The following is a 137,806-nucleotide window of genomic DNA, read 5'->3' as shown; positions in this document are numbered from 1 at the left end:
GCTGTGGTCCTGGGGGGGGGAGGGGGAGGGACTGGGGACAGAGGGGCCTGTGGTCTTGGGGGTGAGGGGACTGGGGACAGACGGAGCTGTGGTCCTGGGGGGGGGAGGGGGAGGGACTGGGGACAGAGGGGCCTGTGGTCTTGGGGGTGGGGGGACCGGGGACAGATGGAGCTGTGGTCCGGGGGTCGGGGGAGGGAGAGGGAGAGGGACTGGGGACAGAGGGGCTGTGGTCTTGGGGGTGGGGGGACCGGGGACAGACGGAGCTGTGGTCCTGGGGGGGGGAGGGGGGGGACGGACTGGGGACAGAGGGGCCTGTGGTCTTGGGGGTGGGGGGACCGGGGACAGACGGAGCTGTGGTCCGGGGGTCGGGGGAGGGAGAGGGGGAGGGACTGGGGACAGAGGGGCCTGTGGTCTTGGGGTGGGGGGACTGGGGACAGACGGAGCTGTGGTCCTGGGGGGGGAGGGGGAGGGACTGGGGACAGAGGGGCCTGTGGTCTTGGGGGTGAGGGGACTGGGGACAGACGGAGCTGTGGTCCTGGCGGGGGGAGAGGGGGAGGGACTGGGGACAGAGGGGCCTGTGGTCTTGGGGGTGAGGGGACTGGGGACAGACGGAGCTGTGGTCCTGGGGGGGGGAGGGGAGGGACTGGGGACAGAGGGGCCTGTGGTCTTGGGGGTGAGGGGACTGGGGACAGACGGAGCTGTGGTCCTGGCGGGGGGAGAGGGGGAGGGACTGGGGACAGAGGGGCCTGTGGTCTTGGGGGTGAGGGGACTGGGGACAGATGGAGCTGTGGTCCTGGGGGGGGGGGAGAGGGGAGGGACTGAGGACAGAGGGGCCTGTGGTCTTGGGGGTGGGGGGACCGGGGACAGACGGAGCTGTGGTCCGGGGGTCGGGGGAGGGAGAGGGGGAGGGACTGGGGACAGAGGGGCCTGTGGTCTTGGGGGTAGGGGGACCGGGGACAGACGGAGCTGTGGTCCTGGGGTTCGGGGCTGGGGCCCACCCCCACACGCCCTTCCTCACGAGCCCACCGGACGGACGGGATGCCCCCCGGCCCAGAACAGGGGACACTCTTGGAGGTGACCGCCCTGCCCCCACAGGGCACCCGCCCCTGGCTGCTGCTCGGTGTGGCCCCCAGGGCCCGCAGGGAAGCCCCATACTTGGAGCGAAGTCCCAGGAGACCCGCCGTGGCTTCCCCTGCTTTGCGTGTGGAAGGCACTGGACTGTCCTCCCACTTGAGTTTCCGAGAGGACTCACCCCTGTCCACGTGGTAATTTAGTCCACGGTCTATACCAGATCCAGCCGAAGTACCTGACGGGGAGGCTGAGTCCCAGCGAAGCCTCCTTCCCCGTCCGCTATGCAGATGGGACAGTTGAGGCCGGAGGGCCAGTGACGTGTCCAGGAGCACATTAGGGACCACAGTTCTGCATGGCTGTCGCTCGTGGTCCGTGAGAGCCCCGAGCCGAGTCAGCTGGACAGGTTTCCAAAGACCTCGAAGGGGAACATCTGCCCCACCCGGAACCGACCAGGAGCCCGTCAGGCGGCTCCTGGTCCCACGCGGAGGGCAGGGTAGCCTTCACACCTAGTGCAGGTGCCGGGCGCGTGTGCAGAGGGAACGAGATGGCCCCCACCCCCACACCAAGTGGGCTGGGAAGCAGGGCCACCCACGGGGGCCCACGGGTGTCCTCGGCTCGTCTCAGGTGCGGGAGGCCCACAGTTGAACGCCACTTCTGGGTTGGGCCCACGGCAGAGGGGGCTCACGCGGGCCGCAGCTGTGAGGGGACCTGTGAGACCTGGCCAGCCTGCCTCCGGCCCCTTCTTTGAAAGGGACCCTCCCCCCAGAGCTCCCTCCCCCCCCAGGAGCTGGTTCTGGGCTCTGTGACTCGGGGCCCGGCCGCTTGGCCGATTCCTTTCCGTCCGGTAGGGCCCAGAGCAGTACCGGAGTTACGGCTGCTCCCGTCTCGTACCATCTGTCACGCCTCACGAGTCGTTCCTCCAGCAGGTCCCGGGTCCCTGAATTTGCCAACCCCAGCCCCCAAATATGAGACAGACAAGACAGCTTTGGAAACCTCTTTCTTTACGAGAACGTGAAGTTCCTAGTGCGTCTGGCCTGGACTTGGCTAGGACCGGTGCAAATACTCCAGGAGCACAGACGAGGGAGACCAAGGCCAGTGCGGGGGCAGGGGGCGCAGGGAGGGTGGGTGGGCGGGAGTCGCAGCGACACCTAGACCTACAGTCCCTTAGGAGCCGCGTGACAGCCAGCCGGGCCGCTGGGCCACACACCGAAGGTGCCGCTTCACGCTCCGGCCTGGGCGGGTGACGGGCAGGTGACGGCAGCCCACACACCGGGGAGCAGCCGGCTGAGAGCCGGAGTCCGCTCCGGCCAGGGACTGGGTTCACCGACGCCCTAGCCTTCCCCCAGCGGCCCCCCACCGTCCCTCCGCCTCTCTGAGGCGGCTTCTGTGTCGGCGGGAGCCCCCTGCCTGCAGGCCGTCCGGGAACAAGGGCCTGGGGCTGGAGGAGGCAGGAGTCGAGCCCCCAGATCCTGCCTCTGCCCTCCCTGCACAGCCCTCGTCTGCGGAGAAGGCCCGTCAGGCGGCCGCCGATAGACTGCTCGCCTCCTGCCCGCAGCGCCGGCCGTCAAAAGCAGAGTCGGACGGCGTGGTTGGCACACGGCCTGTGGCCCCGCCGTCCCCGGGAGAGACGGGCCAGTCACTGCCTCGGCGCCCCCTGACGGCACAAGGGAAGAGGAGGGGCTGTGCCTGTCCCCAGTTCCCAGCACCCGAGGGCTCAAACCCTGCTGCCCTCCCCTCCCCCCAGCGGCAGGGGCCCCAAAGGGCGGTGCCCAGACATGGGGAAATGGCACCGCCCCAAGGGCCCAGCCCGGTGACCCCGTCGTACGCAGCCATCTGTCTTTCCGCGCTCCGGCCCTCAACCAGCTCTGCCCTCCCCGTTTTACAGACGAGAATGAGCAAGGTCACGGCAAAGCGCTTTCGGTCTCCAGGCCTTGTTTTCCTCATGTGTCAGATGCCCACGAAACGCTGGGCAAGCTGCCAACTTAGACCCCTCTAGCGTTTTTGGTGACTTACTTGGACAACAGCCACTCGCAGGAAGCACTTAACGCAAGGCCAGGCGCAGCGGCAGCTGACAGGGCCCTCCGCGTGGCCCAGGCCTTGACGAGGGGCGGGGAGAGCCAGGAGGGAAGGCCTCCGGCGGGCACCCCACCCTCCAGGGGGAGGGCTCTTTCCAGTTGGTGTTCTGGTTCCTGGACTTTCCCAGGACTCTGAGTTTGCTGTGGGTCCAGGCATAATGCAAGCAAGTCTCAACTTGCTGCTCTAGAACGGGGGGGGGGGGGGGGGGGGCGCGGGGGGGGGGGGCGGGGAGGGGGGTCCACGGGCCAAGACACCCCCCTCAGGAGAGATGAGCCCATTCTGGCAGGCGGGGACGCATGCCGAGGCACACCTGGCCCAACTACTGGCCGGACATCCGCGGCCAGGACAAGCCTAGATCGGCCCAGGGGCTATGAGCTCGCACCCGTGTTGGGAGGAGCTGACCCGGGAGGGAGGCCAGGGTCAGGGCTGGAGCACAGCCCAGGAACAGGACGGCGCTTTGCAGAAAGCTCTCCAGAGAGAGGCATGGCCGTCAGACCCACCGAGCATGCCCCGCAATGTTCTCCAGTCCCCAGCTCCCCAGTCCCCGCCCTGCTTCAGGGGCCTTGCTTTGCTCAAGGAAGAGACACGTGGTAAGGGAGGGTCTGCGAGGGAGGCTTTCAGGACAGTCAGGTGAGCCCAGCGCCCCAGCTCTGGCTGCCCCCCGACCGCACGTTCGCGAAGCCTCTGCTTCGTGCCAGGGACCGACTGGGCTTCTTGGAGAACCTCCCTTCCTCCTCGGCTCCCCCCCCCCCCCGAAGAGGCAGTCCCGCCCCCATGGTAGAGATGGGGGCTCCGAGGCCCCGCAGGGCAAACAGACTTGTTCCCGTGGGCTGACCGAGCAGGTGGTGGGCCAGGACTAGAATCCACACTGAGCCCGTCTGGCCCCGTGGCCTGTGCCATGTGCGCCCCCACCCGTTGGCACTGCCCTCGCCTCTGCCGTGCCTGCCGAAGCGGTGAGGCCGGCTGGGCTGCGGAGGACAGCACGGCGTGCCGGCCGGCCCTTTGGCTGCGCGGGGCGGACTGACCCCTCCGTGGCACCGAGGACGGGCTGGGACCAGCAAATCGGAGCCACTCACGTGGCAGGGAGGGGGGCAGGAGGCCCATCGGAGGCCCGTTGACTGGGCTGAGAGGCCAGGGGGTCCCCAGCTGGTCGCTGGGAGCAGGGAGCGGACACGGCCTCCGGGGGCCCGGGGACAGAGGCAAAGACCGTGCCGCGTGAGGAGCCGGAGGCGGCAACGCGACGCGCCTCACCCCAGCTCGGGTCTGGCCGGCGGGGGAGGGCTGGGGCGGCGCCACCGCTTCCTGCCCGGCGCCCTCTGCGGAGGGCACGGAGGCTGGGTCAGCTTAAAGCCGACAGCTTTGGTTTCCCGACTCAAACGCCCGGTCAGTTCAGGGGGCCAGAAGCAGGCGGCGAGCTCGCACTGCGCACCCTCAGAACTCAGAGGCTCCCCCGATACCCAGCCTTGCCCCCCACACCCTGGGCCTGAGCAAGGAAGGGGTGCAGAGGGAGCTGGGGCTCCGGGGCCCCTTAGGAGCGGAGGGCTGTGGGGCTGGGCTGGAGGGCCCCCCCCCCCCCAAGGAATCCGACCACAGCGCCAGGTGAGCCCCCGGGCAGACGCCCCCGCCCGGGCGCTGTCCACGCATCGGGCCACACTCAGGCCCGCCCCCGGCCCCTCCCTCCCTGTGCCCGAAAGGTCGGGTGGCACTCCATCAGGTCGGCCGGAGTCGGCCCCGCCCCGCCACCCTGCCCCGCCCCCGGCCCCTCCCCTGCCACTCCTCCCTCGGCGTGGAAGGCCCACATCCCCATTCTCCCTCCTCAGCCTTCGTGCGCCACCAGCCTGCCTGGCCGGTGCAAGGGGACAGGCCGGCCGCCGCGTGCCACAGGTGCTGGGGAGGGGCCCGGGGGGGGGGGGCGGGAAAGAATGGATCTGCGGCAGCCTCCCCCCCCCCCCCCGCCCCCTTCCCCAGCTCACTTGTCCCACCTCCGCCCCAACTACTGGCAACAGAGGGCACGGGGCGAAGGAGCGCGGGCCGGGGAGGGCCTCACTTGGAGCTGGGCGCCGAGCGGTCCGCGTGCAGGAAGGCGGCGGCGGCGAAGTTCTGGAAGAGAGGCTGCAGGAACATGCCGATGGTGCCAGAAACGCAGACAAAGACAAAGATCCACAGGAAGAGCCGGTCGATCACCATGGCGACGTACTTCCAGTCCTCGCTCACCTGGACGGAGGGGCAGGGGGCCGCGGGGTGAGAGGGAACAGGTATAAGCCGGTCTCGCTACACACACACCGCCCCTCTCCCTCCGTGACCCCAGACTGACGTTTCCAAAGTTGCCCGGCTCGGAAGCCTCTAGCGGCCCGTCCGCGCTCGCAAGGGTGCCAGTGACATCCGAAGGGCACCGCCGTCCGCCGCCTTGCGAGCCACACTCACCGAAGCCCAAGTCGTGCTCTCAAGGCTCTGTGCCTCGAGCCTCCTTTCTGTCTAGAATCCTGATCTTCCCTTCTCCGCCTGGCGAACTCCTACACATCCTTTCAAGCCCAAATCAGATGTTGCCTCTTGTACGAAGTGCTCTTCCCTGTTACTCCTGCTCAGAGTGAACGCCGTCCCCCTGGACACCGTGTGCACATGTCCTCCACGGTATTTTTCCTGCACCATGTCCCCACTTGGATTTGCACATCTGCCCCCACCCCCACCCCAGCCAGCGGGGAGGTCCTAAACCGCAAGGACCCTATCTGATCCGTCGTGTAACCCCAGCGTCTGCCACAGACTGCCAGCGAATGCTGCCTCTGCGGGCCTCGCTCTTCGCGGCCGCCGGGGGAGCCCCATCCCGCAGCACCACCTCCGGCACGGAGGGCGAGGACTGGTCCCCAGATGGGACCAAATCGGTCGGAAAGAGAATAACCCCTGGGTCCGACCGCTGCCACAGGGCCTGCACGAAGGGCCGGGCTCCCCTCGGAGCCGCTCCACCCGGCCTGCGTCGGGGCCTTTGCACCCGCTCCCCCGGGGGCCTGGGAAGGAGGCAGCTTGAGCACCGGCTCACCTGTCACACCTGTGCCTACTGTGCACCTGGCACCAAGCCCTGGGGTATGACTGGGAGCAAGACAAACGCAGGCTGTGGCTGAGGGCGCAGACAGGCGGGACGGGGTGGCTACGCAGCGGCCGGCCCTCATAGGAAACAAAGGACAGACGCGCCATCTCAGGTGTGATCTGGGACGGCCTCTTGGAGGAAGTGACATTTAAGGTCACGTGATAAGCGGGAAGGGCGTGGCTGTGGCAGGAACACAGTGAAGAAAGAAGCAATCGGACAAACCCGAACCGGGACCTTCCGCCCGCATCCGCCCAAATGCTGATGCCATGAAAAACAAAGCTGAGAAACTGCTGCAGGTCGAAGAAGAAGAAACAGGACGACGAAATGCAACTTGAGCTCCTGGGCTGGGGCGGGAAAGTGCTACGGAGACCATGACTGAGAAAACTGGGAACATCTTAATATGGACTTCATAGCAGATTAAGACATTATATTAACTCTAAATTTCCTGAATTTGATCACTGAACCTGGTTGTGCGAGACGGTATCTCTGGTCTCGGGACAGACACCCTGAGGTACTTGGGATAAAGGGTCACGATGTCTGCGACTTACTCTCAAACAGGAGAGCAAAGATTAATAATAGTAATAGACTTTTAAAAAGACTTTCTTATTAAGTAGGCTCCACACCCAACCTGGAGCTTGAATTCACGACCCTGAGAGCAAGAGCAGCATGAGCTACAGACGTCCCAGTAAAAAGAAAGGGCATTCCAGGCAGAGAGAGGTGTGCAAAGGTCCTGAGGTAGCACAGAGCTTAGCTTGCTTAGGCCGGTCAGCGAGATGACCCAAGGACCCAAGCCAGGGAGACAAGGTACCACGTAAGGAGATATCGTGTATCTGGATGCAGCAGCTGACTGAGGGAGACACCTAGGAGACCCTGCCCTGGGCCAGGCCTCCAGCCAGGGCAATAGAGTGCAGACGCCGAGAAGGATTTTGGAGTCTGTGCTCACGGGACAGGATGTGTGCTGATTTGGATGCGGGGGGGGGGGGGGGGGGGGGAGGTTTAAGAGAGAAAGAGAGGGCTCAAGGAGCACTGCAGTTTCTGGTCTGAACCACCGGGTGGACGGGATGCCATTTACTAAAAGGTGGGAAGGCTGCAGGTCCGGTACAGACGGAGCACTGGGGCTTGGACGAGGAGAGTCTGAGGCGTCCAAGTAGGCCACTGCGCCCCGGGCACCCAGCGCAGTGCGCGCGCGGCACAGAACGGACTGCGGCAAGGGCGGGGGGACGGGTGGCTGCGCCCCGCACACCCCGCCTGCATCTCCCACGTGGCCTCGGCAGCCGAGGCTCCCGCCGCAGGTCCCCGGGCCCGGGCCCGCCCTGCGCCCATCGGGAACGTACCCCGCTCCCTGGCCAAGCCCCCGGCTCCCAGAACAGGGCACAGAAACGCCAGGCTCTGAAGCCGCACCTCCCCCCCGGCCCAGCCCCTCACGGTAGTGCTGGAGGCGCCCCTCTTCGCCGCCCCCAAACCGGAACGGCCGCATCCCGGCGGAAACCTGGCCCGTCACCATGGCAACCACTGCGGAGCCACAGCCTGGACGCGGCCCGGGTACCGGAAGCCTGACCGCCCAAAGCGGGCGGGGGGAAGGCGCCCGCAGAACTCTCCTCCTGCGCGGTCTCGCGGCTCACGGAGCAAAGAGCCGGGTGTGCGCAAAGCGCAGGGTGCTCCGGGAAGCCCTCGCCTCCACCGGCCCCTCCTCCAAAACGATTTCTCCGGGGCCGGCCCCCCCGGGGCCCAAAGGCGCAGATAGGGGTCCGGGACCTGGGACTGTCCTCCCCGCGGAAACTCTTCTCCCCTCCCCCCACCCCCGCCCCGGCCCTCCTCGGTTCGGCCGCGCCCCCCCACCCCCCCCCCACCCCCCCGCGCGGTGGGGCGCACGGGCGACTCGTGCCCTTTGTGCCCAGAGCTGCGATGGTCACATCACCAACTGGGGCTTGGGGGGCGAGCGGGGGCCACCGGCCGGCCGCCAAGCCGTAAAGGCCCCCAACGCGTCCCGGGTCGTGCGCGCCCCCCACCCCCACCCCCGGCCCGGTCCGGTCCGGTCCGCCTCCCGGAAGCCCACGGAGAAGGCCACGCCCCCCGCACTCCCGGCAGCCTCGGCACCGCCTCCCGGAAGCCCACGGAGAAGGCCACGCCCCCCACGCTCCCGGCAGCCTCGCGCGGCGGCGCCACTCACGCTCTGGTCGTCGTCCTCGCTGCGCACGTGGTCCGCGATGAAGCGCACGCCGTCCACCGCCGCGCGGAGCCCGCAGCCTTGCGCCGGGCCCGTCGGCTCCCCGGGGGCTTCTCGGAAGAGGAGGGCGCCCGCCTCGCGCTCGCGCTGGCGCCGCCGCAGGCGCAGGCGCTGGCGGGCGCAGCGGTGGCGCGGCTGCTGCATGAAGAGCAGCGCGGGCAGCTTCTCCAGGAACACGACCTTGACCCAGGGCGCCATGGTGTGCGTGGTGGGCGAGCGGTGGTGCACGTTGAGCACGCACACGCTGGTGACGATGGAGAAGGTGACCAGCACCATGGTGAACATGAGGTACTTGCCCACCAGCGGCACGTCCAGCGAGGTGGGCGGCACGATCTTGGAGATGAGCAGCAGGAAGACGGTGAGCGCCAGCAGCACGGAGATGCACAGCGTCATCTTCTCGCCGCAGTCGGACGGCAGGTAGAAGACGAGGATGGCCAGCGAGGTGATGAGCACGCAGGGGATGATGAGGTTGATGGTGTAGAAGAGGGGCTTGCGCCGGATGATGAAGTCGTACGTGATGTCCACGTAGGTGGAGTCGTCCGGGTTCTCGTTGCGCCGGCCCGGCAGCGCCACGATGTCCCACTCGCCACTGGGCGTGAAGTCGTCCAGGCTGGCCACGTCACTCTTGAGCACCAGGTCGATCTCCGTGCGGTCGTAGGTCCACGAGCGGAACTTCATGGTGCAGTTCTGCTGGTCGAAGGGGAAGTGCTTCACCTCGATCTTGCAGGCGCTCTTGTAGATGGCAGGCGGCAGCCAGAAGATGCTGCCGTCGTAGGAGACCACGGCGTTGGAATAGAAGGACACCTCGTACATGCCGTCAGCGCTGCCAGAGGACGCGCACAGTGAGCCCCGGCTCCAGCGTGCCCGCACCCTACCCGTCAGCCCAGCGCCGAGTGCGAGGAAGACTCGGGGTGGGAGACCCAGGTGTGAGGGTAACGCGCCAGGAGCGTACAGAGGTGCGGCAGGGAGTGAGCAAGAAGCGGAGTGGGTGAGTTGGTGGTCGGGAGGCCTGTGAGGCCTTTCAGAGGCAGAAGCGGGTGGATGAGGGGGGCTGTCCGCTACTTATCGCGCATCGCGCAAACTGGGTGCTCCACGTGAGGGTGGAGAGTAAGGAGTCCCAAGCAATGAGGGGGACAGAGGCAGGTGAGAGCGGGGCATGGACCCACTAGTGATGTGGGATCTTGAAGGTCAGCGGGGTTGTCGCAGGAAAGGGGACAGAACCCGGGGAGAAACCGGGACCGCCAGGCTCTTTGATCCTGAACGGTGTTCCAGGGAAGCGTTTTCTGGAATCAGCGAAGGCGCTGCAGCTGCCAGCCCTTGTTCGTATCCCACCGCGGCTCCAAACGCCAGGGGCTCCTATTTGGCTGGGAGGGGACTGGCCGTGGCCCAAATCGCCTCGGGGTCCACACCACCCCGCAGTGGTCTGGGCCTGTTTGCGTAGTGACTGTGTCTGTGCCAGCGAGAGGTCCCTTCTCTTCCCAGCATGAGCTGATGTAGTTTCCCCAAGACCCCTTCCCTCCCAGAGCATCCTGGTCATCTCCACCCGCCTTCGCGTTGCTCCCAGGCCACCTACTTGTTGTATAGGACCACATCCGGCAGCCAGATGTGCTTGGAAGGGAGCCGAACCTTCTTCATGTTGTCGAACTCCTCAGGCTTCCAGGTGAGGCGATAATCTTCCCATTCCTGGGAAAGGGGGAGAGAGCATTGCCAGCCTTGACCTTGGTGGGGCTCAAGGTCAAGGACAGAGACTGGGAGGATGGGGCATCTGGCTTGAGGAGGCTTTTAAAACCCACTCCCTCCTGACAGTGACTTCTCTGCCCAGCCAATGTGGCTCATAAAATACGTCCTCATTTAATTTGACATCTAAGCCAAGATATTAGAATCTACATTTTACAAATAAAATGGATCTCGCAGATCTTAACATGTTCAAAGTCACAGAGCTGGTGAGTGGAAGAACCAAGATTCAGATCAGTTATTTAGGAATCCAAAGTCTATACCGTTCCGCCTTTCTTGAGGAGATTAAAAGAGGAAAAAGCGCATACAAAAAAAGGTGGGGGGGGGGGGAGCGGGTAGGAGGAAAGAGGAGACCGGGGATGTGGGCCGGGCAGGAAGAGCACTAACCTGGGTCAGCCAGACATTGGTGGTCATGATCTGTTCCCGCTCATGCTGCAGAGAAGAGAAGTTGCTGAGAAGGACCCCCAGCTGCTGAGAAGGCCCCCCAGCAGGCAGGCTCACTACAAGCACCCGCGTCCTTCCCATACCTCCCCAAGCCTTGGGAACTCCAGAGGAATAAGCACAAACATGAGCACAATCTTGGCTCTTCAGATTTCAGTGGCTGGGCAGAGAGTTTGGGACCCGTACTCACCACACTAATGAGCTGGGCCAGCGACACCATGAGCTGTACGGTCACCAGCTCAGAGCCATTGGTGGCTGGGCGAATGAGCTTGTTGTACCGGGAAGGATCTAGAAGGTGCTCCACTAGCCGCTCCTCCGTGTCAGTACCCCGGACGCCTGGGCAGGGGAGTGGGGGGCAGGAAGGAAGGAAGTGGGCAAGGGGGGCCCACCTAGCATCCCGCTCTCCCTAGCCAAGTGGGCCAGCCAGGCTGAAACAGCAGCGTCCCGCTGCTCCATCCCTAAGGATACAGCAAAATGCCTAGGTCAGCCCGTGGGGGCCCCTCATGGCGAAGCCGTTCTCTGAGATCACTGACCAGGGAGACCAGGGAGCCCCACACAGATGTCTCCAGACTAGGAACCCATTCCGCAAGGATTGTGGAGACCTACTCTTCCTGCAAGGTCTCAGACAGTGGTCTCAAAAGACTGGAGATTTCATGTTTTCATGGCTTCTCCTGAAAGATCCCTGCAGTTCGAGGAGAGTTTGGGATGATGATGAAAGGGAACGGCTATTTATATCACACCACACGACCTTTCTCCTCACTCAGTGCCCATCTGTGTGTACAAGTAACATTATGTGCCTCCCCATGTGACTTTGGCTGTGACCCCACCCCACCCCCACCTTCAAAGTCACTGCTGGGTTGGAGAGGATAGCTGGGCTGGGCTGCCTGTGCTGTAGGTCGGACCATGTGTTCAGTCCCAAATTCCACACGCACGGGAGCCCACCTCCCATGGCATGCAGGCGTGGAAAACATTTAGTTGTGTAACCCCTTCACACCTGCCCCTCCTGCCCCTCCACATACTCTCTTGCAACTCTGCACCCATGTGCCCCACCCCCTCGAGCTCCTTCCTAGCCCTCAGCCTGGCCCAGCGACTTCCCTCCCAAGTCTTCTGTCCAACCCCACAAGAGAGTTGAGAAGTCACTTCTCGCCCCTTCCTGCCTTGCCCCTGCGGAGTGGCCAGACTCAGGAGCCCGACTTGGGGTACAGGAAACGCTGGAGAGCTAAGGGAGGGTGCCGATCCAGCTAGAGTACTTGTGAAAACGTTTCACGAGAAGTCGGGTGGCACCTCAACGGCAGCGTGTGCCCTCCTGACACCCCAGAAATCGCGGGGAGACCCCCTCCCTCCTTCCTCTCTGGGCCCACGCCCTCCCCACCACCGTGGCCCGCATCTCTTTCGCTTCCTTGCATCGCTTACTCCTTCGGGGACATCCTCCTCCCGTTCAGTCCCCCAGGCGCCCCCCCCCCCCCGCGGACACCCCCAGCTCTGGGGGTCCCCCTCCCACCCCGGAGCTCGGGAGCCCGAGGCGGTCCTCACCTGCGCGCAGCCCGAGGAGGCCGCAGCCGAGCAGCAGCGCGGCGGGGCCGGCGCGCAGGGCCATGCCGCGGGCGGGGCGCTGTCCGCGGTGCTGAAGCCGCGCGGGCCGGGGCGGCCGGGCTGCGGGAGGGGGCCGGCGGGCGGAGGCTGTTCGGGCCGCTCTCCCCGGGAAGGCGACTGGGACGGAGAGGGGAGGAGTCTCCGCCCCGGAGGCGGAAGCGCCGGAGCCCAGAAAGAAAGGGGGTCCCCAGGTGGGACGTGCTTCTGCCCAGGCCGCGTGTGCGCGGGGCGGAAGCGGGCGGCCCTCTGCCCCCAGCAGCTCTGGAGCCGCTCAGCACCCGGGCACCCAGCGCCGGAACGAGGGGGCGGGATTCGGGAGGAGCTCTTGGCGTTGCCGCCCTCCTTGTTCGCTCTCACCAATCCAAGCGGTCCTGCCTCTCTGGAAGGACGAGGGTTCCGCCGAGCAAAGGCATTTCAGGTCCTCAAAGAGACAGGGGACTCTGGGCTTGCCGTTTTAGAAAAGCGAGTGTGGAAACAGAACCCCCCCCCCACACACACACACACCTGTCCCGTTCTCCGCCTCCATAAGCTCCCTCAGAGGCCAACCTCCTGCCCTCCCCCAGGGGGCCTCAGGTGGGGACGCCTAGACCTGGCCCCAAGAGAAGGCAACTTTCAAGAGCGGCCCTTATCAGTTAGTCCTGCCCATTCCCCTCCAGTCCAGTCTTCGGCCTCTGTGTCACAAAGGGGATCCGAGGACCACATCACACAGGCCAGCCGGAGAAGGAGAGCAACCGTGAGACAGAGAGGGTTCACAACTCAGCGACATCTTTGATAGGAAGAGCCCGGAACGTTTAGTTTCCGAGCCAATAAAGGCTTCCCTTTTTCCTTGGGTGGATTTTTGTCACTTACGACTAAAACTTTCCTGACTAGAGCAGCCTTACCGCACATGCAGGCTCCGTCTTACTCCGTCTCTTCTTCAGCCTCATCGAGACCACTATGTGCAGCCCCCACCCCGACTACAGGTGCGCTCTTGAAGATCGTGAACATTCTCCACCCCACCCCCACCGCATCCTTCACACCTCAGGGCCTTTTGAACAGGGCGTTCCCTTGGCCCTTTTATCAACCACCTTCCGTTTATTTGAACACTTGACAGAAATGTCAGTTCCTCAAGGAAGGAGTATTTGACCGAGGACTAAGCCCAGCGCCCTGCTCTCTGTTTGCAGAGGATGTCCATCCAATGAACGAATCCGTCTAAGGCAGTGGCGGTCTCCGCTGCTGAATCATGAACCAGCACAGCGCCCCGCTTCTCATGAGGGCTTGACAAATAGGAAAAGGGCTAGTGCAGGACCAACACCTTCCAGTGTGTAGGGGAAATCCCTTTTTAAAAGTTCAGCTAAGGGGCGCCTGGGTGGCTCAGTAGGTGAAGCGTCCGACTCCAGCTCAGGTCACGATATCACAGCTCGTGAGTTCGAGCCCTGCATCGGGCTCTGTGCCGACAGCCTGGAGCCTGCGTCAGATTCTGTGTCTCCTTCTCTCTGCCCTTCCCCTGCTCAGGCGCGCGCTCTCTCAAAAATAAACATTAAAAAAATCTTTTTTTGAAAAAAGTGGAAGTTCAGCTAAAAGCAACTTATTTGACACGTCCTCAGTCCTGATATTGAAGAGCAAAAATAAGACAAGTACCAGAAAAGGAGTGGGTGGCCACAGGCCCTCTGATGCACGTGGGAGTGGACACACACACACATAAACATGTAATGATCTACTAAGAATTAAAAAAATCTTAGAAGCAAGGAAAGAGTGGAGAATAAAAGCCTTAAGGAAAAGAAACGTGTGCAGTCACTCCTTTTGGTGAAAGGGTCAAAGGTCGGAAAGAGACCCACCTTCAACAATGTAGATCAACATTTGTTGGGTGTCTACTGTTTTTCAAGGGTTGTGTGCGTCCTGAGACCCAGCTATGAAGGAGGTCCAGTGCGGTGGCCGCTCTAGCAGGGGCAGGGACATGGTGTTCTGGAGGCACAGAGCAGGAAGGTAACGGGGTCTGAACACATGCAGGAAGTGGAGATAAAGCCCAGCACTGAAAGAGGAGAAAGCCAGTAAGCCAGGCTGCCTAAGGCTCTTCAAAGACCTGAACAGGAGGGACAGGGAGCCGTACGTGCAGATGTCCTCAGTACTTGCCATCTCTCTGTTGGCGGACACGAGGTGGCCGGGGAAGGCCGTGAGTCTTCGCTTATGAACATCAGTCTCTGGAGTGGCTGCCTGTCTCTGTGGTGACAGACTAGCGGGCCTCTGCCTGCTCGAAGCCCTCGGTTGCTCCCTGGCGCTTTTGGGCCAGTCCAGGCAGCCTGCTCATCTTGGCCTCGGTCTTCTCTTTTCAGATTCCTCAGCTTTTGCTTCAAGTTTCTGTTTTGTTTTTGAGAGACAGAGGACGCACGAGTGAGTGACAAGGGCCGAGGGAGAGGCACAGAGAATCCCTAGCAGGTTCCGTGCCATCGGCGCAGAGCCCAACACAGGGCTTGACCCCACAACCCTGGGATCACGATCTGAGCCGAAATCGAGAGGCGGACACGCAACCGACCGAACCGCCCAGGCGCCCTGTATTTTTACTTTCTAAGTAAGAGACGGAATGCTTCACAGCCTCGTGTGCCATCCCTGCCCAGGGCTGTGTTAATCTTCTCTGCATCACTCCGGCGCTGGTGCACGTCCGACAGGAGCAGTACTTCCAGCTCGGCAAGGAGTCCTGAGCACAAGCACCCAGTGGCCGAGGAGAGCCAGAGCGCCCTCCCCCTCGTGTCTCCCTCGCACACTCCTTCCGCGTCCACCGGAGAGCCAGGCATTCAGGGAGAGAGGACAGGTCCAGAAAGCCACGCGGGGCGATGGGCAGACATGGGCGATGAGTCAGCCCCGAGGCAAAACAGACCAGGCAAGGCTCTGGTGAGACACTCCCATTGCCTCTGAGGGTAAGGAACGCTTTTCTCTTAGGAGGCACTGCAACGGATGTTATTTTCCTTTATTTAGGATATTTTAAATTTAAAAACTATTTATTTAAAAACTATTACCACAGTTATACATATTCATGAAGACCAACTGGAAAATAAAATTAGCAAAACAAAGTACAATAGCGATTCATAATCCTACCTCCTAGAAAAATAATCGTTAATCACTTTACATATAAATATCTAATATATCTGTATATTAAATGTATATAGTATATAATATCTATACAAATATGTACCTATCTATATAATAGGTATCTGTACGGATATTATAGATCTCTAAATTTATATGTATTTAGATATTAGGTACAAAATACATATAAATTATAAATATACAGTTACATTTTCGCAACACAAACACACCCATACCATCTCACCCAGGTAAAAGAACATTACCAATATCCAGAAGCCCCCCATTACGTCCCCTGACAGTCATTACTCCCTCCAGGATCTCCACAAGTCACATCATGGGGGGAGGAGAGTGGGGAGTGACTGTCAAAGTTCTAGAACTCGACAGAGATCATGGGCACACAACACCATGAATGTACTGAATGCTGCTGGAAAGCACACGGTAAAACGGCCAGAACAGTAAATTCTAGGTTACAGGTGTTTTTCCACAATTCAAACAAATGAAAGAAAAGTAACCCCTATTTTGACTTCTCATAGCATACGCTGACTTTGCCTACTAGACTTTACGTAAATGGAATCGTGATCTTTCGTGCGTTTTTTTGGTTTCGGTTTTTTGTGAGAATCCTGGATGCTGTGAATGCAGGTGTCACTCATTCAGCCCCGTTGCCGCCCTGTGCTCCACTGTGTGGCTATGCCACCACGTGGTCATTCCACTGTCCCGGAATTCAGGTTGTTTCCAGTTTTGTTAGCGATCAGCCCGGCACTGGGGTGGGTGGCTCCACGTGGATGGCTCAGTCGGTGAAGCATCGGATGCTTGATTTTGGCTCAGGTCGTGATCTTGTGGTTCGTGGGTTCGAGCCCCGCATCGGCTCTGTGCTGACAGAGAGCAGCCTGCTCGGGATTCTCTCTCTCTGCCCCTCCCCCACTCGTGCTCACTCTCCAGATAAACTAAAAAAAAATGCAGGCATGAGCATCCTCGTTCACGTTTCTGCTGTACAAAAATAGGCATGTCTGTTGGGGTCCTAAGTAAATCACACACATTACTTGCACTTTTTTAAAAAGGACCACACTGTAAATCTAGACTTGTCCCCTTCCTTCTTCGTTTACTCTTTCTCAAATACCTTGTGGCAACTATTTTTAACAGCTGCACATATTCCATTGCAGGTAAATTTGTGCACGTTTCTTTAACAATCTCCAAGTCACATTGCTGGACCAAAAATTTTTAAGTTTGCCGATTAATTATCTTGCCGATTAATTATATTGGTAAACTGGCCTCCAGTAGGCTTGAGACTCTCAGGGTCGCCCTGGGGCCCCAGGCCAAAGCTCCAATGGCCAACACCTCTACGGTTGCCTCCGCCCCCTCCTCGTGCTCTCCCCTCTTCTCCCTTGCCTTTCTCCTCGACCTCCTTCCAGTTTGGGACCCAGTTCTTTCTGAACGTCTCCTATTCCCCCTAAGGAACTCGCCCTTCACACTCCTTCTCGGGAGTTGATCCTGACTGTCACCCTCCAAGGGCCTTACCCTTCTTGAACCCCACCACTGTGTTCATCACACTGCATCAGCTGCTGCGTCTGCTCCGGTTTACCCGATGCCCCGTGTTCCTCAGGGCGGAGCGACACATGCCCAAAACATCGTCAAACGCGTAACAGCCGCCATGGAAGGGGCCTCCCTCGGCGCCAGGACTCACTGCACCCCCTGGTGCCCCTACAGTTCCTGGCAGACACATTTGTCAAGTCTGTGACTGAATGCTATGCTTCTGGGGCTCCAAGCAGAAACCGTGGGTTCTGCACCAAACAGGTGCGTCTGCTCACGCCGGTAACACGAGCCCTTTTGGAGGAAAAACAAAAATCTCTACAATTCGTTTTTCAAAGAGCAGCCAGAGGGATCAAAATGTTAACATTTTAAGTCAGATCGTGCCCCTCCTAGCTTACGGTCTTCCACGGTTTCCCGCTGCGCTGAGTAAAACCCGAGCACTTCCGGTGGCCTCCACGATGCAGTCCCTGCTTCTGACCCTGGCCTCGTTTCCTACCCTCTCTCCTCCCACTAGACTCAAGGTACGCTGACCCTTCACTCCTCAAAAACCTTCGAAGTTCTTTACCACGTGCGCCTTCCTAAGCACTTCTCACACGTCGGGTCACTAGGTCTCCCGACAGCGTCATGGGGAGCCGTCACCACCTCCGATCTCCGTGCTCCAGGAACAGAAGCCGGAGCAGAGAGGCTAACGGACTTGCCTGGTTAAGGTCCTTCCTGATCTTAAATTAAAGCCCAAGTTCCTAAACGGGGTTGCCAATATGTGCCAAGAACTGTCCGTGCCTACCTCGTATCACCCTAGACAAAGCCTTCCTTCCCCTCCTCCAACTTGCCACAGACCTACCTCAAAACCTTTGCACAGGCCACCCCTCCTGCCTGGGACAGTGCCCAGTCCCCTCCTCCCTTACACAATCCTACCCGTCCTTCAGAATCGAGTGCGCCACTTGTCAGAGATGCACCTCTCCAGGCTTGTTCTTTGAGGCACTTACCAGAACTGCAATCTCACGACTGGCTGTGTAACAATTCGTGGAAGCGTCAGACTTCCCACCGGGCTGAATGCACGGAAAAGGTGAGGGCTGGGTCTGTCCCATTCAATGCTGCATCCCGGTGCCTCACACGTCGCGGGTGCCCGGTAAATATTTATCAGTCCTCTCTCGATCTAGTGAGTCAGCTCGCTTCAGATTCCACCTTTACCCTATCTGTCTCCCCCAACAGAAAGTAGGCTCGAGAGCAGGGCGTTTCCTTTTATTCACTCCTGTTTCCCCAGCACCCAAACGTTCACTGAATCAATGTAGCCATCAGTTCCTTCCATTCCTGAATACCCGGGCCCTCCCCACGTCAGCACACCGGACAGGACTTCTCCGCGAGGGCGCCCCCAGCGAGAGCAGAGATGAGGAGCAGAGTACTAGAGACAGAACACACAGACCTCACCTCATTGACCGCGACTCTTGTTCCCTCACTGGAGTCTGTGCGACACTGTGAGACTGTCTTGTCATCTTATTTCCTTCTAATCAAAACCCTTTTAGAAATATGGAACTCAGGGGGCACCTGGGTGGCTCTGCCGGTTAAGCTTGTGACTCTTGATCTCAGCCCGGGTCATGACCTCACAGTTCACGAGATCGAGCCCTGCGTCCAGCGCTGACGGCACGGAGCCCGCTTGGGATTCTCTCTCTCTCCGTCTTTGCCCCTCCCCTGCTGTCAGAATAAACAGTTTTAAAGTTTTTTTTTTAATGAAAGTGAAATATGGAACTCAGGATTTTCCAAATGGCCGCATCTGTGGATATTTTGGGGGAAGGATCGGAGTCAAGTGGTGTGACAATCTCCTGAGAAGGCGTCAGAGAAAGGCAGAGTGGGACAGGCCAAGCACTCTGCTTACTGTGTGTCCTCAGGCAGCCACGCCTCTCCCCCACTCGCAAACCTGCTGGGGGTACTAGAAATACCTCCAAGACACCCTCAGGAAGTGCGAGTTCTCACCCCAGCCTTTTATGCTACCAGCTTGAACACCGACAAAAAGGGAACGTGCAGCTAACCCTTCAGGCTCCCCAAAGGAAGTCACCGGCCCCAGGAAGGGCAGAACTCGTCTCGATCACCGTTAAACACCCAGAGTCAACCGCCACAGATTGGGGAAACGAGGCGCCCAGCACCCGGCACCGGGGCGCACAGCCCGCCCCCAAGGACTCTCTTTCTAGTCCGGGGTGGGGAGGGGTGGGGAGGGGGAGGAAGGTGGCCAGGGGCCCAGGCGCGGGGTTGGCCCTCGGCGGAAGCCAGCCCGGGCCACCACCCCGCCCCCGCGCTGCTTGATCCTCGGCGACAGTGCCACCTAGCGAGGGCCAGGGCCACCGCGGCAGGCGGCGCCCACCACGGCTGGGCCAAGGGCCGTGGTCGGCCGGCCTCAGGCCCGCGGGCCACACCGGCGCTGCCCGGTGCCCGGCCCGCGAGGGAAGCCCACGCAGCCCCGCAGCCTCGTCTCCGCCCGCGGGGACTCACGAGGCGAAGGGTCAGGTACCGGCCGCGCGGCCTTAAGGGGCCAAGCACCGCACGGTGTCTCCCTCCGTCCTTTGGCGCGGGCCCTGTACGCACTGCCCCGCCCGGGGTCACCGCACGGACGAGGAAACTGAGGCTCACAGGGGCGGTGGCGAACCCAAGGTCACACGACCAGCTGGTGGCGGGGCGGGCACGAGCCTGCAAGCCCCGGGAGCCGCCGCATTCGCCGTGAGCCCCCAGGGGCGCAGACGCGCGAGCCCCGCACTCTCTCTACACGCCGCCGCGGCTCAGGGACCCGGACAGGAAGCGACTCCCGCGCGAGGGGCCCCCTGGGAAGCACGCGGCGCCGGGGCACGTGACAGGGGAGCGCCGGCCGGGCCGACGCACGGGCGCGCGCACGGCGAGCGTCAGCACGCGCGGAGGCGCCGACGGAGCCGGGCCCAAAGCCCCGGGTCACGTGTGCAGGGCAGCAGGCGAGCACCGGGGGGCGGGCGTGCGAGAGAGGTCACGTGAGGGAGGCCGGCGTCGCGCGGTCACGTGAGGGGCGGGGCGGGCCGCCGGAGCGGAGGGGGAGGGGCGCGCGGCTTCCGGCGGCTGGGGGCCGGCGAGCGGGGGGGCCCCGTCCCGGAGGCGGCGGCGGCGCCATCTTGGCGAAGGGGGGATCAGGAAGTGCGGACCGCGGCGGCGGCGGCGGCGGCGGCGGCGGCGGCGGAGCCCGAGCGGAGGCCGGAGGCTCCCGGCCCGCCGGCCCCGGAGCGGAGCGGAGCGGAGGATGCAGCAGCCGCAGCCGCAGGGGCAGCAGCAGCCGGGGCCGGGGCAGCAGCTGGGGGGCCAGGGGGCGGCGCCGGGGGCCGGGGGCGGCCCGGGGGGGGGCCCGGGGCCGGGGCCCTGCCTGAGGCGGGAGCTGAAGCTGCTCGAGTCCATCTTCCACCGCGGCCACGAGCGCTTCCGCATTGCCAGCGCCTGCCTGGACGAGCTGAGCTGCGAGTTCCTGCTGGCCGGGGCCGGAGGGGCCGGGGCGGGGGCCGCGCCCGGACCGCATCTGCCCCCGCGGGGGTCGGTGCCCGGGGATCCCGTCCGCATCCACTGCAACATCACGGTGAGGACCCCTCCGCGCGCCCCTGCGCGGCCCCCTGTCAGGCACCCGGGATCGCCCCACACCGCACGGCTCTTTGCTCTCCGAGGACCGGGCAGGCCGAGTTCCCCCGCCCCCCCCTCGTCGGGGCCCGGCGCCTGCTCCGAGCGGGTCACACTCGCCGCCGCCGCTGGAGGTTGTGCACCCGGCGTCCGCCGCGCACCCCGACATATGGCGCCTCGACTGGCCCTTTCCACCGGCCCACATCCCGTGGGCCGTGATTTGGCCCCGCGCGGCTTTACCTGGCCACCTGCGGAGGCCCCTTCCTTCTTCCCCTGCTGTCACTTTTGGGTTCCAGGCCTGTGCCCTGAGCTCAGCCGCGGGGACCCACCTGGCCTGGAACTCCACGTTTCCGTGATACCTCCTTGTCGGCAGTGCCTTTGACTTAGGACGTTGCCACCTGTGGGATCGCTGCCCAGGCACCTCTCCCGAAGCCCCCCTTTGCTCCCTGAATTTTTACTAAGGAGCGGTTCGCAGGTCACGGACTCTTCTCTGTTTTGGTCTCCCTTTTATTCTGGTGTAACCTCGAACTGTCCTCCTTTTGCCCCAGCTGGTAGCAGATCTCCTCTCTCCTGTTCCCTCGGAAATCTCCCCTTGCCAGGGGTGGGTGCCTTTCCCAGCAACGATGGTGATGACTGAGGACGGCGCCCTTGATCCTGAGCAGCTACAGTCCCTTCTGTGCCCAGTGAACACCATCGCACATGAGGCTAAGCCAGGAGACATCCTGCAGGCCTCCTGCCCCATGTGTCCTCAGACCTCCCCTGAAGGGGGGCAGCGACTGAGGACTGGGAGTGCTCAGTGCTGCATGGCCTGGCACTTACCTGCTGGGACAGTAGTTAGGCAGCAGGGGGGCCAGCGCTTTACCCAGCAGGCTGTCTGCACCCTGGAGGGAGTAGTCAGGGGAAACACTGACCCGTGAATCGGGTGGTACTTGGGGGCCTGGTTTCCTATCCCTTTTCCTCCGTTGAACCAGGTCAGGGTGCGGTGAGCCTCAGCCTGGGCTGGACGGTGCTCCCCCAAAGCGCATGTGTCCCATTTTTCCCCGTTTTTTTTCCCCACCTTTTTCCTACTAAAAAGTTGAGATTGGAGAACTGGGTGTGGTTGAGTCAGGTGAAGACTTGAGTATCTTTCATGATTGCTTCCCTCCAGCGTTTGAGGATTAGCGCCGTGACAGAGCTAAGACCCCTGCAGAAGCGGGTGGGGGGAGCCCCCTGAGTTGATTCTGTTCCCGAAAGGCAGGAATGCCCCCTTCTCTTCTAGCTGCCCATCTAGTTCCGTCTTTGTCCCCAGAAGGAAGCTAGGCTGCGAGGCTCTCAGTCCAATTCCTTGTGGCCCCCATAAAGGAGACTTGGCGAGAACTATGCCTCCAGTTTTGGGCAGATGGGGGAGTCTGGTCAGGGTGCACTTGGTGCCTGGTCTCAGGAAGCCTGGGAATGTCAGCAGCGTGGGCTTCCTCCCCCCAGCCTGCCTCGTGGGGCCCTGCAGCCCGCGCCTGCTCGAGGGAGAGACGGGGGAGCTGGCCCGTCAGCGGTTCTGTGGGGAGTGACCGGGTCGGAGGCGTCTTCCTGCCACCCTTTTACTGTTGGGTTCTGGAGGCTCAGCCTAGCGTGTGGCTTTCCTTCTCCAGCTGAACCGAAAGTGACCGGCAGCCTTCGTTGTTTTCACATCGGCGTGATTGTGACAAGGGGTCCCTTCCTGAAATCACCGTGGAACTCGAGGAGCAGAGGGCTGGAGGGCTCAGTGCCGGGTGTGGGACAGGCCGCCCGCAGCGCCGTGCGTGGGAAGCCTCCCTCCCCGCTGGTGGCGCGGCGGCGCTTCCCTGGCTCACTCCTGAGAAGAGGAAGGGTGTTCAGGCTGTTTGGAAAGGGTTCTCTCGGGGACTTGCTCTGCTCTGGGATTTGTTGGGAAGCTGGTGGGATGCCGACCTGCTGAGCTGGGCTTTTGTCGGGGGCGGAGGAGCAGAGGGACCAGAAGCCTTGGGGGACGGGAGGCAGGCAAGGTCTGCTCTTCCCAGGGCTGCCGTGCTGACCACTCTCTCTGCTCTTTTCCCTCAGGAGTCCTACCCTGCTGTGCCCCCCATCTGGTCAGTGGAGTCCGATGACCCAAACTTGGCCGCTGTCTTGGAGAGGCTGGTGGACATAAAGAAAGGGAACACTCTGGTGAGGGGCCGGGTTGCCGGGCCGAGGCTGCCCTCTCCTCTTATGAGGCCCACATCGTGGAGACGCCTCGTGAAAGGAGATGTATTTGGGAAGGGGGCGGTACAGTACGTCCAATCCCCGGGGGCAGACTCCGGGGCAGGGGTGCGGGGCGGCTTACTAAAGCCGGAGGGAGAGCCTTGCACCAAACCCAGCCTTGGTCCAGGAAACCCCCACACACGTGGTCCGTGAGATCCAGAGGACCAGGTACCGGATCGGGGTTTAGGAGCTTGTCCACACACGGGTCCATACTGGGGTGGGGATGAGGTGTCTGACGTCACCGCCGTCCCCTTTCCCAGCTCCTGCAGCATCTGAAGAAGATCATCTCCGACCTGTGTAAGCTGTACAACCTCCCTCAGCACCCAGATGTGGAGATGCTGGACCAGCCCCTGCCGGCCGAGCAGGTGAGCAGGCGGGGCCCTGGGCCCGGTGGATACCCGCTCGCGGAGACGTGCTTGCGGTAACTCCTCCGCACTTCCGGCCGCTGCAGACGCCTGCACGGGTCGCGACTCTTGGCCCTTGTCCTTCAGGTGGGGATGTAGGTAGATGGGCACTGGTGCCCCCAGAACTTCCCCAGGGGCAGCGAGCTCCGTGTTGAGAGGAGGGGGAGTTTTTACCACCGGCGGTAGCGGTTGGTGGCCTTTGGGGACCCAGGCTGCTGGGGGAACCGGCGGCTGGTGTGAGTCTAGAGACGATCGAGTCAAGGAGAGGCTCCTCGGACCGGGACGCGGGAGGTGGGTCGTGCGGCCACCGTCCTCTTAACGTGTGCACGTGGTAGGAGAAGGACGGGCCGGTAGTGAGGTCACTCCCCGGGCCGTGGCTCCATCCTGACCGGCTGGCGGCACGAGGCAGGGACACAGCCGCCAGACCCCGGGCTCCAGGGCGGAGGTCAGAGGCCACGTGCTGAGGCTCTGATCGCTGTCTTTCCCTCCCGGCCGCAGTGCACACAGGAGGACGTGTCTTCGGAAGACGAAGACGAGGAGATGCCTGAGGTAGGGTTGCGCCCCGGGGCGGCACTGGCGGGAAGCTGTTTGTCAGCAGCACTGAGCACCCGCTGTATACAGCGTTCCAATGTAGACCGGGGAGAGAGAGGACTGAGGACAGGTTTACTGGCCTAGAGGAGCAGCCGGTGTAGCCGGAGACAGGCCCCCCGCAAGCACCGAGGACAGCCGAGTGCTGAGGTCTTTAAGCCAAGTAGTCCACGAGGTCCCTTTAGGGGCCCTTGGAGTCGGACCCGGGCTCCCATCCTGTACCCAGCTGGGGAAGGGACTCCCCCAGCTGTGGTTTCCTCGTTTCCAAGGCAGCTTGTGACACCTAGTACGTATGAGTGTCGTGAGGGTGAGATGCGACGCCGCGTCTAAAATGCCCCACGTGGTCTCTGACGAATACTAAGTAACTTTGGTCCGTTCTCCAAAAACGTAGGCGCTTTTACAGAAAGTAACGTAGTAGTTAAGAACCCGAGCTTCAGAGCCACATGGAGTCCGGCTCACGTCTTAGCTCCGCCGAGGGTCGTGCGGCTTTGGGCATGGTGATAAACCTCGCTAGGCCTTAGCTTGCTCCTCTGTAAAACGGGAGTAACGGCGGAACAGCAGCACGGCGATTGTGGGACGTCAGCCGGGGCGTGTGGGGTCTGCGACAGCACCCGGCACGGGACAGGTGTTCGTGGATGTCCGCGGCTAGCGTCGGAATTAGGAGGTTAGTGGCAGCTGCGTTGTGCCAGGGTGAGGACGCCGCTCCGGTGACACTTCTGCTCCTGAGTAGCTCCGCTGGGACCTTAGACGCACGAAGGGCCGTCACACATCTCTCGGCCGCCGGCCTCTGCGCCGCCCCACACACAGCGAGCTCCCTGCCCACCTGGGTTGGGGCGCACGAGGGCCCAGTCCTCTTCCTGACCTCCTCCACCTCGTTCCCCTTGGCCTAGGCGCCTCCGCAGACCTGACCCGGGCCCCGCACCCACGGGGAGGGCAGGAGACTTGTGCCCCCGTCTATACTACTCCTGGGAATCGTAGTGACCCGGTGAGAAGTGAGTTCTGAGCCACGGTGTCAGGCCAGCGTCATTCCAGGACTACAGAGGGGCCGCTGCTATCAAGGGAGAGTGTCAGGGACAGCTGGAGCGGGGTCGGTCTTGGGGACAAGATGGCCGAGTCCCCACTTGCCTTCCTGGGTCCTGGCGGGGTCCTGCCGCCTGAGACCGACCAGGAGATTTTCTTGGTGGGCGTGGTGGGGCCGGGGCACTCTGGACCCGGAGCTGGCTGTGTCCATCCGTCGGTCTGCTGGACCGACCATTGTCCTGTACCCTTTGACCCCGGCCAGGTGGGACCGGGAAGGCAGTGGCCCCTCTGCATAACCTGTGTTGGTTCTTTCCTCCCCACCCCACCCCCCCCCCCGTCCCGTGCCCCCCTAGGACACGGAAGACCTAGACCACTATGAGATGAAAGAGGAGGAGCCGGCCGAGGGCAAGAAACCCGAAGACGACGGCATCGGAAAGGAAAACTTGGCCATACTAGAGAAGATCAAAAAGAACCAGAGGCAAGATTACCTGAACGTACGTGCCTCCCGGGGAAAGGCCGGGCCGAGGGGTTGGAGGGTCCAGGCCGGGAGGGGGGGCGGGGAGAGGCCGGGCCGAGGGGTTGGAGGGTCCAGGCCGGGAGGGGGGGCGGGGAGAGGCCGGGCCGAGGGGTTGGAGGGTCCTGGCCGGGAGGGGGGGCATCTGCGGGGCATCCGTGTGGGGAGCAGGCCCCTTCTCCGGTGGGCTGATCCAGGGCGCCTGCCGGGCCACCCCCCCCTGTCGCGCGCGCCCCCCACTCAGGAGCGCGGATGTTTGTGTCCTGTTCCTCCCAGGGGGCGGTGTCTGGCTCGGTGCAGGCCACTGACCGGCTGATGAAGGAGCTCAGGGATATCTACCGGTCACAGAGTTTCAAAGGCGGTGAGTGCGGGGCGCCAGGAGGCGTCTGAATCTTGATTTCGGCTCAGGTCACCACCTCATGGTTCGTGGGTTTGAGCCCCACGTCGGGCTCTGCACTGACAGTGTGGAGCCTGCTTGGGATTCTCTCTCTCTCTCTCTCTCTCTCTCTCTCTCTCTCTTTCTCTCTCTGCTCTTCTCCGACTCGTGCACGGGTACTTTTTCTCGCTCTCAAAAGAAACTTAAAAAAAAAGTCCTGGGATACGTGAACATTTACGAACTCTTCAGTCTAAGAATGCAGCTTCTCAAGCCATTGGCTTAGACTGGGTGTTTGTCCATCGGGGTGAACCTGGAGTCTTTGATCTGTGTTCTGTCGGTCCGGGAGGGGTTCTGCATCGGGGACCGTCCCCCAACCATCCTGACCGCACCTGTCGTCTTCCCTCCTTCCAGGAAACTATGCAGTTGAACTCGTGAATGACAGTCTGTACGATTGGAACGTCAAACTCCTCAAGTGCGTGGGGGCTGGGCAGCCGGGGGGGGGCGGGGGGGGGGCGGGGGCATCTCTGGGGTGCGGAGGGGCTCATCCCTGAGCTGCCAGTGGTTGGCCGGGAGAGCGGGAGCCGGGACCAGGGGTCTGAGCCCAGGCTTGTTGCCTCAGAGTCGACCAGGACAGCGCTTTGCACAATGATCTCCAGATCCTCAAAGAGAAAGAAGGAGCCGACTTCATTCTACTTAACTTTTCTTTCAAAGTAAGGCTTCTGTTTGTGCGGCTCCCCCCGAGCCAGGCTCCTTCCCTGCCCCGCAGAGGGCGGTCCTGCAGGCACTGGCCCCTCTGATTTCTCTCTTTCCTCTCAGGACAACTTCCCCTTTGACCCGCCATTTGTCAGGGTCGTGTCCCCGGTCCTCTCCGGAGGGTGAGTGGCTGCTCGGCAGGGGCGGAGGGTGGGGAAGGGGTGCGGAGCTCTTGACGGGCAAGCCGCCGACTCCCCTCCCTCCTGCAGGTACGTTCTGGGTGGAGGTGCCATCTGCATGGAACTTCTCACCAAGCAGGTGAGCCTGCGTCCCGCGGTGGCCCGGGAGGGGCTGTGCTGACCGCGGTGCACGCTTGACTTCGGGTGACAGGCAGGGCTTGCACCCGCGACCCACACGGACAGCCGAGGGCTGGCTCCGAGGTGCCCCCGCCGGTGGAGGGGGGCGGTGTCAGGCATCGGGGCCCTTCGGACACCCTCCTGACCCGCGCGCTGCGGTGCCCCCGTCCCCAGGGCTGGAGCAGCGCCTACTCCATAGAGTCTGTGATCATGCAGATCAGTGCCACGCTGGTGAAGGGGAAGGCGCGAGTGCAGTTCGGAGCCAACAAAGTAAGCGGCCCGGCCCCGGCCGCTCGCGCCCAGGGCCGAGGGCCGAGGGCAGGAGGCCTCCGGCGGGAGGGCGGTGGGGCTGTGGTCCCCGGGCAGAGGGTCCTCGGGCGGGAGCCGGGGTCTCTGGGGGGCGGCTGTGGAAGGTGGCGGCCGTCGGGCCGCGGCCGGCCGTGCTGACGGTGGCGTCCTGTCCCAGTCCCAGTACAGCCTGACGAGAGCACAGCAGTCCTACAAGTCCCTGGTGCAGATCCACGAGAAGAACGGTGAGGCCCGGGCCCGGGGGTCGCACTTCCCGCCACAGCCAGGACCCCTTCCTTGGGTTTCTAAGCCTTTACCGCCCATCACACGGCGCCTGCCCCCGTCCCGCTGTTCCCCCCCATTCTCCCCCGCCCCCATTCTCCGGAGAAGGGCCCGAGGGGGTAGCGTCCACACCCCTGCCCCGGAGAAGCACCGCCCGCCCAGCGCACAGGTGCAGGCCCTCCTGACCACCCTTCCAGAATGCTCATCTCACTGGGTCATCTCAGATCGGGCGCCTCGTTCTCCCCGTCTTCGTGGCCTCCAGTGGGCAGTTTCCCAGCTCCCCGACACCACCTGCGTCCCGATGACCCCGGAGGTGCCCTCCCTCGGTATTGGGGCCAGGAGGAGGGGCTGGGGCCTCCACCCGGTGACTGTCCCCTCGCCTTCTCTCCAGGCTGGTACACACCCCCGAAGGAAGATGGCTAAGCCCGGGGAGCCGCCCTCCTCCTCCCCAGGCGCCACTGGACCAATTACCTTTGAATGCTGTGTTCGGATCTCACGCCGCCTCCGTGGTCCTTCCCTCACTTTTCCCGGACGTGACATAGCTCTGCCTCTCGCGGGACAATGACGGCTATTGTAGGCGCTAAGGGAAAACAGAACTGTCAAGTACTCAAGACTGACTTACAGACCAACCAACCACCTGGCTGGAACCCCTGCTAGCAGGCACTCTTATAAAAGAAACTTTCGAGCCTCCTTATATTGCTGGAAACTCAGCTGTGCTCCAGACTAGAGCCTCCTTACCTATGCTATGGATTTTTAATTTATTTTCTCTTATTTCATGTACACTGCTTTTTTTGGTTACAGTGTATGATGGATGTGTATGAAAAAAATGTATCTTTGGGAAAACAATTACAGTTTGTTAATTTGAAGATGCTGGTCTTGACTCCTCTTTTTCTTCCCGCCTCCCGCCCCCCCCCCCCCCACCCCGTGCCTCCCTGGCAGTCGGGGAGGGGCTGGGCCCAGCCGGCCGGGGGAGAGGCTGGAGCACTGGGTTCGTCCCCAGGTCTCTCCCCGCGGCCACCAGCACTTGCCATCCCCCACCCCCCCGTGAAACGCGAAGCCCAGCATAGCTGCTAAACCACAGCGGAGCCAGCCGCAACGATGACCTTGATTCTTAGGACTTTTCTTCCCTAGTCGCAGATGTTTCCAAATTTCTAAGAAAAAGATAGATTTTAGAGGCCGCTTCAGAGAATTGCTTCTACGTGAATCGAGGGGGTGGGGGACGAGGCCCTCCCTGGGGAAGGTGGCTTCAACCAACTCCCAGTGACTGCGGATGCCCCCTCGCTCCAGCCTCCCGCCTCATCTGGGCTCAGCCCGGAAGCACGTCGTCTGGCCGGGAGAATCCGGGTTCTCTGAAGCCGCTTGCCTAACGGGTCCTGCTGGAAGGGTTAGCTTCGGGGGCTCGCTCTGTACCCGGGTTCCCACCCGGGCTCTGGACACTGCGGGTCCGGGGCGTGGGGTCGGGGGGAGACCTGCCTCTGGCCCGGCTCACGCACACTCGCCTCGGGGCTGCGGCGGCCTCTGCGGACCCCTCTGCCTGCAGACTGGGGCCGGGCCAGGCGAGGCTAGTGCAGCCGCTAGTGTTAGGAAGCCCGGAGCCAGGACGCCACCTGCGAACCTGCAGGCTGCCAGCACCCCGCCCTGCCGCGTGGGGGACCCGGCCGGTCTCCGTTTCCTTGCACGGATTCGAAGTCCCGCGGCGGCTGGACAGCTGCCCACGCCGCCCGGGGCTGCGCTGACTGCCCACGCCCACCTGATCTGGGTGCTGACAGACGCGGAGGGGCCCCCCCAGGGTGGGAGGGGGGCGGGGAGAGACCCGCCAGAGAGCGGGGGAACTTACACCAGCCCTGAGCAGGGTGTAGACTGTGTTTTTAGTAACGTGTGCTGTGAGCTGTCCTCTGTATAATGAATTTTGTAATGTATTTTTCTCACCTACCAAAGGATGAAACAAAATTATTTAAATAGTTTGGCTCTAATAAAACTGATTACTTTTTTATTCGTAAATATTTAAACAATGTCTGCACCCAACCCGGGGCTGGAAGTCACAACCCTAGGATCAAGAGTCACCTGCTCCACCAGCCACGGGCCCCACTAATAAAATTATTTATCTTTTTTAAGTCTGTTTATTTTAGGAGAAAGAGTGTAAGCACAAGCAGGGGAGGGGCAGACAGAGAATCCCAAGCAGGCTCCATGCTGTCAACAAAAAAGAATCGACACGGGGCTCAAACCCACAAACCGTGACCTTGTGACCTGGGCAGAAATCAAGAGCCGGATGCTTAACGGACTGAGCCACCCAGGCGCCTCACTGATGAAATTACCTGAACGGCACAGGGGCGCCTGGGTGGCTCGGTCCGACTCTTGATCTCAGCTCAGGTCTGGGCCTCAGAGTCATGAGTTCAAGCCCTGCACCGAGCTCCACGCTGGGCATGGAACCTGCTTAAGATCTTTTAAAAATAAAAATAAAGGAACGGAGGGGTCCATGTTCCCTGACATGAGGGGGAGCGCCAGCTCTGGTGAGCGGAGACCAGCTCGAAGGGAGCCCTCCACCTTTCCGCTCAAACTCCACTCCCCCTTCCTGACCTTGAGTCGAGGGCTCTCTTGAAGCTGCAAAGCACAGAAGAGAAACGAGGCTGTAACATCCAGAGCATGGAACGCCCAGGGCTCTTCTCTGCACCAGGACAAACGAGCTGCTCAGGACGGCGGGGTTCCGGGGGGCCGCGGGGGGCAGGCACACCACAGCGGCTCTGGTCTCACGGGGCAGGGCCGGGGACGGTGGCCACACAGAAGGATCAACACCCAGATTCACGAAACATGCCGGCATTTATTCGGGGTGACCGCTCGGCGCTGAAGTGCTCCCCGATCCCACCCGGGAAGGCCAGGAAGACCCAATGCCGGGCCCCTCCGTTCCTCAGAACCACAGGGCAACGACGCCCCTCCTGTCATGCTTCGGGTGCACAGAGGAGGCGTGGGGAGGGCCCGCCGGCTGCCTCAGGCTTCAGCCTCACGGAGGCTCCAGACACAGGACACACGGAGACGTCTGCCTCTTCTGAGGGGTGAGCTGGGGGCCAGGCCATGTGCGAGTGGCAGCAGCTGTGGGTGCCGGGACCTCTTCGTCCCAAGGTCTCGAGAGTGCAACGCGTCTGAGGACGGGGCAGGCGGACTGGGACAGGGAGGGCGCACGGTGGCCGCGTCATTTAAACTCTCCGAACATCAGGATGCCCGACTGGAAGAGAGAGAGTCGGTCTCCGTGGAAAGGAAGGACCGCCCGGCCCGTCCACCCAACCCCTGGAGAAGTTCAGTTTGTTTCTTTAGGGGAAATGTCAGGTGACGGTGCGGCACGGGAGGGCGCACAGACACAGGGCAGGTACCTCCAAGTTCAAAACACCAGTGACGGATCGCCTGGTCCGAACTCAAAATACCTGCAGAACACAACAAGGGCACCTTGGTGGCACCAGGTCGGGTCATGGAGAAGGAAGGGGAGGCTGCGAGGACATTGGGTGGGGGGGCTCCTGCTACAGGGCCTGGAGAAGATTGCTGGGGGCCGGGGGGACCATAAAGAAAGAGCATGTAAAAGTAGGTCTATTATCGTCGCTAAAATTATTGCCGGGATCTGGGATTTTACATCGTCCGGTGGGAAATCCTGGGGACAGAAGACCGTGTTTGTTCAACTCTGCTCTTGGAGTTCTGGCACCAGGGTGGACGCTGGAAGGCAGGGAAGCCTTCACCAAGTGGGGCGGGCGAGCGAGGGCGCTTGCCAGAAACCCACCCTCTGGGAGCCCTTCCCCCACTCAGAGCCCGCCCACCCACGCCCAACCCCGGGCCTCCTGTGTGTGTAAACTGGCCTCACGGAGGGGACCTCGGGTCTGTCCCCAGCTGTGCTGTTTCGTTTTTACGAAAGTGAGGAAGTTCCTTTCACCTTTCTGAGCCTTATTCTCCTCATCCTCAAAGGGGGACATCGTACACCTGCCGTCCTGGGCCTGTGACTCCCCAGCCTGGGCAGCAGGGGCCCTGTGCATGCAGTGACCCGAGACGACCTCTGGGTGGAGCCCACGCCCCGGGGGCGCAGCCGTCCGAGGCCCCCTGGCCGCTGCTCTTGGGGGAGCGCCTCTCCATCCTCCTTCCCGGTCCTTCTTCACCTCCGCTTCCCCTCCTGAACCGCCCCCCCCCCCCCAGCATTCTCTCCCCCGTTCACACTTCATCTAACCCGACCCGACCCCGACCTCGACAGAAGCACAAAGACAAAGGCCGAGAAGAGGCATCTCCATCCCGAGGGTGTGGAAACCGAGGCCCGACAGGTGTCTGGACCTAAAGAAACCACGCGTCAGGAGACCCCGTGTCCAGTGCTCACCTATCGTGGCTTTCAGATTCTACTTTTCCTCTGAACAGAACCCTTTCCCGGGGAAATCAACACACATGAACCAGACAAAAGCTGAGCAGCTCTGGCAAAAGTTGGGGGGGGGGGCGCCTCTGTGCCCACAAGCAGGCCCTGCGGTCCCTCTCAGGCGCCCAGCAAATACGCCAGGGGCAGATCCGGAAATTGGGGTGAGATCACAGAAGACACCCCGAAAGGCACCCAGAGGCCCCGGCCCCCCTCAGCTGCCCCCTGGTCTCCTGGTCACCCCCCAGCTCCCCTCAGCTGCCCCCTGGTCACCCCCGGCTGCCCCTCAGCTGCCTCCTGGTCTCCTGGTCACCCCCAGTCCCCCTCAGCTGCCCCCTGGTCTCCTGGTCACCCCCCAGCTCCCCTCAGCTGCCCCCTGGTCACCCCCGGCCGCCCCTCAGATGTCCCTTGGTTGCCCCCTGGCCGCCCTCCAGCCGCCCCCTCCCCGGCCGTCCTGCTGAGGCCCCTTGCATCTCAGGAGGGTGGAGGGAGGCTCACCTTTGTCCAGCATGAATGGCTGAGTCAGAGGGGGGATGGCCCTGAAGTTGTCACTGTCCAGGCCGCACAGGGACTGCACGGGGAGGGTGAAAGTACTCTTTCCACACCTCAGCCTCCGGACCCTCAGCCGCGTGCGTCCCTCTCTGGATGGGTCTCCGCAACCCAGAAAGCACCCAACGGGAATAGGAAGGGATTCCTCCTACACTGGCACAAGCTGGGGGGGCTGCTGGGGTGGGGAGGTCGGGAGCTGCAAAGACATATCCTGGGCACAGAGGGCGGCCGGGATCTCACGGGAGGTCCTGGCCAGTCCTCGAGCAGAAGCTTTGTCCAAAACCTAGAAAGAGAAAACGTACTGGTCAGTGTTTATTTCACTCCGGCCAGACCTGGAGACAGAAGGCATCGATGGCATCTGACTTTGGGGCTCCCCCACATTCGTTCACGCTAGGACCCTGAGCCGACCCAAGGAAGGGCATCCAGACACAGGGAGGTGGGGAGGGCAGCGGCCGGGAGGGCTCCACCGGGGTCACAGGATCCGGGGCCGCGGAGGGAGAGGGTCACGCTGGAGGCCAGCTGGTGCAGAGAGAGGCCGGGCGCCCCTCCTCTCACCGCAGCCCTGCGCCCCCCAAGCCGCGCTGGCGTCTCCGGCCCCGGGCAAGCCCACGAGCTGACCGCTGCCAGGGAACGCAAACGGCCACTGTCCCTAACGGCAACAATGCCACAATCCCACCAGACGTTTACTTCCTTCTCTCCAGACGCACACCCCTCACCCACTCCCCTGTCCTCAAACTCACAACACGCCCCACTCGACCTCTGATGCAGTAAAATACACCGCAGACCCCGCGTGCGGGTGTCCGACCCGAGTCACCGTCGGGGACCCTGCTCAGACGGGGAGGTGACCGCCACACGGGACGACGCTCAGCCTGTCAATGTCAGGAAATGTGTCACCACCCACCTACTGGCCCAGGCCAGACTCCCCTCTCTCCCCAGCTCCGGAAGTCAAATCCATCCGCAAGCCAAGCCAGCGATTGCTCGGGAGCACACAGAGCTCGCAGACCCCCCTCTGCCCGCACCCCCCCCAGGACCCCAGCAGCGGCACCCATGGCGGCGGCCCCCCTCCCCCCCAGGACCCCAGCAGCGGCACCCATCGCGGCGGCCCCCCCTCCCCCCCCAGGACCCCAGCAGCGGCACCCATCGCGGCGGCCCCCCCTCCCCCCCCAGGACCCCAGCAGCGGCACCCATCGCGGCGGCCGCCCCTCCCCCCCCCCCAGGACCCCAGCAGCGGCACCCATCGCGGCAGCCCCCCTCCCCCCCCCAGGACCCCAGCAGCGGCACCCATCGCGGCGGCCCCCCTCCCCCCCAGGACCCCAGCAGCGGCATCCATCGCGGCGGCCCCCCCTCCCCCCCAGGACCCCAGCAGCGGCACCCATCGCGGCGGCCCCCCTCCCCCCGAGCACCCCAGCAGCGGCATCCATCGCGGCGGCCCCCCTCCCCCCGAGCACCCCAGCAGCGGCATCCATCGCGGCGGCCGCCCCTCCCCCCCCCAGGACCCCAGCAGCGGCACCCATGGCGGCGGCCCCCCTCCCCCCCAGGACCCCAGCAGCGGCACCCATCGCGGCGGCCCCCCTCCCCCCCCAGGACCCCAGCAGCGGCACCCATGGCGGCGGCCCCCCTCCCCCCCAGGACCCCAGCAACGGCACCCATCGCGGCGGCCGCCCCGCAGACTACACGGCCCCGCACACACGGAGCTCAGATCCCATTACTCCCGATCAAAACCTTCCAACAACGCCCCGCTGTGCTCACAAATAAAACCCAGAGTCTCCACTGTGACTCAGGGAGGCCATGATCTGACCCTCCTTCCCACACGCCTCCCCTGTGCCCGCTCTCCCCTCACCCCTGCCAAGTCACACACTGCGGCATCTGCACATGCTCCCTCTGTCTGGAATGTTCTGGAATGTTCTTCCCCTGGTCTTCACATGCTTGGCTCCGACCTGTCATCTAGACCTCGGCAAAGGTGCCTCCCTCAGCGTCATCTGAAGAAGTGACCCCCCTTCATCACAGCGCCTCACTTTATTTCTGTCTGGCATTTTCCTGCTTATTTACTGGTTGACCGTCGGTCCCTTCCCGCAAGCCCACAAGCATGGCGAGAACCTGGGTCATATTTGAGGTGGCCCCGCAGCCGAGAACACGGTCTGCTCGGCACACACACAGACGGAAGGGACGGAAGGGACCTGGGGCCGGGTTCCCTCTTGCGCAGCGTGAATCTCACCTGAACCGATGTGAGGGTTTAGCGGGCTGGCATCGTCTCAGTCCCGGCCCCAGAGCGGACGGGCCCGTGCCGGCAGGCTGGGTACCAGTGCGGGACGGGGGCCTCGGCAAGTGGCACCTGCTGCTATAACACAACAGCTTCCCACGGCAAAGCAGCTGGAACGAGGCCCGCAGAGCCTGCGCTCCGCGAGACCAACCACTGACGCGGAGCAGCGAGACCAGACCGGTCCTGGCCCGGAGCCACCGTCCCGGAGCTGCAAGCCCCAACGGCCCCCCAGCCAAGCCCGGAGGCGCCTTCTTAGAATCTCCTAAGCTCCCAAGAGCCAATTACCGGCAGTGACTCCAAGCTGAGAATCGTTAACATAGAAACATGTAAAGCCATTTTTGGTCTAATTATTATCCCCCAATAATTTAAGAGAGAAATACAACAATCCCATTTTGACAGGTGGTGAAATTAAACTTCAGGAGAAAATCCACAGTTATCATCCGGCCGCCAGACCAGGCACGTCACCCCAACAACCCTCAACGCCTCGGGGTGTATTCCTGAGACAGAAGGGGCCCACTTCAATTCACCACAAGCCCAGTGACCCTCATGCCCAGACCCCTCGACAGCCGCCAACAGTCTTCCCTTTGTTCTGGGCGTTTCCACCAGCTGCTCGAGTGCCCTGGGAGCTGTCGCCTGCCCCCGACTTAAGCTGGCGAGTCTGAGCCGTGGGACAGAAGACGCAGGGCACAAAGGTCAGCGACCACAGCTCTGGGGTGGAGGGGCGTCCAACCCGTCTCCGGACACACCCCGGGGAGAAGCGCTCACACCGGCACGTGCAGGGGTGCGGCCTCACATGACCCTCCGAACAGCAGAGGCCTCCCTGCGGCCTCCACGTCCCCACGGGGCCACACACTGGGCCAGTGCTGGTCGCTCTGTGCCGTCTCTTCCTGGGGACCCTGTTTGTATCCGGGGAGCTGATGGGCACATCCTGGTGGAAATTAACACCTACGGCGGTGACCCCCAAGCCCTGTCGCCCACGCACCACACCTCGCATGTCTGCTGTGAGCAGGTACATAGCAACAGAGATAAAAGACCCCAGACCTTGCTTGCTCTCGGGGACCCCACACGAGGCACCCCGCAAACGCGGATGAGGCACGTGCTCTGCCATGAAGCCCACAGTTCAGTAGGTGCAGTAAGTACACAGGGGGTATTATGTCCGCTGAGCGTAGGGCAAGGAGGGGGACAAGGAGCGCCCCGAGGGACAGGGGTCACAGTCCTGAATGAAGTGAGAGAGCAAACCCCGCAGACATGGGGCCAGAGCTGGGGACGCGCTCAGCACATCAGGACCAGCGCTGGACCTCCTGAGACAGGTCTTCCTGCCTGGACTCAGGCCCCGACTTGAACCCACTGGGCCGCCTTGAATCTGGGGGGATGTGCGAAGATGGCGCCACGTCCAGAGGGCAGAATGTCCTGGAACCACCCGGAGGGATCTCAGGCGCGTTCTGAGAGAGACGCCGGCCACGAAGCGTGCACACAGCAGGACCCCGTGCACACGAAACCCTACGACAGATGAGCCTCACCTAAAGTGACAGGAAGCAGGCGAGTGGTGGCCTGGGGCCACAAAGGGGGACAGGAGAGCCTTCTGCAGACCCAGAATGTTCCATATGCGTCACCGTCGACCCAACTAACTGTACACCTGAAGCGGGTCCATTTCATTCCGTGTAAATAATGCTTCAATTAACGCATTTATGTACTTTGTGTACTTAATGCTTCAATAAGGTTGTTTTATGTAAATTGATAAAACCTGGTCGTCTCGCTTTCGCCAGCCCTCCAGCGCTCCCATCGCCGTGTGACTATGAATCAAGTCATGTGCTATGAAAAGAAAAAAGTTTCGATATTTTTAGAAGTTCTGTTATGATTACTTTTGTTCTTACACAACCTTCTCCAGGAATTAACTGTTACTTTTTTCTTTCTCCATTCACTTGAGTTTGCTTAAATCCCTGGCTAAGGTCTCCCGCACCCCCGACTCACAGCCTCTCTCCACCCTGGTCTCCATTTTTCTTCATAGGCCATCACCCTGGAGTCTCACACTGTCCTGCTCCGTCTGGGACTGGCTGTTGCACGGACATTCCCCAGCGGTGGGAGGGCTCTGGTCCATTCTATTGGAGCACATCCCTCCATGGTTTTTTGGTTTTTGAGGTGGGGGAAGGGTGAGAGAGAGAGAATGCCAAGTAGGCTCTGCACCGTCAGCACAGAGCCCAGAGCAGGGCTCGAACTCACAAACCACAAGATCATAACCTGAGCCGAACTCAAGAGTCGAATGCTGAGTCACCCAGGCACCCCGCCCCACTTTATAGCTCTTTGAGAACACGGGCGTGGGCCATACATCTTTTGAGACCCTACCTATCAGAACAAGTCCCAATTTTACCTTCACTCTAGAGTAATTTAAGAATAGATTTGGGGGGGCGCCTGGGTGGCTCAGTCGGTTGAGCGTCCGACTTCGGCTCAGGTCATGATCTCGCAGTCTGTGGGTTCGAGCCCCGTGTCAAGCTCTGTGCTGACAGCTCAGAGCCTGGAGCCTACTGCAGATTCTGTGTCTCCCTCTCTCTCTGCCCCTCCCCTGCTCAGGCTCTGTCTCTCTCTCTGTTAAAAATAAATAAACATTAAAAAAAAATTAAAAAAAAAAAAAAAGAATAGATTTGGGTTGGGAATGCAAGCTGGTGCAGCCACTCTGGAAAACAGTATGGAGGTTCCACAAAAAACTAAAAATAGAACTACCTACGACCCAGCAATTGCATTACCAGGTATTTATCCACGGGATACAGGTGCGCTGTTTCAAAGGGACACATGCACCCCCATGTTTATAGCAGCACTGTCAACAACGGCCAAAGTATGCAAAGAGCCCAAATGTCCCTCGATGGATGAATGGATTAAGGAGATGTGGTGTATATAGAGAGATAGATAGATAGATATAGATATATATATGCAATGGAGTATTACTCGGCAATCAAAAAGAATGAAATCTTACCATTTGCAGCTACGTGGATGGAACTGGAGGCTATTAATAGTGAAATTAGCTAAGTGAAATTAGTCAGAGAAAGACAAAAATCATAGGACTTCACTCATAGGAGGACTTTAAGAGCCAAAACAGAGGAACATAAGGGAAGGGAAACAAATATAATATAAAAACAGGGAGGGGGACGAAACAGAAGAGACTCTTAAATACAGAGAACAAACTGAGGGTTGCTGGAGGGGCTGTGGGAGGGGGGATGGGCTAAATGGGGGAGGGGCGCTAAGGAATCTACTCCTGAAATCATTGTTGCACCGTATGCTAACTAATTTGGATGTAAATTTTTAAAAATAAAAAGTTAAAAAAAACCAAAGAATAGATTTGGGTTTGGACATTACGTTCTTCCAAAATTCAGTGACACGACCCAATTCTCCACCCACCAATGTGGATTCTCTTCCTGAAGCTTTATCCAATATTCTAAAATATTTCCACAACATGTCTCAGTGTAGCTCTTACTTTTCCATTTATTATCATGGGTACTTGCTGGAGGCTTTCAGTCTGAGAGCTCACATCCTTCACCTCTGGGATATCTTGTTCTAACACTCAGTGCTTCCCCCCAGGTGCTGACCTGACTCTCCTGGGGGTGCGGCACCCCGCCCCCCCCCCACCGTGGCTGAGCCTTTAATTGTCCCTTTTCTCTTTTCTAAAACAATCCTACTACAAAAGATTTTAATCGACACATCCTGTTCCCAAAAAGCAGTAATAAAACTTGACAGAACTGTTAAAGACCAGCATCTCAGGATACTGGAGGTTGACCAGAAGCCTTCAACGCACGGAGAGCCCTCGTCGGGCACAAGACAGAGCTCCTCCCGGCCGCTGGGCAGCAGGTGGATGAGCCTCGAGAGTCGGGCTGTCGTAGAACTGGCGGTCCCTGGCGAGTAGACGGGAGGGCCGCTCGGCAGCCCGGGGACGCGCCCCTGCGGCTCTCACGCCTCCTTGTCTAGGAAACACCTATTTCCAGCTCTTACCTAACCTTCTATCAGGTTGTTTCCTTTTCTCATCGATCTTCAGTTTTGACTTTTCTTTTTTAGAGAGTGAGAGCAGGGGAGGGGCAGAGGGAGACAGAGTCCCAAGCAGGCTCCACGCTCAGCACAGAGGCCGACACGGGGCTCAATCCCACGACCCTGGGATCATGACCTGAGCCAAAATGAAAAGTGGATGCTGCACCCACTGGGCCACCAGGTGCCCCTCTTTTTGCTTGTTTTTAAAAAACATTCTGGGGGCACCTGGGTGGTTTGGTCCGTTAAGCGTCCGACTTCAGCCAAGGTCGTGATCCCGTGCGGTTCACGAGTTTGAGCCCCACATCGGGCTCTCTGCTGTTAACACAGAGCCTGCTCAGATCCTCTGTCCCCCTCCCTGCCCCTGCCCCGCTCGCACCTGCTCTCTCTCAAAAATAAACAAACATTTAAAAAAATTCTTTTTAAATGTTCTGGATCTTAATCCAGAAAAGCGTTTTGCTGACAGTAAATACTTCAGGCTCTTCGACAACGTGGTCCCTGCTACTGTGTAAAACTGGAGACAAAGTGTAAATGGGTGAGGCTGTTTTCCAATAAAACTTTGTAGACACTGAAATTTGAATTTCATATAATTTTCATGTGTCATAAAATAACATTCTTCAAAAAAATTTTTTCCCATTTAAAAATGTAAAAACCATTCTTAGAACTTGTACTCTGGGAAGATGCTATAAATGTACCTTTCCCTATTCCTTCTGCTAAACACCGGACCTTACACATAAAACAGACAGAAGGCAACTCTGACCTTGGGACCAAAGGACAACATGGTGATGAATTCCCTGGGTTTTCTTCCCGCCTCCCGTGTCCCAGACTTAGAGCCAAAGAACCCACGAGCGCCAACAGGCACAGACCGGAAAAGCCCCAACAAAAGCCTGCTCTCTCCCGCGACGGGACCAGAAAAGGGGAAGCCTCGCGTGGCAGCAAACTTCCGAACAACAACTGTTGTACTCCAGCCACACACACACACACACACACACACACACACACACACACTAGCCCCGAGTCCACGCACCCAGCAGAGACAGCAGGGAGCCCGCGCAGCCTGGATAAGTGAGCCCACAGCTCCCACCCAGTTATGTTGCAGAAAGCCGACGGGGCAGGCGGAACTCTGTCCCCCTAGCCAGTAATGACACGGGCCCCTGCCACTGGGACCGGTGACGGCCACTAGGGAAGTGGACACCCACAGCACACAGCACTAGGCGCCCCTGCCCCGAAGACCGGCAGTGTCAGAGGAGTGCTGTTGGAGAGTCAGGACTCTCCTGAGTGGTGACCAAGCCACCTACAGCGGGTACCAGGGGAGACCCCGTGCAGAGCCAGGCCTCCCAACCCCACGACAGTAAACGGGGCCTCATAAGGGGAACCTGAATTTCTTCGTCAGCCGGCAGTATCGACGGGGCACCCTGCTGGAGCTGAGTCAGAGAAAGCCAGGTGAAACGGAAGGTTTGCACAAAAGCTAAAGTCTCGGGGCGCCTGGGGGCTCAGTCAGCTCAGCATCTGACTTTAGCTCAGGTCATGATCTCGCGGTTCATGAGTTCGAGCCCCGCATCGGGCTCTGTGCCGACAGCTCAGAGCCCGGAGCCTGCTTCAGATCCTGTGTCTCCTTCTCTCTCTGCCCCTCCCCTGCTTGTGTGCGTGCTCTCTTTCTCTGTCTCAAAAATAAATAAACATAAAAAAAAAAGCTAAAGTCTCGTAACATAGTAAGAAAATGTCCAGGTTTTAATTGAAACTCACTTGTCATACCAAGAACCGGAAAAGTCTCAAACCAATGAGAAAAGACAATACCTGCCAATACCAACATCAACAGATGTTAGAATTACCCAACAAACCTTTTATTTTTATTTATTTTTTAAACATATATATATATATGTTTAAATTTACATCCACATTAGTTAGCAAACAGTGCAATAATGATTTCAGAAATATCATCCAGTGATTCCTCCCCCACATATAACCCCCAGTGCTCCTCCCAACAAGTGTCTTCCTTAATGCCCCTCCCCCATTTAGCCCATCCCCCCTCCCACCACCCCTCCAGCAACCCTCAGTTTGTTCTCCGTATTTAAGAGTCTCTTAGGTCTTGTCCCCCTCCCTGTTTTTATATTATTTTTGTTTCCCTTCCCTTACGTCCATCTATTTTGTCTCTTAAAGTCCTCATATGAGTGAAGTCATATGATTTTTGTCTTTTCTCTGACTGACTAGTTTCACTTAGCACAATACCCTCCAGTTCCATCCACGTCGCTGCAAACGGCAAGATTTCATTCTTTTTGATTTCGAGTAATACTCCATCGTATATATAGACCACATCTTCTTTATCCATTCATCCATCGATGGACATTGGGCTCTTTCCATACTTTGGCTGTTGTCGACAGCGCTGCTGTAAACGTGGGGGTGCACGTGTCTCTTCGAAACAGCCCACCTGTATCCCTTGGATAAATACCTGGTAGTGTAATTGCTGGGTGGTAGGGTAGTTCTCCTTTTAATTTTTTCAGGAACCTCCATACTGTTTTCCAGAATGACTGCACCAGTTTGCATTCCCACCAGCAGTCCGCACCCTCACCAACATCTGTTGTTGCCCGAGTTGTTAATGTGAGCCATTCTGACAGGTGTGAGGTAGCATCTCATTGTGGTTTTGATTTGTGTTTCCCTGATGATGAGTGAAGTTGAGCATTTTTTCATGTGTTGGCCATCTGGATGTCTTCTTTGGAGAAGTGTCTATTCAGGTCTTTTGCCCATTTCTTCACTGGGTTGTTTTTTGGGTGTTGAGTTTGATAAGCTCTTTATAGATTTTGGATACTAATACTTTATCTGCTATGTCATTTGCAAATATCTTCTCCCATTCCGTCAGTTGCCTTTTAGTTTTGCCGATTGTTTCCTTCGCTGTGCAGAAGCTTTTTGATGAGGTCCCGATAGTTCATTTTTGCTTTTGTTTCCCTTGCCTCCGGAGACGTGTTGAGTAAGAAGTTGCTGCGGCTGAGGTCAAATAGGTTTTTGCCTGCTTTCTCCTCGAGGATTTTGATGGCTTCCCGTCTTACGTTTAGGTCTTTCATCCATGTTGAGTTTATTTTTGTGTCTGGTGTAAGGAAGTGGCCCAGGTTCCATTCTTCTGCATGTCGTTGTCCAGTATTCCCAGCACCACTTGCTGAAAAGACCGTCTTTATTCCATTGGCTATTCTTTCCTGCTTTGTCGAAGATTAGTTGGCCATACGTTTGTGGGTCCATTTCTGGGTTCTCTATTCTGTTCCATTGATCTGAGTGTCTGTTTTTGTGCCAGTACCATACTGTCTTGATGATGACAGCTTTGTAGTGCAGCTTGAAGTCTGGGATTGTGATGCCTCCTGCTTTGGTTTTCTTTTTCAGGATTGCTTTGGCTGTTTGGGGTCTTTTCTAGTTCCATCAAAATTTTAAGATTGTTTGTTCTAGCTCTGCGAAGAATGCTGGTGTTATTTTGATAGGGATTGCGTTGAACGTGTAGATTGCTTTGGGTAGTATCGACATTTTAACAATATTTGTTCTTCCTATCCAGGAGCATGGAATATTTTTCCATTTTTTTGTGTCTTCTTCAATTTCTTTCATAGCTCTCTATAGTTTTCAGTGTATAAATTTTTCACCTCTTTGGTTAGGTTTATTCCGAGGTATTTCATGGTTTTTGGTGCAATTGTAAATGGGATCGATTCCTTGATTTCTCTCGCTGCTGCTTCATTATTGGTGTAACGAAACACAACCGATTTCTGTGCGTTGATTTTATATCCTGCGACTTAGCTGAATTCATGGATCAGTGCTAGCTGTTGTTTTTTCTTTCTAATTTTTTTAATCTTTCTTTATTTTTGAGAGAGACAGAGTACGAGGGAGGGAGGGGCAGAGAGCGACACAGACACAGAATCTGAAGTAGGCTCCAGGCTCTGGAGTCTGGTCAGCCCAGAGTCTGATGCGGGGCTTGAACTCACAAACCATGAGATCATGACCTGAGCCAATGTCTGACAACCAACTGAGCCACCCAAGTGCCCCAGTTCTAGCAGTTTTTTGGTGGAAACTTTTGGGTTTTCTATATAGAGTATCACGTTGACCTGACAAACATTAAAAAAAAATTTCTTTTAATGTTGATTTATTTCTGAGAGAGACAGAGTGTGAGATGGGGAAGGGCAGAGAGAGAGGGAGACCCAGAATCCGAAGCAGCCTCCAGGCTCTGGGCTGTCAGCACAGAACCCGACATGGGGCTCGAACCCACGAACCGTGAGATCATGACCCGAGCGAAAGCCAGACACCCAACCCACTGAGCCACCCAGGCGCCCCGGACCTGACAAACATTTTAAAGTAGCCATGATACAATGCTTCAACAAACAATTACAAATACCCTTAAAAAGAATGAATAAATAGAAATGCTCATGAAAGAAATAGAAAGTCTCAGGGGAAAAAAAGATATAAAAAATGGGGAATTTAGGGGTGTGTGGGTGGCTCGGTCAGTTAAGCATCTGATTCTTGGTTTCGGCTCAGGTCACGGTCTCACAGTTCATAAATTCAAGCTCCACACCAGGCATTCTGCTGTCAGCAAGGAGTCTGCTTCAGATCTTCTCTCTCTCTCTCTCTCTCTCTTTCTCTCTCCCTCCTCCTCCTCTCTCTCTCTCTCTGTCAAAAATAAACACTAAAAAAAAAGAGAGAAAAAAAAATTTGAATGACAGTGGATTTCTCATCAGAAACCATGGAGGCCAGAAGGAAATGACATGCTATTTTTCAAATGCTAAAAGAAAAGATCTGTATTCTTAGTGAAAATATCCTTCAGGAAAGAAGGGGAAATTAAGACATTCTCAAATGAAGGAAAACAAAGAATTTGTCACCAGCAGACCTACCCTTAAAAAATGGCCAAAGGAAGTTCTCCAAACACAGAGGAAATGATAAAAGAAGGAGCCTTGAAACATCAGGAAATAAGAAGGAACATGGTAAGGAAAATATGGGTAAATACAATAGGCTTTCTTTCCCTTGAGTTTTCTGAATTATGTCTGACAGTTGGAACAAAAATCATAACACTGTCTGAGACGGTTCTAAATGAACACAGAGGAAATATTTAAGACAATTATATTTTAAGCGAGGAGAGTAAAGGGAAGTAAGGTTTCTATACTTCACTTGAATAATGTCAACAGGCATAGACTATGATAAGTTATGTGCAAATAATGTAACATCTTCAGTTTTTTTAATGTTTATTTTTTTATTTTGAGAGAGAGCAGGGGAGGGGCAGAGAGAGGGAGAGAGAGAATCCTGAGCAGGCTCCGTGCAGTCAGCACAGAGCCCAATGTGGGGCTCGATCCCACAAACCACGAGATCCTGGACCTAAGCTGAAATCGAGTCGGACGCTCAACTGACTGAGCCACCCAGGCACCTCACATCTTCAGTTTTAAGATACGCTTAAAAATGCTACAGATAAATCAAAATTGAACTGTAAAAAATGTCCAACTAAATGACAGGAAAACAGAGAAACAAAAAAACAGGAAGAAATAAATAAAATGGCAGACTAGAGTCCTAACATATCAATTACATTAAATGTAAATGGTCTAAAAAATTACCAATTTAAAGACAAAGACTGTCAGTGTGGATTAAAAAACATGATCCAGGGGCGCCTGGGTGGCTCAGTCGGTTGAGCGTCCGACTTCGGCTCAGGTCATGATCTGACGGTGTGTGAGTTCAAGCCCCGCGTCGGGCTCTGTGCTGACAGCTCGGAGCCTGGAGCCTGCTTCAGATTCTGTGTCTCCCTCTCTCTCTGCCCCTCCCCTGCTCATGCTCTGTCTCTCTCTGTCTCAAAAATAAATAAAAACATTAAAAAAATTTTTTTTTAATAAATAAATTAAAAAAATAAAAAAATAAAAAACATGATCCAACTATATGATGTCTATAAAACGCTCACTTTAAACATAATGATATAGTCAGGTTTAAAGTAAAAAGATAGGAAAATAATAAAATAAAAAGACAGGAAAACATATCATGTAAACATCAATCAGAGAAAAGCAGACATACCTATTTAATATCAGATAAAACACATCTCAGAGTAAAATCACTAAGATCATAGAGAGGGATACTAGATTAATCCATCAAGAACACATCACAATCCTAAATATATATGCAGCAAACAATATATGATGTGAAAACTAATCGAACCGAAAGGAGAAATACACAAAACCACAATTATAATTGTAGACTTCAACACCGTTCTCTCAACAACTGACAGAACGTCAGCAAGGAGAGAGAAGAACGCAATACTATGAACCAACAGCATCCAGTCGATGGGTACAGGACACGGTGCCCAAGAGCTGAATACACGTCTTTTCAATTGTCCACAGAACATAGGCCACGAAGGCTATAACCTGGGCCGTGAAGTGAGTCTCAGTTAAGAGAATTCAAGTCATATGCAGTGTGCTATCTAACCACAGCAGAAGTAAACCAGAAATCAGTAGCAGAAAATATGTGGAAATCTCCAAATACTTGGAAACTAACATACTTCCAAATAACCCACAAAATGAAGAAATCGAAAGGAAAACTAGAAATATTTTGAGCTGAATGGAAATTAAAACACAAATTAAAATTAAAAACAATATCAAGATATGAGATGTAGATAAAGCATCACCTAAAGAGACATTCATAGCATTAAAAGCCTGTATTGGGAAATAAGAACGCTTAGAAATTACTCACCTCAGCTTTGACCCTAAAGGAAAAACAGAAGAAAAGCACTTGAAACCCAAAGAACACAGAACAAAGGGAGTAATTGACATAAAAGCAGAAATCAAGAAAAAACAATAGAGAAAAATCAGTGAAACAAGGAACTAGTTCTTTGAAAGGATCGACAAAATTAATACACATCCAGCAAGACTGAAAAAGAGAAAGAGGGGACAGATTACCAACGTCAGGAACAAAACAGGACAGACCCCAGGACATCCAAAGGACGTGAATGAAGGGAGTGCTGAGAACAACTCTGCAGGGACATCCACAGGCCAAAACGTCAAGCGTGCAGTTAGACAACTTAGGCAACACTTACCCTTCCTCAAAAACTCAAACTGTCACAACCCACCCAATCTGAAACAGATCGTTGGAATTAACGATTAAAGAAACTGAACTCGTAATTAAAAGCCTTCCAAAAAAGAAATACCCAAGCCCAGATGGTCTCACTAGAGAATTCTAGCAAACAATTAAAGAAAAATGAACATCAGGTCTACACAGTCTCTTCCCAGAGGAGGAAACACTTCACAATTCATTTTATGAAGCTGGTATCACCATAATACTAACACCAGAGACACTACGAAATAAAAGAGAACAAAATGAAAACAACTACAGACCAACATCCTTCATGAAAAATGCAAAAATCCTTAACAAAGTGTTAAAAAGTAATTTAATAGTAGTATTAAACGTTAGAAATTTGGGGCTCCTGGGGGCTCCTGGGGGTTTAGTCGGTTGGGCGTCCGACTATGTCAGCTGGGCTGACAGCTCAGAGCCCGGAGTCTGCTTCGGATTCTGTCTCCCTCTCTCTCTGCCCCTCCCCCGCTTGTGTCTGTCTGTCTGTCTGTCTCTCTCTCTCTCAAAAACATTAAAAAATGTTGAAAAAAAGAAAAAGCAATCACTATAATCCACCACATCAACCAGCTAAAGAAGACAAATCACATGATCACATCATCCAATACAGAAAAAGCATTTGACAAAATTCAACATCTGCTGTTGGTTGAATTATGTCCCAAAAGGATCTGTTGCAGTTCTAACTGCCAGCACATCAGAACGTGGCCTGATTTGGAAACAGGGTCTTTACAGAGGTACAACTTAAAACAGGGTCACTGGGGTGGTCCTAATCCAGTACGACTGTGTCCTTATGCAAAAAGGAAATCTGGACACACAGACACAGAGGACAGACCATGTGAAGATGTAAGACTTGAATGATCCACCCGTAAGCAAAGAACACTGAAGACCACGGACAGATCGCTGGAAGCTAGGAAGAGGTGGGGAAGAGTCCCCCACAGGTTTTAGACGGACACCTTGATTTGGGACGTGGAGCCTCCAGAGTCATGAGAAAAGAAATACTAGTTTATGTTTGGTTTTTTTTTTTATAGCAGGTCTAAGAAACTAATATAAACCCCATTCGTGATTAAAACTGTCAAAGATGGGGCGTCTGGGAGGCTCAGTCGGTTAAGCGGCCGACTTTGGCTCAGGTCATGATCTCGCGGTCCGTGAGTTCGAGCCCCGCGTTGGGCTCTGGGCTGACGGCTCAGAGCCTGGAGCCTGCTTCCGATTCTGTGTCTCCCTCTCTCTCTGCCCCTCCCCCATTCATGCTCAGTCTCTCTCTGTCTCAAAAATAAATAAACGTTAAAAAAATTAAAAAAATAAATAAATAAAAATAAAACCGTCAAAGATTAAGAATAGAGAAGAACTTCTTCAACTTGATAAGGAACATCAACAAAAGAGCTATGGATGACATTTTATTTCATTGTGGAAGACTGAACGGTCCCTACCCTAAGGGACTGAGCCAAGGGCTCCCGGACTCCCTGTTCTAATTCAACACAGCGCCGGAAACTCCAGCCGGTACTAAGGCGGAAAAGTAACAGAAGGCATATAGGTCACAAAGGGACAATAAGAAAACAAAAAAAAAACCGGCCCTATTTGCAAACGATATGATTGTCTACGTAGAAAAACGAACACAGGTCTAACGCAACTCCTATCAGAATCCCGGCCAAAATTTTGTAGGCACAGACAAGATTATTCTAAAATGTATAGGCACAGGCGAAGGAACTGGAACAGCTAAAACAATTTTGAAAAAGAATCAAGTGGGGATGGGGCGTCCGTCTCCCAAGTTTCCATACTTCGTAGGCAGCCACAGTAGCCGAGGCTGTGTGACCCTAGCGTAGGCAGAGGTCCCCGTATCAGCGCAAGAAACTGAGAATCCAGCAGTAAAGCCACACAGATATGCCCCCACTGATCCGTGATAAAGCTGCAAAGGCAATTCAGTGGAGAAAACGGTCTTTTCAACAAATGGTGTTACAGCAGTTGGACATCGATAGGCCAAGAAACAGAAAAGAGAGAAGAAAAAGAGGAAGAGAGGAAGGAAGGAGCGAAGTCACCCTAAGTTTCACAGCTTATCCAAAAATTAACTCAAAATGGGTTGTGGGCTTGGGGCACCTGGGTGGGTCCCATAGGCGTCCGGCTCTTGCTTTCCGCTCAGGTCGTGACCTCGCTGTTTGTGAGTTCGAGCCCCAGGCCGGGAAGTGTAGAGCTCATCATTTCTTTTGCCCATTTTCTAATTGGATTGTTTGGGTTTTTTGTTGTTGAGTTTTGAGAGTTCTTTATATATTTTAGTTCTTTGTTGGAGATGTCGTTTGCAAATATTTTTCTCCCACTCTGTAGCTTTTCATCCTCTTCACAGGGTTATTTTTATAGACTAAAGTTTTTAATTTAAATAAAGTCCAATTTATCAATTTTTTCCTGTTTTTCCATTTACGAATGGTGATTTTATTCTCACGACTAAGAGGTTTTTGGCCAGCCCTAGATCCCAAAGATTTTTTGCTGAAAAAAAAAAATATATATATATATATTATATATATATTTATTATTATTATTATTATTATTATTATTATTATTTTAGGGGCACCTGGGTGGCTCAGTCGGTTGAGCATCTGACTCTTGATTTCCGCTCGGGTCACCATCTCCTGGTTCATGGGATCAGTCCCCATGTCAGGCTCTGTGCTGAGCATGGGGACTGCTTGGGATCCTTTCTCCCTCTCTCTCTGCCCCTCTCTCTGCTCACTTGTGCCCTCTCTAAAAATAAGCATTTTTTAGAAGTTACATTATTTTACATTTTTTAAAGCCCACAATCCATTTCCTTCAGTTTATTTATTTATCTTGAGACACAGAGAGAATGTACACCTGCAGGCACAGTCGAGGAAGGGGGAGAGGGGAAGAGGGGGAGAGAGAGAATCCCAGACAAGCTCCGTGGCGTCAGCGCAGAGCCGGACTCGAGGCTCGATCTCACGAAGTGTGAGACCGTGACCTGAGCTGAAATCAACAGTCAGACGGATGCTCAACTGACTGAGCCAAGCAGGGGCCCCGTTTCTACAACCTCCTTGAAGTCCTGAAATTGTACAAACAGAGTTGTCAGGGGTTGGGGGGCGGGGGCGGGGATGGGAGCGGAAGTGGGCGTGTCTATAAAAAGGCAACAGGAGGTGGCCCTGCGGCGGCAGAGATGCTGGTACCTTGACTGTATCAATGTCAGCGCCCTGGTTGCAACACTGTTTCAAAAGATGTTACCATTGGGAGAAACTGGGTGAACAGCACACTGGGCCTCTGTGTACTGTTTCTTTTTTTTTTTAAGTTTATTTAATTTTGAGACAGAGAGAGACAGAGCATGAACAGGGGAGGGGCAGAGAGAGAGGGAGACACAGAATCCGAAGCAGGCTCCAGGCTCTGAGCGGTCAGCACAGAGCCCGACGCGGGGCTCGAACTCACGGACCGCGAGATCACGACCTGAGCCGAAGTCGGTCGCGCAACCGACCGAGCCACCCAGGCGCCCCACTCTGTGTACTGTTTCTTAAACTGCGTGCGCATCTCCAATGACCTCAAACGAAAAGTAAAACTGAGAAGGAAAAAAGCCTTCCTCGCTCGCCAACAGGACAAAGCCGGGCGCCCAAGGGTGCGGATCTCGCTCCCGATCCCTCGCTGGTTGTATTACCGCAGTGGGTTCTCCCAGGTTTTGGCTTGGATTTATCTTCCTTTACGTTATCTTTCAAAAGATGAGCTCTTAACCTCAATTCGTGCATCTTTTCTTTTTCACTGACCTCTACCTCTTAACGAATCTTATCCTACTTTGAGGCCATAGAGATTCTTGTACATTTTTTTGGTAAAGGTTTTAAAGTTTTGTCTTTCATACTAACCCTAGTCAACGTAGTGCCTACTCTTGTGCAGGAGGGAGAGCAGGATGTAGTGTCACGTCCTTCCACTTGAATACGCAATCGTGCCCGATCCGTAACGGGCACGTTCACCCTTTCGCCTCAGACCCCCAGCTACAGGAAGACGGACGGCTGCTGCATTCCCCTGAGCCTCTTTCTGGGGCTCTCTGTTGTCTGGTATTGGTCACACCGTGTACTCGGGCCGACACCGCACCTGCCGGCAGCACAAGGCCTCCCGCCTTCCTCTGCAGGAAGAAGGGTCCGAAATACTCTGGGCTTTTGCTCTTCCGTACAAATCGTGGAGCCAGCCTGTCCCATTCCTGAGAAAACCCTGTGGGAACTTTTATTGGAATTCTACAGAAGCCAGAGGTAGTTTGGGGACAGTGACTCTGTGAAAGTAACTCTTACGGCACCTTCCTAGCCACAGACTAGGAAGGAATCAGCTTTGCTGATTTAAGTCTTCCTTAGAAAGACTTTCAGCAGGGGCGCCTGGCGGGCCCCATCGGTCAAGCGTCAGACTCTTGATTTCAGCTCAGGTCATGATCTCACGGGTCATGGGCTCTGTGCTGACAGTGCGGAGGGCTGCCTGGGATTCTCTCTCTCTCTCTCTCTCTCTCTCTCTCTCTCTGCCCCTCCCCCCTCAAAATAAATAAAAATAAACTTCTTTTTGAAAGAAGACTCTCAGTAAAGTTCAGGGGCACCTAGGTGGCTTCATCGGTTACCTTCCGACTCCGACTCAGGTCACGATCTCGCTGTTCGTGAGTCTGAGCCCCGCGTCGAGCTGTGTTGTCAGCGCGGGGCCGGCTTGGGATTCTCTCTCCCTCTCTCTCCCCCTCCCCCTCCCATAGCTGTCATTCTTCCATCTGTTAGTGAAAAACATTTATGGTTTCCTTAATAGTAAACTACTTCTGCATTTGGGGGGGGGGGGGGAGACCACTTGTCATGATATACTACCTTCATTAGCCAATTCTGACTGTGATCGTTTGGCCAATGATGTGTTGAGAGACGTTGCCTGTGTATTCGCGAGTGAAACTTGCCGACAATTTTTCTTTCCGATGCTATCCTGTCTGGTCTGGTTTCAGGGTTATCATACTGGCCTCACAGAATGAGTCGGGGAGTGTCTCTATTTTATTCTCTGTAAGAAGTTTTGTAATACTGGAATTTCCTATCCCTTGAAAATTTGGTAAATGTGCCCGTAAAACAACTGACCTGGAGTTTTCTTTGTGAGAAGACAATAAACTAGGTAGGATTCAACTACTTTGCAGTTATAGGACCATCAGGGTTCTTCTGTTCGTTTTAAAAACGGTACCTTCAGGGGCGCCTGGGGGGCTCAGTCGGTTAAGCGTCCGACTTCAGCTCAGGTCATGATCTCACGGTCCATGAGTTCGAGCCCCGCGTCGGGCTCTGTGCTGACAGCTCAGAGCCTGGAGCCTGTTTCAGATTCTGTGTCTCCCTCTCTCTCTGACCCTCCCTCGTTCATGCTCTGTCTCTGTCTCAAAAATAAATAAACACTAAAAAAAATTTTAAAAAAATGGTACTTTCAGAAGTATGTCTATTTCTGGGGTGCCTGGGGGGCTCAGTTGGTTGAGCGTCTGACTTCGGCTCAGGTCATGATCTCACGGTCCATGAGTTCGAGCCCCGTGTCGGGCTCTGTGCTGACAGCTCGGAGCCTGGAGCCTGCTTCGGATTCAGTGTCTCCCTCTCTCTCTGTTCCTCTCCCTCTCTCTCTCTCTCTCTAAAATAAATAACACATTAAAAAAAAATTTTAAAGAAGTATGTCTATTCTAAGTTTTGAAATTACAGCATCTTACATTTTAGTTCCTGCTGGATCTATAGTTATGATCTCTTTTTCATCACTAACTTATTGACCTTCTCCTCTTTTCTCGATTAATCATGCTATTTTTTTTATATATTTCACTCATTTCTTTAAAGAATGACATCTTGGCTTTACTGATACCCCTACTGCAGCTTGGTTTTTATGTCCCCCACCCCCCACCCCTGGTTTTATGGGGCTACGACTGGCATAAAACTACAGCTTTGTTTACAAATTTTTAAATTAAAAACAAACGTTTTTAAAATTTTTGTCTGCTCCCTATTCGGGTTTACTTCCTTTTTATCTGCTTCTCCAATCAACTCCTGGCTTCTGAATTTTCAACCTGCCTTCTTTCGGCACGAAGCGCTCAGTGCTGGGCATGTCCTGCTTGACCGCATCCCGCAACTTCTGATGCTAAGTATTCCTGTTCAGCTCTAAGTATTTTTAAATTTCTGTTAGGATTTCTTCTGTGACTCGTGCTGTCGACTTGGGGACGTTTTCTCTAAATTTCCAAATGTACAGATATTTGCGCTCCTCTTTTGATTACTTATTTCTAATGTCGAGGTAGCTGGAGTGGTCCTGGGAAACCACGTCATCCCCACGGAAGCCAGGCCAGCCCGTGACACTCGTTCCTGGTGCCCGACTCTAGCGTGACAGGCCTCACTGTTCCACCCAAACAACTCCAGATTTGGACAGAATATAGGAACTGACCGTCTCTGGCCCACGCTGGCAGTTGTGGGCAGAAGAGGGCAGTCTGTCCGAGGGAAGGAAAGTGTGCTAGGTGGGCACCACCTTTGCTCCGGCCTGCTGCCCGGGGCAAGCGTGGAAAAGCATGGAAAAGGGAAGCAGAGAGGGCAGTTAGTGGGCGTCTCTCTGGGCAGAAGAAACACAGGTAGGAGCGTGGGTGCCAGGAATCGTGGGACGGGGTACCGGACAGCAAGGAGCCCCAGAAAAGCCCCAGACGCGTAGGGGCCCCCCTCAGGCCCTGAGCCCTGAGCTGCAGGTCCGGAGAGGTCCCGCAGGGGAGGGCGCTGTCGGGAGGGGACAGGGAGCCCGGACAGGGACACGATCAGCTCCAACAGAACCAGAGCAGGGAGACCTCGGTGAGCATCCTGAGACCCCACCTGAGACCCTCCCCTGAGACCCTCCCCTGAGACCCTCCCCTGAGACCCTCCGAGGCCAAGCCAGGTCCATCTAGAAGAGCAAGAGAGCCAGGTTCAGCTGGGAGTGGGGTCTGCAGGATCAGCCCCAGGGGGTTAAAGGAGGTAAGGGCCTTTGAACTAAGGCATCCAAGCCACGAAGGGAGTGAAGGGTGGAGAGTGTCGAACAGGGAAGGAGCAGTGGGGGTAGCGGATCCAGGGCCTGACGTGCCCCATCGCTGGACTGGGGGTGTAGAGCCCTGGCCTCTCCAAATGCGGGCCCACCTGGCACTGGGGCAGGGCCTCAGGCCTGGACACAGGGCCCGAATCTCTGTGGCCCACACCCAGCCCTAGGCTGTGTCTCCTGCTGTTCAAGTCTGAGAACCACTCCTGCAGAAGGAAAGCACGGGGGGGGGGGGGGGGGGGCGGGGGGGCACCGGGCTGAGCCACAGCCAGGGGAGGGCAGGACTGTGAAGGGGGCAGTGGTCTAGGAAATGAGGGGCTGGAGGCTGGAGGACGGGTCATCCACACAGACGCCGAATTTGAGTGACCACAGGAGAGGGCGACAGTGAGCCAGATGCCGAAGTCGCCAGCGAGCAGGGGCGTGACACAGGGACAACCCACGGGGCCAGGCTTCGGGAGAAAGGGAGACTTGTAGTTTGAAGTCCTCCTGTGCGGCTTCCCAACCACCGTCTGCTCCCACCTCTGGCCGCCCCGCCCCACTCGCCCCTGCCCTGCACACAGGCCTCGGGTTCCCCAACCGCCCGATTTTAAAGCCACGTTTTCCAGCCTCCTCGACTTAAGGCCAGGAGTTACAGTTCTGTCCAACAAAACAGAAGCGCGGTCGTGGCCCAGGCTTCCGAGAGGTGCCTCTCATGAGGACACAGGCACTTTGCTCTGCCTCCCCTTCCGCAGGGACCGAGCCTCCCGCCGCCACAGGGAGGAAGGAGGAAACGACAAATCTCACAACCAGTTCCCCAGGTCTCAGGTCGCCCGCCGGCTGATCTGCCATCACCTGAACGCACACACAACAAAACCGTGCAGGGCGCAGGCTCTGTGCAAGGTGCTGGGGGTCCAGACACGAGCCTGGCCTTCGGCTGGAGCTCAGCGCCCAGGGGGCCGCAGGCGGGACAGGGTCAGAGGCCACCGCAGGGCAATGGGTCAGACCCAGAACTGGAGGGAAAGGAGGTGGTCCAGACAGGCTCCCAGGAGGAAGTGGCTTTTGAACGGATGAGGAACGCAGGCTAGGTCCCTCTCATCTCTAGGCCGCAAGGCCGCCGCGGTCCGGTCTCGTCTGTGTCCCGCACACACGCGAGCCTTATGCCGAGTGATGCCGCACAGGCGGCCCGGCACCTGGGCCTCAGGGCCCAGCGGGGACACACACAGGCGGCGCAGGGGAAGAGGAGGCTGCTTCTGGGCCAGGCCCCCCCACCCCACTGCGCCAGATGTGGCCTGGCCTCCGTCCCCAGGGCCCCCGGGCCCCTCCTGCCCCTTCCTGCCCCCTCTGGTCTGGCCCTTCTTCCCCAAGGCCGGGGGTGCTCTGCCGCCCCTGGTTTGGCTTTTCCCGGACCTCCTCTCCACTCTGACCAGCGCCCTCCACTTCCACCTCCTGTAGCTTCCGACCCGCCCGGTACCCATCTCCTCACCATGATGAAGATCAATCTTTCCCTACAAAATTTCATTTTGGAAAAACGTATATTTATACCATCTTTTTATTTTATTTTTAATGTTTATTTATTTTTGAGAGAGAGAGCATGAGTGGGGGAAGGGCAGAGAGAGGGGAGACACAGAATCCGAAGCGGGATCCAGACTCCAAGCTGTCAGCACAGAGCTCAACGCGGGGGCTTGAACCCACGAACCGTGAGGTCATGACCTGAGCCGAAGTCGGACACTTAACTGACTGAGCCACCCAGGCATCCCATGGTATTTCTATTTTTAGTGTTTTTCTTTAAATTTTTTTTTGCATTTATTCTTTTTTTTCTTTAAGGTTTATTTATTTTTGATAGAGAGAGAGAGAGAGAGAACGAGAGGCAGAGAGACACAGAATCTGAAGCAGGCTCCAGGCTCTGAGCTGTCAGCACAGAGCCCGACATGGGGCTTGAACTCACAGAGTGCAAGATCATGGCCTGAGCTGAAGTCAGAGGCTCAACTGACTGAGCCACCCAGGCGCCCCTATTTATTTATTCTTGACAGACAGAGGGAGACAGAGCACGAGCAGAGGAGGGGCAGAGAGAGAGGGAGACACAGAATCAGAAGCAGGCTCCAGGCTCCGAGCTGTCAGCACAGAGCCCGACGCGGGGCTCGAACTCACAAACCGCGAGATCATGACCTGAGCCCAAGTCGGATGCTTCACCGACTGAGCCACCCAGACGCCCCATCAACCACCTTCTTTTAAAAGCAGCTCTTACCCACCTAAAATCACTCTGCTGCCTTAAGAAAGAGAAACACATAATCTAAAACTAATTTTTCTCAGTCTGCACGCTTATATTACATTTAAATTCAACGTTTCTCATTTGCTTCAGTTTTAAATATTTAACGTTTATTACACACGAATTTATAAGATGAGGAGCACCAAGCACGTGTGCCCAGCATTTACAACGTGTGAAACGTGTTCACGTACCTTATCGCACTCGACTTTACAATCCTGCTGCACGGTACGTTATTACTGTCCTTTCTCTGAAGCACAAGGACTGGAGAGGATAAGTGACTTCCCTGAGGCCACACAGCAAATTTAGAGCAGAATTTGAACCCAGGGCTTCTAACTCCAAATCCTACGCTCTTTTCATTGTATCCTACAAAACCACAGCGTTCTTCTCTTCAGATTTTACCATTAGTGAGTGAAATAGGAAACTAACATTTTTACATCTTCTACAGCAAGTGTCAGGAAACCACAGCCTTGAGCCAAATCCGACCCACCAGCTTTCTGTAACTGAAGTCTTATTGGAACAGAGCCGCACGCGTTCCCGCACTTACAGCCGCTTCCACGCGGCAGAGGAGAGGATGTGCCGGCAGAGCAGAGCGGCCACCATCTGACCTCTGACCCCTTACGGAAAGAGCCGGGCAGCCCACATCGTGAAGCCTTGGCTCTCACTCTGATCATGCGTTCAGCCGAGAGTCGCTTTTTCTTTCCTTTTTAAACCACCGATGCAATGCCTGGCCCGTCCCAGAGGGACAGAGCGAGAATCTCTGGGGCTGGTCTTACAGCATCAGTGTTTTTTAAGAGCTCCCCAGGGGATTTTAACACTAGCCGAGGTCAAACACTACTGTTCCACGGGATCGTGCAGATTCAGAAACACCGGTTTCCAGGAAGTGTGCTTGAGGGTGGGAGGAGAGAGGAACCACCCCCACTGCACACGCCCTCTGACCCCACCGTCTTTCCACCTGCGAACTTCGGCCAGTGTCATCACCAAGGTCGCCCATCTGTAGGTGCTGCGGATGGCAACTCTTGGTCATTAGAACTCCTAGAATCTGAAGGCAGGCCCCAATGATAAGATATTTTTTCGGTCCCGTACTTTATTTAAAAAAAATTTCTAGTATAGACTTGACAGGAGCCTCGGGACACTGGAGCTAAAATTGCCTCCTGTCTCCTACGCAATCTTTTGCACCTCATTTTAAATAATGAAAACAACTTATTAGAATTTTTTAGTTACGGGGCGCCAGGGTGGCTCAGTCGGTTAAGCATCCGACTCTTGACCTCAGGTCACGATCTCACGGTTCAGGAGTTCGAGCCCCGAGTCAGGCTCTGTGCTGACCGTGCGGAACCTGCTTGGGATTCTCTCTCCACCCCCCATCGCTGCCCCCCGCCCCGCCCCATGCTCAGGCTCTCATGCACTCTCTCTCTCAAAATAAATAAGTCAACATAAAAAGTTATTTAAAAATAAGATTTTTTTGTTATAAAAGCACTGAATGTTTATTACAGAAATATAGAAAATACAAAACGAAGTTTCAAATAGACGTACTTTCCGCTTCGTAACCTATTTCGCTTAACGATATATTCCTTTCAATCAATCACTACCAAAAATACCACTGAAGGGATCTCCAGTCTGCTACTAAGTCTGGCCCCAGCATTTACGGACCACCGACTTCACACCAAACAGGTGGAAGGTTATGCCGTGACCTTCACGGGAAGTCCGTCCACGCCATCAGAACGCAGCCAGACAACGGAGGAGCTGCTGAGGCCGCTGGGGGCGTGTGGACCGAGTGGCCCTGATCCCACACCCGGCACACGTCCTGGAGACACTCACATGTGTGCACGTGGACACATTCAAGCCAGTTCCCTGAAGCTCTGGTGACAGCAGAAAAAAACTGGGAAAATACTAGTTTGAACCATGCAAAACCAAACAGACGTGTTTGGTAACACCAGCAATTGTGTCCCGTACAAGCTAGGTGTGTGTGTGTGTGGACACAGACGTGTGGTTATGAGTGTATCAGGGGATAAAAGCCACAGACACACACAGACGAGGGACTGCCAGCGTCCCCACAGCCTGTGTCCCGCCTCGCCAGTGGCCACGCCGCCCCCAGATGCCTTCCCAGCCCGCGCCCTGCACCGCCGGGACCCTCCCGGGCTCTGCTGCTCCCGCCCAGCTGGCCACCCGGGTTCCGATTTCACTGGAAACAGAGATGAATCAGAAGGGAACTCTGCACGCGGCCAGCCCCACATCGGTCACCTCCCTGCACCCCAGGATGCACCCCCACCGGGAAGACCTATCCTTGCTCTGGACCCCGCCTCTCCCAGCTTCTCAAGGCCTTGGACACATCACTCCTCTCGCCTGCCTCTATTCACCTGCTCCCTGGACAGCAGGCGGAGGCACACTGGTACCTGCTGTCCCCACACTGATACCTAACACCCTCCGCCTCACCCAACACTTCAGGTGCCGTGAACAGAGCGCACAAACCCCTCTCTCCTGGGGCTTCTCTTCTCTGGGGGAGACAATCAACAGGACGAGTGAGTAGCGCGCCTGGTGACTCTGTAAGTGAAACACACAAAGTCAGAGAGGGGACAGGAGGGAAGGGACGGAGGGCTCGGCAGCGTGGCCAGGCAGGCCCTTTGATAGACTGACAACTGAACAAAGAGCGTAAAGAGCATGGTCAAGTGGGGGAAGGGGGCGGCAGCAAGTGCAAAGGCCCTGGGGCAAGGAGGCCAGAGAGGCTGACACGGAGCAAGGGATGGGAAGGAGGCGCGGGCTCAGGGCTGCAGGGGACGGCTCAGGCGGGGGCCCAGGGGGCTCGGCTCTTCCTAACAAGAGGGAGGCAGCGGAGTAAAGACCTAGGACCCACCTCCCGACACGGGGTCGCCGCGGCTGTGGGGATCAGGGCAGAAGAGAAACACGAGGAGGCCGTGGCGACCCAGGTGGGATGATGGTGACGTGGGACAGGGTGAGGCAGCGGGGGGCATGACAGTGTTCGGATTCTGCGGATGCCGAACTCTTCGTGACAAAACATTCCACGGACACGGAGAAAGAGAGCACGATGAGCCCCCACGAGCCCCTCCCCACGTCTCAAGAACCATCGACATCTTGCCGGAATGGTTTCCCCCACCCACCCCCCCACTTGCCGAAGTTTCACATCCTCTCCCCCGAACAGTGTGTGTGCATCTCAAAAAGGGGCATTTTCTTATGTAAATAGAATGCCGTTATCAAACTAAAAAAATTAAGGATAACTTTTTACTATCAAATAACGGGCAAATTTCACCAAGTGTTTCAGAAATACCTTTTCGTGGTCTTGTCCAAACGTCTACTCGTTGTCATTTCTCTTAGTTCCACAAAGGTCTGCACCAGACCTCTCAGCCCCCCACGCCCCTGTGTCTGGAGGCAGGTCGGCCGTCCTGAGACAGGGGTGCTGTGGCAGGGGCCGCACGAACCCCGTCTCTCCTTCAGACCGGAAATTCACACCTGAGTTTTAGATACGGGCTATTCTTGGCTAGGATACTTTAGAGATGGTGTGATCTCCAACAACATTGAAGGGAGCTTACATCCGGTCGTCTCACTTTCAGCGATGCTGAAGTAATCAGCAAGTGTAGGTGGTGATGGCCTGCTCCCTCCATCATAAAACGGCCATCAACATCTGACCCAAGCAGGGGCGCCTGGGTGGCTCAGCCGGTCGAGCCCCTGACATCAGCTCAGGTCATGATCTCGACGTTCATGAGCCCGAGCCCCGTGTCGGGCTCTGTGCCGACAGCTCGGAGCCTGGAACCCGCTTCGGATTCTGTGTCTCCCTCTGTCTCTGCCCCTCCCCTGCTCACGCTCAGTCCCTCTCTGTCTCAAAAATAAGTAAACATTAACAAAGAATTATTCTAAATATCTTATCCAAGGAGTTCGCTAGTCTGAAACAGGCATTTTATCATGGCTTACAAAATGATCTCTACTCCCATGGTTTCTTCTGCACCTACGAGCTGGAGTGTGGCTTAAAACAGCAACTGTAGGGGCGCCTGGGTGGCTCAGTCGGTTAAGCCTCCGACTTCAGTTCAGGTCACGATCTCACGGTCCATGAGTTCGAGCCCCGCGTCGGGCTCTGGGCTGATGGCTCAGAGCCTGGAGCCTGCTTCCAATTCTGTGTCTCCCTCTCTCTCTGTCTCTCCCCCGTTCATGCTCTGTCTCTCTCTGTCTCAAAAACAAATAAACGTTAAAAAAAAACAAAAAAAAAAAACAGCAACTGTGCTGGAAAAGCAGAGTACTTATTCATTCCCTTTAACGACCAAGTTTTATGTTAACGAATTATTGTCTTCCCACTTTCAATTTTGTCCAGTGAATTTTATTTCCTTCTCCTTTCTTTAGCTGTCATTACAAATGATTGCTTTGCTACCATCAGGGAGTTGTAGTTCTTTTTTTTTTTTTTTTAATGTTATTTGAGAGAAAGGCAGAGAGAGGGGGAGAGAGAATCCCAAGCAGGCTCTGTGCCCAACACGGGGCTCGATCTCATGAAACGTGAGATCCTCACCTCAGCTGGAATCGAGAGTTGGCCGCTCGACTGACTGAGCCACCCCGCGGCCCTGCCATCGGTGAGTTTCAACCAAATGCAGTCATTTGTAGTTCTGGTGTTCAAAGTGTCCCATCTTCAGCCCGCGGGGCCTCCCCTGTGCTAGATTGTGTGTCTCCTGACTTTATTTGGAAACTTTCAAACACGTACGGGACAAACCCGTGTGTGACAAACCCTAGTTACCACCTCAACTTCAGCGATTCTCGCGACGGCCCACGTTCACGTGCACCCTCCTGCCACCAGGCCTCAAACACCACGCCGCTTCATGTGCAAACACGCTGCCATACAGCCCCAGGGAGCAAGCACCCCGCCCCTAATACAACCTCCCTGTCCTTTCCACCGAAGCCCAAAGCTCTCTAGTTGCCTGGCATAGCAGCTCAGGCCTAGAAGCTTCCGTGAGAAGGGCTTGGTTCCTCTCTGGAGAATGGCATTTCAGAGCGAACCACGTAGGAAACAGTAGCACTTGAAGGTTTTTAGTCCATCTGGCATCGTGTAGGTGACCTGTATTCTCAGGAAGAAACTCAGAAAACTAGTGAAGGGAGAGTATGGGGCGCCTGGGTGGCTCAGTCGGTTGAGTGTCCGACCCTGGCTCCGGTCACGATCGCCCAGCTCACGGGTTTGAGCCCCACGTGGGGCTCTGTGCTCATAGCGCGGAGCCTGCTTGGGACTCTTGCCCTCCTTCCCTCTGCCCCTCCCCTGCTTGTGCTGTCTCTCTCTCAAGATAAACCAACTTAAAAAAGTTTGAAAGTAGAAAGCACACCAGCGGTTAACAGAGCAAGCGGGTGATGGATTTCAACGCTCACGATGAGGCTGGAGTTGGCAGACGCAGCGATGGCACAAAGACAGACGTCGTGATCGATGCGGGAGAGCCACGGCCCAGAAATCAACGGAGTTTTGACCAGCGTGCCACGATGATTCAACGGACAAAGATGGGGACAGCCGGATGTCCACGTGAAGAAAGAGGCTGACCCCTACCTCACACAACAAGAACACGTTCAAAAAGATCACAGACCTGAATGTAACAACTCAAACTATAAAACTCTTAGAAGAAGACAGAAGTGGGGCGCCTGGGTGGCTCAGTCAGTTAGGCGGCCGACTTCGGCTCAGGTCACGATCTCGCGGTCCGTGAGTTCGAGCCCCGCGTTGGGCTCTGCGCCGACAGCTCGGAGCCTGGAGCCTGTTTCAGATTCTGTGTCTCCCTGTCTGACCCTCCCCCGTCCGTGCTCTGTCTCTCTCTGTCTCAAAAATAAATAAACGTTTAAAAAAAAAATAAAAAAAAAAGAAGACAGAAGTATAAATCTTGCTGATCTTGGATAAGGCAACGGATTCTTAGATAGGATGCCTAAAGCATGAGCAAACGAGGAAGAAGAAATCAGAATCCCTCAAGGGCACCTGGGTGGTTCAGTCGGTTAAGTGTTGGACTCTGGACTTGGGCTCCGGTCACGACCTCGCAGTCTGTGGGATCGAGCCCCGTGTCAGGCTCTGTGCTGACGGCGCGGAGCCTGCTTGGGATTCTCCCTCTCCCCCTCTCTCTGCTTCTCCCTGGCTCACACGTGCACATGTGCTCTCTAAATAAACTTTATAAAACATTGGAATTCACCAAAATTAAACACTCCTGTGTCCCAAAGGGCGCTACAGACCGTGACCTGCCAGGAGTATTTGCAGAAATTTGTGTCCAGAATGTACAAAAACTCTTGCAAGTCAGCAATAAGAAGACAGATGAGCCAGGTCAAACGTGGACAAAGAATCCAAGCAGATATTCGTCCAAAGAAGATTCGCAGACAGCCAGTAAGCACACGGAGAGATGCTCCCTAGTTATTAAGGAAATGCCGGAGGCAACCCTAACGAGCTGCCACTTCTTCCCCACTAGGTGGCTGGAATCGGAAGATAGACGAGAGATCTTGGCGAGGAACCGGGAGGACGGGAGCCGTCCACACTGCGGGTGTAGAGCGTAAGGCAGGGCAGCCGCCGGAGACCGCGTGGCCTGGAGTTGTCACGTGACCCAGGCGCACGCCCAGGACAGCCGGGACGTGTGCACACACACGCCTGCACACCGACGCTCACGGCGTGATTCGTGACAGCCAAAAAAATGCCAGTAACGCAAACGTCCACCAAACGGTGAACGGACACACCGTAACACGCCCCCGGAGTATCATTCGGCCATAAAAAGGAACCAAGCCCTGAGACGCGGGGACGCGGACGAGCCCTGAGAACATCACACTAAGGGAAAGAAAACAGAGAAGGCCACGTGTTGTCGGATTTCACTTACAGGAAATTCTGGGACAGGTGAATCCACACGGGACGGACATTAGCGGCTGCCAGAGGCGGGGAAGAGAAGGAAGGCGGGGGAGGACTGCTAATGGCCCCAGGGTTTGAGGTGATGAAAATTTCCTGGAATTAGTGGTACCGGTTGCACATCCTTGTGAATATACTCGAAACCACTGAATTGTCCATTTTTTAAAGGGTCATTTATTTTGAGAGACAGAGAATCCGAAGCAAACTCCACGCGGTCAGCAGAGAGCCCGACGCGGGGCTCGATCCCATGACCCTGAAATCATGATCTGAACCAAAATCAAGAGACGGACGCTTAACTGACCGAGTCACCCAGGTGCCCCCTGAATTGTACATCTTAAGCAGTGGCTTCTATGGACGTGAGGTAGATCTCAGTTTTAAAAAGAAAGGTTAATTTGGGAATGCAAGCTGGTGCAGCCACTCCCGAAAACAGGATGGAGGTTCCTCAAAAAAAAACAACTAAAAATAGAACTACCCCACGACCCAGCAATTGCCCTGCTAGGCATTTCTCCACGGGATACAGGTGGGCTGTTTCGAAGGGACACGTGCACCCCCACGTTTACAGCAGTGCTGTCGACAACAGCCAAAGGATGGAAAGGGCCCAAATGTCCCTCGATGGATGAGTGGATAAAGAAGATGTGGTCTATATATACAGTGGAGTATTAGTCGGCAATCAAAAAGAACGAAATCTTGCCATTTGCAGCTACGTGGATGGAACTGGAGACTATGATGCTAAGTGAAATTAGTCAGAGAAAGACAAAAATCCTATGATTTCACTCATATGAGGACTTTAAGAGACAAAACAAAGCAACATAAGGGAAGGGAAACAAAAATAATATAAAAACAGGGAGGGGGACAAAACAGAAGAGACTCATAAATATGGAGATCAAACTGAGGGTTACGGGAGGGGTGGTGGGAGGGGGGATGGGCTAAATGGGGAAGGAGAATTAAGGAATCTACTCCTGAAAACATTGTTGCACTCTATGCTAATTTAGATGTAAATTAAAAAAAATAAAAAATTAAAGACAACAAAATAAAATAAAAAATAAAAAGAAAGGTTAATGCAGTGAAAACGAGAAAGAAAATGAAAAGGCCAGTGCTGTTACTGCTGTGAGCAATTAATTGCCTTTTACCCCCGACTGAAGCTTTCCATGTTCTGCCAGCACCTGCAAAGTGTGCCGCTGGTCAGTTCACCTGCAAACAGTGAGTCTCTCTCACTTCACAGCTCCTGATCGGGCAGGGGGGCTACGGTCAGAAACTTCTCAAGGGGCGCCTGGGGGGCTCGGTCAGTTGAGCGGCCAACTTCGGCTCAGGTCATGATCTTGTGGTCTGTGGATTCGAGCCCTGGGTCGGGCTCTGTGCTGACAGCTCGGAGCCTGGAGCCTGAAGCCTGGAGCCTGGAGCCTGCTTTGGTTCCGTGTCTCCCTCTCTCTGCCCGTCCCCTGCTCATACTCTGTCTCTCTCTCTCTCTCTCTCAAAAAAAAAAAAAATAAATAAATAAACCATCAAAAAAAAGCCCCAGAAACGTCTCCTTAAAATCCTACTTCTTCAGGGCGCCCAGCTGGCTCAGTCGGAGGAGCGTGTGACTCTTGACTTCAGGGTTGTGAGTTCGAGACCCAGGGTGGATGTGGAAATAACTTAAGTTTTAAAAAAAGTTTTTTTAATTATAAAATCCTACTTCTTTAGCTCAAGTGTTTCCTCCTCTCTGGGGCTGCACCGAGTTCGTAAGTTGACAGAAAGCACTGTGGGGGAGGCTACTGCCCTCCTGTGAGGGGACAAGGACCACAGGTCCCCTCTGCCACCATGTGGGACGGCAAGGCCAGGAAACCCCAGTTAATGGAGCACTGCGGACAGGGGATGAGGAGCACTGAGAGAGGGGACAAGGAGCATGGGCACAGGGGATAAGGAGCACTGGGGGGAGGCAGCAGAGCCCCTGCCCAGACGCCACAGGAGCTCCTGTCCCATTTCATTTCAAGTGACAGGTGGTACCAGCCCACCAGGAATGGAGGGGACAGCCCCAGTGCCCCCTCAGGCGTCAAGAATCCCCCAGCCCGCCCCTGTGACCCTGTGACTGACTAGGATTTCACGGGTTACGAAGTCATTAACTCTGACCCACTCAGCGCTCCAATACCAGTTGTCTTCTCGGTCACATAACTTGATAGGCCCACCTTTTGCTATGACAGGTTACTTACATAGCTCATGGGTCACGTGGTTTGGTGCCTGGCGGCAACGGGGGACGTGCATTCAATTGTTGGCTGAGGGATCCAACCTCCAGCTTCTTCGTCCCCAAGAGGGAGTCGCCACCCGCCGCCCAGGGCTGTTCTAAGAACGTGACAGAACCACGCTGTTGCAGCACTCAGCCTACTTCCCGGAGCATTCCCGATAATTAAAACAGAGCGGGTGGCGTAGAAGGAGTCAAGTACAACCGGGCAGGCAGCGCGACTTTCGCTGCTTGGCAAGGAGGCGCGCAGGCCAGCAAATCCCTGAGAGATGCGTGGCCTGCGGCGGGCCCCCAGAGGTTAGCTGCTCTCCCCTGTCGTCCCGGACTCAGCTGCAGGGCGAGAGCTAGGTCACCATCTCTAAGCGTGCTGCGTCTCAGGCTCGTTATTCTGCAGGATGTACAAAATACAAACGCCCCACAAAAGGCCAGGGGCAGCTTAAGTCAGTAAATTACGCTTCGTTTTCCACCGTCTGTCCTTCCGATGCACCATCTCAGGCAGGGATGGCGCTCCGAGATTTCCAGGCTGTCGCCCGCCTCCCCGGACAGTACGATTCCTGGGGTCAGACGCCGCTGTTCGTGTTCCAGTCTCCAAGTGCACAGCCAACTGACCGAACCGGTTCGTTGCAAACCCGTACGGTGCAGCTTTTTGGCTGAAACCCACCCCTTCCTGGGACGGGGGGCAGGCACTTACACCCTGGCGAGCCCCCTCCATCCAGAGCAGCAGGCAGGGTGAGCCCCACCCAGGGTCACGTGGGGCGGGAAGGGGAAGCGTGCAAGGCACAGAACTTTCTGGGCCCAAACTGGCCACGTCCAAGGCAGACGGGGGGAGCCGATGAGCCTCCTCACCGGCACGTCCGTGTTTCTAAAGTGTCTTTCGGCCCTGGTGACATCAGGTGACCGCAGGCTGCTGAGTCATAAGGGGGGGCCAAGGACGAGCAGCGGTGGACAGAAGAACACCTCGAGGTTTCAGGGGAAGGTTGCCGACGCACACCTCCGTCTCTCCTCTCCGACATCCTAAGGAGAAACAGTACACAGAGGTGTAAGTTTAGGGGACTCAGGGGGTCGGAGCAGGTGATAAAAGTCCCCGCCTCGTGAATAATAAATGCCGACATTGCACGCAAGCCCTCAGCAGACACCTGTGATACTGCATCGGATGGACGTGACCGCCTTCCGTGGCCCTGGGTAGGGGGCACACTGGGAGCAGGGGGCTGAGTTCCAGAGCTCCCGAGGTGCCGAGGAGAAAGGAGGGGTGCAGGGCAGGAGGGCGTTGGGATGGGACCGGCAGAGGGAGCAGCTCCTGCCCAGGCTGGTGTGCAGGCAATATTCAGGCAGTGTAGGGAGAGGAGGGGGCAGAGGAGGGGGCAGAGGAGGGGGCAGAGGAGGGGGGGAGAGGAGGGAGGGAGAGGAGGGAGGGAGAGGAGGGAGGGAGAGGAGGGAGGGAGAGGAGGGAGGGAGAGGAGGGAGGGAGAGGAGGGAGGGAGAGGAGGGAGGGAGAGGAGGAAGGGAGAGGAGGGGGGAGAGGAGGTGGGGGAGGGAGAGAGGAGGTGGGGGAGAGGCGGGGGGAGGGGGGAGAGGAGGCAGGGGGAGGGAGAGAGGAGGTGGGGGAGAGGAGGCGGGGGGGAGGGAGAGAGGAGGTGGGGGAGAGGAGGCGGGGGGAGGGAGAGGAGGTGGGGGAGAGGCGGGGGGAGGGGGGAGAGGAGGCAGGGGGAGGGAGAGAGGAGGTGGGGGAGAGGAGGCGGGGGGGAAAAGGTGGGGGAGAGGAGGCAGGGGGAGAGGTGGGGGAGAGGAGATGGGGGAGGGGGAAAGGAGGTGGGGGGAGGGAGAGAGAAGGTGGGGGAGAGGAGGCGGGGGAAGGGGGAGAGGAGGTGGGGGAGGTGGGAGAGGAGGCAGGGGGAGGGAGAGTGGAGGCAGGGGGAGAGGAGGCGGGGGGGGGAGAGGAGGCGGGAGGTGGGAGAGGAGGCGGGTGGGGGGAGAGGCGGCGAGAGGTGGGGGCAGAAGGGGGAGAGGCCCCTTCCTGCCCCAGGAAATCGGGGCTGCCCCGCAGCACCCGCCTCTCCCCCCCAGTGTTCTCCGCCTGCGGGTTGGAGAAAGACGGGTCTGGAGAGGGTGGAGGGTGGAGGGTGGAGGGTGGCGTGGAAGGAGGAGGGGAACGAACAGGCAATGGCGCCAGGACCGCGGGTGCACAGCGAGGGGGGTCTGCGCAGTGGCGGCGGCTGGGGACACGTCGCCAGGCGAAAGCAGCGCGCCGCTGACGGGGGCGAGACACGCTGGCCGGCCCCCGCGTCCAGGCCCGAGCAGGCACGGGGTCGGCTACTAGGACCCAGGTCAGGGATGGGGACCCCCAGGCTGACCCACCAAGGGATCCCTGCCCCTCCAAGGCTCCGTTCTCCGCACGCTTCCGCGGAGGCCGCGAAGTCGCCGCCGCTCCAGGACCTGCCACACACGGGTCTCAGCGTCCCACTCCCCAAGCCCAGACTCCAACAGAAGTAGCAGAACCCTGCATAAGCCGCCTTGCCCGCTTCCTCCTGCCAGACTCGGGTCCCAAGCCCTCCACTCAGCCGCTAATGGTTACAGCACATGAGAGAGATGCTGGGGTGATTCCGAGCTCCAGAGCTCCAGCCAGGTGCCGCAGGACCAGGGGAGACCAAGGGCTGTGGGGCAAGAGAAGGATGGCTTGTCAGCGAGAGGAAGCAACTCACACGCTGCCGTTTCTTCCAGAAGGCTCTCCTGCAGAGCCAGCCACGGTCAGAGGGTGCCAGCACAATTCGCCATCACACAAGTACTAAGCAGGTCCTGTGGCAGGCAGAATAACGGGGCCCCAGGGTGGTCAACGTCCTAATCCTTGGAGCGTGTTAAGGGTCCCGGTCCAAATTCCAATGTGGTGGGAATGGGGTTCACAGCACCAGGCAATTCTCCAGATACCCAGCTTGGTGTCCAAAATTCAGTTCGATTCTGGCACTGTCTCTCCAGGGACAGCCTCAGATCTCACAGACTAAGGGCTCAGCCCCCCAAGTTCAACTTCAGACGCCAGTTAAGGCAAGTCTAGACTGTCACCTGTGCTTTTGACTGACCAGCTATAGATCGGAGGTTCCCATGACCCCCTCCTTGGGTTCAGTTCATTTGGTACAGCGACTCCTGGACCATTTTTCCACACCATTTTCCTTCCTGGACTACGGGTTTATTTCGAGGGATGGAAGCCCGGAACAGCCAGGTGGAAGAAACGCAGAGGGGAAATGGAGGTTGGAGGGGTGCCTGGGGAGCTCAGGCAGGTGAGCGTCTGACTTGGGCTCAGGTCATGATCTCACGGTTTGTGAGTTCGAGCCCCATGTTGGGCTCTCCGCTGTCCGCATGGAGCCTGGAGCCTGCTTTGGATCCTCTGTCTCCCTCTCTCTCTGCCCCTCCTCTGCTCATTCTGTCTCCTTCTCAAAAATAAATAAACTTAAAAAAAAAAACCTTTAAGGGGCGCCTGGGTGGCTCGGTCGTCGGTTGAGCGTCCGACTTCAGCTCAGGTCATGATCTCACGGTCCGTGAGTTCGAGCCCCGCGTCAGGCTCTGTGCTGACAGCTCAGAGCCTGGAGCCTGTTTCGGATTCTGTGTCTCCCTCTCTCTCTGCCCCTCCCCTGTTCATGCTTTGTCTCTCTCTGTCTCAAAAATAAATAAACGTTAAAAAAAAATTAAAAAAAAAAAAAAACCTTTAAGAGAAAAAAAGACATACACGTAGAAAAAGGCACAGAGCGTCTGTGCCCTCCAGGAGCACCATTCTCCCCAAATCCCTATGAGTTCACCAACCCTGAGGCTCCCTGAACCCCGTCCTTTGGGGTTTTGTAGAGGCTTCATTACACACGCTCGGTTGCTTAACTCATTGGCCCCTGGGGATGGATGGACCCTCTCCCCTCCCTGGAGGAAACTTCCAGTCCCACCCTCCAGTCCCTGGGTTCCTTCCCCGCACCGGCCAGCATCCTCGACACCTAGCGGCTTCCCCAGCCACCTCATTAGCATAAGAAAAGACACCTTTGTGGCTCTCACCCCAGGAACTTCCAAGGGCTTTCTGAGCCCCGTGCCAGGAACAGGATAAAAACCAAGTATGCATTTCGTATAAGCCACACTATCACACCTCCAAATCTGTTGGGTCACATGGCAAACGGAATTGCTGATCTTAAATAGATTCTCGGTGGGCCTAATGCAGTCAAGAGGGGCCCTGGAGAGTGCTGGGGGACCAGAAGAGGGTCGGTAAAAAGATGTGACTGCAGAAGCAAGAGTAAAGCAAAGCAGGCTGGGGAGAACTCTGCCGGCCCCTCCAGCCACTGGAGCGGCCAGGAGCTGGGTTCTCCCCTGGGTCCTCCGGACAGAACGGGGCCCTGCGCACACGCTGATTTGCGCTCAGCCACCCGTGGCAGACCGCAGGGCTACAGTGCCGTAGCTTGGGTTAAGCCACTAAAAAGGAGGTAATCTGTTACACGACAGCAAACAGGAAACTATTCCCGGTACCGTGAGCAATTCTGAAATCACACCCCCCGGGGCGCAAGGGCCAGGCTGCGACAGAAACACAGAACCTCGGAAAGGCGCCTTTCGGCTTCCACGCAGCCCCAAGCCCAGCGCGGGGGCCCTGGGTGCGGCTAGCCTGTCGAGCGGGAATCCAAACACCTGTGCCACAGTCCCCGGGGTGGATGACACCGCAAAGCCCTCCACCCGTGAAGAGCAGCCTCCTTGTTCATCCGTACGCACTTCCCTGGCGCCTTCCCACGAATGCGGTAATCTGCGCTATCACTTTCGCATTTGACGGACGGAAAAGGCTGGTTATGAAAGACACTGAGGGACCTCAGGTCTATGGCTCTGAAGACTGGGGTTTTTCCCTATAAGTAAGGAGACGCTCAAAGTCACCTTAAAGGGATTTTTTTTTTTTTTTAATTTTAGGAGAAACACAAATTAAAACATTAAATTTCGGAAGAAAATGGTAATGCCTCCAAATCGTCCCCCCAGCTGTGGGTCAGCTGCAACTAAACTGAAACCAACTACGAGTAATTGAGATAATTAGAAGACGCAGGTATGGACGAACAGAGAGGTTTACGGGCGCATCAGGGGTACGGTGTCACTGTCCCAGGAATCCCTGGAAAAGTCTGTGGGCCGAACAGGGCGGGCACCCTCACCTCCAAGCCAAGGCCCTCCCTAAATCTTTCAAAGATACCTGTAGGGTCTGCCAGGTGCAAACTCACAGTCCCATTTAACCCTCACGGAAACCCTAAAAGCTGGGCAGCAATACCCACTGTGCAGGTGAAACCCCGGAGCCCAGAGGTGACAACCTGGCAGGTCCGTCCAAGACCGCGTGATCTCTGCTCATGAATGGAGAAGCCCGCTTTTGAATCTGGACCACAGAACTCCCACGTCATGAACTTCCCCTCCTTGTTTGCTCTGCAGTAGGATCTTATCTGTGTTGTTCGAAAAGGCAAAGAACTTAGGGGCGTCTGACTTCCGCTCAGCTCGTGATCTCAGGGTTCTTGAGTTTGAGCCCGGCGTCGGGCTCTGTGCCGATAGCTCGGAGCCTGGGGCCTGCTGCAGATTCTGTGTCTCCCTCTCTTTCTGCCCCTCCCCTGCTCATGCTCTCCCTCTCTCTCAAAAATAAACATTAAAAAAGGTGTTTTTTTTTTTTAAGACAAAGAATGCATAAAGAACTCATGCAACTCAATAACAAAAGAATAAACCAATTAAAAAGGGGGCAATTTGATAGACATTTCTCCAAAGATACAAAAATGGCCAAGAAACACACGAAGACACCCGACCTCTCCTCCTTCCCGGACCAAGGGAAATGCAAGTCAAGGCCATAAGGATACCAGCCCTACGCGCCTGGAGGGCTGGAAGTAAAGAGACAGGCAACAGTAAGCGTTGAGGCTGTGAAGAAATGGAAACCCCCACACCGCTGGTAGGAACGTAGCCTGGCCACAGCCACTTGAACAATTTGGGAGTTTCTCAAAAAGTCAAAGAACTCCCTATGCCCCAACAATCCCACTCCGGGTTGTCTACTCAAGATAACTAGAACCTACCTGCGCACAAAGACTTGCACGTGGCAGTCCTGTTCACCAAACCCCAAACTGCAAACAACGATGAATGGATGGACTGGTTAAGTCAAACCACTGTATACGCACACAATGGAATATTATCTGGCAACATAAAAGGACAGAAGCATTGATAAATGCTACTACCTGGACGAATATGAAAAACATGATGGTAGGAGGGGAAAAAGCCGGAGGCAAAAGGCGGAGTACTGCATTGTTCCATTTCCAGGAAGCGTCCAGAACAAACTTGTAGAGACAGAAAGTAAATCAGTGGCTGCGGGGAGGGATCGCTACTGGGCACGAGGTTTCCTTTCGGAACGGTGGAAATGCTCCAAAATTAGATTGTGATGCCTGCACCGAAAATACAATAAATACCTGTTTAGTGTACACGTAAAATGGGTGAATTTTACGGTGCGTAAATCATGTCTCAATAAAGCTATTTTGTAAACAGCCACGACACATTTCCAAGAACGGCTGGTGTCGGCAGGCATGTTTTTGTCACCCATCGCACAGAGCCCCGCACAGAGCCCCGTGGCCCCTCCGCCAGGACTCAGGACGTAGGGCGTCGCCCTCCGCAGCAAGTTTACTTCCAGGCTGGAAGTTTTCCGAATTGCTTCTCAACGGGAGGGGGCTCGCGGGGCCCCCAGTCAGGCGAAGTGCCCCCGGGCGTGCAGACGCCCCACCGCAACTTCCGCAGACGCAGCCAGCGCGAGCAAGCGACTGCCCCGGGGGTGACCGCGCGCGCGCGCCCCGCCACCCCGGAGTGGAAATGGGGGTGCGGCTCGCGCAGCCGCCTCCCAACGCCGCGGGCCCGCCACCCCTCGCCCCGGCGCCTGGGGCCCGGGGACCGCCACGCCGTACCTGCCCGGGCCCCTCGCGTCCACCTGCCGCCGCGACGCCGCGCCCGGGTTGCGCGCTCCGCCCACCTCCCCCCCCCCACGAACCTCCCCTCCCGAATCCCCCCACCCCCGCAGCGGCCGGCGGGGCGGGGCCGGAAGGGAGGGGGTCGGCTCCCGCACCGGGGGGCCCCCACCCCACCCCCACCGTCGACGGCCCACGCGCAGAGCGGCTCGTGGGACCGCGCGGGGGCCGCTCCGCGCGGGTGCGGGGCGTTGCGCGAGCGCGGGGGGCCCCGGGCCGGCACGTGCGCCCCCTCTCCTCCCCCCTCCCTCCTCCCCGCCCCGGGCGCAGGCGCCGACCCCGGCGGATCTGGGCGGGAGGCGCCAGCCGCCGAGGGAGGGGCGCGCCGAGGGTGGGCGGCCTGTCGTCGGTCCCCGGTCGGTCGCGGCGCCGTCCCCTGTCGCCCCGGCGAGCGTGGGCAGGGCTGTCCCGCCGCGGGGGTGGTGGGGAGGGAAGAGCAGGGACGCCCCGCAGGGCCCGGGCCCGGGCCCCCGCCCCGCCCCGCCGGGCTGCGCGCCGGCCGGCTGGGGACGCGGAGCAGCCCCGGGGAATGCGGCGGCCGCGACCCCTGGCGCCCCTCCGCGAGTGCGCCGCGCCCCTCGGCCGCCTGCCCCGCGGGCCCCCCCCATGGCGGCGCGGTGGTTCAAGGAGTTTCCGCTGAACCTGAAGACGGCGTCCGAGCGCGCCCGGCCCGGTGGCGGCGGCGGCCGACTGCGCAAGAACTCGGAGGCGGGCGGCGCCGCGCCGGCCCCCGGCAAGGGCCGCAAGAACTCGGCGGCCGAGCTGGGGAGCGGCCGGGCCGGCGGCGGCGGCGGCGGCGCCCCCAGGGACAGCCGGCCGCCCCGGGACAGCCTGCAGGGCCTGATCCAGGCCGCCGCGGGCAAGGGCCGCAAGAACTCGAGGGCCGCCGAGGACGAGCCGCACCGGGGCGTGGCCAGGAGCGCGGGCTGCAGCACCTACATCAGCAGGCTCATCAAGGTGGACGGGCAGGAGAAGAACGGCGGCGGCGGCGGCAGTAGCCCCAGCTCCAGCGCCTCTTCCTCCGCGTCCTCTTCGCCTGCCTCCCTGGGCCCCGAACCGGACAAAGGCAAGGTCGTGAGGCAGCAAGACACGGTAAGAATGTGGCCTCCCTGGGACCACCTGTTCCTGCAGAAGCGAGACGGCGAAGGGAGCGCGGAGCAGCTGCTGGGCGCGAGGCTCCTCTAGGCCGCGGGGTGGGCGAGGGGGGGGCTCCCCCCGACATCTGGGGACGGTTAAGACACCATTTAAAGTCGTTTCGGCCTTTTTTTCGTCTTGAGAAAATCTTCATTCTCAGGAGAGGGAACTTTGCGGAAATGTGCTCTCCGTTTAATTTTGTTGGCGGTTTGGGAGAGTAACTGAACGACACCTTCCTGCTTTGTTGAATGTGACCCCCTTATAGATGTGCTGTGATTTTAAATCCGGCTAGATGCGTTCAGACGTTTATGGTCTGCACCCCTCAGGTAATGGGTTTCAGAACCTGGGGAACGGGCAGACCGCACGCCCCAGCCCGTCTGCTGGTTTGGAAGTTCCAGGCACAGTTCACCCAGCACCCCAAGATTGCAGCCCTTTCATTCATTCCGTGAACGTGTGATGTGCAGCCGGGCATAGGATGAGGGGCGCAGGGCTCCAGGAGCTGCGGAGGGTAGAGTGGGACCCGGAAACGCCCGAGAGGAAATCACAGCCTGGGAGGGAAGCCTTCTCGGACCCCCCCCCCCCCCCCCAGGGCTTCTGGGTGCTGACCCTTGAGAGGCGCTTAACGGAGAGGAGCGGGACCCTGTGAGGAGACCCCCTCCATTCTTACAGCGATGAGTTGGGGTTTTGTTTGCTTGTTTTTTAAACCCACCCTTCTGTGTGGAAAGGAAGAGAAGAGCTCAGCCCCCAGCCCAGGATGTCACTTCCTGTCATGGGGACTTGAACTTTCTCTTGCCGCCTGCCTGGCCGCAGTCAGGAGCCCGGAGCCCATGGCGTGCGTCTGCTCCGGGCACTCTGTTCATCCCTCCACTCATTCTTCCCGCAAACACTCACAGCCTGCCTCTGTGGCGCCGGGCACGGGGGTGGGGACCAGGTGGAAAGATGACCAAGGACCCAGCTGTTAGCCAGTGGTGCCCCTGACCGTTGGACTTGATGGGAAGCACCTTGCGTCCCAGAGCCGAGGGCCGAGGGCTGAGTCGTCTGTGTTCCTGGGAATGTGGCTCATGGCGGGCAGTGAGAGGACGGAGATGGGGGTGGGTGCGAGGGCCTCACTTCTGGATGCCCCATGTTTCTCAGGCCACCTCCTCCAGGCAGGCGGCCCCCGCCCTCCTCGTCTCTCCCCGTTGGTGTCACTTTCCCTGCCGGCCCAAGCGATTCCCTGCCTCGAGTTCTGATGCGATCAGAGACCGTAGCAGGTCTGGGGCCTTCCCTTAGTTTGGATTCACCTTTCTTTGCCTTTTGGTTCTTATTCCTCTCTTTCTCTTCCGCTGGAGCAGGTAGTTTACACGGTCCCAGCTGTTTACTCTGGAGCCACACTGACAATAGGGCAGGGACTGTGCTTTTTGTCCCCCACACTCTCCCCGCAAAACTGTTCCCCCCTGAGAAGAGCCTGTCAGGCTCCGGTCCCCAAACCTCCCGCGTGGTCCCCGAACCTCCCGCGTCGTCAGCCAGCAACTGCAGCCTGGAACCCATCACACACGCCACCTCTCCGGGCACCTTTCTGGTTTTGGAAGATTAGATGTTTTTGTGCCAAGTACGGACCAGAACTCTGTCGCTTGGGGAGACCTGTGTGCCTGTGAGTTATGGAACCTAGACCTCCCCAGTGCTGTTCAGTTCTGACTGCGTCTCAGACTTCTGAAGCCTTCTCTTCGGAGGTTCCAGATCGCTGAAGGACGAGACCCAGGCTTGGTTCCACTTGGCTCCGTCACAGCGCCTCACCGGTGCCGGTGGACGCTCAGTGCTCACTGGGCGACTGGCTGACTTTCGCCTGTGTCGCTCACCAGATTGGCATTAAGGACCAAAGTCGGAGGGAAGGTGCTAGACCAGTCCAACAGTCACCTCTGTCTTCCACCAGCAAATGCGTTACCGCCTGGGGAGACGACAGACCTGAAGACGAGCTTGGGGTCGAGCAAGGTTTGGGTGACTTGTTGCCGGTCAGTCTTGCCACCGGCAGATCACATGGTTGTCCACCTGTGACACGATCCAGCACGACCAGATCCATTCGGAACTGGCTGGGGATCTTTTTGGCTCTGCAGATTTTCAGTAGGTTTTGATCCCATGGCCGCCTGGTGTGTGATCACCCCCGGCAGCTCTCCTCTCTGGTTCTTTTAAGGTCATCATTTTAGAAGACTACGCCGATCCTTACGATGCCACGCGGACAAAAGGTCAGAGGGACGCAGAGAGAGTGGGAGAGAATGACGGGTACATGGAGCCCTATGACGCGCAGCAGATGATAACAGGTTTGTGGGCAGAGCGCCGGGCGGGTGAGAGGCGCTAACCTGTGCTTGGGGGACAGGTGACGCGGTTCCCTCGGGTCTGTTGACCAGGAAAACAGAAGTCGGAAACAAAAGCAAGCTCAAAATACCTAGTTAACTATCTTTACGGTTTCGTATCTTTCGGCTTCAGGGTCTGCAGAGTCTTTAACATCTTTCGAATTCTGTGCAGAGTGACACTTGTGAGTTTGCAGATGTGCTCAGGTCGTGACCTTCAGGGTTGAGGTGGTTGACACGCATTTCTTGGCCGCTTTGACGCTCGTGAGGGGGGTCGGGGATCTCTCCCAGGGACTGAAACACACCTCGAGGATTTCACGTTGTCAGAAAGCACGGACGTGACACGGTCCCCTGCGTCACGGCAGAAGGTTGATCTCTCGACAAGCTCTGCAGCGTGGGAGCAAAAAATTAACCGCCAGTCACTGTTGTGAGCCAGGCCGTGTGGCTCAGACCTCCCGAAACCACAGTCCGCTGTTCCCGTGACGTCGCGGGCAGAGCTAACGTGTGAGCTAAGCAGTCCCTGTGGTCTCCAGCGCCCAACTTTGCCCTTTTATTCACGGTTGTCTCAATTTCCTGTAAGTGATACTTAAAAATAATATGAGCTAGTTGTTTAGATTTATTTGTGAAACTTAGAGTAAAAGAACTTATTCGCTGTTTTCCCCTAAATGCTCTTTAATCCGTAAGGAAAAACGTGTTTCTAAGGGCTGACCCCAGGCACCCTTGTTTGGGGGTTTCGTGCCTGGGGAGGGACGCGTGGGCCACACGCAGAGCCTGTGGCTCCCGTTTCGGGACAGATTGGGAAGCCGGCAGCCCAGGCGCGGAGCCACGGCCCGGAGGGGGGAGCACAGGGAAGCCGGCGCCCTGGACGGGTCAAGACAGGCTTCGGGATGAAAATGAGCTACAGCAGGAAAGGGGGGCCGCGTCCTGTTTGCCTGCTTACAGAGATAAGGCTGCGCTTTGGGGAGGGTGTACCCTGGCCGGGCTGCGACCCCGAAGGTCACTGGACTGTGACCTCTAATGAAATCTGTGAATGAAAGGAAGTGAAAATGAACTTAGTCAGAATTTTAAAAAATATCAGAGGCTTGAAAGGAATAGAGGAAAAGATTTACATAAAATTGAGGGAAAAGATTTTTTTTTAAGGCTTAATTTTGATTTCTTTCTTTTGTCTTTTTGGTTTTTATTCGTTTCTTTCTCTTTAACCAGAATAGTTTATCTGTACTGTCCCCAGTCGGTATTTGTGGAGCCACACTAATGATAGGAAAATGCCATGAACCCCACAGGACTGTGCTCAGAGACCCCAGCCCTTTCCCCTTTTACAGAACCAGGGATTCTGACTTTGTAAGAGACAGCAGAAATTAGCTCCTAGATCTCCTCCGGGTCGGGTGGTCAGCTTCCCACACCACGTGGCCTCGGGACGCGTTTGAAATGATGTAGGAAAAGCACTTTAAATTTTACACATAATTGGGCCACCTGGGTGGCTCAGTCGGTTAAGCGTCTGACTTCAGCTCGGGTCATGATCTTGCAGTTCGTGGGTTCGAGCCCCGTGTCGGGCTCTGTGCTGACAGCTGGGAGCCTGGAGCCCGCTTCGGATTCTGTGTCTCCCTCTCTCTCTGCCCCTCCCGTGCTTGTTCTCTGTGTCTCTCTCCTTCAAAGATAAATAAACATTAATTGTTTTTTAAATCTTACTCATAAGTGAGGCACCTTTCCGCTCAGGCTCATAAAGAAGGTTGTATGGAAAAATCAGAATTGTCCAACGTGACATAAATGTAATAATAATAGCTAACATTTAATATTCAAGTATCTGTTAAGTGCCAGGCTCTGTTTTACAGTTTATGTGAGTACGTTTATTTAGTACAAGATTAATGTATCCAATTGGAGAATAAATTCAAATTTACTAAACATTTAGATTACTAACTGTTCAATATTAATAGCTTATTTTGTCTTAAGAAAATCCATGAATTTTAAAACCTCATTTAAAACATGTATCAAAACACCTTCTCAGTCAGTACAGAAAATATACCTCTAATTCTACCCGTGGGCTCCACAGCTGGACAGAATAACAGGAAGTGAGTTTATCGGAAGCTGGAAATAAAAGATTTGCTGCTGGTTTTTGTTTTTTTTTAAACCTTCTGCCTTTTTGTTCAGTTTGGTCCTTATGTGCTTGGTTGTCCTGTGCAATCTCAGAAACGGCTCCTTTTTCTTGAAAAACGTTAGAGAATTTTCTTTAGTTTCACATTTTCAGGAGATGGTGAGGACACCAGCCCCTGTCCTTGCTGTCCTGTGAGATGGCGGGACCGCGCCCGCCCGGCGTTAACGCCCTTTGAGATGTCAGCACCTCCAGCAAGTGCTTCTCAGGCAAGTACTCGAGCCTGGCCCCGTGCTGGGCTCCGGGCTTACCAGAAACAAGACCGCGTGACCCATGTCCTTATGGACCGACCTCGCCTCCCAAGAGGCAGACAGACCCGACACCAGCAGACAAGAAAACGTGTCATTGAACGTAAGTGAAGTTTATAAATAAATCCTCCCTTAGACGTACCCAAGGATTGTTCAAAAAAATAAGATTACGAACGGTGGTATCGGTGTCAGTCTCTCCGTCGTTCGGCTAAGGTGACAGCAACATTTTAGCTACATAATTGGCAGAAATATTCTAGCTGATTTAGCACGATGCGTTCAGGTTGCCAAGTGGAACCTTTAGCCCAGGAAGGGTGTTCACCCCCGAGACCATCCGCGTTCCGTGTGGGAACTGCTTCCGGTGGTGGTGCTCTGGTGCCCGGCCCACCAGTTCCCTGGCCAACCCCGCAGCCCGTGCAGTGGTGTTGGAAGTCTGGCCGGCAGTGAGGACACGAGACTTTGGAACCATTCAGCAACGTGTCTGCGTGGCCCGGCTGGAGAGTGGAGGCACCAGGCTGTTCACCTGCACTGGTCAATACCTGTCTGCCTGTCTAAGTTCTATGCTCACTGTGGGGCTTGAACTCACGACCCCAAGATCAAAAGTCACTCACTCCACCAACTGAGCCAGCCAGGGGCCCCTGAATAGTCAAATCTGAAGGAGAGCCTCATTGTCGGGGTGTCCGTTAAACCCTCTATGGAGGGGTGCCTGGGTGGCTCAGTCGGTTGAGTGTCCACCTTCGGCTCGGGTCATGATCTCACGGTTTGTGAGTTCGAGCCCCGGGTTGGGCTCTGTGCTGACAGCTCAGAGCCTGGAGCCTGCTTCGGATTCTGTGTCTCCCTCTCTCTCTGCCCCTCCTCTGCTCGTGCTCTCTCTCTCTTTCTTTTTTTCTGTGTCTCTCAAACATGAATAAACATTTTTAAAAATCCATTCTGGAAAAAAACAAAAATAGAAGACTTTGATTTATCCAATTTGCCTATACTTTACTTGTGAAACCTAAATTTCAGGGTTCCTCAATTATATGTGCTTTTGTTCAGGTACTTAGACTTATTTGATAGGGAAATATTCAAATCATTTTATTTTTTTAACTTAAGTTTTTAAGTGTTTTATTTCCATGTTCCTTACTTTATTATTATTTTTTTTGCATTTTTATTTTTACTTAGTTTTTCTTTTTTTTTTTTGAGAGACAGAGCGTGAGCGGGGGAGGGGCAAGGAGAGAGGGAGACACAGAATCCGAAGCAGGCTCCAGGCTCTGAGCTGTCAGCACGGAGCTTGATGTGGGGCTCAGACTCATGGACCACGAAATCATGTCCTGAGCCGAAGTCGGACATTTAACTGACTGAGCCCCCAGGTGCCCGTAAAATATTCAAATCATTTTAAACCAAAAGCTTGAGCACTAATAAAACCTGTGCCTAAAAACATCTTTGAGGGGAAAACAGTTTGTAAGCGTATTTGAAAGCATTGGGAGATGGGTTGGGGGACAGGTGCGTTACAGAAATGTCGTGAACATTCTACATCAAATCTTTGGGGCACAGAGTGAGCATGCAGTGCCCAGGTCCACTGAGGCCACGCGGCCTCGTCTACGTCCCTGCGAGAAGGGGCTGACCTGTGTGTCGCCGCTCACCGGGCCTCACGGACGTGCTGCTGTAACGCGCCTAGTGCGCGCACGTCCAGTAAATTCGGCCGTTATTTAGACACTCTGGAGAGAGAGTTGCGTCTTCACAGGGAGTTCTGGACCCGCGTAGCGGACTGTTCACCGCCAGTTGCACTGCACTTAGTGAAGGAAAGTCCTGGTCCTGAGCTGTTGAGCCAGGGCGGGCAGCCTGGAGGGTGGGGTGTATCTGCAGGCCCCGAGGTCTGTTGTCCGAGGTAAAGGCCTCTATCAGCAGGGCCGGGGCGTAGCTTCCTCTCGCCGTTTCCTCCTTCTCAGGCCCGTTTCCTCCCGGAGCCAGCCCTGCACGTCAGGGCTGTTCTCCAGCGGGAAGGTCGGGCCGCTGGGTGATTGTTTCTGTTTCTATGGCGCCTCAGGCTGGGGGCAGCAGGTGCCGGAATGGAGTGCAGGGCGACTCCCTCGCAGGGCCACCGCTCAGGCCCTCGTTTCCCCTAATTAAATGGTGCTTCTCGGATCTCCCCGCCCCCCGGGCCACCCTGGAAGGAGCGCTTCCCAGGCCCCGGCCTCACTCGAGACCCTAATCATTGACATCATTTCAGCACAGGCACTGAGATTTCCTTGTGGGCAGGGCTGAGCTGAGGCGCGGACCTGGGGCAGGGTCACCGTCTAAACTGACGGTAAGCCTGGGGTTTGGTCAGAAACTTACAGTTTCTAGGTTCACGCTTTGAATTCCGTCGGGCCTTCTCTTTCCTTCTTCTTAGCTCTATAGAAACATTGTTTTAAAAAAATTCCAGCCCGATCGTCACTGAACCAGGAACGGAGTGGCGATGTTGTTCCCCATAATTTCATCTAGAGTAGTGAAAAAGGCACAGTATTGAAGGTCGAGAGGCTTGGATGGAGACGCACCTGCGCCAGCGCCCGTCCCGGCCCCGGAGCCGGAGCCTGCTCGCTCGGACACGGAGGGCTTGGCTCCAGGAGAACCCCAGGACGGGGACAGGCAGGAGGCGCTCGGACGGGGGGCACGGGGACCGGAGGCGGCTCCGTGCTCCTCAGGCTCAGCCTCCCCTGAGAACCCCCACACCCCAGACCCATTACGCCCGGACCCCCGCAGGCGGGGCTGGAGCCGGCTGCGGCCGGGCCCTGGGAACCGACACCGTGCTTCTGAACTTAGCGTCCTGACCGTCACTCGCGCTTCAAAGTTTCATTTGTTGCTCTCGCTGTGATGCGAGCCTCTCCTTCAGTGACTCTTCTCCGAGTGTCGCCGTGCCCGCGTTAGTTGTGGTCGTCCGACCCTCCCGGTTACCTGGCCCTTCTCCGCCCCTGTGGGCACGCCGGGGGGGGGGGGGGGGGCGGGGGCGCCGCCCCCACCCACCCTGAGCTGGGAGCCCCGGCTCTGCCCTTGACCCTGTCCTTCTCTCTGGGGTTCCCACGGCACTAACAGCCTTCGTGCGTGTGAGCGTGCACCTGTGACTCGGAAGGGAGGCGGGCAGGAGAGAGGAGGGGACTGTGGGTAAGGTTTCCGCACGTGAGGGGTCGTGGCCGAGCAGCTGGCCCTTTGTACGCAGACCGTCGAGAGCCCCGAGCGGGCTCAGGCGGGGTGAGGTGCGCGCACTTGGAAAGCCTCCTGGTGGCGTCCCGGCGGGCGTTCGGAGCGGCCGCAACATGGTGCGTCCACGTCACCGGCTCGGGCCGCCCAGACGCCGCCTGCCGAGGCCTCTGGACCTCGAGCCGGTCGGTCCCAGACGCTCCTGGCTCCTTCCCACGTGGCTCGTAGCTTCTGCTCGCTTTTTGCATCCTTAGCTTCCAGTGGAACGTGAACGTAATGGTTATCACCTGCTAAGAAAACGTAAGCTGAATCGCATCCAGAACGACCTGAACTGTGTATCCGAAAACTTGTGCGTTTGGAGCCCAGGGTGCCCACTGTCCAGCCCCCCACCGTCTCCCCTCTCCCGCCTCTGTCCTTTGAACTTCCCTGTCAAGTCCGCGCTACGGGAACAGGCCCTCTGCGGTCCCCACCTCCCCGTCTCCCCTCAGGCAGCTTCCTCCCTTGGGCGTGACCTCCTCTGTCAGGGTGAACCCATCTTCCACGGGGAGTGTGTCCACGTGCAGTGGCTGAGAGCACGGCTTCCAGAGCCCAGCTTCCCGCTTGTGTGTCCAGCGCGTCCCGGCTTTGCCACGTGCTGCTGAGGACGATTGCCTTGAGCTTTGTGGCGAGCTTTCCCTTCTGTAACATCAGGAAACCATAGTACCCGTCTCATAGGGCTGTTGTGAAAGCCACAGGGTGCACCGTCCGTGATGTTAGCGGTCGTTTTTACTTACTAGCCCGCCACATACTGTTTGTGAACGTGTCTAGCTTCCTCAGTATTTTGAAACCGCCTAGAAGTCAGGAACTCTGTCCTGTGCACCTAACTGTCTTCCCTCAGTGTGTGTGGCCCAGTGCAGAGTGTAACGGCCCGTCGACTTTTATTAAAATACTGTGGTCTCAGCCCTCCACGAAGGTGGACCCTGGGCTGTGGGGCAGGTCTCCTGTGGCCATTTCTCCTTCCACAGGCTGCACGTGGCCCCGAGACGCCTGTCCTCAGGTGATGCCTGGTTGTCGGGCCGGACGGCGTGCCCGCCCAGGTGCCCGGAGAGGAGCCGTAGGTCCTTGCGCGGACAGGCGGCCCCTTCGCATCTGGGCCGGGAAGCAGTGTGGCTGTTCTCTGCCGCCTTCCCCGGACAGCAGGAGGCTTCCGTGGCACCCCGCCGTCGAGGTCTTACGTACGGGTGTTTTCCAGAAATCCGACGCCGAGGTTCCAAGGATCCCTTGGTGAAGGCCCTTCAGCTGCTGGACGGTCCCTGCGAGGCGGGCGACACCGGCACGAAATCGGAGACGTCAGCCAAGAGACGGAGCTCCAAGGACCTCCTGGGGAAGCCCCCCCAGCTGTACGACACGCCTTACGAGCCCACGGACGGCGGCTCCAGGACAGAGGAGCGGAGGACACGACTGCCCGCGGGGGACGAGAGGCCAGCGGCCGAGTACGAGCAGCCCTGGGAGTGGAAGAAGGAGCAGATCGCCAGGGCCCTGTCAGGTGAGGGCTGCCCCCAGGCGCCGGGAACATCTCGTGTGGCTGGAAGGCCACGCGAGGCTGAGCCCTGGAGGCCTGAGACTCTGGGCGCCGAGTGCCTTCAGTGGCTTGAGACGCCCGCGTGGCCACTGCTCTGTCCCCACACGTCTCAAGCTGTCAGGTCGGGAGCGGGTCCTACCGGCTCCTGCTCGGGGCTGCCCCTCACGCCTGGTGAAAGTCCCGCTGAGGAAACGGCAGCACTGGGTGCGGTGCGTTGCAGGGGCCCCTCCTTGAGGCGCGAGTGTGCAGAATCGCTTAGGAGACGCGTGCGATGGGGCTCGGTGTGAAAGGTGGTCTCCCTCTGTTTGGCCGACAGCCTCTCTTTCCTTGGATTGGGAAAAGTCAGGGATGTCTTTTTCCCTCCACCAGCGAAGCCAGGCTGGTGGTGCCGGGGTGGTCCACACACAGGCTCAGTGGAGTTCGGTTTCCGTCCTGTTTTCCGCCGACCCCGTGGCCACCTGCTGTGCCGCGTGTCGCTCGTTGGTGTCTCTGCTCCGTGCGGCCTCGGTGGTGTAGCGTCCAAGGCACCGTTCGTAGTTTCTGTTTCCAGGTCGATCTGTTATTTCACAGTAAAAGCGGCTTATTTGGTTTCCTAGAATGATACGCTCTCATCTCTTATTCTAAATTTACTAAAAGTTTTTAGAAGTACACGCTAGGCGCACTCTGGAGGCCCCCGGGACGCACCCCACCCTGGGTGGTCGGCACGCGTCAGCCCTGGCGCAGGGGGCTTCCTTCCCGAGGCGAGGCCGGCAGGGAGGCTGCCGCTTTGGCATCCGCCCCGGCCACCCCTGTGGCCTCCGTGTTAAACGAGCCTTCTTTCCAGTTCAGTTTGAAGGCTCTGAGCGACCTTCCGTCAAGGAGGACGCGGTGAGGCCGCACCCCCGTCAGAAGAGCTGGACCCTGAAGGTCTTGAAGCCGGCCGCCTCCGAGCATGGCGAGGGCGAGAAGGTGGACCCGGCCCTGCCGCTGGGGAAGCAGCCGTGAGTCTCTTCGGGGACGAAGGGTGGCCGGAGCTTTTGCGGGCGGGGGGGGGCACTTTGCACGATGAGTTTTGCTCGTGAATACTTGGTGGGTGGGGCTTAACAAACACCTGTTTTCAAAGCCTGTTGCATTTGTGCAGAGCGGAAAGGGCACCGCATCCCGGAGCCGGACTTCAAATTTCGTCCACCCGTGTGGACTGAAAACTCTTCGGTGACACCAGCCCCGTTAACTCCCTCTCATGCCTGATCCGTTTTGTGATCCACGTTGACCCAAATCTGTGTCCCGTCTCTTCTGAGCGTGAGGCAGAATCTAGTCCAGGCTATGCAGCTCCCACCAGAAGTGCATTACAAAGGATATGTTTTGGGGGCGCCTGGGGGGCTCAGTGGGTTCAGCGTCCGGCTTCGGCTCAGGTCATGATCTCGCGGTCCGTGAGCTCGAGCCCCGCATCGGGCTCTGTGCCGACAGCTCGGAGCCCGGAGCCTGCTTCGGCTTCTGTGTCTCCCTCTCTCTCTGCCCCTCTCCCGCCCTCCCTCCGGGTCTCTCTCTCTCTCTCTCTCAAAAGTAAATAAAAACATTAAAAGAAAGTTTTAAATGATACTATTTTATGGAGCGAGGCCCCGTCTGGATTTGTTCTCTGATGTTGGTGCCCCCTTTACAGTTGGTACCATGGCGCCATCACCCGTGCGGAGGCCGAGAGCCGGCTGCAGCCCTGCAGGGAAGCTGCCTACCTGGTCCGCAGCAGCGAGTCCGGGACCAGCCGGTACACCATCGCACTGAAGTGAGTACCGAGGCCGCGAGCGCTCTGCTCGGGAGGCGGGCGGTGCGCCCCGCGGCCCTGTCCTGTCGCGGGCAGGTGGCTTCTTCAAAGAGGTACAATTTGAAGGCGGGGCGCAGGGGTGCGCCGGCTCGGACGACAGGGTGTGAGGGCTGGGGCTGGCACGCGGGGCTGGGATGGGGTAGATGCGCCGGCATCCCCGGGGACAGCGAGCGCCTCTGCTCTCACCCGTCGGTCGGTGTCCGCCTCGGCCTACCGGATCCAACGAGGCCCCCCCTGTGGGTCCAGCAGAGAGAGAATCCCCGACAAGAAGAGGAACTTCCAGTGGGACGGTTCAGTTGTTTTATTTCCTAGTGTTTGAGACTTCAGTACATCAGGTCCCTTGATGTCAAAATGCCAATTGCACTTGGACACCAGCTTCTCGTGGGGAAGAGGGAGACGCTGGCCGGGTGTGTGTCCCCCCCCCCCGTAACCGAGCGCTCGCTCTGGCCCAGCGGAGCTCCTGTCATGGAAATTCTCGCGGCTGCGGGCCCAGTGCTAGAGGATCATTGTCAGAGTCCCTAACAGCATTTCCTTCCTGAGGAAGCGGAGCCCCTGAAACAATCAGGCTGGAGGGAGAGAGGCTGGGCTGGTCGGGCGACGCGGCCCGGAGCGGGCCGGCCGGCAGACACACAATGGCAGGAACAGCGCCACTGCGTTCCTGACGCGGGGCTCGTGCACACATCTCAGCCTGGGTGCCGGCTGTCATCCTGTTCAACCAGGGACAGTCTACCCAGTTTGGGGGGGTGGGAGGGAAGGAAGGAGGAAACTGGGTTTTTCTCCTTCTTAACCTACTCTGTGGGAAGAAAGGAAAGGACCTCCCGTCCTTGCCCCGTGACGAGGAGGGGGCTTAAGGGGGATTTAAACCTCACCTCAGCGGTCTCCTGCTTGGGCTTAAGCACTAGCCTGGCAATTTGGGGACTGGGCTTTTCCCCCCCTTTTGTCTTTTTGGTCCAGTCCCTGATGACCTGTGTGTTACGGACAAACAGCCCAAGTCTGACCCACCTTCGGCCGAGGCCTCGAAGCCTCCCGGGGCCCCTGGCGAGTGGGATACGTCTCTGTTCGCGTTTGTAACGGTTCCGGGCACGAGCGAGAGCGCATCTGCCTGTGACTCCGGCCGGGATTGTTGTCCGTGGGGGACGACCCCCCGCTCGCTCGGTCCCATCTCCTCCTCGATTCTGTCTCGTTTCAGGACTAGCCAAGGGTGTGTGCACATCATAGTGGCCCAGACCAAAGACAGCAAGTACACGCTGGACCAGACGAGCGCGGTCTTTGGCAGCATCCCCGAAGTGGTGCATCACTACTCCAGCGAGAAGTTGCCTTTCAAGGGGGCGGAACACATGACCTTGCTGCACCCCGTGCACAGCAAGCTGCACTAAGGTCCGGCCAGCAGAGCGCCGGCCAGGCCCCTCCTCCCGCGACGTCGGCGCCCAACCAGCATCCCGGGGGGGCGAGGCGGGGACCGCGCCCCGGGACTTGGCGCGAAGTGAGTCTCCGTCCAGGAGGCAGAACCTGGGGTCCTAAATCCATTCCGCGACACTCGGTCGCTGACCTGTTGCTTTTCCACAACGAGAAATCACGATTTACCGGTTGCCTCCGCTCTCTGGGGTAGGTGTTCTGTTCTGGGGAGGGGAGACTCTCAGGAAAGGTGAGTCAGGAGGCCAGGAATGTTGTTTTCCAAACACGTGCTAGTTGTCACGCGGCGAACCTGGTCTCTAAACAAACCAACAAAAATGCAACTGGCATCAATGCGAGGCAATAAAAATGGTCACGTGGGCCCCGGGAGCGCAGGTTACGGACCCCTTTTTGGGGAAACGGACGAAGAGTGGAAGATGAGCGAACAGCAGGTGATCTGGAGAAAGCCGTGGAGTCCATGAAGATTCACAAGTCTGACAAGATTATTTTGTTGCTCAGCCTTCTAAGAAAGGTGTGTTTTCTCAATCTCTGGGGACTTTTTTATCATTATTCATAGAAGCATAAAGAGGCAGGAAGACGCCCTGACTTAAGAATCAGCAGGATAAATTAAGCCTTGGCGTCGTTTTAATTCGGAATTCTAGAATGAGATACGCAACAAGTCTGAAAATTTGAAAAGCTCAGCAGCCTCGAGCTGGATGGTTTTCGCTGGATGGTTTTGCAGAACACTAGTACCTTTGTTCCATCCTTGGGCATTTTGGCTGTCGGGGCTGGTTTTTAATATTTGCTCCCTAGTTTGATTTGCTTTGTGTTTGGGAGTAAATGTTAAGTATACGCATATATGTACCTCTCTCCGTCCGTCCCTAGGATGTGACTGCCCGTGCTCCCCTCCGAAACGTGCAGTGTCTCCTGGGCTGTGCAGAGCAGGCCAGCTCCCGGCATAAAGATATTTCTAAAGAGACCAAGGTTTCCCTATTAAGATATTAAATTAATATTCCTAGTCTGCTTACCTTCATGGTTTATTGGGAACTTACATTGACCATTGACTTACTGTGAAAAAATTATGTAAAAAACCACGAGAATGGCTTCCTGTGAGGAGACCCCGGGGACGGCCAGCGGTTAGAGCCGAGCAGACGCTTCTGTGTTCCGGGTCTGCCGCGTGGACCTCAGAACTGGCCCGCGTACACGTGCACCGTCATCCACGAAAAGCTCATTTTTGTGGCTCCTTTTAAATACACGGAAGAAGTTGATTCGGTTAATTTTTAGGAAAGCATGTCTTTCTGGTTAGTAGTTCTCATTCTGTCACGATTTAGAGGTTAGTAAATCCTTGCTTCTTCATTCAGTTGAGGTTGTCGCCAACGGGTTGCGTGATCTTGGATTTAAAAACTTGAGAGGAACCTTTTCTTACCGAATCTCAATGATTTTATTAATAAGAGTCTCCTGTGTTTTAAATACTGACAGAATGTTTTCAGTGTGTATCCGTCCGTGTGTGACATCTTTGGCACAAGATTTTTTTTCTTACCTTTACCATCTACCGTTCCAATTCCAAATCAGCAAATATTTATTATCTTCCATATGCAAATCACTTATTAAACTTATTTTTAGTTCAACATTCTAAAAGTGAAACCGTATTTTCTACTTAGACTTATTCTACAGAACACAGCGGTTATCCTAATTGTAATAAATGCTAAAAGCTTTGTACAGTTTTTCCTTGTGCACTAAATGGTTTCTGTCGCCCCCGCCCCCCAACTGAGGAGCGTGCAGCGAAATGACATTTCGACAGCAAACCCGATGTGTTACGTGTTCATTAAGCTTCGATCACACGCTCAGTATTGTGCTTTCTCTGCAGTCATGACTCGTGACCTCCTTCATGCGCCTGGAGGTGGACGTGTGGGCTTGTAAATGGTCCAGCTCCCTCAAACCAGACGCGAGGTTGCAACCAGAAGAGGTTGTAACCGGAAGGGACGGAGTAAGTCAGGAGGGGGCTCGCCTGCTGTGCTCTTCCCCGCAGAGGAAAGCCAGGGGCTTCCCGGCTTCAGGTGCCCTGGAATCACTTCGGCCCAGCAGGTGTCACTAGAGGCTTCCTGGGGTTGGGGGCGCGGCTCCCGGGCCAGCTGATCCCAAACCCTGTGACGCGTTTCCACTCTGGGCTCCGAGTGCTTGGGTTTTTTGTCATCTTGTCTTGATGCAAGTATTTGGCCATAGTCTTCATCCTTGTGCGTTACCCCGGTCTCCCAGGGTATTTTCCGATTCCTCCTAAAGAGGATCACGTCCTCTAGCAAATCTGTGCTCCCTGGCCTTGAATATGCCATCCTCGGGCTTCGTCCGTCTGTGACCCTTCTCCATCACCGGCCCGTTTAAAAAATGATGAATTCAGTAACTTCATTTCCAGCCTATAGGACATTTCTTTTTACTTTGCTACCATAGCTGTTTCTCTCAGGATGGATTTCAACCAGTGGAGTTGCAGATCTTCAATAACTAGGAGTAGAATAACGGAGCGTTACCATGTGTCCAAAAAGGAGAGTATTGATATGCCGCCTCTATTGGGGAGAGAAGTGTCCTTTTAAGTTTTCCAAAGTACTGTCTTCTTACGTGTTTAAAAAAAGAGCCTTTATTCTTTGCTGACTCGTCCGTCATTTATTGGCCTCTGCCGGAGGCTGGGGCCGCGAGTAGAAGTTGGAACGGGTGGGGAAATAGTTCTGATCGTTGCAGGGATTATTTGGCCGTAATATTACTCCGTTAATGGCCATTGTTAGTAGACCACACTTGATTCCGAAGAACTGAGCATCTGAGATAGTCTTTAGTTGCTTTTTGAACAAGGGCAGCCTTTCTGTTCTATTAAAATGCCCTTTTTCAGTCGGAGGTCCGTGCCTCCTGTTTCCTTCCGTTTAGGGGAGAAGGCAGACTCCCTTGTCCGCCACGCGCACCAGTTCGCGACACGTCCTTGGCGCCTGCCTCACAGACTTCTCTCCGTCGTTAGTTGTCTGCCCGCCGTTTTCCGTAAGCAGCACTGTTCTCTGGCTTCTGTGCCGGCCGCCCGATGACCGTGCGTCCAGGTGGCGCGTGCCCGCCGCCTAGCGGAGGGAGAGCGAACTGCAGGCGGCCCTGCGGCCCGATGGCGCGCCTCGCTTGCCATCTGGAAACGTGGCCTTTCCTGCCGCCTCGGTGGTCTGCGGACTGTGACTGGATAACGTCGTCTAGAACCTGAGCTGTGTTTTCATGAAGCTGCAGGCGGGCATCTCATTGGTCGAGTCCTTGACCGTCCGGCTACCTTGTTGGCGGGCTTTACCGTTTTCCCACAACTAACACGTACGTTTAGCTTTTGAAAATGCTGTTGGGACGTGTGTGACCCCAGCACCCACGTGTGGCACTTGAGTCATTTATGCCCGAGACATTGTATAAAATTCCAGCCCTCCTGAAGGTTTTACTCTCGGGTGCCGCTTCAAATAAACACCGTTCCAAGGAAACTAGTGTTTTTGCTCTCGGGTTAGTTTTGAGAATCCCGCCCTTTGTAAGCGCCTCCTGCGGCGAGGGCAGCAGCCCGGGGCGCCTTCCACCTGCCGTCATTGCTGACCTGTGGCAGGAAACCGCTGGACCCACCGGCAGACCTGACCCTACTTGTTTCTCCCGGGGCACCTGTCCGGCTTCTCCCCGCACCAGACGTAGCGTCGTGAGCCCCCCCCCCCCCCCCTTTCCTCGGCATCTTGTGCGTGGACAGCTGTGGCCTGTGTCCTCACCTCTTACTCGGCTGTAATCGTACAGGTGCCCCTGTCCCACCCATGGGAGGTGATGCTTCAGTCTGTGGTGAAGCTTGAAATGTATAATTTTTTAAACTTGCACCAGGTGATCCTGATACCCAGCCGTGGCCGAGCACCCCCGGTGGCAGGTGCTGTTTAGGACAAGTGCGCAAATAACATCCATTGAGGTTCTAGAAGAAGGCTGTCGTGTTGAGTCCTTCGGGATCAAATGGTTTTTTTTAAGTTTACCTATTTTGAGAGAGAGCACGAGCAGGGGAGGGGGAGAGAGAGAGAGAGAATCCCAAGACTCAGCACTGTCAGCGCAGAGCCCGACGCGGGGCTCGAACTCCCGAACCGCGAGATCGTGACCTGAGCCGAAGTCGGCCGCGTCACCGACCGGGCCCCCCGGGCGCCCTTCAGGATCCAATTTTCAATTCCCACCGAACGTTCACATAATTGGCCTGGTGGTACGAGTGCCTATCGTGTCTTCCCGTCTGTGTGTAACGAAAGGAAGGTCGTGTTGAAAATGAGGTCCCCACCCCCCAGCAGTCAGAGTAACGGTTTTCAGGATCCAGGTTGAACACGCGTGTGAGAGCCCAGGCTGTGGCCGTTGAGAGTCAGGCTCCGACCCTGTGGACAGTCAAGGTGAGGACCCGGTGTTTTGCCGAAGTGCTTCCTTGCTACCTTCCCGCTCTCGAGTCCCGCGCAGCTCGCTGAGCCAGGCCGGGGCCCCCGTCTCCAGATCCGCACGCTCGGAAGAATCTGGCAGCGAGTCCCGGGCGAGTCCCGGCGGAGGGCGCCGACCACAGCCTGCTCCTCACGGCCCGCGCCCTCCCCTCCCGCAGAGAGAGCAGGCCAGGCCGCAGAATCCCCCACCTTTGAAGAACACCAACGGGGTGACGGGTGTGAGCTAGCCGCGCGGTTTTGGTTAACGAGTGAAGCATAAAGTTAAGAGCAACACCAAGCCAATAGCCAAGACGTGGAAGCAACTCACGAGCCCACGGACTGATGAGCGGGCAAAACCAGGTGTGCTCACGACAGAACGGGACGGTAGCCGGCCTGAAAAGGAAGGAAACGCGGACGCGTGCTTCGGTGCGGGTGGGCCCGGAGGGTGCGTGCGGAGTGACGAGCCAGGCACGAGGGGACACGTATGGTAGGACCGCACGTATAGGACACCCAAGTTCACAGAAACGGTGAGGAGGATGGCGGGCGCCGGGCTGGGCACAGCGGGCAGTGGGGGGCTCTTTAACGGCACAGGGGTCGGGCTCTGCGAGACGAGATGCTCCGGAGGCCGTGAACGCCACGGTGCAAAGATACGTACCGCCTCCACCGAACTGCACGCACACAAATGGTCCAGTGAAAATTTTATTATGTCTTTCACCGGGGGATAAAACCCACAACAGTGCCGGTCTGTTCGACGTCCAGAGACCAGTGGGTTCTCTCCCCGTGTGTGAGCCTCGTGGGCTCGGGCCGGGAAAGCAGGGACCGGGTGTGAGGTATGGTCTCCACCACTGGACCCGTCAAACCCGTGCTGGGTCTGGCAGGTTGGCTCTGAGGGCCTATCCTCTCCCCGGCTTGGGAGAGGCTCTCCTCGAAGGAGCGATGGTCTGAGGCCCTGATAGTCAACGTACTCTTAGGCATGGAGGGGATTCGGGCTGCAGAGTGCAGGTTATCACCTCCAGACCCACACGGGGCCCCGGAATTCCGGCCCCCACGCTGTGAATCGTGACGGGGTGAGTCACCGGGCCGTCTTGGTTCAGACTTACAGTGCTTCCCACATGATATTTTTTTAATGATTCAGATTGCCTTCTGATTTGCGTTCATAAACGGGATTCCTGAGTTGGATTCATTGAGCGAAACGTACGTTACTTGTGCCTATGAAAGCTAATCAGTTTATCGGGGTATCAACCGGCGTGTTGTTGACCAGCGTGCATCGTGGTCTCGGTGAATGATAGTTAAGACAGACACGTCGGGACTCATTTTGGGCTGTTTTCAATGGTACGTTTGCAAGTGAAACATCGCCCCTCAGATCCTTGCAGTTTTTAGAACGGAGAATGTCGGGGCTTTGGAAGGACTCTCACCAGGAGCCGCCCCCACCAGCCTCAGCGCGGGCTGCCTCGTCGCCACCTTTGTTCAACCCACGGCCGCACCTCCTCACGCTCCGTAAACGTTCTTCGTACGCAGCGTGGCTCCGCTCTTCCGCACCAGGGGGATTATAACTGCTAAATGAAAAGCTTTCTTCCATTGTGAAAAAACACACATGCTCATGAAAAAAATCCTAGCGCGTAAAAGAAAACGGGAGCTCCGTCGTCTTCGTGACTTCCCGGGCTCTGGAAGGTCACAGAACTGCTCGGCTAGTGCGTGTACCGGGCACCCTTGGCAAGCCTCTCCCTGCGAGGCCACAGCCTGCCTGTCCGCCTGCACCTCACACCGGACTGGCCACCCGCTCCTAGAGATGGCATCTGCTCAGAATTGTGCTGGGCACCCAGCGCCCTCCCGTGTCCCCGCGGCCGCCCCCTCCCGTGTCCCCGCGGCCGCGTCCTCCCGTGTCCCCGCGGCCGCCCCCTCCCGTGTCCCCGCGGCCGCCCCCTCCCGTGTCCCCGCGGCCTCCCCCTCCCGTGTCCCCGCGGCCGCCCCCTCCCGTGTCCCCGCGGCCGCCCCCTCCCGTGTCCCCGCGGCCGCGTCCTCCCGTGTCCCCGCGGCCGCCCCCTCCCGTGTCCCCGCGGCCTCCCCCTCCCGTGTCCCCGCGGCCGCGTCCTCCCGTGTCCCCGCGGCCGCCCCCTCCCGTGTCCCCGCGGCCTCCCCCTCCCGTGTCCCCGCGGCCTCCCCCTCCCGTGTCCCCGCGGCCGCCCCCTCCCGTGTCCCCGCGGCCGCGTCCTCCCGTGTCCCCGCGGCCGCCCCCTCCCGTGTCCCCGCGGCCTCCCCCTCCCGTGTCCCCGCGGCTGCGTCCTCCCGTGTCCCCGCGGCCGCCCCCTCCCGTGTCCCCGCGGCCGCCCCCTCCCGTGTCCCCGCGGCCTCCCCCTCCCGTGTCCCCGCGGCCTCCCCCTCCCGTGTCCCCGCGGCCGCCCCCTCCCGTGTCCCCGCGGCCTCCCCCTCCCGTGTCCCCGTGGCCGCATCCTCCCGTGTCCCCGCGGCCGCCCCCTCCCGTGTCCCCGCGGCCGCCCCCCTCCCGTGTCCCCGTGACCAGTGCCCCAACGCGAGGACACAGCACTGGTCAGGCAGACGGGGTTGGCGGCCTCGTTCAGCCTCTTAACTAGCCCGGAGTCTTGGGCCACTGCCTTCACCCCCGCCACCTCGTCTGTAAGCTGGCGAGAACGCTCACCTTGCCGCGCCCTTAGGCCGAGGGAGACTGTCCCGTTTGTGCAGCATGTGCTGGACGGTCCACAAATGGTAGCCGCCATTATTAGCGAATTGTAACAGGTCCTTTCTACCAAAAAGGGGCCGTGAACTTCCCGGCGGCCAGTGTGGCCGGTGTCGTCCCTCTCTGCTGTCCCCAGATTTCGTCTCCAGTTAATGCTATACGCTGCCACAGAAGCCCGCTCCGGCCTCGTGGCCTCCGGCACAGAGACCCTCGCTTCTGGCTGCACAGAGGGGGACCTGGGGGCTCCCAGTCAGGCCCGGGGACTCGGCTATCGTGAGTCAGCGGTCTGGGACTGGGGCGGGAGCTCCTCAGACCCTCAGACCTGTCCCCGGAAACGACGGGCCGAAGGACGCCACGTCCCGAAATGGGAAGCCCCCACAGCACCCGCCTCCTCCTAGAAATGGCCACATTTCAGTCACCCTGGGGCTCGTGACCCCCTTCCTCAGAACCACCTGGGGACCGACTTACCTTTCTGCGCCCACATCAGACCCACCCACGGAGTCCCTACAGTGCACCCGTGCGGGTCTGGGCCCGGGCGGGCCAACACAGGGTGCCATCTGTCCCCCAGCCTCTCCCTCACTCTTGCTGGGCACACACCCCAGGAAGTCACACAACACCGAATGTTGCAAAGTCCCTGTTGCGCAGAACGGAAACTCAAAGCCCGAAATGGAGTACGAGTGTCCTCCTGACCAATCCCGTTCTTCAAACAGGCGTAACGAAATGTTAAAATGCAGCTTCCGTGACTCAGTGAGCCATCCGTGAGCCCTGAGCGGCCGTGTTAAGCAATCTGAAGTTGCCTTAGAGCACACTTAGCCGAGTATTTCATGCGTCTGTGGTATGAACCTTTCACGATTTTACTGAAAAAAACTCTATTCGTGTGGATTGTCGCCTAAAACTTGTTACGAAACAGGACGTGGGTGAGGTGGTGTTTTGTTTTCTAAGTGACACGTTTGCGGAAGGCAGGGGCTCCCGCAACGAAAGCGCGGACTGGTCCGCATTTGGAGGCCGGTACGGGGCTCACGGTCCCTGACTGTCACTGCTCGTGCACCCGCCCCACGGCCAGCCCGCCTGCCACCACCCGGCACTGCCGGGCCACATCTGGAAGCTCGGGGCCTTAGGGCTTCCTGTGGCGCCTTCTGCCGGACCGGGACCAAGCTCGAAGGAGCCGGTGGCGCCCTGGAGGCGGTGGGCCGGGCAGGCGCGGCCGTGGCTTCCGTGGCTTCCCTCCGGGCGCCCCGCGGGGCCTCGGCTCGCAGCCTGAGCCACGCGGTCTCTGGGCCCCCGGCCTGGCGCCGCGGACACAGAGCCGCTGCGGGATGGCTCTCGTCCGTCGGGGAGGCGCGGGCGGGCCGCGGCCCGGGTTTTCCTGCCAAAGACCCTTTGCGAGAGGGGACGGTTCCAGGCTGCCGCTCGGGACGCGGCGGCGGCTTTGTGATCCCGCTGACGCCCCTGTTCAGTAAACGGCCTCCCGATGAGCCGCGGCCCATCCCCTTCCTTCCCCGCCGGGACGGTAAACGTGGCACCGGCACCCACACCCTTCCGGAAGCCCCGGGATTCGTTTGGGGAAACGTCTGTACAATTAAAGTCTTTCGAGAAATTGCTATTGTTTCTCGGACTTATATGATTCTTTCTAGAGGCGACTTGGTCCTGCACGGGGCGAGCGGGGCCGAGGGCTCCACTCGCTGTTAAGCCCTTGTCCCCTTTCACCAGGCAAGTCCTTCCTCTAAGCAGCCCGGTGCCCGAGGCATAATCGCATCTCAAGCATGTTTGTAGAAATTATTTATTTCAGACACTTACAGTTTTCACTTTAAACACAAAATAGCTGATAAAAAGAAAAACATATTGAAAACCATCATACTGACCCTTTGCCCCACATACAGACATCAGCGTTTGGTGTTTGCTTTCAGGTAATTAGGTAAAAAATAAACACAAAAATTAAAACTATTATTTCTCTCAAAAAAAACCAACCACATTGTAAAGTTGAGGTATTGTGTTTAACAGACTCGTGACGCCATCCAGGTGTGGTTTCTGCACGCACAGCCTTGCTACGTGCTGTTCCTTTCTAAAGCGCGGACGTTCGCAGACTGGCAGTATTTCCTGATAATCATTAAGGTTGTCATAGAAACTCTGAGGCCCTCTGAGGCCCTGCGGGGGACGCTCAGAGGCTTCTGGCGAACAGCCCCGTTGCAGCCGGGGAGGCCAGGAAGGGCCACCCGGTGCCCGTGTCTCCAGATTGAGACAGCAACTCCCCCTGACGCCGGCTGCCAGCCTCGTGCCCAAGTGGGTCAGCCTTCAGGGCCTGTGACGAGGTGAGACAGCTCAGCTGGGCAAGACATTCTTGAACATTCTGCAGGAAACCCACCTGGCATGAGCACTCCCAGCCTGCTCTGTTCACCACCAGGCGGGCTCCAGCAGCCGACGGCACGCGTGATGATGGTGACCCACCCCGGGGCGGGGGGGGGGGGGCGGGGGGGGGGGGGGGGGAGGGCGGCGGGGGGCAGGGATTCTGTGAGCCCGGAGCCCGGCAAACAGAAGGGCAAGGCCCCATCTGAGCAAGGAGCTCTCGGAGTTCCCAAAGGCTCTGCAGACACATTCAGCGCTACCCCCCAGACATCTCAAACGGATTTTCATTAATGCTACAGGAATTACTGACCACGTTAACTGACCTGGAACCAGGGCGTTTTCAACTTTTCCCACCCGGCAGGATGAGCCGTCATTTCACACGTGACCGCTGCGGCGGCCGGTGTCAGGTGGGTGACATGGCCGTGGAGGCGTCACGGGCCCGGGTGGCGGCCTCGATTGGCACAGAGAGCGAGCTTGGCAGGGGCCCCTGTGCCCGCCAAGCAGCCTACAACCCAGAGGAAAACACTCTTCCTTCATTTGCGCTAGCTTATAAAGAAAGAAAGGGAGAAAACCCTCTTCAATACACACACACACAAAAGGCAGTTTCATTACAATAATAACGAAAGCGGTAACAGCGTGGAGATCACAGCGGCCCTGGTGCCCTCAGCAGCCCAGAGCTCCGGATCGCCATCTTCCGCCCACGGCTCAGCCTGCCACCAGGGTAGAGCCTCGTGAAGACTCAAGGACCCACAGGCACAGAATCACCCTTTCTCATGCACACACCGGCTTTTCGTATTTCCCGTTCACAGCGTTTCTGCTGTTCTCAAAGAAACGGTATAGAAAAACAACAACAACAACAACAAAACCCCTGCCTAACTTCTGTCGGCTTAAGACCGGTTGTCAAGAGCAGCATCAGGGCCTGAGAGCTGCCCACAGCATGGCAACGAAACCCGCCCACCGGGGCAGGGACAGCGTGAGCCCGGCGAACAGCGAGCGATGCGTGGTCGTTCCACCCCGCTGCCGCCTGTCTGGTGCCGGTGGTTGTTTTTCTAAAAAGGTAGCTGATGAGAAAAGTCTGTGGTTCCTAAGTTTTCAGCCGTGGCCACGAGGCTGACTGATCACAGCTTCATCCTGGGACAGCCCGTGCTGCTGGAGGGCACTTGCTGGGGAAACCTTGAGCATCCCCCGGTTGTCACGGCCTGGACGCACGGCCACGGCCACACGCTCCGCGCTGCCCCCATCCCAGCTGAGCTGAACCGAATTCAAGGAACTGAAGAAGGCTCCACAGAAGCAGGCTTTGTAAGAAGGCCACCGTCCCCCGTGCCCGGGGCTGGGGTGGGGGCTGGACAGCGTGTCCCCTGAGGCTGCCTGGAGGGGAACAGCTGCTTCGCCCCAAGTTCGAAAAGAGGCAGTTGTTTTAGGACAAAAAGACAAGACAGAGAATGAAACCTGACTCTGCTCGAAAAGGAAAATTGTCTTTTCTCCTCCTTTTCCCCTTGACGCAGTTTTGTGCTACACAAGCGTCCTCGTCCTCACCGAAGTGACTCCTGTCCCAACACAGGGCTCTCGCGGGCTCTCGCGCCCTCTCAACATCAAACAGCAGTTCTCCTAAAAAGCAGGTTAACAGACATTCTTGCCAGTTCTTTCTGTCTTTTCACATAAATATCATCTTCCCTTGTTTCCTTGGGCTCAGCTGAAACGAAGGAGACGGAGCCGGAGCAAAGCGGGTGTGAACCCCTCGCCACCATGGAGGAGGCCCCCGCTGCCGGTTCTTGGGGGGCGAGGAGGCCTGTCCCCAGCACCTGCCCCCCTCGTCGTCTCTCCTCCTTTAGTCCTGGGGTCCAGACGGGGAACTGGAGCCAGTGCACCTGCCTGCGGTCCAGCCAGCGCCCGGGACCCCCCTTCCCATTCAGCACGATGCGAGTGAGGAAGGCAGTACAATTCCACTTCAGACCCCCAGGCCCTGAGACGCTCTCCGACCCGTCTGTGCTGTTTTCAGGTGTGGGGAAGGCAGGCGAGCTCTCTCCCGCCCCCGGACCTGAGAAGACCGAATGTTGAAGGCACTTAGGACTCAAGCTGGGAGGTGGCTCGGTGCAGGGCACCAGGGGGCCGGCGGACGGGGGTCCCACCTGCCGCAGGGTGCAGCTCGTGGAGGCGAGCGGGGTGTGCGGACGGCCAGCAGGTCAAGTACGCCAAGCCTGCACAGCCCACACCCGGCTCTGCTCCCCTGAGCGTCCAGCACGGTGGACCCACGAGCCTGCGTGGGCTCGGGCCCCTCGGGGGCGTGTGGGAAGGGGCGGTTCCCGGACACCAGCAGGGGCCGCACGCCTGTTCCAGGAAGCCAAGCGCCTCCTGCGAGGCCGCCCCGCGCCGCCGGCGCCCGAGAGGGGCCGGCTGGCGCTCTGTCCCGCACACGGCAGGGCCGGCCTGGCCCCCGCCTGCCCCGCGCGCCCAGCCAGCTATCTGGGTAAGAAGTAGTCTCTGTTACTGACGTCGTAAGGGCTCCGGGGGCCCCTGGCGTCCGGCCGGCCGTGCCCCGACGTGTTGTCAGACCCGAGGCTGCCGGGGTTCACGGGAGGAGAGAGGAGGGGGACGAGCCCCGGCCTGGGCTTGGGCCTCTCGGGGACCAGCTGCCCCAGAGCGTACGGCGGCTGTGTGCTGGCCTTGCCTTCCTTCAGGGCCTGCAGCTTCCACGTCTTCCTGAACCTTCACGGAGACAGACAAAGACAAAGCACACGGCCGTTAGTGCCCCGGGGACGGACCCGAGTGAGAAACGCCGGCCGCTGGCTTCCCCGGGGGCCCGGCGCCGGCCTCCCGCTCAGAGGAGCGAGAGCCGTCTACTCCATCACAGGGGCTTACACGGCACGGCGCTCTGAAGAGCTGGGGGTTTCAAAAACACGCCAGGGGACACGTGTGTACTGTTGGTCCCACTTACAAACGGGGAAACTGAGGCACGCGTGGCCAGGCGTGTCCCTTCACTGCACTAAGCACGTCATCGGTCCTGTGCCACAGGCTGCGCACAGGTGCGCCATGGGTCCCAGGCCCATTCACTTGGAAAAGAGAGGAAGGAAAACGGGCCTGTGGGTCAAGCTCCGGCCAGCGGGGGCCGACGGCTGGCAGCCTCCATTCAGCAGGGGCAGGGCTGCCCCTCCGTCCGCAGCCCTGCTCCTCTGGGCCACTCCAGCCACGCTGGTGAGTCCGCACAGACCCCGCCGTGGGCACCGTCGGGCACAAGTGACTCATCTGACAGGAAAGCAGATCTTCAGCAGGAAGGAGATAAGCATCTCCGATCTCGGCTCCCCTCAGGCTGCTCTGCGCCGGGCCCACGGCCAGGGAGCAGGGGCCGAGAAAGTCACTCGCGGGCCAGAGTCTCCAAAGATACATCAGGCCCCTTCCTGAGGGGCCCCGTGACCACGCGGCCAGCACCCCGCTGCCACCGCTGCCCCGCTCCCCTCTGTCACCTCCCTCGGCCCCACCTGACGTCAGCTGCTCCAGGAAGGGCTTGGAGGGAGGAGGGAAACCAGTGTCAAAAACAAGGTTTGGGGATTTTCCTTGGGTTTCCTTTTATATCAACAGGCTATTCCTGTTCTGGTGACGATAAATCATTGAGAGTTGGCTCCAATCTGCCATTGGCTGCTAGCCTGTTACCCAAATGGAATAAACAATCTTCAGAATGTTCCTGAAGGCTCCGCCATTCAGGCACCGGGCAGGGAAGGCAGCGGGGCCCTTGGGGGGAGCTACCCTCCCTCAGGGGAGAGCCGAGGGCAGGCATGACACTCTGCGTTTCAAAATATTCAGACCCTCTGACCCAGGAGTTCCATTTCTGAGAAAACACCCCAAGGAAATAGCAGGGCTGTGGGAAAAGCGTTCCGCGCGAAGATGTTAGACTCGGAGTCGTCTGTGAAAGCAAACCCACCCGAACACCCATCGAAGGCTGCTGCAGTGAGCCTGGGCACAGCGGCCCGACAGCGGCTCAGGAATTTCCTCAAGTTCAGGAAAGTGAGGTGTGACGGCAGTGAAACGATGCGGGAAAAGCGCTTAGGTTGTAACTGATGCCAACTTCACAAGGCAGGACTCACGGCCGTGGATACAGGACAGTCACGGCGCCATGAGGACAGAACTGAGCCGAGGACGAGGCTCGGGAAACGCATCTAAACGCCACGGTTCTTGATCGGGCTGTGGACCATTCGCTCACTTCGCGCAAGCTCGTGCACCTGCTGGCTTGGGACGTGTGCACTCGTCTGTGTCCGTCAGGCTTCGACCACATTCACGTTTTAACAAGCAAAAAGGCCGTCTTTGGATAACGCGGGATTTTTTCTTCCTTCTACTTATCACCATTTAGCAAACAAATTTGTTTTGAAGCCTCTATCGACATTATTTAACCTACAGGGAGAGCAGCGTCTGACCTCTTTTTTCCAAAGCAACTAACTGGATGGGTAACTAAGAAAGACGAGCTTTTCTTCTTTTGAAATATTTTGAGTGAATGAGACGCTTTCTACAAATGACTAGGCTCAAAGGGACTTCGGTTGCAGCCAGCCTGGGGGGCGTCCACGGCAGGCACTGCTCCGGCCTGAGCGGGGGTTCTGAGCAGGCCGGGGGCTAGAGAGGTTGGGACATGGGGGCAAAGAACAAAGCTGAGCGGCCAGACTTCATGCACCCCAGTCGCCACCTCGTGTCTTACATATTTGGGCTTCATAATGTTTTAAGAAAAGTTTCTGCAGCTAAAAGAAAAATTTTAAAACATTTATAACAACTGTCACTCTTTTAAACAAGTAACCCAGTGAGAAGGGACACACAAGGTAGTTTTAAAACACTGGGATGAGGGGTGCCTGGGTGGCTCAGTCAGTTGGGCGTCCGACTTCGGCTCAGGTCATGATCTCATGGTTCGCGGGTTCGAGCCCCACGTCGGGCTCTGTGCTGACAGCTGGGAGCCTGGAGCCTGCTTCGGATTCCGTGTCTCCCCCTCTCTCTGCCCCTCCCCTGCTTGCTCTGTTTCTCTCTCTCTCTCTCAAATAAACATTTTAAAACATTAAAAAAAAAAAGAACTGGCCTGTTTCCAAATACATTTGCCTGATACGAGAGAAAATGGAAAGTCAGCAGGTGAGGAAATGAATTACTGTGTGTTCTCAACACGAGGCTGCGTAGCAACCACCCAGCGTCCAAGCACCATCCGCAGGCGAGCAAACAAGCTTCATGACGAACGGCAGGCGGTTAGCGCCCAGCCTAACGCTTCTCGCTCAGTGGTGAACGGCACAGCGAGACGGGGCCGCCGGTCAGTGAAGCCACCGGCCAGGAGCGGACGGGGCCGGACTCCCCGGGCCCACGTCGGCCCCAGCAGGCTGGCCTGGTGGGCGGGGACTCTCGGGGCTCGGGCTCTAGTCCTGGCTCCAGGCGCAAAGTCGCCCTACTTCTCAGGTCCGCTCCCTCATTTGTAAAAGTAAAGAACTTGCCGAAACGACCGTGACGGCCACATCCCCAGAACATGAGCTTGGGGCTTGAACCCTGGCCTTTGCAGCCGCTGTCTCCCACGCTCCCCCAGCTCCGGCCTCCTCGCGGGCCAAGTGGAGGCCCCGACGGTTCCTCGGTGGGGTCCGTGGCGGGCCCGCAGGCGGCAGGAGAGGGGCGGCGAGTGCTGGCAGGGCCCCTCTCTGCTCCAAACGTGTAAGAGCTGGTGAGACCTCGGCCTCCCGCGCTCTGGCCTCACCTGCACACCCTCCACACGACCGGCTCGCCACTGCGCTGGGCGTCCAAGCGGACGCCACCCGAACGCAGTGTGAGTCGTCACCCCGGACCACCGTGGTGCCAACGGCCGCTCCCGAGACTGCGCAAGGGCCCCGGGAGCGTGGCGGTCGCTCGCCCCCCAAGCCTCCCCTCACGATCACCGGCGACAACCCCGACAGCCGCCACCAGACAAGAGGCAGGAGGGACAGGCTCCGGTTCGCCCTGCGCTGGTCCAGCCACCGGCCAAGCCTCCCGAGACCTCGGCACAGGCAACACCGTGAGCTCCCGCCAAGGCCACGAACACGCCTCCTGCCCACGCCTCAGGAGCACTGCTGGCCGACGTGTCCGCAAGCTCGGTGTGAGTGACAAAGCCGGCGGCCACCCGGTGGGAGAGGCCACGTGAAGGGGGCACGGTGCCCATCGGCCTGTGTGTTTCCTAACCTCAGCTGGAGAGGTGCGAGGACACAGCACTGAAAGGCGACCCCTGCAGGTCCCCGGGAGGTGTTGGCCAGGCCCCTCGGACTCGCCCGGGGACAGACTTCCGTGGTGAGGCCCGCGTGGCACCCTCCCCATGTCTGTACACGGCTCCCGTGGGACAGACCACGTGGAACGGCACTGCGGCCCCAGGGCCTGCCTGACGCCTCACTTCTGTGTCCCGCACACACCCCACCCCCCTCTGCCTCCGTCAGCACGGTTCCCGGCTCCCCTTTGCGTCTACACAACCTTCCCGTGTTGGAATTCCACACGGATTGTCCTGGCCTTGCCCACATCCTGTCTACATGCTCGCAGTCTCCACGAGACTGACAGTCCGCCACACGCCCAGCTGCTGAGACAAGAGACGTGAGGGTCACACTGGACCCTTGCCCCTCCTCCTGCTCATCTGATCCGTCTTCAAATCTGGCCAGTTCTTCCTCTAAAACACGTGCCGCCACCAGCAGCACAAGCTAGATGAGGAGGGGGAGGCCAGCACGGGCCCCCCGGGGCCCGCTCACCACGGGACAAGGCCACGGGCCCCTTGGACCCTGCTCACCACGGGACAAGGCCACGGGCCTCCCGGACCCCGCTCACCACGGGACGAGGCCATGGGCCCCCCGGACCCTGCTCACCTTGGGACGAGGACACAGCCCCCCGGGCCCCGCTCACCACGGGACGAGGCCACAGGCCTCCAGACTCTGCTCACCACGGGAGAGGCCACGGCCCCCCCGGGCCCCACTCACCACGGGACGAGGCCACGGGCCCCCCGGACCCTGCTCACCTTGGGACGAGGACACAGCCCCCCAGGCCCCGCTCACCACGGGACGAGGCCACGGCCCCCCCGGGCCCTGCTCACCACAGGACGAGGCCACGGCCTCCCCAGGCCCCGCTCACCATGGGACGAGGCCACGGGCCCCTTGGACCCTGCTCACCACGGGACGAGGCCACAGCCCCCCCCGGGCCCCGCTCACCACGGGACGAGGCCACAGGCCCCCAGACCCTGCTCACCACGGGACAAGGCCACGGCCCCCCCGGGCCCCACTCACCACGGGACGAGGCCATGGCCCCCCTGGGCCCTGCTCACCACGGGACAAGGCCACAGGCCCCCAGACCCTGCTCACCACGGGAGAGGCCACAGCCCCCTGAGGCCCCGCTCACCACGGGACAAGGCCACGGGCCCCTTGGACCCTGCTCACCACAGGAAGAGGCCATGGCCTCCCCAGGCCCCGCTCACCATGGGACGAGACCACAGGCCGCTTGGACCCTGCTCACCACAGGACGAGGCCACAGCCCCCCAGGCCCCGCTCACCATGGGACGAGGCCACAGGCCCCCAGACCCTGCTCACCATGGGACGAGGCCACGGGCCACCCGGCCCCGATCACCACGGGACGAGGCCACGGCCCCCCCGGGCCCCACTCACCACGGGACGAGGCCACGGGCCCCCCGGGCCCCGCTCACCACGGGACGAAGCCACGGGTCCCCCGGACCCTGCTTACCTCGGGACGAGGCCACGGGCCCCCCGGGCCCCGCTCACCACGGGACGAAGCCACGGGTCCCCTGGACCCCGCTCACCTTGGGACGAGGCCACGGGCTCCCCGGGCCCTGCTCACCACAGGACGAAGCCACGGGTCCCCCGGACCCTGCTCACCTCGGGACGAGGCCATGGGCCCCCCAGACCTTGCTCACCTCCGGACAAGGCCACTGCCCCCCCGGACCCCATTCACCATGGGACGAGGCCACGGGCCCCCAGGCTCCACTCACCACGGGACGAGGCCACGGCCCCCCCTTGGACCCTGCTCACCACAGGACGAGGCCACGGCCCCCCCCGGGCCCCGCTCACCACGGGACGAGGCCACGGGCCCCCCGGACCCCGCTCACCTTGGGACGAGGCCACGGGCCCCCCGGACCCCACTCACCTTGGGACGAGACCACGGGCTCCCCGGGCCCTGCTCACCACGGGACGAGGCCACGGGCCCCCCGGACCCCACTCACCACGGGACGAGGCCACGGGCCCCCCGGACCCCACTCACCACGGGACGAGGCCACGGGCCCCCCGGGCCCCGCTCACCACGGGACGAGGCCACGGGCTCCCCGGGCCCTGCTCACCACGGGACGAGACCACGGGCTCCCCGGGCCCTGCTCACCACGGGATGAGGCCACGGGTCCCCCGGACCCCCGCTCACCTTGGGACGAGCCATGGGCCCCCCAGACCTTGCTCACCTCGGGATGAGGCCACTGCCCCCCTGGACCCCGTTCACCACGGGACGAGGCCACGGGCCCCCCGGACCCCGCTCACCACGGGACGAGGCCACGGGCCCCCCAGGCCCCGCTCACCATGGGACGAGGCCACGGGCCCCCCGGACCCCGCTCACCACGGGACGAGGCCACGGGCCCCCCGGGCCCTGCTCACCACGGGACGAGGCCACGGGCCCCCCGGGCCCCGCTCACCACGGGACGAGGCCATGGGCCCCCCGGGCCCTGCTCACCACGGGACGAGGCCACGGGCCCCCCGGACCCCGCTCACCACGGGACGAGGCCATGGGCCCCCGGACCCTGCTCACCTCAGGACGAGGCCGACGCACAGGAGCGTTCCGAAGGCCAGGCTTCCTCCGGCCACCAGGAAGGTGGGCAGTGGCACCGAAGAGTCTTGCACTAGGAGGAGAGAGAACAGGAGGAGGAACAGGAAACCAGGTGCCATCAGGACCCCAGGGAACCTCGCCCCGGAGGCCTGCCCTGCTAGCCCTCCAGAGCCGGCTCCGGAGGACTCGGCCCAGCGCAGTGCGACCCCGGGCTCCCAGCCTGGCGAGAGACGCCCCCCCACCCCCCCCGCTGAACAGCTCTGGCCCGGCCCCCAAGGCACGGGGGTGCAAGAGCCCGGAGGCTTTGGGGACCCCGTCGACGCAACTCCACTGAGGACGGAGTCAGGGGCTCAGGCAGGTGAAATCAAGCTTTCTCCACTGGGGTGTCACCTGTCACCCCACTTGGTCCTCAAGCCCCAGCCACGTGGACCTCATCTGTCCACCACGTGCCGTGTTCCTGCTCCTTCCGGAGCCCCCCCTGCCCCCAGTCTCCTTCTTCCCTTCCAGAATGCTCTTCCCGCCTGAGCCGTCCAGCCCCAACCAGACCTTCGGCGTCACAAGAGGTGATGCCATTTCCTCTGCGGAGCGACCTCGCTCCGGGCGCCCGTGGCACCTCTCCAGCTGCAGCTCGAGCTCCCGGCAGCGGGGCCACAGGTGTCCCCACGGTCAACCCCCCCTGCTCATGCGGAGCCCGCACACAGCAGGCTCTGCGGGGACCGAAAGAACAAACTGGTTCGTGGGCAACCACGTCCCCTCCCGCAGCTGCCACACGGAGCTGGTGCCCAGAGTCCACACTCTGTGGCTGGGCCCGCACACCCTGGCGGCTCCCGGGCTCCCCCAGGCGTGTCCACCATGGGCCGCGATGCCTCCTGACGCTCATCACTTCAAGCGCCCGCTGGACGCGGCTGTCAGGAGCCCAGACCAGGCACCGGCTGCAGGACGGGTGTCCCCGCGCCTGGCAGAGACGGCCGTGTAACAGAGGCAGTACGACTGGCTTCCTCACTAACACTTCACCGTCTTTGATATTTGTTCCTTCCCTCATTCAACAAATGTTTATTGACTATTTATCGATAGAAGTCTCTGTTCGGAGCCACAGGGATACAGGACGACAGAAAAGCTCCCGCCTTCCTGGATCTTACATTCTAATCGACAGAGAGACAAACAAATAAATGTCACGTGACCTTAGCAGGGACAAGGGCAATGATGACAAAGAAAGCAGAGGAAGGTCAAGGAGTGACAGGGGTGGGGGCTGGGGGTGGGGCGTCAGACGTAGGACAGGCCCCTAGCAGAGGGCTCTGAGCAGAGGCCTGGCTGTGTAAAGGAGCTGGCCAGGTCAGGGGAAGAGCACACGGGCAGAGCAGGCAGCGTGTGCAAAGGCCCCGAGGTAGAGAATGTGAGTGCAGAGCGAGCGACAGGGAGAGTGGACGAGGCGAGGTCTGAGACGGGCACTGACCTCGCAGAGACCAGAGCCCAGATCTGTGACTGCACAGTCGCTCTGGCTGCTGGCTGGAGAGGGTCTGTTGGGGGTTAGGAGGAAAAGACGGGAGACCCGCACCAGCTCCTGAAGTCCTGGCAGAGGGACGAGTCCCCGGGAACAGCAGGGCTCAGGGACTGGACGTGGGGCAGGGGTAGAAGAGGACGTGCGCTCGACCCCCTCCGCCCGCCCCCGACCGCCCTGAGCGGCCCAGTGCATGTGGCACCGGTTCCCAAGACGAGGAAGACGGAAAAGAAGAGACTGGGGCTGGAAAGGGCCGGGGGCATCAAGTGCTCGGTTTCCGACATAAGTATGAAATTCCCAGCGAGCGTCAGGCCACGGGCATGTGCCCACTGGGCGCTGGGCAGGGAGCCCGGCCATCGATGGACTCACGGACGGCCTTCCCGGAGACAGGGCTGGAGGAGCTCCTCGCTGAGGCCCCTCCCCACCGCAGCCCCTGAACTGCACCCCACCCCCACCCTACCACTCGAGGCCCATTCAAACGGCACCTCCCCCAGAACGTTCTGTGATCCCAACTGCACACACCCTCGGACATCTCCAAATTCCCCTCGCTTTATCGATGCCTCTGCTTTGGCCGTCTCCACGCCGCTCTCCATCGCACTCCCTGCTTTCCTCCATCGGAGCCTGACCCCGGGAGGGTGGGGTGGCTTCGGTCCCCCTGAGCCCCCAGCTGTGCAGAACTCAGGCCCAGGTAGTCAGCAGGTCCTTCCCAGGTGCATTGTAGCGGGGCCTGCAACCGGGATGGGGCCTGGGCAGCCAGCATCCGGTGGGGTGAGGGCTTCCACAGAGAGCCGGGAGCCGTGCCGAGGCCCCAGCCTGCGCTCCGGGAGCCCACACGTATGGCGGACCCGGGTCCTTCCTGACGCTGGTGAGCTTTCCTGCTCTTGCAGGTACACGGGAGCGGAGCACTGAAATCCAGGCTCCCAGAGAGTTCCGCCAGCCTGCATTCCGCGTCAGACTCCAACCCTTTTGTTTGTGTTCTAGGCGAGCTGGGGCATATTTCACTGATCTGTGCCATTCTCCCTATGGTTCCCTCACCGCACGTCAGCCAACGGCCTCAGATGGGGGCCTGCAAAGTAGCGTCTCTGTCACAGCTCCTCCCCTTCAGCACACTGGCCTTCTGCCAACACTTCCGAATAAGAACGGACGTGATGCAGAGAAGTCCCTGTGCCCCTGATATCACCGGAGTGTGAATACACCCAGTCCTTACCTGGGAGGCTGGTTGCATTTGCAGAATCTTTCAAGAGATCATTTTCATCGTCTCCATCAGTAGTCGGTGCCTAAAACAGAGATCCCCCCTGTAAGCGCGTTTCTGCAGATTCCGCCATCATCTGGGACCAGCTCAGACCTCCTCCTCAACCCTCTATGGTCCATCCATGGCATCCTTCCCTCTGTCTCAGGGACCTCTCCGCTCCTGACCTGTGCCTCTCGACGTCTGCACCGTCATTTGTGTTATTTGTATCTATACCTCGCCAGCTCGAGGCAGGACTCCTTCCCGGCTGCCTCTCCACCAGGGCTTGGGGCACGGCACCTCTCCCAAAGGAGAGGCTCCCCGGACAGGCTACAGCAGCACTGTCCCCCACGTCCCATGCCAGGGTGCGGGTGCCCCCATCTCCTGGGAAAACCGCGGGCCAGAATCCTGGACCCCCCACTTACCAGCTCTGTGACCTTGGACAGATCCTGTAACCCGCGTGGGTATCTGTTTTCCTCCCTCGCGGGCACCACCGCCTTAGCTCTGAACCCCGGCTAACGACAGGATCAAACAAGACTGCGGGTACAGGGCTCGGCACCGAGCACATCTGGGCTGGCCCTCAGCCAGCGCCCACCCCGCACCTGGCCACACGGCACAGGCTGTACCCGGAGCCTCTTCCGCCGGTGCCTGGAAGCCCTGCATCGGCCACATATGAGGTGCGAGGCCGGGGCTCCTTCCCTGGGCTGCTGGCTCCAGGAGGGGCTGAGCCTCCCAGTTTAGCTGGCCCTCAGGGGATTAAGGACCACAGGACAGGCAGCTGGGTGGGAAATTGGATTACCCAAAGATTTGTTAAGCAGCTTCAGAGGTAATCCTCTTTCCAGAAAATTATGACACCGGGAGCCACAGGGGAAAGGCTCAGATGCACCGAATTTGATTCCGAGCTCAGTGGCGTCTCTCAGATCAGAGACGAGACCTCGGCCACGAGGCACAGGGCGTTTCTTCGAGCCCGGCCAGCCAACTCCACAGACCACCGTGGCCGCGACTGTCCTGGGACAACCGAACTGCCCTGACCCCGTCGTACAGAGGCTCGAAGAGAGCACGTGACTGGCCCGTGGCCACATTTCCAGTAAGTGGCAGGGCTGGGATCCGAACCGAGTTCCGTCCGGTGCCAGCCCACAATCCCCAGCCCAGGTGCTGCTGTCCTGGCCACTCACCTGCGTGGAGGGGGGCGCCTCCGTCTTGGCTGGGGGGCTCCTGGGTTCTGCGGGCGGAAGAGTCACAATTAATGATGGACAGACCCCGAACTCTCCCAGAGTAAGCTCGTTGCCGTGTTGGCGAAAAGAATGTTACGCTAGAATAAGCTGGTAGCCAGCCCTAGACAATTAGTTATGTAAGTATATATAAATATTGCATACAAAACTATATATAAATATATAATTAAATTCGTTACATAAATTAAATAGTTACATAAGTTAGGAGATAGCCATAGGTTGCAACAGTCTTTAAAAATAAAGGAGAGGGGCCCCTGGGTGGCTCAGTCGGTTGGACGGCCAACTTCGGCTCAGGTCATGATCTCGCGGTCTGTGAGTTCGAGCCCTGCGTCGGGCTCTGTGCTGACAGCTCAGAGCCTGGAGCCTGTTTCAGATTCTGTGTCTCCCTCTCTCTCTGCCCCTCCCCTGTTCATGTTCTGTCTCTGTCTCAAAAATAAATAAACGTTAAAAAAAAAATTAAAAAAATAAAAGAAATAAAAATAAAGGAGAAAAATGTTGAGAATATAGTTATACGAAAAATACAAGACAAGGGAGGCTCATACGGTCTGATGTAAAGTCCCTAAAGAAAGAGATTTAGTCCACGGTCATAACACCCTGAACACGCCCGATCTCATCTGATCTCGGAAGCTAAGCAGGGTTGGGCCTAGTTAGTACTTGGATGGGAAAAAAGAGATTTATATCACTGTTTATTATACATTATATACATACATATATATTTACACACAGGGAACAAACAAACAGAACAAGTCACTGGATGGAAGCACTATTGACATTAAAATTTTTTTTTTAATTTTTTTTTTTAATTTTTTTTTTAACGTTTATTTATTTTTCAGACAGAGAGACACAGCATGGACGGGGGAGGGGCAGAGAGAGAGGGAAACACAGAATCAGAAGCAGGCTCCAGGCTCTGAGCCATCAGCCCAGAGCCCGACGCGGGGCACGAACCCGCGGACCGCGAGATCTTGACCTGAGCCGAAGTCGGACGCTTAACCGACTGAGCCACCCAGGCGCCCCTTTTTTAATTTTTTAAATGTTTATTTTTGAGAGAGAGACAAAGCGTGAGTGGGGGAGGGGCAGAGAGAGAGACAGAGGATCCAAAGGAGGCTCCAGGCTCTGTGCTGTCAGCACAGAGCCAGATATGGGGCTCGAACCCAAAAACCGTGAGATCATGACCTGAGCCCCCCAGGCACCCCAACATTTTAATTTTCTTCTATTCACCTTTCACAATAAAAAATAGTTAAGTTCTCATCCACCCGGGTGGGTTTGGTAGGCTTTGCCCAGTAAGGGACACGGTCCAGGCACACAGGAGGCCCCCCTTCCTGGGAACAGTATTTCTGCAGAACCCCGCCCCCCCCACCCCGCCACAGGAGGCCAGGCTTCAAAGCAAGAGCACCAACATGAGGACAGGCCTTGCGGCAAGCGTGGGCCCGAGGGACCAGGGCCTGAACTGTGACAGGCCACGGGTGGAATGCTCTGGGGTTTAAATATTTTCTTTCCAGCCCATCATTTTTCCGTTGAGAAGTTAAAAACACTACGGAAACAGTTTACACAAAGATACGGAGCCTAACCTGAACCAGGAGTAGGATAAGGGGACAGAGAAGGTGACCACGCTTCTGCTCAGGAGGGAATGTCCAGCAGGACAGTGCTGTCCCCAGGAGGGCAGGAAACACACAGCAGCAGCCCTGGAGGGGACACCAGAGCATGTTCACCATCCCATTGTGCAGAGGAAACAGAGCCCAGAGAGGGAAAGCAGCCAGTCCAAGATCACACAGCCAGTCAGCCCGAGATCAGCCTGGGGAAGACGGGGAGGAGCCAGTGCCCAGCGGAAAACATGCAGCTGCACAGCGGGTGTCGGCCGGCCGAGCACAGGGCACGGGGCACCGACGAGAGCTAAAACCAGGAGTCGGGGCAGCCCTGTCGGGACATACAGCTGACCACAGACGGTCCACTCGATCCAGGGCTTCCCAAGCCCAGCCACGTTCCCTTCCTGCGTGGCTCTTTAGATCCCATCCTTGGTCTGTGGCCTCAGAACCTCGGGGCTGGGACCCAGATATCAGGGGTTTTAAAGGCTCTACAGGCGCGCCCGGGTGGCTCGGTCGGTGAAGCATCCGACTTTTGGCTTCGACTCGGGTCGTGATCTCAGGGTCCCGAGTTCAAGCCCCTCGTCAGGCTCTGTGCTGACAGCACGGAGCCCTCTCGGGATTCTCTCTCTCCCTCTCTCTCTGCCCCTTCCCAGCTCGTTTTCTCTTTCTCTCTCTCTCTCAAAATAAATAAACATTATTAACAAAATACCTTAAAATTAAGTCTCACATAACGAGACTTTTTAAAAGTCTTAGGTGACCTTGATGACCATGGGGCCCTGATTCAGACCATTCTGTCCCCAGAGAGAGAAGGTAAAGTCTTTTGCATTGTTCTGAATAAAAACCATTTCCACTTTACAGACGGACACACCGGGGCTCAAGGGCAGTCAGGCCAAGACCGCCAGGGAAGTACCACGAACGCTGCCGGGACCAGCCTTTGTGGACGGCCACGACGCACCAGCCCCGAGGGGTCCAGGCGCCTGCAGTTCTGTCCCGTTTTACACTCAGCGTCCCCAGGAGGCAGGCACCATGAGCTCAGGTTTACAAAGACACTGAGGCTCAGAGAGACGTCGCCCACGTCAGGGAGCGCATTGTGCTTTCCTGTTTAGGCAAAAGCATTTCTATTTCCTAACGTCTCTCCCCGGCCGGCGAGTTGGGCGAGAGAAGGAACACACACCCGTGTCCCCGTGTCCCCGTGTCCCCGTGTCCCCGCAGCTCCATATCCCCGTGTCCCTCATGTCCCTCGTGTCCCCGCGGCCCCGGACGTGCCGTGGCGGGTAACGAGAGCCTGCATTTACGGAGCACCTACCACGTGCCAGCCTCCTACTTCACATGACTTCACAAGTCCAGGCTTCGGGACAGCACTCGGTCACTCTGTCACAGTCCCGTCACTCACCCCCATTCTACAGACGGGGAAACAGCCACAGGGACGTCCAACAACTTGCCCAGTTTTGTAAGAAGTGAGTGACCAATCTTTCTGGCTCTAAGAACGCACTTTTTTTCTTTATTTTAAAACCATCTCTAGATTGAACATTTCTCAGATTCAGAGACTGTATCTTGCTCATCTCTGTGAACCTAGTATTTAACACATTTTTTCTCAAGAACCGTGTAGTTAGTAAAATTTCGATTACGGAGAAGCACTTAGGAAGAAGACTACTTGAAACATGAAGCGTGTTGCCACTGCGGGTTTTCCTCGTGTGACGATTTCCGAGACGACAGGAGGCCCTTTCACATTCGTCACAAAATCAGTGAACTAACAGAGACCACACACGAGTTTCGGGCGTTTTTTTCCCACGAGTTCTTAAAACAAGAAACTTCTTTCCGTGAACTTGAGGGTTGGTCTGAGTCTGTCTGCTCGGGTTTCGGGACAGAGAAGTCCAGGATAACCTCTCTTAGACACCGTCTCCTCATTTCTGAGCAAGGCGGACAGCTTCCTCCGGGACAGATCACCTGAGATCACATGCGCGGGAAGTACCCCAGCCTGGTGCACAGTATTTGTTTTAAAACGGACCTGGGGTGCCTGGGGGGCTCAGTCAGTTGAGTATCCAACTTCAGCTCAGGTCATGATCTCGCAGTTTGTGGGTTCGAGCCCCGCGTCGGGCTCTGTGCTGACCGCTCAGAACCTGGAGCCCGCTTCGGATTCTGTGTCTCCTTCTGTCTCTGCCCCTCCCCCGCTCACACACTCTCTCTCAAAAATGAATAAACATTAAAATAAATAAATAAATAGATAGATAGATAAATAAATAAAAACTGGCCTCAAGATTGGGAACAAAGAACGTAACAAGTCCTGGGGGCGGGGGTTGCCTGGCTGGCTCAGTGGGTTAAGCGTCCAACTCTTGATTTCAGCTCAGATCTCTCAGATCTCTCAGTTCGTGAGTTCGAGCCCCACATCAGACTGTGTGCTGGCAGCTCAGAGCCTGCTTGGGATTCTCTCTCTCCGTCCCTCCCGTGCACTCTCTCAAAATAAATAAAGAAACTCTGTAAAAATTTTTTACAAAATCATAACAAGTCCTGGGGATGTGACGCACAGTACAGCGACCACAGTGAACAGTGCCCACATTGCTTATTTGAAAGTTGCCGAGACTGGATCTTAGAAGTTCCCATCACAAGAAACAGACTGTCTGTAATTATGTGTGATGACGGACAGACGGTGTGATCGTCATTCAGCAACATATACAAATACCAAGTCATTAAGTTGGACATCTGAAACTAATACGACATGATATGTCAATTATATCTCAATAAAACCGGGGAGGTGCAGAGAACATACATTTTTTTCTAAGAAAATATTTTTTTTTTAATATATTTTTTTTTTTAACGTTTATTTATTTTTGAGACAGAGAGAGACAGAGCATGAATGGGGAGGGTCAGAGAGAGGGAGACACAGAATTGAAACAGGCTCCGGGCTCTGAGCTGTCAGCACAGGGGCCCGATGCGGGGCTCGAACTCACGGACCGCAAGATCGTGACCTGAGCCGAAGTCGGCGCTCAACCGACTGAGCCACCCAGGCGCCCCTAAGAAAATATTTTTAAATTGCATATTATGACCAGTTAAGGGCAGGGCTCAGGGGTAGGAGTACAGAGAGCGAAACAAGTGGGCCAAGAATAAAAAGCGGAAAAAGAAAAAAGGAGGCCGAGGTTGCAGAGAGGTGAGGGGACAGGGACAGGGGGAGGAACCACAGAGCCAGACGCCCGCAGGAAGGGGGCCAGGGGACAGCTGTCTGCAGGGCCACCCACTCTGGGCTCAGTCCCTGCTTCCCACCTGCCTACACAGGCCACAAACCACCAACCAGAAAGTCAATCACTGCTCCTCCCGTGGTGCAAACACCAAAGCCCTCACGGAGGCGCTGACAGTCCCCTGCGGCCGGGCCCCAAGCACCCCTGGGTGGTCTGCAGAGAGCCCCCTAGTCTGAGGCCACAGGAGAAAACCTCGGGGGAGCAGCTTGGCTGCCGAAGCGTCTCACCCCTTCTTTATGACACGATGGAAAACGGCAATATGGCAACAGCTACATTTTACTTAACTATTCGCATCCTTACTGAGCAAAATTAAAAGTTGGCAACCACAGGGCGCCTGGGTGGCTCAGCCCGTTGAGCGTCCGACTTCGGCTCACGTCATGATCTCGCAGTTTGTGGGTTCAAGCCCCGCATCAGGCTCTGTGCTGACGGCTCAGAGCCCGGAGCCTGTTTCGGATTCTGTGTCTCCCCCTCTCTCTGCCCCTCCCCTGCTCGCACTCTGTCTCTGTCTCTGTCTCTCTCAAAAATGAATGAACCTCTAAAAGTTGGCAACCTTATATGGCCCTAAAGCTCTCTTCAGAAATGTCACAGCCGGTGGAGGCCCAGCGCGCAGGAGTGAGTGCACCGGGCAGCATGCAGGCAGGGCTCACCGGTGCGGCCCCCCCCGGGTGGTGGGACACACGTGTGCAGGTGCCTGGGGCCACTGGACCGGGGAGGCGAGTGAGCGGCCAGGCGTGGGGGTCAGCTGGCGGCCGCCCTGGGAGGCCCCTCGGGGCACAGCCTCTGCAGAAACCTGTGCCCGACGGGCTCCTGAACCCCGGCCGTTCCCACCTGGGCTCGGGGAGGCCCCCAGCTCCGGCCTCGGGACACCCCAAGGGCTCCTGTGCCCGCAAGCCCCGGCACCCGCCCGGGGCCAGGCCGCACGCGGGGAGCATGCTGGGGGAGCGGGTCCGAAGGGCTGCCCAGGCCCCCGCCCCACGCTGGCTCTGCAAAGGGGCTCGCTCGATGCCACCCTGTCGGGGCCGCGGGAGGAGGGGCCTGGAGGGCGGCCTTCCGCTCGAGAGGGGCTGACCGCCGCCTGCGAGAGTTGTCAGGGGACACTTGGCCTCCCGGAGCAGCTCGGGGGGGTGGGGGGGATCCAAGCCGCACGGGCCCTCTCCACCCTGCACCAGCCCCCCCTGCCTGGAACAGGCCTTCCGGCACCTGCCTCATCCCAAGCCACCTTGTGCAGGTGCTGGACCTTCTGCTCGCTGCACGGCCGGCCTGCTGTCCCCTTCTCTGTGGGGACAGTCCCACACACCCTCCAGGACATGACACAACCCCTCCCCCCACCCCCGTGAAGCTTCCCCGGCTCTGTCTGGGCCACGGCCCCACAACGCCCCGTGTGCGGAAGGACGTCTCCTCTCCAGCCTCGTGCAGACTTTCACCAGGGCTCTCGGTCCCGGCCGGCCTGGCGGCCGCACAAGACAGCCACCGGACCTCCAGGCTCCGACACGCCGGGACAGGAGACAGTACGTGCCCGGCCATGAGCAGACAGGCAAAGCGACACTGGGCGTGCTCATCGACACCCCGCCTGCCCTGCGGGACCCGGGCACAGAGCACCGAGCAGGGCAGCCGGGACCCACGCGCACAGAGGACACGCCGGGTGCACGCGTTGGCTCCCCGACCCACGCGGGTGTGACGGCACCGGAAGCCGGGACGGACTGGCAGAAAGTACGTCACCAGGAGCATTTCGGAAAACAGGCTGCAGCTCGTTTTACAGACGACTCCCCGAAGGGAACGAGACGCACCACAGCGTCCCCACTTTCCACACGGCCCGGCCGAGGCTCTGACGGGTCACCAGCCCTGACTCCCCGCTCCGCCGTGCTCCCCACGACCCCCGCGTCCCCCAGAGGTCAGCACCCCCAGGCCGAGGCCAGGGGGCAGGCGCGGCCTGCACGCGGGGGTCCTGCGCGTGGGGAGCGCCCTGATGCCAGGGCACAGACAAGCCCAACAGCCCTGGGACTGTGCTGGCGGTGGGGCGCTAACCCTCACGCCCACGGCACTCCCTGGTGTCCAGCCCAAACCCCCTGGCTCTGCCCTCCACAGCGGGGGACCAGCTGGCTGTCTCTCGGCGTCTTTACCGCTGGGGCTCTGGAGACCCCCCGAAACCACACACGCACAGGACGGGGTCTCCGCGCTTCCGAGGCTGATGCGAGAAGCAGCCAGGTGCGGTGTGTGAGCCCCACACTCGCTCCAGCCACAGGAACGACAGCGAAAACGTCAGAGGCTGTCCTCAGGGCTGGCGCTGCCTCTGTGGGGACGGGGTCAGTCATTTAAAGAGGGACATCCGCCAGTGAGACCCGGTGCAGGAAAAGGCAGCCAGACGGGGAGCCCCGCGGGTCGGGCCGGCTGCACCACAGCCTGGAAAGAGAAAGGCAGGCGGATGCGGGGCCGGAGGCCCACAGAGCAGACCAGCCGACGGGCTCGGGTTACCCCGGGGGGCAGTGCTGGGTTGACACGAGGAAGAACTTTCTTCTTGAACAGACACTCCTCCAAAGAAGATGCACCCGTGGCCAGAAGCACACAGAAAGTTGCTCAACACCACTAATCATTACGGAAAAGCAAATCAAAACCACAGTACTGCCTCACGGCAGTGGGACGGCGAGTCTCAAAACAAACAAACAAACAAAACCAGAAAATAACAAGTATCATGAGGATGTGAAGAAACTGGAACCCTGTTCGTTGCTGATAAGAACGCAAAACGGTGCGGGGGCGCCTGGGTGGCTTAGGTGAGCAGTTGAGCGTCTGACTCTTGATTTCGGCTCAGGCCACGATCTCACGGTTTGTGGGTTCGAGCCCCGTGTCGGGCTCTGCACTGACAGTGTGGAGCCTGCGTGGGATTCTCTCTCTCCCCGTCTGCCCCTCCGCTGCTTGCACCTGCACACACGCTCTCTCTCAAAATAAACTTAAAGAAAGAAGAATGCTGGGGCGCCTGGGTGGCTCGGTCGGTTAAGCGTCCGACTTCGGCTCAGGTCACGATCTCACTGTCCGTGGGTTCCAGCCCCGCGTCGGGCTCTGTGCTGACAGCTCAGAGCCTGGAGCCTGTTTCAGATTCTGTGTCTCCCTCTCTCTCTGCCCCTCCCCTGTTCATGCTCTGTCTCTCTCTGTCTCAAAAATAAATAAACGTTAAAAAAAAAAATTAAAAAAAAGAGAGAAGAATGTAAAATGGTGCAGCCACTGTGGAAAACAGCCCGATAGTTCCTCAAAGAATTAAAAATAGAGCTACTATGTGATTCAGCAATTCCACTTCTGGGTCTGTACTCAACAGAACGGGAAGCAGGGGACCGAACAGATACATACACATCGCGTTCACAGCAGCATTTTTCACAACAGAGATAAGGTGGAAGGAACCCAAGGGCCCGACCACAGAGGAGCAGTTATGCAAGACGTGGTGTCTTCACACGATGGAATATTATTCAGCCTCAAACAGGAAGGAGATTCTGACACGTGTTACACAGATGAACTCGACGCTACGGCAACAGGCCAGTCACGGGGACAGCCGCGGGGTGTCCACTTATATGAGGCCCGGCAGCAGCGAAACGCACAGAGGCGACGGCGACACCAGGGGCGGGGGCGGGGGCGCTGTTTAACGGGGACAGGGTTTCAGTTTCGCAGGATGAAGAGTTCTGGGACATGGATGGCGTGACAGCCGCACAGCGGTGTGGACGTGGGGACGTACTTTCATTTTAATACACTTACAAACGGTTACCATGTAAATTTTAGGTTATGTGTACAAATCGCACCACGATTAAGCATTTCTAAAGAGAAAGAACTTTCCAACGAAGCAATCTCTTGGAGCCGTTTGCGACCATCTGGATCCAGGGGTTGAGCGAAGAGGTGTGCGCCCAAAGCATTTCCCGCACACGAGGCTGCGCGCAGCTCTCTCCCCTCGCAAAGGCTCCGGGGCCCCGGTCGGGTTCAGCAGTCAGAAGAGGAGCGTGTTTGGGCTCCAAGTGTGTACAAACCGAACCATGGACAGGTCACCACAATCTAGCCTGAGGGACGTCCCCATGGATTTAAACGGTCCCCCTAAGTAAGAGAGAGGGCTCGGGCCTCCCTCCCCACCCGAGTCCTTGCGGGAAATAGGCTTTGGGAAGAGGGTCCGGCAGAAACCTGCCTGCTGCCCCTGACGGACGGGTGACGGGAAAAGGGCCGGCGAAGATCTGAGCCTGCACCGGACGTTAAGCGCATCCAACTAGGAAGAGCCCACGGCAACTCGTCCGGCTCCCCCGGGACACGAGAGGCACGGGCCTCATGTGGCAAAGCAGGGGGGAAGGGGGAACGCCGCGTCTCTTCCGGGGGAAGAACACCAACCTCTGTGTGCGAGCCTTCCCCCCGGGGCTGCAGTGCGAAGACGTGCCAGCCAGGTGGGGCTGGGCAATCGCTTTTTTCCCCTCATTTCTACCTTTTCCTCTTTATCCACATGTCTTCCCTTTTTTGTTTTACTTGCCTGGCATTTAAGAACAACTCATTTGCTTCGATGGTGCTTCTGGGGTAACGAGAGCTCAGCCTGAAGCCCGTGTGGAAGCCGTTCTATAATGGAAACACTGCAAACAATGGAGTGGGCTGCTGCAGTGGGTAGTGAGCTCTCCACCTCTGGAAGCATTCAACCAGAGGCTGGACGGCCTCTCCACGCACTGCGATCTGAGAAGTTCCTGCGCTGGCTCTGGGTCTGCTGAATGCTAACCGTTCACAGCAAGGAATCAAGATGTCTCAAGACATCTCAAATCGTTTCCACAGGAAAAAGGCAAGGCAGCTGTGTTGGCCTGCTGCTCGGAGTTCGGGAGGCACCAGCAGAACGAGGAGCATCAGGCCAAGCAGCTTCCTCTGCAAAAGCAGGACTGGAGATGGCAAGTGGGGGACACGGGCCACTGTTCCCAGAAGCCTGGTTTGCTTCTTCGCCGTGAGAGCGTACTAACTTGATGAAAATTTCGGAAGTAAAGACAAGACACTGGGGGCACCTGGGTGGCCCGGTGGTTGAGCGTCCAACTCTTGATCTCGGCTCAGGTCGTGATCCCAGTGTCATGAGTTCCAGCCCCACGTCCTGCTCTGTACTGATAGTGTGGAGCCTGCTTCCGAGTCTGTGTCTCCCTCTCTCTGCTTCTCCCCAACTCTCTCTCTCTCTCTCTCTCTCAAAAGAAATAAACACTTAAAAAAACATTAACCATGCAGTTACCACACAATACATTTCCAAAAGTATTTAATGTGAGAATGCTCACAGTATTCTCCCCCCCACTCACACACATATTTAAGGAAAGGAAAGAAACCTATGAAAATGTTCTCTCTCACTGGTTTTCTCTAGGTGGCAAAAATACTGATGATAATTTTTCTCATATTTTTGCAGAATTTTTCATGTTCTATCACAACCACAGTAATTTCAATCATTCCCCAAAGGCAATTATTTTTACCTGTAACATCTTTTTTTTTAATGTTTGTTTATTTTTTTTTTAACGTTTATTTATTTTTTTTTTCTTTTAATTTTTTTTTTTTAACGTTTATTTATTTTTGAGACAGAGAGAGACAGAGCATGAATGGGGGAGGGTCAGAGAGAGAGGGAGACACAGAATCGGAAGCAGGCTCCAGGCTCTGAGCCGTCAGCACAGAGCCCGACGCGGGGCTCGAACTCACGGACCGTGAGATCATGACCTGAGCCGAAGTCAGACGCTTAACCGACCAAGCCACCCAGGCGCCCCAACGTTTATTTATTTTTGAGAGAGAGGGAGACAGAGCATGAATGGGGAGGGTCCGAGAGAGGGAGGCACAGAATCTGAAACGGGCTCCAGGCTCTGGGCTGTCAGCACAGAGCCCGACGCGGGGCTCAAACCCACAAACTGTGAGGTCATGACCTGAGCCGAAGTGGGACACTTAACCGACTGAGCCACCCAGGTGCCCCCTAATGTTGGTTTATTTTTAAGAGGGAGGGAGAGAGACAAAGCATGAGCTGGGGAGGGGCGGAGAGAGAGGGAGGCACAGAATCTGAAACGGGCTCCAGGCTCTGAGCTGTCAGCACACAGCCCGACGCGGGGCTCGAACCCACGGACCGCGAGATCACGACCTGGGCCGAAGTCGGTCGCTCAACTGACGGAGCCACCCAGGCGCCCCTGCCTTTAACATCTTTTTAAAACTAGGAAATATTAGTAACTGTGGTTCACTAAATACAGCCACAGATTCTCCGAGGCGCCCCAGCTGTGGAGCGATCCCCCCCCTCCCCCGGCACCGCTCGCGTCCCAGTGGCCGCAGGACAGCAGCACGCGTCGCCAGGGACCCACAGGCAGCACAGGAGAGGCCGGGCTGGCCTCTCTCCAAAGGCGCTGCTGTTTCAGCCCTGGTTTTGGGCTGACTTTGCTAAGACCGGGGTACCCGCCCAAACCCCACTCGGTACCTGTCCACGGGGCACCCGCGGCCTCCGGGCTCCACGCGCTCCAGGAGCCGTGCCCAAACTCCTCCCGGGCCCGGACCTGCACCCTGTGCCTCGCGCCTCTCCAGGCGTCGTGGATGATGCAGTGATGCTGGAGCTCCTTGACCTGGGGTGGGGGGAGGGGGCTCGGGTCGGCGGCTCCCCGGGGACGGCGTGCCCTCGGCGCCCCGCGCCCCAGCTGCACCGTCTCGGGCCCCGTGAGCAACTTGGCCGCACCGTCACCCCCTGCGGCCCAGAGTGGGCCGGGCCCCCCCACCCCTGCAGGCGGAAGCTGTATGTCGCGCCCACAGAAGCCCGCCTGTCACACCCGCGGCACACCTGCCTCCCCGGGTCACACTCATCCTCCCACACAGAGCCTCGAAGAGGAGGGCCCCATGCCATCATTCCTGCCTGACAGACGGGACGACGGAGGCTCAGAACGGTTCGGGGACTCACCCACAGCCACTCGGGCGGCGACTCACAAAGCAGGACCCGGAGCCGCGTTATTCTTTCCAGAACCTTCCCACTGCCCCCGAGGACCCAGCGCCCTTCTCCGTCCAGAAGTCGAAGGAGAACTTACCATCCACGTTGTGAACGTCTTCGACCGCTCGGCCCGGTATCGGAGCTCAAACTGCAGCCTGTAGAAGTAGGAGTTCCAGGACGGGGGGGTCCCGCCAGGTGACCCTGAGCCAGCGGGGGTTTCCGGGCACAGCAGTGACGGTGACATTGACAGGCGGGTCAGGTTGCACTGTGGGGAAAGAGCAGGCACGCTCGAGCCCGAGCCGGGGAGCGGGCAGGACCCCAGCCCAGCCCCCTCTCCCTCCCCCCTCCCCCAGCCCCCTTCCCCTCTGGCAAGTAAGGGCCCAGAGGCACCAGCTCAGCAGACCCCACAGCCAGCCCCTCCCTGCCCCCCACGAAGTCTCGAGGGGCCCTCGGTCAGAGGGGACAGAGGCAGCTGAGGGCGGGGGTCCCAAAGAGCCTACTCACGGATTCCGTAGCCCTCAAACGTTTGGGGATGGCTGGACTTGCTCCCAGCAGCGTTGCTGACGCACAGGGACACCACGTACAAGGAGTTGTCCCCCTCGGGGACTGCCAGCTGGCAGGAGAAGGTCTGCGGCCCCGGAAAGTACTGGCACGGCTCCTCCGAGTCTCCCATGGGGCTGGTCCCGCTGCACACAGGACACGCAGCCTCACCACCAGCTCCTGCCCCTTCTGGGAGGGGGGTGGGCAGCCGGGCACACCGCCTCCTGCAGGCCGAGTGCTCTTGACCCTTCCCCCCCTCCCCCTCCCCTCAGGGGACCAGGACAGCCTTCACGGTCAGGTCAGTGCGGGGATCAAGGCCAGGCCCGATCACGATCACTATCACCATCACGAGGAGGGAGAGAGTTTCTGGCAGGCTGACGAAATATTCACATATTCGAGGTGAGTCAGATCGGGGCCTACCTGGCTCGGAGGCCTGAGACTTCCCCACTTACGACATGTGTGGGCATGCAAGGCCCCAGCAGCCACTCGCCCTGCCTCAGGGGGACAGATCACTGCTGATTCAGGTTTAGACCCCGGGCCCAGGGCAAATTCTCTCCTTCTGGGAAACCTGCTCCTGCGTTCCCAGTGGGAGTCATCGCCTCTTTCCCTCCAACACCATCCTACCTCCATCCGGGGTGGGGGTGGGGGGGGGTGGGGGGGTGGGGCTCTAGTAAGCGCCTAGCCCAAGGCTCTTGCTGACCTCACCCAGCGCTCGAGGGAAGGACCGGGGAGACAGAACAGGGGGTGAGGGTGTCCCCACGTGCACGTGCCTCTTCCCAGGGGCCCGTGTGATCTCCCCAGGCGCAGGGCCCTGTGGCAGCTCCCCCCCGCCTCGGTCAATTCAGGAGGGGGCCCAGGTGCCAGCAGCTGCTGGAGGGAAGCATGAGCCCCCACACAAAGTCCGGCAGCTCAAGCGTCACCTGGGTCAGCCCTCTGCCCAGAGCAGGCTGCGCACAAACACCTGCCAGGCCCCAAACTGTCACCCGAACGACCCGGCTGTAGGTTCCAGATGGTCCCGATTCTCCCCATGGGCGGCGGTGCCTCTGCAGACAGGCATCTACACAGCTCTACGTGGAGCCCGAAGCATTAATATTAGCACGTGACACTCTGCACACAGACCCGGCAGAGACCGGTCCCCCGGTGCAGTCACTGCTTGGGTTTCCTGACTCTCTGAAAACTCAGCTCAGACTCCCTTGCAAACGCCCGGAGCAAGGGCTGAGGCTCTGGGACCGAGAGGGACTACCCAGAGGGTCATCTTCCACCTCCTGCCCCAGCCCCGCTCCCCCAGGCCCCAGCCTGCTCCTCTCCAGGCCTTTCTAGTGGAAGGAGCCTGATAAAGGCTCCCAGTCAAGGCGGATAAGGAGCCGGAGCCGATAAGGAGCTCTCCTGGCATTGGGACATCTCTCCCTGGGGGCAACGCCCAAGATCTGGCATTTTGAATAAAACCAGACAGGCTGGGATGTGATTCCTAGGAGAGCAACTACCAGCAAGATGGCCTCAAACAAGTTAATCAGTCTCTCAACTCAGCTCCTCCGTCTGCTAAACAAGGAAAATGACCCCCGCTGGTGGCGTGGCCCCGCCCCGGCCAGTCCCCGCTCCCTCCTCCCCACCCAAAGGATGACTTTGCATTGACGACATCCGACATCGGTGTCTGGGAACTGCTGGCCGCCAGTGCCCCCCGCGGGGCCGCTGGGGGGGGGGGAGCGCAATGAGGATGCAGACACACACCCCGACCCAGATACTCACAACTTCCTCACCAGAAGCGTGGCCCTGGTCGTCCCGGAGGGGGGGCTCCGAGGACCCCACTCACAGGCCACCTTGCTGAGGGGGCTCTTCCGGAAGCAGGTGATCTGGGGCTCCTCGGGAGGGGCTGGAGGGAAAGGGTGGCCAGTGTGAGGGGGGCACGGCCCTGAGGCCAAACAGCCCCCCCCATACACTCACTCATTCAATCTCTGCAACAACTCCAAGCAAGTAAAAAATTAACCACATTTGGGGCGCCCGGGTGGCTCAGTCGGGTCAAGTGTCTGACTTCAGCTCAGGTTATGACCTTGGATCTCGCCGTTTGTGACTTCGAGCCCCGCGTCGGGCTCTGTGCTGACAGCTCAGAGCCTGGAGCCTGCTTCGGATTCTGTGTCTCCCTCTCTCTCTGCTTCTCCCTCGCTCATTCTCTCTCTCTCTCTCCCAAAAATAAATAAATATTAAAAAAAAAAAAATTAAAAAGGGGCGCCTGAGTGGCTCAGTTGGTTGAGCGTCTGACTTCAGCTCAGGTCATGATCTCACGGTTTGTGGGTTCGAGCCCCACGTCGGGCTCTGTGCTGACAGCCTGGAGCCTGGAGCCTGCTTTGGAGTCTGTCTGTCTGTCTCTCTCTCTCTCTCTCTCTCTCTCTGCCTCTCTCTCTCTCTCTCTCTCAAATAAATAAAAAACATTAAAAAAATTTAAAAAATTAACCACATTTGCCAGCGAGGACACGGAGGGGACAGAGGTTAAGCCGTGAAGGAGGAGCTGTCAACCAGGTCTCGGCCTCGGGCAGCAGGGTGGGGTCCCTGTCAGCCACGCGCCCCCACCCACGAGGAGCCTCCTCCAGTCTCAGTGCTGGCAGATGTCAGTGGGTCTTCCCCTGTAGGTGTCGGGCCAAAGAAATAGCAGCAGTCGAAAGGGACAGCCGGGGGGCTCTGAGCACACAACTGACCTTCCACCAGCAAAGGCACAGTTCCAGCCAGGCGGCCGTCGCGGTAACAGGAGTAGTTTCCAGAGTCGCTGAGCTGCACCGACCTCAGAAGAAGCCTCCCTCCCACGTCAGCACCGCGTTCCTGCTGTGAGCCTGGGACCCGATTCCTCAGCAGCCAGTGAACCGTGGCACTGTCTCCAGTCTCCTCGCCCGGGCAGGTCAGGGTCACGTTGGCCCCAGGCCGGGCGGTCACCACATCACTCAGCGCCTCTGGGCACATAGAGGACACCCCGTAAGCCCACAGCAACCAGGAAGGACTCTGCTTCTGACACGAGAAGCCACAGGAGTCAGAACTGCCCACCTGTTGAGACCGCCCTCCGGCCGGCCCCCCCGGGCCACAGCTACCTCGGCCCAATTAGGGCAACGGCCTCCCACCCCCCCACCCCCGAAGCCGCCCCGGCCCCCAACTCCTTCGGTTAGAAAACCCATCGAGGCTTGGTGTTGTCCCCGCGTGAGTCCCCAGCGTGAGGCGCACAGGGACTTCTGCCTCCTGGTCCCCCACCCCCCCACTCCCCACGCGACTTCCTGTGTCAGGTCTCAGCCTGACTATCCCCTCCCTGAGGCCGTCCCTCAGCCCCCAGCTGGACTAGGCCCCCCGGCTGCTGTCTCCCTCACGCTATCTCCCATCCCACGCTGAGGGCGGCGGGTCCTTTCCAGGGTTTTCTATGTCGCAGCGTGGCTCTCGACTTTCTCACGTGCAGCGCTGGGTCATTTGCCCAAGACTCCCCCCGAGAGGTACTCGGACGTGTCACACGTGTCCTTTTGCTTCAGGACTGAACACACAGTCCAGTGTGTTTAAGCCGAAGGTCCCCTGACGGGCATGTCCGGTCCACATGATGACTTGCACGTGCGCCCGAATGAGGTTATGCTTAGAAGACCAGACCCACCCAACACTTTTTTTTTTTAAGACTTACTTCATTTTTAAGTAATCTCTACACCAAAGTGGGGCTTGAACTCATGGCCCTGAGATCAAGGGTCACATGCTCCAACCAGGCAGCCAAGTTCATTTTTTGTATTTTTAAGATTTTCTTTTTACCACTCGACACTTTTGATCACCACATCCAGTTCTACTTTTCCGTTTTCCACCGACAACGCGGCTCTAGGGATAAAACTTCACACGGACGTCAAGCTCACGCACAAATCGCCAGCACCGTGGGAAGGAGGACGAGACCCTGCCACGCGGACTGCCTGCTGGTGTGCGTGGTGCTTACAGCACCCTACAGACGGGAGGCCGCATGCGGGTCCAGGTGGAGGTCAGGGGCTCACGCTTTCACTGGCACCTTCACAGGACACCGTCCCCATCCCCAACCATGACTGCGAGACGGTGAGCTCCCGCTAGCACTCATCAAAGAACTTGGTAGGTGCTTAGTAAACGCTTAATGTAGGGTGCCTGCGAGGCACCCTCGGGCACAGGGGCTCCACAAAGAAAGCACCCCCCCCCACCCCGTGCTGCGTTCCCACCGTGCCCCGGGAAGCCCCACGCTGGGCAGCGGGGAGCCTGGCACAACCAGGAGACGCTGTGGAGCCGGAGGGAGCCCCCTTCTGCACTTGCCGGCTCTGGGGGTCACCTCCCCCCACCCCGCCCACGGAAGCTCCTGCCGCGTGTGGGACCAGCCTGAACGACGGGCTGTTCCTTCCCCGCTCGCTCTAAACAATGGCAAAGCACTGGCAAGCTCAGAGAAATAGCAAATAAATAGGCTTTTCTTCTCGTCCACAAAAACAGAGCTCTGGGAGCAGCACGAGGGCCTCCCTCTGACAAGGAGCTTGAGTAATGGTTTTCTGAATCTTTAAAACTGAGTCACTGTTTTTTTTGTTTTTTTTTTTTTAATGAGGGTGATTAATTATAAACCAGCTATTGGCAACTATTGCTTGTTCCAGTCCTTCTTCAAAAGATGTCTCTTCTAGGGGCACGTGGCTGGCTCAGTAGGTACAGCCTGCGACTCTTGATCTCAAGGTCATGGGTTCAAGCCCCACGCTGGGCAGAGCCTACTGAAAAAAAACTGTGCAAGGTACATTTCTTGCAAAACCTGTGAACAGCACTGTGTTAACTGTGCTTCTGAAAGCAGTACGCACTGGACAGACAGACAGACAAGAAAGACCGACAGGAAACAAACATGCTGAAGCCAACCCAGCCCCCCACTCAGCCCCACGCCTGACGAGGCTCTGAGCCGGGCCGTGGCACCGCGTGGCCGAGCGGGAGCCTCGGGGCCCCTGGCCTCCTGCCACGTCCGCCCAGCCCTCCAGAGGCTGAGACTAGAGTGATCTCCTCCCGTCTTCCTCTACTTTGGGGATTTTCTACGAGCCGCGTCACTCTCAGAATGAACGTGTACAGGTACTTAAGACAAAGAAGCTACATAGCCTGGGTCTGTCCAAGTCATTCAGCCTCAGGAGGAGGGAAGGTGGGGCAGAGAACAAGGGGACAGGGGACAGGAAAGGGTGACAGTAGGCTCCTTCAGGTGGGGGAGAGTGCATTCCCCCGCCCTCGGGCCCAGTGCTCCCTCACTGCCCTGGGGCCCTCAGCCCCGCTGGCCCCAACCCCTGGGCCACTCAAGGTCATGGTCCCTCCCCGCGTGCCTCTGTTTGTCTGCTCCCTGGAGCAGCCAGGAACCCCCCCTCCCAAAGCAAGTCTCCCTGAGAGGGAAGGGCCAAAGGAAAGAGACACAGCGGGTGAGCAGAGTGCCCCCGAGAGTCCCTTCTTGTTCAGATCGCTCCCCCCGCCCCCCCGGCGATGGGGCGCCAGGCGGAGCTGACCCTGCGCACCGACACTGAACAGGCAGCACCCCTGTAGCACCTGCCAGCTGTGTGGGGCCAGGGCCCGCCCTCCTGAAGAACTCAGGATGGTTGTGCCCGTCCTGTGCCAGGTCACAAGTGCTCAGGGAGCGCTAACAGCAAACACCTACTATGCACCAAGCCTCCTCTTTGTCCACACTGCCATCCTCGAACCCCACACAAAACCCTGCAGGGAACCTACAACGGCCTGTAATACAGGCCGCCCTGACATAAACATCAGGATGTGTGGAGGGATCCAGGGAGGGGACACTGAGTGGGGGGGGGTCTGACCAGTGGAGCCGCAGGGAGGGGCATCCCATCAGGACGCAACAGCTGGAAAAGGCACCAAACAGAAAGGCCACAGAGGGCAGCAGCGGGGGTCCTCAGGGGCCGAGACAGAAGCCAGGAGAGCGGGAGACTCCAGCCCCAGCCCCTGACGGGAGCCAGCCCTATCTTTCCTTCTGTGTATCCTCCAATCACCTGGAGAACAAACCAGCTGTCCCCCCCTCCCCTCCGGCTCCACCAGGACGTGCCATAGAGTCAGGGGAGGGGAGGCGGGCAGTCCAGGGCCGGGAGCTTTCTTCCTTCTTCCCACAGCTAGTGTCAGACGCACGACGGCACCCTGCTCCCCAGCTTCCTGTGAAGGAAAGGGTCCCGCAGAGGCCGCAAGACGTCACCGGGGCCCAATATCTGCAGAGTATCCGCTCCCGAAAACAAGCTCCAACATCTCCTCCCCGAATGCCAGGCACTTGTGGGCCGACAGGGGCAGCCCGGCGTGGAGGGGACAGGAGGCCCGAGCCCATCCCCGGTCTCATCAACGATTCACAGGCCCCGGCCAAGCCCCAGTCTCTGTCTGTGAAGTCTGAAGGTCCCTCCCTACTGCCCCCACTCCTGCCTCTGGCATCTTGCCACGTGGGGTCGTCAGCTCTGGGAGGTCAGGAAGCACGTCTATTATCTGTCTCAGCTTGAAAACACACAATTGACAGATTTATTATTTAATACTTGATGACTTTGCTTTGGACAGGGATGTAGCCGGACCCCTGTGCCCTGAGACAAATGCTTGTCTTCCCCCCGCGAAGCCCTAAGGGAGGGGGTCCACAGCCTCCCTGCCTCCCCTTCCTCAAGAGGAAGAGAGCTGAGGCCCTATAGCCCCACGCAAGCCCACTCCCCGGGGCACTGGAGCCCCCTTGGGGGTGGGGGGCTCTACGGCACAGCTCCGGGAAGCGGGGAGGAGCCCCATTCCAGACCTAAGGTCAGGTGCCAGAAACCGAAACAGCTTTGCTGTTTTTCTACTTTTTTTTCCCTCCTCAAGTAAACTTGCAAATGTCAATAATCAGAAAAACATGCCCACGGAGATAAATTTCTCAACTCTGTTGCAGCTCGCGGCCGCTCTTGCCAGCAAAAACAGGCTCGCTTCCCCGCCCCACTTAGTATGCAAGCGGTGAACCGGCTCCCCAGCGCACGGCCGCGGAGGACCCAGGCTTAGTGCACGCCTGCGAATCCCACCCCCGCTTTCGGAGCAGGGACTCGGGTCTGGCTGACCAGCCGGCTGGCACCACAGGACGGACTCCAGCCTCTCCGGCGGCCGAGGCCCAGGGTCTCAGAAGGGGTCACGGAGAAACCAGGTCCCTTCTCGGCAATAACGGCCTTGAACTGGAAGGGAGCGGCTGCTGCGAAGTCTCCAGAGGAACGTGGGTACCTGTGTCCAGAAGCGGGATTCAGTCCCGGGGAGGCCCAGAGGACGTCCCCAGCGCTCTCCGTCTACCAGCTGGAACACACGTCCTGCTCTCCACGTGACAATCGTACCGCTCACCACCGATCGTGAGCTCAGCGGCTCGCCCACGAGCCCGCTGCTCCTCGCGATCACCTCGCTGGGAAGGCAAAGCCCGTCCCATATCACGGCTGAGGTGACACAAGTTCAGGGGAGTTCAGGAACTTGCCCAACTCGCACAGCTATCAAGGGCAGTAGTCTGCATCGGCTCCGGGTATCTGGCCACGCGTCTCTCTCCCCCGGGCGGGGGCCTCTCTGGGCTCCCCCCGGCTCCCCCTTCTCCGGGCTGCCTGCCAACCGTCTCTCCCCACTCTTCCCGTGCCTTTCCACCCATCACGGAGGCTGGTGGAGGGGAGCCCTGGGTGTGAGGGACCTGAGGGCAGCAGGCCCCCTCGGCAGAGCCCCCCACCGGAGTAGTGGGTCCAGGGCTCTTACAGGAGTCAGGGGCCAAGCACCCTGACTGTCCCCCGGGGCAGCAGCTTGTGAGACCCTCCACGCACACACACACACGCACACACGCACACACACTCCTGCTCTCACAGGGCACCCACTCACAGGCCTAAACTCCCCGGGACGCAGGGAGAGGCCAGCCACCTTCTCTAGCTCAGCCCCCCACCCCGTCTCTTCCCCTGCCCGCGGCCGCACCCCTCCTCTCTCGTTTGTGGTGCTGTACCTGCTTGTATTTGCCTTGTATCTGGCAGAGCCGTGTGTACCTTGGCTCCGCACGGTGACCACGCCCTGCGCGGGGAGAGGAGGCTCCTCAGGACCCACACAAAGGTGCTGCTGGATGCCTGGCCCGCGGACCAGCACCCGGACCAAGTCCTCCAGAGACAAGCCCAGGACCCTGCCCCGGCGGCCTCGGAGGGAATGTGCTGGCCCTGCCCAGGTCTGGCCCGGTCACCTCTCAGAGATTAGCACCCAATTAGAGGAAAAGATACGGAAGGGCCGCCCCTCAGACCAACGGGGGCCAGGTGCCCACGGGCGGCAGCATGGGGGGACTGGACCCTGCCCTCCGCCCCCCCCAGTCGTGTCCACCCCTCGGCCGGCCCGGAGCACAGCCAGTCCTGTCTCCGAACTCGGCCGGCTCGCGGAGGGCACCACCAGGCGCCCCCAAACGCTGCCCACCGCCCTGTGGAACTAACGGTTTGAGGCGCCACAGCATGGTGGTGGGGGGGGGGGGCCTGGTCGTGTCTGCTCCTCGTCTGAGGGGCAACCGCAGGGGCACGCCATCTGTGACAATTCCCCAAGCTGCAGGTTTACGCTGAGCACGCTGGTCTGTGCGTGAGGCACGGCCACGCACATTTTAATGAAGGCCCCAAGTCAGCTCCCAAGGTCCCACCGCTGCCTGAGCCCGGGCCTACAGCCCCTCCCCACGCGGGCGCGCACACGCACCACGCACCTGCACGCACACGCACCCGTGAGCCACAGCGATCGGTCCAGCTTGCCCCGCGTCCCCAAGAAGGAGGCGGTTCCGAACCGGCAGCAGGCAGCCGCAAAGCCAGGAAGGACCCTGGCCCCCCAGCCCCGCCATGCGCTGAGACAGGAGGACTCGGCATCGTGAATGGCAGTGCTCCCTACACCCATCTCCAGATTCCACGTGACCCTAATAAAAATACCAAGAGGAACGTTTTGGACTGGACGCACGGATTCTAGAGGTCAAGGGCAGCCAGAACGATTCTGAGGAAGTGGAGGGAGGAGATGGGCATCAGCCCACCACACCTGCAAGCCACAGTTGTGAGAGCAGCAGGCACCGGCACTAACAAACTGAAGCATGCAAAAGACTAGAAATGGTTCAGAAATAACGACCCCAAACAGCTTAGTCTGCACTAACGAACTGCACACCCTAAAATGGCTAGGATGAGGGGCACCTGGGCGCCTCAGTAGGTTAAGACTCCAGCTCTTGATTTTGGCTCAGGTCATGATCTCACGGTCATGTGATGGAGCCTCACATGGGGCTCTGCACTGACAGCACAGGGTCTACTTAGGATTCTCTCTCTCTCCCTCTCCCCGGCTCACACTCTCTCTCTCAAAATAAATAAATAAACTTGAAAAAATAAAATGGCTAAAATGATAGATTTTATGTGTACTTTTTTTATAATTTTAATTTTTTTTTAACGTTTATTTATTTTTGAGACAGAGAGAGACAGAGCGTGAACGGGGGAGGGTCAGAGAGAGGGAGACACGGAATCCGAAACAGCCTCCAGGCTCTGAGCCGTCAGCCCAGAGCCCGACGCGGGGCTCGAACTCACCGACCGCGAGATCATGACCTGAGCTGAAGTCGGACGCTCAACCGACTGAGCCACCCAGGCGCCCCAAATTTTATGTGTACTTTACCACAATTTTTAAAAAGTAGTTCATGGGGCGCTGGATGGCTCAGTCGGTTGAGCGTCTGACTTCAGCTCAGCTCTTCGGCTCAGGTCATGACCTCACAGTTCCTGAGTTCGAGCCCCGTGCCGGGCTCTGCGCTGACCGCTCGGAGCCTGGGGCCTGCTTCGGATTCTGCGTCTCCCTCTCTCTCTGCCCCTCCCCCACTCACACTCTGTCTCTCTCTCTCTCAAAAATAAACATTAAAAAAATTTTTTAAAGTAGGATACAAAACCTAGACATCGTAAAAGAGATTGGTAAATCTAACGACAGTACAAATAATCTGCACGGCAAACACCATCTCCCCCCAAAAAGTCAAAAGACAAATGACAAACTGCAGAAAAATATTCATAACTCACATCATAAAGTCCTTAATATATGAAGAGCTCCCATAAACAATAAAAGACCAACAGCCCAATGAACGCGAACACACAGTTCACAGAAACAGACGAGGCAAACGTCTCTCAAACAAGAAAACACCTGTACAGTCTCACTCAGATAAAGTGAACGCGAATTAATTCCACACAGACACCATTTTCCACGGAGCAACCAGCTCGACAAGACACTTGGCAAAGGTGCAGGGGTCACAGCCCTTCTCCCCTCGCTGCTGGGGGTGGCTTCTATCCTCTCTCCGAATTACGAACGTACACGCCCCGGGACCGCGTTCGCCCCGGGAGGAGTCTGCCCCGCGTGTGGACACGCCTGCACCAGGAGGGGTGGGGCTCGTCCCCTGCAGCCCTGCAGACAGCAGCACAGCGAGGCCAGCGGAAGCAGGGGCCCGTGAGGGGGACCCGGCAGATCCACACAGTGAAACACCGCAACGCTCACGAGGAAGTTCTTTGTCTGATCTCTCTCCCAGTCCGCTGGGTGCGGGCTCGGGGGCCAAGCCCCAGCCCCGGCCGTCACTCACAGCCATGAGCCTCCTCTCAGCCTGTCCATAAAATGGAAACATAAGAACACCTCCTTCAATGGCCGCGTCGAGGGTCACACTAGACGGCTGCGGTGAGAACCTCAGCGCTATTTTCCAGATGCACCTGACGTCTCCGGAAACGCAAGCAGTCGTAAGGGCTACACCCGCTGCCCGAGCGTCTCTCCCCTTTTCCGCGGCAGAGTCCTGCCGTGGCCTCCCGTCCTCCCAGCCGGGTGCGCTCTCAGGGCCAGCGACACCCATCAAGCCCCGCTTCCGGGTGAGGAGTCTCGTCCGCCTCGGCTTCAGGTGCCCTGCCCCGAGTGGGCAGCGGCAGAGGGCCCGGACCACCGGCCCCACGCAGACCAGCTGCCTCTCTTCGGGAAAGCTCGCCGGTAAGGACCACGCTTGCAACGGGTGGGAGAAAGTGACGCGAACGCCCACGAGGGAGGGGGCGCTGTGCACCCTTCAGTCTTCAGTCAGTGAGAGGAGGCAACAGGACCCTCCCTCTGGGCCACAGCGCGCTGTGTCCGCCACACCCACGGCATGGTGTTGCCGAGTCTCCGACGAGGATGCTGTGAAGAGAAGGTGACCTTGGCATCCTTGCGCTTCGGGGGCGGGCGGGGGTGGAATCGGCAACACACACGATTTAGTGCAAAGAGCAGGGTTCGGAGTCTCGCCTGCCACTTCCCTGCTGTGTGAGCTCGGGCAGGCTGCTAACCTCTCTGAGCCCTATTTCCTCCCACCCACTCAAGGATACTGCTTCAGCAGCTTCTCACCTCTGTCCACTTTTGGTCTGTGCCGCATCACTCCCGTGAGCACGCAAGCGGGCAGACAGTCCGGTCATCTTTCCAGAAATCGTTTTGCTGGATCCCACTCGTCCGGCTAAGGCACACTCCATTTCTTCACCCCCTTTACAGCCAACCTCCTCAAAAGAGGAGCCTCCGCCCGCGGTGCTGTTTCCCCACTCCCGTCCGCTCGTGAATCCACTCCAGGCTTTCCGCCTCCTCCCGAGTGCACTACTGTCCGTGCCGCCGCCCTCACGGGGCTTCCAACCCTCCTGGCTGCCTCTGACCTCACCGCTCTCACCTCCCAGGTCCCCTCCTCTGCCAGCCTCACACGCTCAGCCGCTCAGCCGGGCCTCTCCTCTCCAGCTACACTCGCCCCGCGTGAGGCCGGCCACTCTCAAGGCTGGGTAGAACACGCGCTTTTACAGACTCCCACGTTCACACCTCGAGCCCGGTCCTCGTGCCCAGACCGCAGGTTCCTGCGTCCCATCTCATCGACGAATGTCATCGGTTGTCTGATAGACGTCTCCATTCCAGCGCGTCCAAAACCGACCTCCGGATCTCCCCTCCAACGAAACGTGCCGTCCTACGGCCCACCCCACGTGCGCCAGGGGTCCAACCCCGGGGTCCAGCGCCTTCGGCTGCCGTGAGGGGTGGAACCGCGCGCACCTGTCTGTGTAACCGTCACTGTAACACATTCGGAGGAGAGACCGAAGGATGCTTCTCAGGAAGGGCACTTGGGAGCTGGAGGGAAACCGAGAGCAGGTGCGGGGGAGGCAGCCTGGACGCAGGGCCTCGGGGCCCCAGAGCAGAGCCAGCAGAGGGCAGCTGAGAGCGGGGGGCCTGCTAGGGGCAGAGACGTCAAGCCTGGACCCGGCACCACCTGGCACCACCTGGCCCTGCCCGGGGCTGCAGACCTCTCTGGATCTCGAGCCCAGAGAGGAAAGCACACAGGTTAATCATCCACAGGAAGCTCCTGGGGCTTGGCCGGGGCGGGGGGGGGGGGGGGGGGCCGGGGTGGGGGGTGCTGAGAGCTAAAAGCCTTCCTCCATCACTCCAGGCCTCCAGGTTCTCTTCTAAAGACTCCTGCCACGATGGCAGTTAATGATGCGACATTTAGCACTTCCTGTCCAGCTAGTGTCCCCAGGGAGCCCTCTGCTCCAGGCCCTCAGGATCAGAGAGCATCACAGCGCTAAAGAGGACGGACTTTCCCTGCCAAACTGGTGTCTAAGGGATCCCTGAATGCTTTCGTATTCCCTTCAGGCCCTCATCCAAATATCCTCTCCGTGAGAACTTCCCTGGCCTTCCCTCAGAAAGGTCCACGCTATAGGCCCCTATATCTACACACAGTTCCAACCCCCTCTTACTCTTCCTCCTTGGCCCTAGTAACCATCATATTATGTATTAAGCTCACATCTCCATAGGATGAAGCCCCAGTGAGCCAGGATTTTTGTCTGTTTTGCTCATTTTAGCATCCACAATTCTGAGAGCAGCATCTGGAACAGACGAGGAGCTCAAAACACTTTTTTCAAGGGGCGCCTGGGGGGACTCAGTCGGCTGAGCATCTGACTCCTGGTTTCGTTCAGCTCAGGTCGTGATCTCACGGTTCATGAGATCAGCCCCACGTCGGGCTCTGCGCTGACAGTTCAGAGCCTGCTTGGGATTCTCCCCCTCTCTCTCTCTCTCTCTCTCTGCCCCTCCCCTGCTCTCAAAATAAGTAAACATTTTTTAAAAGCTTTAAAAATACTTTTCTTGGGGCGCCTGGGTGGCGCAGTCGGTTAAGCGTCCGACTTCAGCCAGGTCACGATCTCGCGGTCCGTGAGTTCGAGCCCCGCGTCAGGCTCTGGGCTGATGGCTCGGAGCCTGGAGCCTGTTTCCGATTCTGTGTCTCCCTCTCTCTCTGCCCCTCCCCCGTTCATGCTCTGTCTCTCTCTGTCCCAAAAATAAATAAAAAACGTTGAAAAAAAATTTAAAAAAAAAAAATACTTTTCTCAAATGTGTGCATTATTAGCTATATATTCTTCAGCACTTGCTCTGCACGATGGACTGTTCTATACACTCTGCATAATATCTTCTTTCCTCTTTAGCTGGTACAATTATTTCTATTTTCTAGATGAGAACAGTGAGTCTCCAAGAGGCAAATTCACTCACACAAACTCACATCATCTCTACACGGCAGGACTGGGCAGAGATCTGTCCCAAAACCTGAACCATCCCCGGTGACGATGGGCTGTGTTCAGGCGGAGAAGAGAAGGTCCAGAGAGGGGTAAAGGAAGAAGCAGCAGGAAGGGTCCGGAAGAAACTGTCTCGTGCTCTACAGCAGCAGCACGTCCCGCAGAACTTTCTGCCGTGACGGACGTGCTCTGTGTGCAAGACGTCAGCCACTACTCACAGGTACCACAGAGCACCTGACAGGTAGCTAGTCCAACAAAGGAACTACATTGTGTGTTATCTTGTTTTTGTTTTTGTTTTTTTGGTGGGGGGGAGGGGAAGCAAGCGCACACACGAGCGGGGGGGAGAGGAGCACAGGGAGAGAGAGAGTGGAGCTTGGTCCCAGGACCCTGGGGTCATGACCTGAGGCAAAATCAAGAGTTGGCAAAAACAGAAACAAAAAGAACCAAAAAAAGACTCGGACACTCAACTGACTGAGCCACCCAGGCACCCCAAGGAACTACATTTTTAACTTGACTCCATTGTAATTCATTAATTTAGTTTATTTTTTTATGTTTATTTATTTTTGAAAGAGAGAGGGACAGAGCGTGAGCAGGGGAGGGGCAGAGAGAGAGGGAGACAGAGAATCGGAAGCAGGCTCTAGGCTCCCAGCCGTCAGCACAGAGCCCGACACAGGGTTCAAACCCACGAACTTCGAGATCATGACCTGAGCCTAAGTCAGATACTCAGCTCAACCAACTGAGCCCTCAGGCAGCTTCAGTGTAACTGATGTAAATATAAACAGACACACCTGGTAAGTGGCTGCAGGACAGGGGAAGGAGGGGAGAGGGGAAGGGGGTGCATATCTACAGCAGTGAGCTCCCCGCCCCGGGCTGCTCCCGGTTTGGTTTACCCACCTGCACCTGCTGCCTGGGGTCCCCTCGCCCCTCAAGGAGCTTCCTCTCTGCACCTTCCCCCACACCAGACAATCTGTCTTTGGGAAGTTGGTACCAAAGGCCTTTAGGCAGCTGGATTTTCTCAGCCTCTCTCTGGGATTTACATTTGGCCATTTTCAAGCTCCTTTTAGGGTGGAGTCTGGGTAGCTGGTCCCACACAGGCCCCACAGGGCTTTACGCGGACTCAGCGCCTGCTGCGACGAATAAACAAGGGCAGAGGGAAAGCGGGGAGAGATTTCTGGCAATGAGAAGCCTGGCTTCAGCTCCTCAAGCACACCCTTCCGTGGGTCATCCTCAGACCCGCGACTCACAAACAGTATGGGTTGGAAAGGACTCTTCCCGAGCCTCACTTCCAGATACTTCTCTTCAGTAAATCTAGGGTGGGGAACGGGACTTGGCCAGCTCGCGTGCACGCGCGCGCGCACACACACACACACACACACACACCAATTCTGATGCAACCAGCCCCAGTGCTACCCTTCTGAGAAATACTGATTCAGGGTGAGGCTGGGAACGGGGGGACACCGGGGGCAGGAAGAAGGCGCCCTAAAGGGGAGTTCAGCAGTTGAGAAAGGACTTTTGAGAGACTTCGAGTTGTACGTGCTTGTTTTGTGTGCCAGCTCGCTCTGCAGAAGGCGGAAGGAACCTGAGTCACCCGTGTCCAGGCCTTCCACGCCCAACAACACCTGAGTCCCCGCCTGTCTGGGCCCCAAGTTCACCTGAGCGGGTCCCGTGGGCTCCGGGCTCAGGCTCGCGCGGGCAGCGCTGGCTGGTGGGGGAAGCACGCCTCCTGGCCACAAGAGCCCCAGCCTGGAGAAGCAGCGGGGTTCCCCCTCTAACTCAGCTCCCTCCAGCCTCTGCTGCCCCCTCACTTCCCCAAAGCCAGCGCTTCTCAGCCATCTGCTGTGCGCTTCCTGTACAGTGTCTTTATTTCTCCTCTCCAGCTCGCGGGCTGTGTGGGTGTGGGAGGAGAGCTGGGTATTTTCTACTTCTCGGCATTTTCCTTCTGAGCTGCGCTTTCACTTCCTCCCCCAATTCTCAGTTCTGCCTTTCGTGGGCCGCCCAGGCCTGGAGACCACCTCGCCCGTCCCTCTGGAGCACCAGGGGATAGAGACCCACTGCAGTGGGCGGCCCTTTGCCATGCCCAGCGGCCAGGCCACTTAGGAGCCAGAGGGCACAGAAACCGCAGCAGGAAGCTTCCCGGGGCAGGTGTCCTGGGGTGCGAGGAGCCAGACGCAGGCAGGCCGGGGAACCTCGCTCCCTCCCGGGGGTGGGGGGAGAGTGTGGCCTCGACCCTGCCTGGCACACCTCTGGCACCACAGCAGACAAACCCAGGCCTCACTCCCCTTCCCTGGCCCCTCCTGCCCCCGTCCTCAGCCAGCAGGCAGGGCTCTCAGCTCAGCTCAGGCAGAGGACTAGCTCTACTGTTGGGAATCTCGGGCCCGCCTCCACCAAGGGCCTGACCGCATCCCATCCCAGCCTCTCTGAGCCTGTGTCCACTTTGGAACGAAGTACATCATATATATGTATGTGATGTATATATATATATATATATATATATATATATATATACACACATATATATGTGTATGATGTATATGTATGTATGTATATGTGTATGATGTATATATATACATATGATGTATATATACACACACACACACACACACATATATATATATACACGTGTATATATATGTAAATATATATTTACATTTAGTTATTTTTGAGAGACAGAGAGAGAGCACAAGTGGGGGAGTAGTAGAGACAGAAGGAGACACAGAATCCAAAGCAGGTTCCAGGCTCCGAGCTGTCAGCACAGAGCTGGACGCGGGGCTCAAACTCACAATCCATGAGATCATGACCCGATCCCAAGTCAGATGCTTAACCGACTGAGCCACCCAGGAATCCCAGGAACCAAGTATATTTTAGATCCAGCAGAGAACCAGAACACATGTGGAAGGTACCTGAAGCCTCGGTCAGCAGTGGCTGCCACCTGCAGGGGTTCCCAGTGTGTGCTGAGAAGGGGGACCCCTCCATTCTCCTCTGTGCGGCACAAGGGGCACCACCGTCCAGAAAGCAAAGCGCTCACCCCCCTATAGCTTCTGGAGTCCCCTCTCCCAGCAGAGAGACGGTTGGGCTGAGGATGTCTGCCCAGGACAGGACCCACCTGCTCCCAGAAACCTGCAAGCCGCTCCTCAAAGAGGCCCCCATACCCGAAAAGAAGCCTCTGGAGAAGCAGTGGCCGGAGAGCCCGGACACAGCTGGGCGCGTGGCCAGAACCCACGGACGGGCTTGGCTGCCAGGGGCCGATTACAGTCAACAGGAGCAAAAGTGTCCGCTGCCCTCTGCCCCGCCCCTCCTGTCCTCTGGCCAGGGAGCCCAGCGTGCGCCAGCCCCAAGGCTCCCGACTCCCCTCCCGGGCCAACCTCCCCACCGGGGTTAAATTCCCTGGCCGGGGGCCGCGGGAGGTGCCAGCCCCCTCGCAGTCGGGGCTGTGACACACACACACACACACACACACACACACACACACACACACACACACACGCGCGTGCACCCGGGGCCGAGGCGGAGGGGGAAGGGCCAGCGACGTGGCCCCCAAAGCCAACGCCGAGAGCGGCGCCGGTGCCCCGGCCGCCCCCGCGGGAATGCGCCCCCCCTGGGCCTCCGCCGCCCCCCGCCCCGCGTCAAGACCCCCGAGGGCGCAGAGAAGGAGGTTCGAGACGCGGCCCCCCGACCACACGCCAAGTCGGCGGCCACGGAAGAGGGGTGCCGCCCCCTCCCCCCGCCGGCCGCCCCCGCCCCCGCCCTCCAGGTGCGCGCGAAGACCTTACCCGGCGCGGGACAGCCCCCGGGGGTCAGGGCGGCCCCTGGCGCGGCCAGCAGGGCGGTGAGCAGCGCGCAGCGCAGGGCCAGCATGCTTCCTCCGCGGCTGACGCGCCGAGGTCCCGGGGCGGCGGGGCCGGGCGGCCGGGCGGCCGGGCGGCGGGGCGGGGCGGGCCGGGGCGGGGCGCGCGGTGGGGCGGGCTCAGGCCCCGAGCGCGGCCGCCGTCCCCCGGGTCCCCGCGCTCTCCCGGCCCGGGCTCCGCGGCAGCGTGACTTCCCGCTCGCACATGACTCAGCCGCCGACCGTGCCGGCCGCGAAGGAAAGCCCTGGCGGAGCGGGAGCGGGAGCGTCCCCGCCGGCCCGGGGCGCTGTTGCGAAAGCCGAGCGCGCGCGCCGCCCGTCGGGGAGCCTCTTCCGGCCGCGAGCGCCGCACCTGGGCCGCGAGCGCCTCGCCTGGGCCGCGGGCGCCGCCCCAACCTCCCCGGGGCCCCCTGTCGCGCGCGGTTTCGACTTTTGGTGAGGAGACCGGGACGGGACTTTGCCGTGAAAGGAGCACCTGGACGAGGCGAAGGGACTGAGCGTGCCGGTGATGCCGTTTCACGGCCCCCCGGGGGGGGGGGGGGGCCTTGGAATCACCTGGGGAGCCCTCATAACCACCCTCAGAGATTCCGATTTGACGGATCTGGGATGAGGCTTGGGCAACCGAAACCTGCATTCTCTTACTGCCTCCTCCCGCCCCGAGCGTGCAGTCCGGGGTTTGGAGGCAAGCACAGCAGCCCCGGTCCCGTGCAGACCTCCCCCTACTGTTTCTGCCACTGCTGTTCCAACTCTGGGTCTTCATTTGCCTCATCCGTCAGACACAGATAAGAGCCGCTAGCCCGGTCAGGGAGATTGTGAAGATCCCAGATGATGTCTGCCCATCTGGACAGGTCTGGGCCATAGGTGATCAGAGATGTGGGAACCTGCACATCCGCCCTCCTGATCTGGCAGAAACTCGTACTTGACTTTCAGGAGCAACCGCAAAGAGCTCTTGAAAGGCCCCACCAGTATTCCCCAGGGAGCCTGAAGCTGCCAGGGTGGCCTCAGAGCTCAGCTTGAGGGGGGTGGGTGGGGGTGGAAATCCTGAAATAAGGTCTAGGCTGAGAAGTTTCTGGACAACCAGCAACAACATGCTAATTAGAATGTGCGTTTCCGCTTTGGGCTTCAGGCTGGTCCTAACCCAAATCAAGGTCACGGGACAGCTGGAATGGGCCTGTGCTGACAGGAGCTCCCAAGTGGATAGAATCTGACAGGAAGGGACAGAGCTCCTGAAATGCAACCTGCCAGACCCCGTGCATCTAGGTCTCTCTGTGGGAACCACCCATCTGCAGGACCAGCTCTCACCAGGAGGGCGCCACGGACACAGGACTAGGACACTCCGTCACCCGCAGGCACTCCAGGATAGGCAGGCTGGGGACAGTGGAAGAGTAGGAGCTGGCACTGGGGATACCCTTTTTTGGGTCCCCCAGCCCCCTGTCCCCAACCAGGGCGTGTTCCTGCAGTCACCCTTTGTCTCCCCAGGGAAGCTAAGGGCTGGATCACTTTTATCAGACGCTTCCTGCCTGCCAGCCC

At 58.0% G+C, this 137,806-nt stretch overlaps 4 protein-coding genes and 2 long non-coding RNA genes across 9 annotated transcripts; 2 read left to right on the top strand and 4 right to left on the bottom strand.

The window, feature by feature from the left end:
• Window positions 1-5,148: 5,148 nt before the first annotated feature.
• Window positions 5,149-12,521, bottom strand: CHRNB2 (cholinergic receptor nicotinic beta 2 subunit). Its single transcript, XM_019431574.2, has 6 exons — window positions 12,165-12,521; window positions 10,822-10,967; window positions 10,578-10,622; window positions 10,030-10,139; window positions 8,400-9,279; window positions 5,149-5,361 (listed from the first exon to the last, which is right to left on the bottom strand). The coding sequence occupies exons 1-6, from the start codon at window positions 12,226-12,228 to the stop codon at window positions 5,191-5,193; spliced, it is 1,416 nt and encodes a 471-aa protein (XP_019287119.1). The 5' UTR covers window positions 12,229-12,521; the 3' UTR covers window positions 5,149-5,190.
• Window positions 12,522-19,863: 7,342 nt separating this feature from the next.
• On the top strand, window positions 19,864-28,051 carry UBE2Q1 (ubiquitin conjugating enzyme E2 Q1). Its single transcript, XM_053908730.1, has 13 exons — window positions 19,864-20,394; window positions 22,485-22,589; window positions 22,925-23,029; window positions 23,567-23,617; window positions 25,030-25,170; window positions 25,467-25,551; window positions 25,978-26,038; window positions 26,186-26,276; window positions 26,383-26,441; window positions 26,529-26,577; window positions 26,790-26,885; window positions 27,082-27,148; window positions 27,577-28,051. The coding sequence occupies exons 1-13, from the start codon at window positions 20,068-20,070 to the stop codon at window positions 27,606-27,608; spliced, it is 1,269 nt and encodes a 422-aa protein (XP_053764705.1). The 5' UTR covers window positions 19,864-20,067; the 3' UTR covers window positions 27,609-28,051.
• Window positions 28,052-29,983: 1,932 nt separating this feature from the next.
• LOC109256213 (uncharacterized) lies at window positions 29,984-30,663 on the bottom strand. The gene is made up of 2 exons (XR_002075554.2): window positions 30,551-30,663; window positions 29,984-30,405 (listed from the first exon to the last, which is right to left on the bottom strand). It is a non-coding gene; the product is annotated as an uncharacterized LOC109256213 (long non-coding RNA).
• Window positions 30,664-32,141: 1,478 nt separating this feature from the next.
• Window positions 32,142-70,757, bottom strand: LOC109256320 (uncharacterized). 4 transcript variants are annotated; one of them, XR_002075584.2, is made up of 4 exons: window positions 70,645-70,757; window positions 69,772-69,888; window positions 63,705-64,747; window positions 32,142-32,392 (listed from the first exon to the last, which is right to left on the bottom strand). It is a non-coding gene; the product is annotated as an uncharacterized LOC109256320 (long non-coding RNA). The 4 variants fall into 4 exon arrangements; XR_002075583.2 differs by lacking the exon at window positions 32,142-32,392 and adding an exon at window positions 54,450-57,671; XR_008424499.1 differs by lacking the exon at window positions 32,142-32,392 and adding an exon at window positions 66,089-66,384 and having other exon boundaries at window positions 60,488-64,747.
• Window positions 70,758-71,115: 358 nt separating this feature from the next.
• SHE (Src homology 2 domain containing E) lies at window positions 71,116-86,187 on the top strand. Its single transcript, XM_019431492.2, has 6 exons — window positions 71,116-71,796; window positions 74,009-74,135; window positions 80,944-81,237; window positions 82,097-82,253; window positions 82,913-83,032; window positions 84,261-86,187. Exons 1-6 carry the CDS (start codon window positions 71,311-71,313, stop codon window positions 84,445-84,447), a joined length of 1,371 nt encoding a protein of 456 aa, XP_019287037.2. The 5' UTR covers window positions 71,116-71,310; the 3' UTR covers window positions 84,448-86,187.
• A 7,871-nt stretch (window positions 86,188-94,058) lies between these two features.
• IL6R (interleukin 6 receptor) lies at window positions 94,059-136,534 on the bottom strand. The gene is given in 11 exon segments (XM_053908728.1): window positions 94,059-96,628; window positions 102,680-102,770; window positions 105,403-105,472; window positions 106,599-106,645; window positions 117,893-118,034; window positions 118,488-118,574; window positions 118,576-118,655; window positions 118,895-119,076; window positions 120,677-120,800; window positions 121,621-121,869; window positions 136,203-136,534. Coding segments are annotated over 11 exon segments (1,404 nt in total). The 5' UTR covers window positions 136,288-136,534; the 3' UTR covers window positions 94,059-96,381.
• Between the last annotated feature and the right edge of the window lie 1,272 nt (window positions 136,535-137,806).

The sequence above is a fragment of the Panthera pardus genome, unplaced genomic scaffold, assembly GCF_024362965.1.
Source record: "Panthera pardus isolate Hobbes unplaced genomic scaffold, ASM2436296v1 HiC_scaffold_21, whole genome shotgun sequence".
Classification (NCBI taxonomy): Eukaryota; Metazoa; Chordata; class Mammalia; order Carnivora; family Felidae; genus Panthera; species Panthera pardus.
Note: the sequence above shows the minus strand (reverse complement) of the source record. Positions and strands in the feature narration are given on the sequence as shown.

Bases quoted from the DNA above. Each gene is read 5' to 3' on its own strand.
- CHRNB2 (XM_019431574.2), bottom strand. From the start codon at position 12,228: ATGGCCCTGCGCGCCGGCCCCGCCGCGCTGCTGCTCGGCTGCGGCCTC. The intron at 9,280-10,029 runs GTAGGTGGCCTG...GTCCTCTGGCAG, and splicing joins GATGTGGTCCTATACAACAA to CGCTGACGGCATGTACGAGG. The intron at 5,362-8,399 runs GTGAGTGGCGCC...CCCTCCGTCCAG, and splicing joins GCGAGGACGACGACCAGAGC to GTGAGCGAGGACTGGAAGTA.
- UBE2Q1 (XM_053908730.1), top strand. From the start codon at position 20,068: ATGCAGCAGCCGCAGCCGCAGGGGCAGCAGCAGCCGGGGCCGGGGCAG. The intron at 26,039-26,185 runs GTGCGTGGGGGC...TTGTTGCCTCAG, and splicing joins TGGAACGTCAAACTCCTCAA to AGTCGACCAGGACAGCGCTT. The intron at 26,442-26,528 runs GTGAGTGGCTGC...TCCCTCCTGCAG, and splicing joins TCCCCGGTCCTCTCCGGAGG to GTACGTTCTGGGTGGAGGTG.
- SHE (XM_019431492.2), top strand. From the start codon at position 71,311: ATGGCGGCGCGGTGGTTCAAGGAGTTTCCGCTGAACCTGAAGACGGCG. The intron at 71,797-74,008 runs GTAAGAATGTGG...GGTTCTTTTAAG, and splicing joins TCGTGAGGCAGCAAGACACG to GTCATCATTTTAGAAGACTA. The intron at 81,238-82,096 runs GTGAGGGCTGCC...CCTTCTTTCCAG, and splicing joins GATCGCCAGGGCCCTGTCAG to TTCAGTTTGAAGGCTCTGAG.